Source organism: Aquila chrysaetos, chromosome 1 (assembly GCF_900496995.4).
Source record: "Aquila chrysaetos chrysaetos chromosome 1, bAquChr1.4, whole genome shotgun sequence".
NCBI lineage: Eukaryota > Metazoa > Chordata > Aves > Accipitriformes > Accipitridae > Aquila > Aquila chrysaetos.
In genome coordinates, this window is record NC_044004.1 from 27544986 (window position 1) to 27689164 (window position 144179).

The 144179-nt window shown below is 40.1% G+C and overlaps 1 protein-coding gene and 1 long non-coding RNA gene across 3 annotated transcripts; one reads left to right on the forward strand and one right to left on the reverse strand.

The window, feature by feature from the left end:
* Positions 1-16446: 16446 nt before the first annotated feature.
* Positions 16447-57405, forward strand: GRXCR1 (glutaredoxin and cysteine rich domain containing 1). Its single transcript, XM_030028578.1, has 4 exons — positions 16447-16927; positions 46020-46259; positions 53823-53888; positions 57151-57405. The coding sequence occupies exons 1-4, from the start codon at positions 16481-16483 to the stop codon at positions 57328-57330; spliced, it is 933 nt and encodes a 310-aa protein (XP_029884438.1). The 5' UTR covers positions 16447-16480; the 3' UTR covers positions 57331-57405.
* Positions 17468-40838, reverse strand: LOC115347328. Of its 2 annotated transcripts, none has more exons than XR_003925456.1 (3): positions 40769-40838; positions 39936-40015; positions 17468-18631 (listed from the first exon to the last, which is right to left on the reverse strand). It is a non-coding gene; the product is annotated as an uncharacterized LOC115347328 (long non-coding RNA). The 2 variants fall into 2 exon arrangements; XR_003925455.1 differs by having other exon boundaries at positions 40705-40784.
* Positions 57406-144179: the final 86774 nt, after the last annotated feature.

Consider the following 144179-nt stretch of genomic DNA (forward strand, 5'->3'; position numbering starts at 1 on the left):
GTGATAGAGCTGTAATTCAGTAGTAGTAGTGTGTGTTTCATAATACTTGAGTGATAATAGCTTTATAATGGTACGCAATAATTATGCAAAATGATATAACTAAATCAGTAGTAGTGATATGCTTATTATTTAATTATATTATTAGGCAATTACTTTGTTAGTAGCGCACTGCTTAATCAGTAAATGCTTAATCATTGAGGTCTCTTACATCAGTAATATTTCAAGCCTGCAGGTTAGAGGGTGTAAGTTAGACCCATGAAGCAACAATGTCCAAAAGAGAATATACTTAAACCAGCAAAGATGTAAATACCAAGTCTTATTTTGCAGTGTTGGACCTTAGGTACAAAAATGGCTGTCTGCCTTGTCAGACTGTTTAAATATTTAAACAAGAAATCAGTTTAATCAATGGGAATTACAGTAATTGCCTCAGTTCAAGCTCCATTTGAAAAGATCTTTTAATTTCTTATTCCTATGTAAATTCTGGTTCTTTCTTGTTTCCAGCAAAGGAAATAATAATTGAAATGCCCAGAGCAAATGAAATACTACACTTCTTCCCTTAAAGCACTAGCTTCTTAGAAACATTGAAGACAGATTGCTTTCTCAGGCCAACAAGTTGGAAAAGAAAGCACTGTAAAAGCATCAGCCAGTTCACTTTGGGGATATGTATGTTTCCCGAGATAACACATTCAGTTGTACAGTTAGTTTGAGGTTAATACATATAATTCTGGTATAATAAAATTATTTCATTACAGGAGCCAGAGAGGTATGAAATTACTTCTTGCATTACACCATCTATTGATCATGAAACAGCAGATTCCATAGTTTGATAATTTGTTGGGAAATGACTTGGCTGTAATCTATCTTGTTCCGGTCAGAGGAACTATGTATTTCTTGTATATAGCTAATAAACCAGGACTTTACTGAATACAAATACTTATACTGCTGAAAGTTTACAAGCTAGACATTCTAAATAATAATTTTATTTTACTGTGAAAAGTAGTGTAGAGATTTAACTCCTCCAAGGAAAGTTCCAAGAAGGAGGTCAGACATAGAAGGCAGGCAAAATGGTGAGGCTGAGGGATGGGGGAAGCAGATTGAGCAGGGGATCAGGGCAATGGAGAAAATAAAAACCGGGACTGTGGAAGCTTTGCTCAATATGCAGACATTTCTGCTCTGACTACTCTATTTGCCATGAATTTTGAATATGATTAAAAGGCTTTCAAAAAATTGGTCATAACAAAATATCTGCTCATAATGAAATCATTACATATGAAACTAAATGAAATTATTATACAAACTAATATCTTTCTCAATTATTGTGTTAATCTTTTCCACTCTGCTTTATTTTCTAGTTAATGGTGCCTGAAAGTTAGAGGAAAATGTTTGAAGTTGGAAGAAGTTTGGACAGAGAAAGGGAGGTACAAGGACAGCAAATATGACACTGAAACAGGAGCACTAACATGCGTACAAATAGTGTGTCAAACTGAACAACACATGCCGAAGAAATTGTGATATACACATGAAATACATCAATAAGTGTTTTTTAAAAAAGAAAGGTCACCAGCATTTTTAATTTACTCTGAGGTAAAGTGAGACTCTTCTGACTCCAGCTGCTGACACCAAATTCAATTACTGTGCACCAAGGAAACCTACCAGCTCTTGAAATCAGTCATCTCGTGTATGATGGCTAGTGCGGTCTTAAGAAGCAAATAAAGGTTACAACTATGCACCGACAGGGAGGAAACGATTTTCCTTCTCTTCCAAAAAGGAGAATAACAAGACACATTCAGGCATTTCATTCCAGTGAGTGTGCATGTGTGTACATCTACGCCAGATGTAGTCATGGACAACCAAAACTTGGACTTAAACTTCAGGTTTGTCCTAATCAAGTATTTATCAGTATATGTACTGTAAAATTACCACTTTATGTGTTTTCAGTAATAGAATCATGGTATTCTTGTAAGCTATGTCATCACACTATATGCTTACTTTTATACCTCGTTGAGCATTTTTTCAGACCTATGAACCACGATAAGTAATGTCGTAAGTAACAGAAATATAGTAATCAAAGGTGTACAAATTTCTTATTTTTTCAGCTACAGTATTTGCTTAAAGTATTCTCTGTATAATTGTGGGCACCATCTACATGAAAAATTACATCCTTGGGTCTCAGAAAAATAATCAATCTGTATTACATGGACAAATAATGGTAATACAGAGCTTGTAAAAACATGGAAAGGCATTCTGTGAGAATTTCTTCATTTTTGCTCCAAACTTGAGAAATTAATGTTTTTTAAAAAGCAGTATTTTAATGTTACCTCTAAGCAAATACAGTGTTAAAGCTGTAGCTGAGTCTCCAAAGCGAAAAAACACTGCCCTTAGTGTTCCTGAAGTAAACTTTATCCTGTTTGCTTATGTGAATGATAACTCGGTTCCCTGCTGCGCTCTGTGTTGCCCTCTGCTGTCAAGCTGCCTGAGGGAGAGAGCAGAAAAAGCCCCCGCTTTAGCACTTGACCCTCTCTTGTTTCAGTGTGGCTTTAACCTTGTGGCTTAGTGCGTGCTTCTGATATTTTTAAAGGAAAGAAGGACTGAAACAACAAAAATAAAATTTGGCAGGTGGTCTAGAGTTCAATTTTTTCACCAAGAAAGACTGGGACAGCCATTTGAGTGCTAACAGTGGACCAGTTCAGGTTGATGCCATAGGTTACTGCACTTGCTGTGTAATCTGTCTTTGAGCTGCTCAGAAACTCCAGCTCCTATTCTGAGTCTTAGGTCTGTCCAGTAGGAGTGAAGTGCCTAAATATTATTGAGAGCCTGGGTAATGGCATGACATATATGGTTACTTTGAAGATCAGAGGGCTTCTGCTATTAGCTGCTGGCATCCCTATTGTGTTTACACCAACCTTTGTAAGTCTCATCTGCCCTTGTAGCAGGCAACATGGGCAACCCTCTGGGAAAGGTCTGTATTGACCTGGTCTGTAATGAAATATCAAAATGCTATCACTAAAATGCCAGGAAGGACAATTAAGGCCATGTGAACTATAGATGGTGCTGTATCCAGCATCTGTAAAGAAGTTCACCCCTGAGGTCACTCTAGATCACAAGTCCTCCCACAGCAAGGGGTGATGACTTGCTTCCCAGCTGTTCCCAGGTCAAGCAATGTGGATGACTGATGAATGCTTTTGCACCTCATTGTGGAGATACTCTCTGCAAAAAGCTTAGGTGCTTACGTACTGCAGTAATTGGGACCTGGTAAGAACTGCCAGTAGAAATCTATGTAAGCAAGTGGCTGGTGGATTAGCAGATGGTAGGTTTTGAGGTGGTCTCTTGCTGAAGAGAATAACTTTTGATGTGTGACTTAATGACTGAATATTTTGCTAGCCCATACCTTACATGATAGACTATACTGAGGATATTCAAGAGAGATGCAAGGTGCTGTATGCACCCTGTTGCACCTCACCCTAAGAGACTAAATTTGGCAATCCTTACAATTTTGCTGTGAGTTTCACAATAACTGGTGATATTTAGCAAAAGAGTGAAAAATGTGGAGATACTTAAGACCTGACTGGACATGGTCCTGGGCAAGTGCATAACTACTGATGATGACTACTAAGGATTGCATGAAGATCTCAGCTTCCACGAAAAATGTGATTGCTCTGTATGTTGTTACAGGGGAAGGTTTGAAAATATAAAGGGAGTGCAATAACAGGATCAAAATCAAAGAGAAAAGAAATATGCACATTTTAAAATTGTACAATGTTTACCCAGTCTGAAGATTTTAGGGGACTTGACTCATGATTTTTGAACATGTAGGAAATATCATTGGTGACTAAGATTCATTCAGGTCACTCGCTGGGACATCCTTATATAATCTGATATCTGTGCTAGAGCTAAACGACCAAAATGCTTCACTTATTTAAAAGGAGTCTTCATCTGCCCAGCTGATCTATCTTTCATCTGGGTTTTTGTTGCTGAAAATAAATGAAGCCTGCTGCAGAAAAATGAGAATCTGCCCCACAAAATGTAAGATGCAGAAAAATTTGAGGGAAACATCACAAATTACTTGGCCTGGAACTGAAATGCCAGCAGAAGGGAGATTTTGAGTCCAATAAATGGTCCAAGTCTTTGGAGACCACAATAAAATGGGATTCTAGTGACAGTGCATGTCTATGAAAATTCACTGCAGTATCAGACATCCCAGGTGCCTAGTTTATCAGGAATCGTTATGGTGCTCAGTGTTTCAGGAACAGTTCTGGACAATGAAACAGCTTTTGCATTCAAAGAGGTGACATTTAGTCATCAGGCATTTAGCTGCTGGGCATAAAGGCCGCTGCTTGTGAAAAGGGTTTGTTTGAAAGAAGAGAGTGCATGTGTGTATTATTAACTGGAGACTAAAGGTAAACTTTTAAATTAAATGTGCTGCAGCTCAGTCAATATCTTGGGCTCAGTAACATTGATGGGGGGTGATGGAGAGGTCTGAGCTCCTGCTGAGCTTACTTAAGAGTTAGGACTGCCACTGAACCTTGCCAAAGATGTGGTTTGAAATCTTGCCTTTGTGAATACATATTTCAAATGTAAGAATAATAAAATGAGAGCATACATTTGAATTTGCCTCTGATGAATATGCACCACAGAGGAAATAGTCATTTATATCCGAGCCTGCAGCTGAAGGCTGCATCCTCTGGGAACTGATGTAATTCAACAGTCTCCTCAGCTCCAGGGAGCAAAGAAATAAGAAATAGAAAGCAAACAGTTACAGTAAAACTAATCAAACCAAACCAAATCAATACAAAACAAAAAGCCCCTCCAAAAGGTGTTCTTACCAAAAATCATTTTATAAATTAAGGAATCTTGCATTTATAGGAAGAATCTTTTAAAGGGGGAATTAGCACATGGTCAGTAGTAACATTATGGTGCTGGGTGCACTGAAAAGCTCTGACAGGCAGGCTCGGGACACGGCCCTCAGACATGCTTGCTGGAAACAGTGTTGAATACTGTTACTGTCCCTCAGCTGTGACAGAGGTAGAGCTAGAAAGAGAGCGATACAGAGAGAGAAAGAAATATTTCTTTTGTTTTGAAACAGCTTTAAGATGAATCAGAAAAAAAATGTGATTTACCATAAAAGCCTGTTGGCAAGTCAGTCATTGTTTGTAAAGGTTTGACCAGGAAGCCTATAGAGAAATTCACACACAATTGAATATTTACTGGAGGAAAAAACATTACAATTTACCTTTCAGTTTCTTTGCCACTTTCTTTACCTATTGGATCCTATTTTGAATCGCAGGTATGAGAAAGCAGACTGATGCTGCACCAGGAGCTCCTGAGGTTTTAAAACCCAGGGACCATTCTGACATTGACGATTACTGTGGAGACACAGTGTCTTCCCCTTTCATTTGCAGCCTGGTTAATGAGCCTGTAAATTGAATTAGCTGAGTCTAAGTGCTCAAAATCCAAGCTGAAATGAAAAGAAAACAAGATTAGAATAGTGTATGAAGGCTATACTTGTTTTGGTGCCTTTGGTTTCCTGAGGAATGCAGTAAGACTGAAATAATAACAACAACAACAACAACAAAAGAATATGTGACTGAAGACATATGATTCATTATAATGTACAAACCAACCTATTAAACAGTGTTCAAATATCAGAGTGCTGGGTACTCAGCTGGTGAGTCAGTGTTTCCTGGTTCTAAAGAGATTAAGGGTAGCTAAAGGAGAAGGCATCGTATTTTTCTTTTCTTCCCCAGTGCTATGGTATGTGCATATCCTTCTGGACAATGTTTGGCATGTCTTTTTTTTAAACAGCAGATGAGTGGCCCAGGGAAGTGTCTGCAAATTGGAGTCATGAATAACTGGATTTATGATAACAACAGTGCACTGAAATGTGGGGAAAAAGCCGGGCAGCACTGCACCATTTGTTCCCAATGATTTTGAAGCAATAGGTGTTAAAAGAAGAAAGCATAATCTGTTCTCCCAAGCTTTTCCTTGCTCTATAGATCAAAAAGTACCCATTTTTCTGTTAGCAAACAGAAAAGGAAGGCCTCTCTCCTCTGTTGGTGGTGCCTCTCCAGCCCCCTCTGCACCTGCCTGTGGCTCCTGTGTGCCAGCCTTACCCAGAGACCGGCTGGACAGGACCTGACATCCCTGTGCCAACGGGTGCATCACCAGTCCAGGCTCCTCCGTTTGCACTGACTAAACTCTGAATTTCTGTTGGTATAAGGCAGCGATTTCATCCAGCGTCAGCGTGGTTTCATCAGTCAGGCCAGACAAGCATTTGCTGACATTATTTCTCTGCTCATAGTAAGGATTTGTCTAAATCAAACTGAGTGAGGTGATTCCTGGATTGGTGGCTGAGATCCACAGAGCCTAGCTGACTTAATGATTTATCCCTCTTGCAATTAGCTCAGCCATTAAACAGACCAATACCCTAATTCCCTGCCCTCCACCTGGTCTTTCTCTGTTCACCTCTAGACTTGGTTATGGGTTACTGTCACGTGGAAAAGTCAAACCAGTCTCATCTCTTCTGTGTCCATGGATGGATGGCTCTTCTGCCTCCAGGTCTCATAAAGATTTACCTTTGGGAAGTGTATTGGCTTTGTATGGCAAGGTTTTGGTAGTGGAGGGGGGGGGGTTACAGGGGTGGCTTCTGTGAGAAGCTGCTGGAAGCTTCCCCTGTGTCCGATGGAGCCAATGCCAGCCGGCTCTAAGACGGACCTGCCGCCAGCCAAGGCTGAGCCAATCAGTGATAGTGGTAGTGCCTCTGGGATAACAGATTTAAGAAGGAAAAAAAGTTGTGGGGACAGACAGAAATGGCAGCCGGAGAGAGGAGTGAGAACATGTAAGAGAAACAGCCCTGCAGACCCCCAGGTCAGTGAAGAAGGAGGGGAGGAGGTGCTCCAGGCGCCGGAGCGGAGATTCCCCTGCAGCCTGTGGGGAAGACCATGGCGAGGCAGGCTGTCCCCTGCAGCCCATGGAGGTCCACGGTGGAGCAGATATCCACCTGCAGCCCGGGCAGGACCCCACGCCAGAGCAGGTGGATGCCCAAAGGAGGCTGTGACTCCATAGGAAGCCTGTGCTGGAGCAGGCTCCTGGCAGGACCTGCGGATCTGTGGAGAGAGGAGCCCACGGAGCAGGTTTTCTGGCAGGACTTGTGACCCCATGGGGGACCCACACTGGAGCAGCGTGCTCCTGAAGGACTGCACCCCGTGGAAGGGACCCACGCTGGAGCAGTTTGTGAAGAACTGCAGCCCGTGGGAAGGACTCACGATGGAGAAGTTCATGGAAGACTGTTTCCTGTGGGTGGGACCCCACGCTGGAGCAGGGGAAGAGTGTGATGAGTCCTGTCCCTGAGGAGGATGAAGCAGCAGAAATACTGTGTGATGAGCTGACCGTAACCCCCATTCCCCATCCCGCTGTACCACTGGCGGGGGTTGGTAGAGAATCCGGGAGTGAAGTTGTGCCCTGGAATAAGAGAGGGGTGGAGGGAAGGTGTTCTGAGATTTGGTTTTACTTCTCATTGCCCTACTCTGGTTGATTGGTAATAAATTGAGTTAATTTTCCCCAAGTTGAGTCTGTTTTGCCCATGACAGTAATTGGTGAGTGATCTCTTCTGTCCTTATCTTGACCCATGAGCCCTTTGTTATATTTTCTCTCCGCTGTCCAGCTGAGGAGGGGGAGTGATAGAATGGCTTTGGTGGGCACCTGGCGTTCAGCCAGGGTCAACCCACCACAGGGAAGTCATGGCTATTAAACTCTCCTCAGGGGCACACAAGACAAAACTGATATGTTTCTGTTATCCTGAAGGCTGTATGAAATGCTATCCTTCCCTTTCCATCTAGGATTTAATACATTTGTATATACATAAATATTTCCTTCACTAAAACTGATATCCACCCTGTCTTAAATTAAAAATAGCACAGCAATCCAGGGATTGGATGACTTTTCTTATCAGCTAGTGGCCATATGGGAAATCACAGTATATGCAGATCATCTTCCTTATACAGGAGTCAGTCTGCTGTTACATACATGAACAGCAGTTGGAAAAAAACAAACTTCACAAGATTTTGGAGTCTTTCTTTTCTCAGCAATGATCTGAAGACATGGAGAACAAAGAGCATCTAAGGATTTTTCAAGTTTTGAATAAAAGAAACCCACAGAAAGAATACTAGTGGTAACATTAGCCAGTAACAATGGAACTAAATGAAAGTCCTTTATCTTATTTTCATCACTTTTATTCCCATGTGTGAAATGAGAGCTAAGCTGCATTATTATATGTTATTATCTCTAGAGTATCTACTGTCTACAATAATGATGTGGTTTTCTAAGGAGAAAAAAAAGATAGGAAGAAAACACTGAATACGATTTTCTTCTGTGAAAGCCAGAGATGCAAAAAAAAAAAAAAAAAAAAAAAAATTCTATATCACTAGTAGTCATATTTTTGGCTCAAAAATATATGTCAAAAATACTACATAGTGGAAAGTTTGAGAGACGCATGCAAGATCTGTGCTTCAAGTCAGATATAGGGTTTTGGTAGACATTTGCATGCTCAGCAGCAGAATTTCCATACAGGCTGCAAGCAGTAACTTGTATGTACTCCCACAAAATAATAAATCTGACCAAAAAAGGGCTGCTTACATGTTGTTAGCATTGATTCCCTCAGAGCTAAAGTCCCAAAATAAATATCATCCATCCAAACCCCCAGGTTGGATATAAACAGACCTGAAAAACATTTTCATAATCTAAGAATAAAATTTAAAAAACATAAGCCTACTCACAGTACTTATAAATTCTTTCTGTTTCTTTATAAGAGTATCAGAGTAATTCCAGTAAAACTATATAATTAAATCTTTCTTGTCTCCAAGGAACATTTAAGAGATGTGTTTAAATAAGGTCACTCGCTAATGAAGTGTTGACAGCTCAGAAGTAGGACTCAGCAGCTGTTTAACAGAACATAGCAACGTGAGGGGAAGACCACCACATCCAAAATTTAACAATGCAGCATTCAATGATCTACTTGGAATTTGTCCAAAATATTGAAAGCAACATGCAGACCTAACATACCTACCTTTTAAAAAGGGCTATAAGGATTTTGTGTCTGGTATACATATGAATATATGTATTTGTGAGTCAGAAGATGACAGTAGTTTGATAGAATTTGTTTTAAACTTTATTTAGCTGATATTATCCAGAGAAGCTATCCGTGAACATGGATTGGCTCGAAAGTGTACTTGGGGTACTTAACAAATCGTAATGAATCACATGAGGAAGAGCAGTACTAAAGTGAATTTCACTAGAGTGTTAGCTATTTCCACCCATTTTATTCCAATGTAACTGAATGCCAGATCCTTTTAATCCCTATACTTGTGTTATTTTCATTTTTCAACAACAGGCCCAACACAGAAAGATGGCCTGTGTGTCTAGTGGGAGCTAAGAGAAATAGATGTATGAGGAATCTCAGGACAGGGTTCAGGTATTGCTGCTGTTGCTGAGGCTGTTCCATGTGGAACTCTGAGAATGGAAATGACTCTCTGAGACTTTCATGTTGATTTTGTCATCTTTGTTCACAGTGAAGAGGGACTGTTTGCAGTCCCTGAAAATTAGCCTTGAAAACTATCATGAGTCTAAGTATCATTTTTCTTTCCAAGTAAAGAAAAAATTTCTTTTAAAAGTTCCTGGTTGTTCCTTTGTCACTGAAACAATGATAAATGAAGTATGGGTACAGGAGAGTATATTCGTCCTAATGAAGCAGTGCTTACTGTAGCAGGTTCTTCTTCCAAATCTTCGGTAATATTTGGATTGTGACATTTGATGGAGAAGGACTATCAGATTTTAGGCCAGATTTCAAACAAAGGTGTTATAAACCACACCAAAAAAGATGGGAGCACATTTTCACATTTAGGAAGTTTAAGCAGAACTTACAAGAAATGTGTACAAATATTTTCCTCTACCATTAATGTCTTCTAATCTCCAGTTTTCTCTTTTGCCACACAGCCTCACATACAGTTTCCAGTATTAATGACAGTAAACCCGATCTGAGATGGGCTCAAGCAGAGCCGTTGTGGAATCATCAGACAGAAAACAACATTTTTGTCACATTTTTTCATGGTTGCTCCACAGTGTAGCAGCCCTTTAGTTGACAGTGATCCTCAAATGTGTTCTATGCTAGATTCTGGCATCCAGACCTCCTTCCCTGGCACTTGTTTGTCATGTTCAGTTGGGAGGTGTCTTGGTGAAGAGGTGCACACTGTTCTTAATCCTACACCAAGTAGGAGATGTCTGGACTGTATATGTGGCTCCCCAAACTGGTAGGTTCACAATTCACTGTGGTGTTACTTGGGTAGACAGAACTTAATGTCTAGCTTAACATCTAGCCAGTACATTAAACGAGGGAACAGTCTGGCTGAGCAGCTACCTTTTGTGACATGCTGCTTTGTTCTCTGCTGAATTTGAGATTTTTTTTTCCTGATGCATAGTATCTATAAAACAATTTTTTTTTCATAACACAGTTGTTCTTTCCTCTACAAACTGCTGCTATAATGGCAATATTTTTCTCTCACTATTTTTACCTGTTAAACTAAACATGGGAGAAAATATACCAAAGCTCTTAATGGAGATCAGCATATAAATTCAATCCTATTCTGGACTCTAAAATTTGTGGCCACCACAAATTTTGGTGGCCAACTACCACCTAAAGCTTCTGTAGAGACAGCTAACACACACATCCTATGCTGAACACTTACATGACTAGAAAAAATGGAGCTACAAAGAATGAATTTTGAGACTGACTGTGTAAGAGACAAAATAAACAATTATGCCTGTTATCAGCCATCTGACATGGATCAAAGTTTCCAGCCACTATTCTTACTACTGTAGTCAGTAGGCTAGAAGTATTTGACAGGCTCTTCTGAAGAAGGAAAACTGGTCTGTGCCTCGTGTAACTCAGATATTTAACACATTTAAGAGCTGACCTTTTACTTTATTGAGAGTAAATAAACAAAATGTTTTCAGCAGAGGCTGAACTACCACATAAAGACAGAAGCTCTTCATGAACCACTGCTTCTGTGTTTAGCTCAGCAGCTTGGCTCCTACAGAAACCTACTGTGGAAAAAGCAGAAATGAAAGAACTATGCTGAAATGGCTGTGAATTTCAAGTTAAAGATAATCATTGGCTACCTTTCCAGATACAATGTAGAGCATTTCTCCCTGAAGAGTTTGGAAATGGAGGCTTTCTGCTACCCCTGGCAAAAAGGGTAGCAGAAAGATCCCGTATGTCCTCTTACCTCCTTGTGCGCTTGTATGCATAGCCTAGATACATGTGTTGATTTCCTCATTCATTTACCCCCTTCATTAAATAAATTGAAGAAACAATGCATTCAACTCACTAATGTAAGCAGAAACATAGGCACAGAAACCCTGCCGTTCTGTCTAACAGTTGTTTAACAGAAGTTAAATGAAATCTACAAATGAAATAAAATGGCAGTGTCAAGCACTTGTCATATGAATAATTAGACATTATAATAGCAACAGTATGCTCGGCCTGTTCTCATCTGTAGTGTTTCTGTTTAGCAGCTGCTATGCCTGACAAACAACTGCCAGATGCAAGAGTTCCCTGATGGGCACCTGAACATGTTCTGTGTGTCCTCCTGAACTTCACTACAGTTAAAATGTTATTCTGGACCTGCAGAAAAGTAGATAGATGTTTTGCCAGCTTAGCAAATGGGAACATTCCTTCTCTGAGGAAGTGAGAAATGCACTAAATCTGTCTCAGCTAGAAGCAATTTTAGCATTTGCTGTTCAAATCATCTGCTTTTGTAATCTCTAAAGCATAGAGCATGTTGTTCACAAACTTTACTTACTTGTAACAGAATAAACAAACTCAACTTTCCACATGTACCTTTACAAACCAAAGTACTTGCTTCCCAACAACAGATGGGAAATCTAGGGCTCTTGAATATCTGGGTCCTGATGATTGCTCTGTTAATTGTGCATTAACAATTAGAGATTACAGAATATGCTTCTGATTACTACAAGTGTAATAAAGTCAGAGGCAGTTGCACACAGACTTTGTAAAGTGAAGAAAATTAGTATCACAAGACATGTCACTGTGAATTCGTGCCATCTGTCTAATGATCAATGACACCCGTGTGAATGGTTTCAAGTCAACCTACAGATTTGCTATATATACTTCGTAACCTGCAAATACGTAAGGCAAAATGGCCCCACTTACACTGTGCATCAAAACAGAGAGTAACACTTCGTCATAGGGTAAACTGCTCTATTAAAATTATCACATGTTCAGAAATGAACAAGGCAGTTGTTGGTTTCAACCTAGTTTATTTCTTTTTTGGACATCTATTTTCTTCCAAACGTCTCATTTTCATGATTCAGGTTTCATTTCACTGCTACTTTAATACCACCAATTCTAGCAGTTTTTTATACCTTTTATTCTCGGATCAATGGGAATGTCATGAGGTCCATTTTTACAGTAGTTTCAAATAGCCCACTCTACATTTCTTCAGCAAAATGCAAACGATCTTTGCTGCTTAATACACATGGCTAGATACTCTTTCAAGCATTTTGCTACGGTTTAATATTATTGATTTGTAGTCCTTTCCCGAGGTGAAGCTGGTAGTGCTCCAAACTTACAGAAATGGAGTGCCTAGGACGGATTCTCTACTTGTATAAGCTGCTGAAATTGAAACATATATAGGTTTATATATATATGATGAACTCTGACAGCTAGATCTCACCTACATATTAAAGAAATTGTGTCAGGGTTATAAATGAGACTAGAATTTCCTTCTCTACTGCTCTTTATTCTCTATAGCTCTGATACAGCTATAAAGATCTCACTTGGCATAATGTGATTGCTACTTTAGCTTAGTTCAAACTTTTAATCTTAAAAGTATTAAAGAGTTTGACTCACCTGACCTAATTTCAGTCATTTAAAAGGTAAATATTCAGACTAAGCTTATTAGTTAGACTTTCCCTGCTTTCTCTGTCATGGAAGAAAGATGTGATGAATTGCCCTCTTCATGCACCTTCTTGCATTGAGTGTGGAAGATTCTCAGATGTCTGTCAGAGCAGATGTTTGTCTTTCAGGCTGCACTGTACATACAGCATCTGTCCCCTGGGCTTCATCCAGTACTGTTATCTTGACTCTGTGTCAAGAAGAAGCATTAGAAGTCAAAAACTAGCAGAAGCATCATCTTCTTTGTTCCTTTCAACTTAGTGGTAAATTTGAACGTGATAAAATGTGACGATTTTACTGGAAACCATATTATTTAGCACAACATCAAGGTAATGGGTTGGTCCAGTTCCTTGTGAGATGAGACAGAGTCAAAGAAGAGGCAATGGATGTAATATCTTCTTTCCAGGTGTTTTTTTACAGAATGCTTCTCTATTCAGGAGAGATCTCTGTAGCGACAACTTTTTTCTCTGTGTGCTTCAACTTTATGCCTGATGGACCCCCTGGCCTTGAGTTAATCAATGACAGAACATTAGAACCAAACTAAGCAGAAACAAAAATTAACAACAGCCAAATAATTCAGGAAGAGTCATAATTACAGGTAAGAAATAGCTCATTACTGCAAAACCCCTCCACATTATGTTTTAATGGTTACTGCTCATTAAATGAAATAACCCTCTGAATGAAAAGAAGTTTGTTTAGAGAAGTTAGAAAATGATAAACACAAATATAACAGCTGACAGGGTGCAGCATCAAACTGGGTAAGTGGAGTTAGTGTCAACATTTACTACAGATTTTATTCTACAGGAGGGACAGAGATGTTTAGTCAAGTTCCATCCTTTCTGCCTTTCTTGAGAACATGCACCCAGCAGATGGTACAAATATGTGCATTTCAGGTCTTTGAATTCTCAAATGTCTTATCTCATGAACACAACCAGTTTAGAGTCTGTAATCTGCTTCCTGCTGGCTATGTGCACTTGCCCCCAAAGTCACATGTTTGCTCAGAGAAGGTCCACAGCTGGAACATCAAGATGAAATCTTATGCGTGTAAATGCCTCTGTAAAGGGGCATGCTCCACTGTGCTTAACTATTTTTCTGCTGAGAAAACTGTGCATACAGTTTCTCACTTCTTATAACCAGACATAAAAATATTTCCAGTGAATAATGGAATTGCCATGAAACTACACGATGAGCTAATTTCCTACTAACAGAGAACAAGATGCTAACAGTATTTGGAGTGTTTTTAAAATGTGGTACTGATTAATTCTGCATTTATTCAATGCTACATTAACTTTTTAAATCACTCAGTTTCATATCCTTTGCACTACAGGCAATACAAGCTTTCCCATTGCCTGCAATAGGAGTAAAATGCTTTGTATGTTAAAGAATATATAGCATCAATTAGAGGGGATAAAAATATTATGAAAGTGTTGTGAAAAATATTTCTGTTATAGAAGCTCAGATTTTTTGATTTGTGGCAATTAATTGCAGAGCACTTAGGTTTTGTTATTTAATTAAAAAAAGAATATGAACAAAGTTAATTACTGCAGGTTTCTAAGGGGACATCACTCAGATAATCATGGAAACACTATGATACAGTTAACTTTGGGGTAGGTGACAGGCTAAATGATTTTGCCAGGTATCTTGCAGCCCTGTTTGGACAATTCCATAAAAGATATTTTGAAATATTCATGCTGCTACAGAATGTTCTTAGTTCTAAGTCAGTTTTTGGTAATAATGAACTATATTTGTTATCAAAGCTTCTGTGGACAGGTGGCTATACCATCATCAGTGTGGTTCAACCCCCCCCCCCCCCCCCCCCCCCCCCCCCCCGTTGAATTTCACAAGGTGTCTTATAACTGTATTCAAAATTAGTACAGACTTTGATACGAGCTGTTTTTCTTCTCTGAAAGGTGAGAAGCAATGCATTTTAACTCTTGTAACTTCTTATTTTTACCTATTTTTTTTCTGTGTGAATAATAGTAGTTGATAATACAGCAAATCACCTCATTTTAGAAAGAAGTGTGGCAACCACTAGTGCTATGAAATGCCACTAATCATGTGTTTCTGTTTTGTAGATGGAAGATAAGTAATTTTAGAGTTTAGTCACAAGAATTGTGATTTTACTTGGGCTGCAGAGCAGTATTTTCATGCCTGTTGTTCAAAAGAAAGTTGCAATAACCCCCACCTAATTGCTGAGAGATTTGAGCCTGCATTTCCAAAATCTTGGCCAGAAAGCCTCCTCAGATGCTTGAAGCTCTGCAGCTGCTTGTGACCGCAGGCGTTACCATTCTGGTTTGGCTGAGCATATAGGGACTCATTTCATGCCTACACCTGTTGGGGGGTCACAGGCTTCAGGAATAAATTCAGTATTGATGAGTCTAGAGAGAAAATGAAGCTGTAGAGAGTGTGTAGGGAGTGTTTGCTGGCAAAGTGAGATGGGGATGGAGTTCTCGATGCTGCTCTAAGGGATGCTTTGCATTTTACCATAAATGAAGAAAATGCAGAAATAGCACTGTAAGTAGGGATCATCATGCAAACTCAGAACCAGCTTCGGGGTCTAAGGTGCTACTACATGATATTGAGTAGACACAGCCAGAAACCTCAAGTGTGGGTTTGTTACTTTTACATCTAGAGCCGGGTGCCTAACACCTCTACTTGTGATTTGCTGGGCTAGGGGAATTTGCTTCCCCTGCGTTTGAATCCACCTTACCCTACTTTTCTTTGTTTGATCCTTGTTGACCCAATTAATTAGCTTTCTCCTATTCCTTGTTCAGATTCCCTTGGCCCAGTCCTTGAATAATTGACAAAACAGAACAGAGGCTGTGGTTACTGTGTGGTACTAGCTATGGCTCCATTTTATTTAATAACACTGTGTTACTCTGTGCAACAAATTGTGACTAATTGCTTCTCCACTGCTCTGCCAGTCTGTGAAAAGGCCAGCGTTGCAAAACACCAAGTCAGAGCTCCCTGCCAAATCTCTGTAAGATTATATAAAAAGCAAACTTTGGTGAATGAGATCTGACTGGTAAGGGAATGAAGTGTTTTGATGGAAGAAACATGCCCGTCATTGACTCCTCTTCAATGCTGAAGTTTGCGATTTTCCCCTCAGGTGTAATGTACATAAACAGGTTTGACTTTGCAGATCTTGTGAAAAACTCTTCCTCTTTGTCTTTCTCAGCAAACAAAAACTGCATTCATACAAACTCATGTCATTTCTGTTATTGGGTTTATCATGCGTGGGTTTGAATTTTTATTTTAGTCAATGAATTTAATTTCTCCCTTTCTTGCTTTCTTCCTTAGTGCTGAAAAGTACACAATGGCTTTTTAATATTTAATTAATGAGATCGTTTTACGGGTTTTAGTTTAAAGGTAACCATAGCACAAATGCATCCATTATTAACTGCAGGACGGCAGTGTAGCTTCTTGGGAACCCTCTTTAGTTTAATATGAGAACCCCTGTGAACAGAAAACAGCGCTGATATTGTTGTTAAGTGTGACAAACTGGCAAATGCAATGGGCACCACCCTGGAACAATGCAAACTGCTTATATCAACGGAAGAGGCGATGTTTAAAAGTGAGATAAAGACGGACAGCGAGAGGCTGTCAAGGAAGGTTCGATTCCGTGTTGCGTCCTCGCACAGCGGGAGGGTGCTGAAGGAGGTGTACACCGATGGGGAGGCTGCCGACTCTCTGGACTCTGAGTACGCCAGTAGCTCGGAGACCGACCAAACCAGCCGGCTGAGCGAAGTGGAGGGGCAGCAGAATGGACATGTAGGGTCCGAGTGCGACGAAAATGAGAATGAGCAGGACGACTTGCTCATTTTAGTCAGAGCCACTAAAGAGAGGGGGTTTGGTACAAAGCGAGTCAACATCCTCAGCAAAAACGGCACAGTCAGGGGAGTCAAGCATAAAGTCAGCGCTGGTCAAGCCCTCTTTGACAATTTGGCAAAAGTATTTCAGGTAGGTGATGCAGCTTTGCTGGCTCTAAGCCCTGTGTCTGTCCCTTTTAACTCCCCATGTTATTCTTCCCTTTGTCCAAACCTCTCTCATTTATGATCTCTCAATATTCTGCCTCATTCCCATTGCTATCCACTTGCTGTTGTTGCACAGGAGGGGCTCATTGCTCTTTCTGGTATACAACAGCTCCACACTCCAAATTGACTGAACTTTTTCTTTCAAAATTGACCTAATGTTTGCTGAGTAGAAATGTGTATGTTGTATATGGACCAGGAAACACATGTAACAGAGGAATTAACTGGGGCTTTATTGGAGATCTATACAGATCCACTGGACACGGACGTGTCATGTTTCCACTCCTATTATATTAGTTCTAATGAGTTTACAATGTTATCTGCTGTCCCCTACATGTAAATATGTATACTTGCAAATTCCATTGTGTTTAATCTGCAAAGTAGATCAAATTAGGTGCAGGATGGCAGCCATGATGATTTTCCCACATGAAAATTTCAGAGGAATGAAATCGTAGTCGGAGGTCTCTTTTATTAAGGTCTGTTTTCCATTTATTTTGTAGAAGGAACAGAATATCTGTATTTGAAACAGTATATGCCACACTGATGCCTAAGGCAGAGAAACACAGTCCTCATAAAAATCAAGATAAAAGTTCTAAAAAATTTATCGCATATATATAATTTACCAATATATGTTATTCAAGCCTTCAAATCATTAATATTCAAACAGAATAGCAACAAGTATGCAACCAAACTCTTTCTAAAGGTTGTTGTAACCCATAATTATGATGGTCACTTAAATTAACCTAAAATTATCTTCAGGGCATTGTTTTAAAAGCATTTATGCAGTCTTAAAGCATGGGGAATTTGATATTAGTAACAACTGTGGTTGTGTATTGAAATGAAACCTTTTAAAGTTCGTTCTTTGAAACTAAGTCATTTCATAATACATTTAGAAATGGCTATAGATTAACATTCTTTTGCTTCTGAATATGAAAATATCCCCTATGTTGTACCTAAATTATAACAATCTTTTTGTCAATACTGATGTTTCTGTGAAAGTTGGATGTTTCAAAGATGAATTAGCTGTTCATTTTTGTTCATTACATTACATAGCACTCAAGTAGCTTGCTTCCTTTCTTTCAAGCCACTCACTGAAGAGTTTGTCCTTGAGTTCCCTACTCTGATATACTTGTAACAAACTCGCTTTTTCTAAGTAGATATGAATTAGGAAGTGTGAACTGGGGCATGTCTGGGTTCTTCTCCAACCTCGATTCCAAATACTGTTCAGTGTTGTTTCACTGCGTGGAGTACACCATTTCACCTCACTAGCCTCATTCCCTTCCAAAAGCTTTCTTCCACTGCATCAGTGACACCAACCTAAGAAATTTGAGTCGGCTAAATAAATGGACCCATTTGAAGACATATGTACCTTAATTAGTGTCCCTGTCATCTTGCTGTTTCTATCTCCAGTTTTAGGTTGGAAGTTCTTCAGGAAAGGTTCGTGGACTGAAATCAATGCACTTTGATTGCAGTGAAGTTTCTTTTATTCCTAGCAGAGTTACAGCTAGGACCAGCGTTATTTCCATGAGGTGTTTTGCTGGAAGAAAGTAATGCTTGAGAGGAGGCATATCCGTCTGATAACTTCAGAAAATAATATGTAGCCAAGTCTACCACAGAAGTCCATATTTAAAACCTGTAAAATAATGAATGGTTTAAAATGTGATAAGGATCTTGTATTGACAATATTTTACAGCAGAAGAAAGTGGAAAATTTAAATTATCAGGAGAAAACAAACTAAACAGTTTTTCATACAGCACATAATTAAATTTAAGAACTCTCTGCTAGGGGCATTGTAAAGGCCAAAAGAATAGGCAGGTTTTGAAAGGAGGTGAGGAAAATATATGGGGAACTGAGCAGCTTCTGCTTAAGCAGGTCTAGATGACTAATTTCCAGAAATAACTGTATATTCTTACCTTAAGCATCTACCGGATCAAAGACATATTCAATAATACAGAGAACACCATGATTTGAGGTTTCTACACAAACAAGTTCCCATTTCCCCAGAGATAAAGTTTGAAGACTAGTGAAGAGGAATGATGGCTTGCGTATCTTTTATGTCATACTGTGAGCTGATTTTGTATGCCACATGGTGAACACAGAGGAGAGCAAAGCACAAAGGTTGACTTTGAGACTGATTTGGAACTGCTTGATCCCAATGTGAAATATGATTGAAATCCATCCATTTGCAAATGAAGTAATGTCCTTTAGGATGAGATTAGAGGATGATTTCTAGTTTTATGTAAGTATGTTCCAGACAATGAATTGTGCAGTAATACCACATAGAGAACAACAAGAGTTCTTCATTCAAAGATATGATAAGATAGAAATATATCTCTATTAGAAGATATAACTCAAAATCTCTTGATCTGGCCATTTTTGTAAGTTCCCCCCATGATTATGTGAGGTCATCTGCAGTTACATGTTTTGTTTCTCTTAGATAAGCAACAGCAGGTGTATAACAATAGTTAAAATGTATACAAAGTCCCTTATCCCTGAGGAGAGCCCTTCTCTGCCCCTTTGATGATTCAGCAGCAGATGACCTCATTGTATATTTCTCAGAGTCAGTGTCAAAGCAGGTATTTGTAATCTCAGAGTCTGCACATGAACTCTTGACAGTCTTAAATCATGAGCACTGACAAATTCTTGAATGCAAACACTTCTTATTCAGTATTTGATGTATCACTTATTAACTAAAATGTGTATGCAAGAAGCCAAATACTGAGTATGTGTCAGTGTCCTGTGACCCTGAAACTACTTTTTTTTTTTAAAGATTTTCTGCAGTGTCAGCATTCTGATTCTTCAGGCTACATCTGCAAACTCCTCTACTATGCTCTTACCCCAAATCTCCAGATGCTCCCTGTAACAGAGGAGAGATCCTTTAAAACAAATCACTTTGCTCAGATATTCTAGGGATAAGCAGAGATTCATTAACTGGGCTGTGTTAAATGATGCAGTCAAGACCTTTGATGTTTTCTGTTCAAATACCTGTGCTAAAAGCACTCCTATGTATTTTAATGTTCTATGGAATATTTGGGGTTTTGAATTTTTTTTCCGCATTTTCTAACTACAGCCTTTCTGCAGAATGGGTTCAGTCAGTTCCTTCCCACAACAGACTCATCTGAAAAAAAATCACACCACCTGGAGTTTTTGGGGAATTTTAAAAGAGTGATGTAATACAGGAAGTATTTCTAGATGAAAAGGTGGTTTTGGTTGTTGTCGTTATATGATAAAAGCCTGGCCCGAGAATGTATATCTACTCCCAAGTAGACGTGCATCCCCTGCTACATCTTCCCACATCCACGCACCGAGCACTTCCATCACCAGCACAACCAGTGACTTCCCGTTTCCACTGCTCTTTGAGAAGAGAAACCGAGTCCCCCGCGTGTCTGCCCGACGACCGTCTGTGTCCCCGGGCGTGAGCCGCTCCAGTGCTGTGACAGTCAAAGGTCTCCCGTCAGGTCGGGCCTGCACGGCCGGCGAAGCTGCCGCCAGCCCGGTGGGAGCGGCCGTGTCCATCTGGGGCCGGCACGGCCCTGGGGACGGGGTGGGACAGAGCAGGACACGTCCGGCGCTTATCTCAGCTTCACGGCGGGACATTTTAGGGGCAGAAAGGCAGGGAAGAGACCAGCCCTATCGATGCTTCAGGGGAGCACGGTTTCCACGGCAACCCTGCCAGCCTTCCCCTCCCAGGGGTGGATGCCACAAGGAGAGCGTTGACATAGCAACCGCATCCTGGGGGGGGGAGGGGAGGGGGTGAGGGCGTTGCCACGGCAACGCCTCCCCAACCCCTGCTTGGCGGGAAAGGCGGGAGGCCGGGAGGGCAGGGATGGTCACGCGTGTCCGCCCGGCCCTCCACGCGCACCTGACCTGGGAGCCTAGGGGTGGCCTTCCACGGGGCTGGCCATACAGCCGTCGGACGGGCCGGAACGTGTTATTCGTGAGAAACATGCGCTACTGAGTATAAGTGAAATTATCTCCTGCTGAAGCACTAAAACTGATGGTGTCGGCAGCTCCAGAGCTGGGGACGTGACCTGCTAATTGCACCGGAAGCATAAGCCCCTTCTCTGCATATCCAAAGTAATTGTGGTCTTATTTCAGTGCATTACTAGAATTTTTGTTTTCTAATACTTAGAATACTATTCAAATGACAATGGGTATGAATATTTCCTATATTTTCCCATAGAAAGTAGTAGCGAAATGGTTCGTGTTACTTTGAAATAAATATAATTCTCTTCATGACCAATTTTTATGACCAGGCCATCCCTATGATGGCTTCCAGGTGACACAGAGCAAAAATCCTTGGGTTGTCTGGTATATTACGAACTAGCGCAACAATCGTTTCATGCCAGGCCGGGTTTCCATCCCAACGTGCAACGTAATAGAGCTCAGCCAAAGGTTTTACACAGGTCTCCCCTCATTTCCACTGTTTCATCATGGGTCCTTTCCTCCATTTCCATACTTACACACTTCACTGGCCTTCCAGCCTCCTCTGAAAGGTCACCTTCTGCACAATTAGCTACAGATCTCATTCTCAGGCAGGGCCTGCTGACGCCTTTTATGAAAGGGCAGGCCTGGTTAACAAACCTGATTAATGCCTTTGTGAACATTGCATCAGAGGGGATACGGGTGAAGAGTCAGACATAATGTACTTGGTCTTCATGATATTTTCCAGCACGGTGTCTCAGGTAGAGCTAACATTTAAGGTTGCAAAGTGCAAGTCAATATTTAGCCCAGTAAAGAATTAGCTTATTAATGTTTAGAGAGAGAGGTGGGAAATAGTTAAGAATCAAGTGGAAGTTTGCTAAGAAAAGGAGAGCTTCTGGGGTGGTTAGGTTCACTTTCATCTTTCTTTACTTGTAGGTGACCTGGAAAAGTGAATACACAGCAGGACATGCACAGCTTACAAACCAGTAGGGCTAGCTAATACCATAGAGAAGATAAGAGAAAATGAAAGACAGCAGCAAAAACAACTGTCTTCCAAAGAAGGCTGTTAAGGAAAGTTTCTGGTGCAATAGTACAAGCAAAAGTTTTAGGGGGGGTGGCATGTTGTATACCACTCCAGCCCCTGGAAAATGTATCACTACAATCCCCAAAACTCTGTGGAGAAGATAGAGAGAGCTCTGCACTTTCACGGGAGAAGTCATGATGTTTTCCTCCTCACTTCTTTGGCAGATGATCAGTGCTGACGCTCCAGCATCATTGGACTCTTTGAACCCAAAGACCACTGCTAGGACTGGACTAAGATTGTAAAAAGTTTCCTGAACTTCACTTCATATTCTTATCCATACACACTGCCCCGTGACTCCCAAATGGGCATACCATGCAAAACGAAAAGACATGCTGGATTGCTTGTACTTAATAGTAGCAATGTTAGGGAAACCTGCTGATAACCTAAAGCCATGGCATTTGCTGTAGTAATGCCACTTAAATGGATGAAGATAAATCCCAGTGAGCTGTAGGTACCTTCTCCAGGTATAAAGGTCCCATTTATGTTCCTAGTGTTAGCAAGTCTGGAAAACTAATTATTGAACAGCATCACACTGAAATCCACTGAAGAATAGGAAAAATTGTAGTGACACAGAGGATCAAGTGATTATGAAAAGTAGGTTTCTGTCTGTTACAGAAACTTCAGTGTTAGAGGGACAACTGGATCACCACTGGAACGGGCATAGTGTCCCTTCACCACTTCCTTTTTACCTTCCTAAGTGCTTTGATCTGTGACCACAGTGCATGGGACAGTGATTCAGCTGATTCAGCTGATTAAGTCACAGTTAAAACAGATAGTTTCCAGAGCTGGTGGCTGAATAGCCACACTGATTTAAAAAGGAAGAAGTTCAGGTCTGTGAGCTTTTAACTTGAGCCTGGGGTTCATCAGTACTTAGGATATTGGTATTTATTGTTCTCATGTTCTTGTATAAATCAGCTGCAAAGCACTGAGCTCAGACAAGTCTATTATTAGACTGTTCATGATATTTTAGGGTTTGCTGCTACTGGGCTTGAAATACGTATTTGACATATACTTGAAATGATCAGTAAATAGACTTTAAACTACCTAAACATCTGAAAGTGATGTACAATCTTTGAGTTAAAAAAGACTTTACTGTCTCATTTTTTAGAAATGTAGGTAAGGGATGTCTTGACTTTTCAATACCCTCAGCATTGGGAAGCTTAGCAACAAAAACATGCTTACATTTGTCACTTCTTCAAGACTGAATCAATAATTGAAGAAAAAAAAAATTGTTAGACTTTTATGCAGGCAGTCTGATCAGCATGTACTGGACATCTGTCCAACCTTCCAGATCACCACATGGCCTTAAAATTATCCTTGTTCTGATGTGTCTTGATCCTTCTAGAGGATCCATAAATGAGGACAGTCTTTGTGAGACACTCAGGTGCACTGTTCGGGGTTAAGCAGAGGCAAGTCCTGGGACAATAAACATTTCTGTTTGTGTTTACATGTGTTTATGCTTCAGAATATATAATAAGCAGGTACTTTGACTGCTTCTGGAATCACACCTACATGCAGGTGAGTGAAAATCGTTATGACACTGAATTAATATTTCCCCACTGCCTGCAATATTTTTATCTGTTTAGCATAGGTAATGACTACATAAAATGCAAGAGAGCTGAGAACTAACCTTTACACATTTTGCAGTAGAGGTCAGGCATTAGTGGCATGAGTGGTATGGTTTTGAATCTGTGTACACCAGCCTTCCCTGAGACAGAGACTGAACTAACACGCTTCCTAGCAAGAGTCTGTGAAACACACTGGAGTCTCATGTATAACCAAACTCTGGTAGATGCAGGATGGAAGCAGCAGTGAGGAAAAGATAATCTTGCACTTCATTAGCACCTTCTCTCTTCTGTTGATAGAAAACAACTTCTAACAACTGACTGGTACTGAATAGAGTTGTCTCAGGTTTACCCCAGCTAGGGTCTAAGTGCCTGTGGTCCAAGCAGATTGTGCAGCCTGTAGAGAGAAGCAGAGCTGCTGCCCTGGGTTGTGAGGGAGAACAGAATTAAATTGTTCCCTATGTGAAGTCTGTGCTGTGTGGCTGCTTTCCCAGAGTGGTTTATTAATAAGCCTCATCCCCTGGCCTTATACGTTGCATGACAAAGGGCATAGCAAAGAAGCTATGGTAATACTGCAGTAAATGTGTCTGTACAGCATATGTAGCACTAGAGTAAATCAAGACTTCAGGTATAGATTCAAAAACCCCATAGGCTTCTGAAGAAGGACTTGGACATCGAGCTCCAAAACTGTGACCCTCCAAACCACTCTTTGGTGCCACCTTGTCTCAAAGGCAGCAAAAGCCTTTTATTAATGAAAATTTGACTAATGATCTGCCTTGGCCATGTGCCTCAGCATCTCAGTATTGACAGGCCATGACAGTTACCTCCTACTCACGTCCTATGGGAACCACAAAATAGGTGTTCCTTTGCCTGTCTCACCTGCAGGGCTTGATGTAGTAGGTGTCCTCTGAGCATGCCTACTGGATCAGATCCTACACAAACTGTACATAAGCAGATGCTGCTTTGTTACAAATCGTGTCTGCAGGAGGCAGTGGTGGGAGTTGTACTTTGAATTAGACAGTCACAAGACAGCATGAATAAGTTGCTGGAGCAGGATTGGAACACAGGCTTGCTGATTCTCAACTTGCCATACCAAATACTACTATGCTTCAGCATCATGCTTGACTTCCATTTCTTTCTTTCTGACTCTTAAGCATTATAGTGATGGCATTGCTTTAGCATGCAGGTATCCTGGAAAAGCTTGTAGCCTGTGATTTGCTTGTTAGGGACAAGAGGTAGAGAGGAGACTGAATCCAGGTAGCCAAGACATGAGAGACTGCAAATAACCACATTCTGCCACTTTGTTTCATCCTCTCTCTTTAAATCTAAAGATACATTTGCTTTCTTTTTGAAAGAAACAACCGGTGTACTTGTTCTCAGGCAATAAATGTGAATGCCAAATGGAAAAAGATGCCTCCTGGTTGTACTAACTGGGATTCCTAAATCATATTGGCCTCAGGAAATTCTCTGAGCTGAAAATAGTCATAAAATGAGAGTATTAGGAGGAAATACTATATATGCTTGACATCCTCTTATTTTTAATCATCTGTATGGTAGATGACCTGGAATACTAAATGAACTCTGGGTCTGAGCCTATGTGCTGCTCTGGGACTCATATAATGTTCCTTTGTGGAACTGCTCAATAAGATGCTCAGCCTTTGAATTAACATCGCAAATGCTTCATCTTACTTCAAACTGACTTGAAAAAGAGTAATGGTACGTAAACAGCCTACCAAAAAAATCTTAGGATGCTACTGCAGAAAGTTTTTCTACTTATTCTAACAGTAGGAAATGATTTTTTTTTTTTTTCTGAATTGGCCTCTTACAACAGAGATGAAAAAGATGAACTGATTAGTCTTAATCATTAATTAGTAGCAATAACTCTTTACTTTTTCTAGCTGTGGAGCTTAACTCAGTAACTTAGCAGGACAATTAGGAGAAAATGTCTTTTGAAGTATTCTTAATACTAAGACTATCAAGAAAAGTTGGGGCTATTCCCTTTTCTTTGACATGGTACAACAGACTGCCTGCTAGCTCATTTGCTGGGTCCTCTTGCCTCTGAATATCTGCATGCCTTTGATAAAGCAAACACAAATTTTGTGGAACACATATAGCTGAAATTAATTGCCTACAAATATGAACCATCCTATATGCTTAATTACTAGCATCACTCTTGGTCATTGACCCCCAATTTTGTGTACAAATAAATTACTCTGCAACTGAATATTTAAGGGTCCTCATTGCACCTGAGTGTCTTAGGTGAGGTATGTTTTAGTTAAATTTACAAACATGGAAGCAAATATTTGGCTACACTGGGCCAATTTGTCACCAGATTGCACAGCTAGGCAGTTGTGCAATTGCAAAAATATGGCAATAATGAGGTTAAAACAGAGCCCCTTTCTTAAAAAAAAGATCAAAAAAGTGAAGAATTATCTTTACCTTAGTGGTATGATTCTCCAGGCATGTACTAATGCTTTTGATTTCATGCCATAGAAGGCATTATTAGCAAAAATACTTTCTAACAACTTAATTACATTACAATTCCATTTAGTTTACAGATCTCAGAACTGTTTCAGTTCTGAACTAGGATTTGCAAATACTTACACTAGTAAGCTTACACAAGCTAGACAAATATAAATGCCATACAGGTAGTGTGTTACAATGACCCAGGAAAACTGTATTTTAGCAGCTGACCAAAACCACATTTCAGGAGTCACCTGATGCCAATTTAATTGGCCTGTGGGTGTCATTGAGGACTATTTCCTTCCCTAAGAAAGAAGAAATAAAGTCATGCTTTATTTGCAGATAATGCTTGCTATTTTGCTCTGGTCTGTCAGCAGCCTGCTCTGACATTTGTCTACTAGTGTTGGCAGTTTATTACACACTACACCAACTCAAGGTACGTGATTAACAGCTTAAAAGAAAGAAATGTCAAAGAGATACTGCTTTTTGGGGCTGGATCTTTAACCTGTGACTGCAACGTTTGGCAGCATCATAAGTTTGTAGCTTAAGTGCAATAAAACATGCTTCAGAGTGGAATTTGCAGCCAGAGAGAAAAGGGTGAGACTTTAATGCATTAAAACCTCCCTCATTGCTGCAACATCCCGTACTAGGTAGTACATACAAAACATGAAACTCAAATCTCATTGAATTTTTCCAAAACTTGTAAGATAAATAGTAATTAGGATAGCATCCCCAGCCTGTTGATTTTGAAAAGGAGCTGAAAAAATACAGCTCCCCATCCAAACAGGTGATCTTGTGGTTTTGCTTGACAGAGTAGTTATGTTGTGGAGAGGCTGTCACAGCACAACTCTTTACAGCCTCCATCATACAAAGCAACAAAAATGGTCACAGGCGAGCAGCTGGAGTCAGTGAGGTAGAGACTCATTTCACACATGGCAAGAAAGAAGACAGAAAAACCATCACTCATTGCTAGTATGAACTGTGGAAAGCATTTTAACAACCTTAGTACAATTTTGCTTTGGAACTGTATCTAAAGACATCATCCATCAATAATGTCAGAGGAGTATGTCTTCCATACCACAGAAATACCACACACAGACAAGTTCTTTCTGCACTTCTCACAAAGAAGTATGGAAAAACTTACTAGCCAATATTTGCACACGTTTATAATGACTTGTGCTGTTATGTTCTGCATTGACAAATCAGCCAATGCTGGTGCAAAGGCAAAGAAATTTTTCTTTGGGATTGACTCCCAGTAGCCTTGTTTGGAATACTACTGATTGCTAATTATCTATCAAGTCTTAAAAATATTAAGAATTGACAGCAGTCATACAGTATTATTTAAGAAAAATCTATTTCCCCGTGCAACTGCTGTAAGACAGAAAGCACTCAGTTTCTAAACCTGCAATTGAAGTTACATCTTTTTAAAGAAAATGTGATCTTTCCTTGCCCAGCTGCTCATGTCCTGCTCTTGGTTTACTACCTCTAACTGCAAAGGACTCTCCCTCCTAGCCCCACAGGCAACTGTGAAGCACTTCATTGCTGTTCAAGTGAAGAATGTCATAAGAGAAAGACACAGTGAAAAATGAGACCTTTAAGCATTATCGCTAGAGTTCCTTCCACCTATTGCAGGTCTTACTCTGCATCTTGAGAACTTCCCTTTCCAGGTGTTGACTGATGCTTTCAATTAGATTCCCAAACGTGCAGTGGGTAAGTCCAGTTGTTCTTCCAAATCCCACCATGATCCAAAACCAGAACCACCTACTCAGTCCCTCCAAGTCCAAATTTACGATGTCATGAAGATTTGAAAGAGGCAGCAGTTTCTAAATGACTTGTTCAGGAAATAGATTCTGTTCGTTTAAATCTGTCTGCAAAATTTTGCCATGGCAGCTATTGGTTTTGTATCTGCTGGGTGGTCAGGCCTTGTGCAAACCTACCTGTCTGCTTGGCGCATGATGTTCTCGTGGATCCTCATGCGAGAGACTGGGGTGGAAGGGCACTTTTACAGGCCAATATTTGCAGCTGGATACAGGTGACTAATACTATCTTTTTTTCAGCTGCCACTGACTGGGAGCAGCCTTGAACCATGTAGTTCCTTCAGCCAGGTAGTTTTATTCTCAGCTGCTCCAGCAGTTCTCTTTTGAAGTCACAACAGATAAGGGCAAGAGTTATCAAAAAAGGGGAGATGTCTAGTGAACTCTCTGACCTGTCTTTCACGCTGTCTCAATTCTCATTTTGGCAGAAGGTTACACAACTGGCAGAAAGGTAATCAGTATGGAGTTTCAGCATTGTTTGAAGACATGATATGATATTAGACTAAATGTTGTTATTGATTTTTCTTGCTACAGGGGATTAAATGATATCTATGCAAAGGAGCCACTGAAATGTTGTTCCAAAAGAAAAGCAGATAGCCAATTTAATTACCTCAGTATCTGCATTTGTAGTCATATTCCTCGACCAGAACACATTTAACTCTATGACATGATATTGATTCTAGCGCTATTATAAGAACATTATTATATGAAAAGTTTGATTATAAGAATAACAATTTCTGTTTTCTTTAAAAAATACACATCTCTGGACCAAATCCCAAATCAGACTAGAGCTTAAAGCTGTTCACACTGCACTTGCTAAAAAATTACTCCAACCACAGATGTAATATATACGGAATAACTAACTTGGCAGCTATTTTGACTAACAGGTTTAGGAACTTGTATAAATCATACAACCTGCTACGTTCTGATTTTCAGACATTTTACCTGTTTCATTAAAAAATCCAAAAAAAGCTTACAACTTAGATTTTTTCAGCAACAAAGTCTATAACTTTGCTCCATGGAGATGTATGCTATTTTGCTCACACAGAAATGGTGGATGAGTCATCTGTCCCCTTTTGTACATCAAGGCTAACAGGCACAGTATAGGCTATTGTAGGGCAGAGCTGGTTTATGTATGCTGTCTAGGAGTTGCATCCTCTGTGTCTGCATAAAAATCTCAAGCTCTCTGCCTTTGGTTTTGGAATCTATTGCGTAAGAAAAGGAATGAAGCACGGTATGTGTGCAATGCAGATGGATCTTTAATTTAAAGAAATGGAGATTGAGTGTATAACTGGTAATTAACTACTCGGGGTTTGAAGATGAAGGTACCAGAGTTCTAGGTATTATTAAGTAATGAGATAGCTGAGAGCATAGTTCCAATTATGTTAAGTAATATAGCAGGGAAACAAGGTCCTTCATCACTCAGTGCTAATACAGAACAAAGTAGTGCTATAACTACAAGAGATTCCTTTCTATCATTTCTGTATATTGAGTGATAAGGTGCTCTCTAATTGAGGAGTAAGGACTGAATCAGCACTCATCAGCACTTTGTTGCACTAAGCATAGCTTAACTTTGCTCTTTGCCTCATTCAAAGACTTGTGCAAAATTCATTACCGGTTGCAGAGTGCTTTGTGAACCTATGCTAGAGAATGCTCTGTGTCCACCTGAAAAATGGTTGGCCTTTTCCTTAACTGTGCAGTACAAATGACAACTTCAACTTTTTACAGAATAGCCTGTTTTTATCTCAGCCCAGATGAGTAACATTTTCAGGTAGATTTTAAATTGCATCAAGTGGCAGGAAAGAAAAAGTACATCATTTGCCAGATGTCTGGAAATTAAACCCAAACATACTGGAGGCTGATGGTTTCCCAGTTTTATTCAACACTCCTTGGGAGTTTCAGGATCTCATTCCAGCTTCCATTCACAGGAATACAGTAAAAGATAAAATAACTTTTGACAGAAAGCTTGTTATCTGCCAAACATGAAAACTCCAGGGTGTATCCCAAATCAAAACCAGACTTCATTTAATTCTTTCCTCTGATTTTATTGCTTAGGAAGGTAAATTGTGAAGATCGTAATTTTGAATTTTCTCTGCTACTGATTGCAGTTGAGAATGGCACCTTATTTCATTTATGCTATCACCTTCTTTAGTTGTTTTCTGAGTGAGCAGAAGTAATTTTGTTGTATAAGAAAGACAGACTGACTCTAGGGTGTAATTAATCAATGATGAAAGGCTGAAACATCTGCCAATGAAAATGCAGTAAATTTTCAACTGAGCTAAGTCTAACTGATAAGAGCTTTCCTGAATACCAGTTTTTACTTGCTGATTGTCTTTAACACTAGGAAAATCACCAGTTGCAGCACTGGTGCAAATAAGAAAGAAGTCATGGAGTATCGTGCTGTTTCCTATGATATTCTGGTATATTGAAGGTAAGTCTTAGGAAACCAGATCCATTCACCACACAAAGCATAGCCTGGCAAAGAAGGAAGATCCATGTACTATCACAAGCAGGATCTCACCAGCTAACCATTTTATTCTCCAGTCAGAAATATGGTGAATCACATTTGTAAGAAGCTCAACAGTCTAGAATTCACTTTCATAGACCACTAATGCCTTTTAATTAATCAAATTGTAATTGACATTTGTGAACTATAAAGGGGATCACTGCATGAGTAAACTGTAAAATGACTGAGATCCATGTATGTATGTATGTATGTATTATTATCATGTTATTATTAGCATCTATCAGTCTTTCTAGAAGTTGAAGGATACAAAGGGAATATTTTAGAAAGGATGAGTAAGGGACTGGTGAAAGAGAGGTCAAAAGAGAAAGAGGGAAGGGATAGCAACCTTCTTTCTTTTTTTTTAAACTTCATCTGCCTGCCAGAGAACAGTAAACAGAGTTTTCCAAAGCTGGTGCCAAGTTAAAAAGAAATGGGCCAGACATAGTAATTTTCATGACAGCCGTTTGCTGCTGATCAACACAAGTCTGCTTCTCTGCAGTATGAAATGTTCTACTGAGCGAAGCAGCAGTGATTACAGACAGATGGGGCCAGCATGCTCAAACCAGGACTCACTCAGACCCATGCTGTTTGCTAACTTTTCCACATGATCTGAGATATCAAACACCTTCATGTTTATCTGCCCACCCTCAGCAAGTCCTTCTCTAGTTCACTTCTGGCTAAAGCCATCTGTACTTACAGAATATTCTTGAATAGGACATGAGCTGCCCAGTGATCCTCCCTGGACAGGCAACTAAAGATTCAAACATCTTGAACAGTGTGATAAATAACAAGTAAAAGAAAAAGCTGCTTATGACAAGAGAAAATAGGATTTGGGCCCCACAACTAAGGGTGCTGTTTAAGACAAATGTACTGTGGATTTTTTTTTAATAATTCAGGGTCACATCATGGGAAATGGTACATAAGTAAATGGTAGAATTACGACCAAAGTGTGAGTAAGTAGCAAGACAAAACATTCCTTGACAAGACAATAAAGCATATTTGAAAAATCCTACTCATATTATTAAAAAGCAAGCCCCAAAGTAACTTAAAATGTGAACTGACAGTAAGAAAAATAACTACACAAGAAAATAACTTGTCATTTATTCAAGTATTTCATACATACAACCAAATATAGGCAAGTTGATATATTTAAAAGTTCTTTTTGGGCAAGTGACCAAACACGAAGTGCTAGTCAGAACTCTTTCAAGTGGACCTACATGCTCTCTTCCTTTATTTCCAGTCCTTCTTCTTGTTTTGAGTAGAACCAGAAAACAGAAAAGCCCAGAAAAAATGAATGTAAAAATTGAAAGTTTTTTAAACTTGAGAAAAAGTTCAATTATATTGAAATTCGATTCTCATTTTACAGTCTATTTCTCCCAGTTGCTAGCGATAAAGAAATAGAAGTGAAATAAACACTGATCAAGTGTTGAATAATAATTATTTTTCATGTTCCTACATATAACTGTTATCACCAAGTAGTAACTCATAACTGTTAAGCAATAGGAAATTAAATGATGTAATCTAGGACAAATCTTCTTCTGAGAATAGATTTATTCTCAGATTTCCAGGCTTGCACATTGATTAGAATTATATAATTAATATTAACATTCTTTTCATGACCCATCTGTGGTCCATTGTTTCACTTCTCTGGTCTTCCACACTGTTTACAGATGTAGCTTTAGGCAGGCAGATGCTATGCAGCTCAAGCCATACATTTTTAATTTACTGATGGCAGCATTTCTTTAGGTGACATGTAGTAGACTTTTTTTTTTTTCTCTTACATTAATTAGTTTCTGTTTGCAAGGTACTTTGGAGATGTAACAGTGACCTTCCAATTTGTGATAAACTGTGAATATACCATTTTTATTTTCACATTTTGTTTGAGTTCCTAATTTTCCAAACATTTTAAAATGCCTGTATCTTTCTCATGTCAAAGTCACATTGCATAAACTGTTATGCTGCTGTTCTGTGAGCAGAGTCTTAGAAAACTGTCTCCAGGTAAACAACTGCGAACAGCCAAAGTAGAAATTCAGCTCTTTTCCTTTTTTTTCTCATTGATGTAACACAATCATAAACCCTCACTGGGATAACTTAAAAGCTATGTCCCCTTAGTTTTGCATAGATCAGACAAGCTGGAGCCAAAATAAGTCTAATATGCAATGAAAGTTCAGGCCAAAATTTAGACCTGAATTAAAAGACCTCCAAATGGTCGCACAATTCATGCAACAACATAATGTACGTTTCTGTAGACATCACAACTGTATTCAGACCTGTCACAACACAAGCCATATCTGCCAGAAATAATATTCTTCTTGCAGAAGTGGGAAGTTTCAGTTTGACCACTGATATGCCACTATGCTTTATAGCTGCCATGTTTTCTGAGGACTGGGTGTGAATTTTAGTGCAAATTATTTACACATAGTAAAATACCTCATTACTTTAGTAAATACTTAGTAAATCTGATGATTTTTAAAGGAATTCAACTTACATCAAGCAGTGCAGGAGGTGAGACAGAAAACTATGATTAGATACTCGGAGTAAATGGGTAAAACAGAAGAGGTTATTGGTGGGTGAAGCAAAGGTCCTTCTCTTCTCTGGATGATAAAGGTAACTGAAGAGTCTTTGGAGAAACCTCTCTGATGAAATTATGTAGCATCCTTGTCAAGTTATTCTGTAGAGGTATTTGAAAAGATGAGACTAACCAAGAGCCAGAAGAACTAATGGAAACCAAGATCATGGCAAACGAGACTGGCCGGGTTGTAGATACTGAGATAAAGTAATTAGTTTGAAGAAAATCTCAGGTGGTAGTTATGCAAGGTCTGTGACTGTGAGTATATGGGATAGGCTAGAGAGGAATAGAAGAGAGACATTGATATTGTAGACAGAATTCAGGAGATAAATCAAATACTTGTGAAGAAAAACTGAATTTATCCATAGGATGCCTGAGAAAGCTTCCTGCTATCTGGATTCACAGACACATCTTGGAGGGAAATGGAAGAGTTGTGATTGTCAGAGTTTGGAATGTTGTTTGGGAGCCTGAAAAGCTGGTGTGATGTCTGTGGAGATGCTCTGCAATGTTTTTAAGTACCCTGTGTTTTCAGTTTTTGTTAAGATGATTAGGTAAATATGTTCACTTGGATTCACAGAATTCCTCAACAAGCCTACGAGAGAGGGGAGCGATGCTTTGAATTAATCACATTTCAGGTACAAACTGCAACCAATGCAAAGCTTTGAAGGTTTTGGCTCAGTCTTTTCCTGGCTTAGCTTGTGACACTAGTTTGCACCAGAAAGGCAGAATTCATCTGAAACGGTGGCATTATACGTGCTCCATGGCAATGCATGGTGATGATCTTCATGTGAAAGGATAAGATATATGTGACACTTTCATTGAGTAAGACATGTCCAGACACCTGGAAACTGTGTTCACCGCAGATGCTCCTAGGTTTGATTTGGGGACGTCTATCTGCTTAGTGGTGTGAGTCCTCTCTGGTGGGCTTCTGTCCCATTTTGGCTGATTCATTATATGTTCAGCCCTACTGAAACGTAACAAGGAGGCACTGGCTACTTCTGAGCTGGTACTATGGAAATCTCCAGTTCCCAGCCATTCTTGCAGCCTGCCTGCAGCATAGGCTTGTAATTTTGACCGTACGTAATTCTTATGAAAAGATATGGGCTGCACTTAAATCAGTCCCTCAATAGCTGCCAGAAATGTCAAGTGTGGCAGTGAAGTACTCTGTCTTGAGAGAATAAAGCAGAAAGAGAGAGGCAGGAGAAGAAAGGCTTCCGCATGCTGACGGTGTTGGAGGAAGTACAAATCTCTCCTGGGGGCCTGGGGAGAACTGGGTGTTAAAGTCCTGAGAGATGACTTTGACCTGGAAGAGAGATGAAGAGCAATCAGGCTTGCTGGAAGGGAAGGGAAGCTTAGTCTGCAATCTGGTCAGTTCTCTGAAGTAAAAAGAAAGAAAAAAGCACTACTGAAATGTGAGTTTTCAATTATAGCTTGAATTCAGAAGGTTTGGCAAAGCCAGATGTATGGGAGGACATGGGTTGTTTTTTACAGTGTACTGCAACAACACCTTGGTGACCAACATTAAGAATAATCCTTTTGTTCATTCTTTTGATTACAACTTAAAAATACCTATATTTTAGCCACATCTATTGTGAATTTTCTTCCTAACTTTGTTTTAGCCAGAAGAACAAACTGTAGCATAATTTTCCACCAGAACTTCAGTCCTGACCACAAGGGAATTTGAAGTTTTGCAAATTTTTTGCAGTTTTTACCATTGAATTTTCCTGAATTTAGCTCCTCATCTGTATCTGACTGGCACAGCTTACTTCTTAAGAAGTGGTATTAAAATTTAATAAGCATTTCTAATTAGCTTTTTTTTTATGCAGAGCCAAGCAGCAAATCAGAGAGCTTATATCTCCTGTAACACAATTTTGCAGCAGTATAGGTTTCAATTTCCTGATCCAGCAATTACATCAAACAAAGAGAAATTGTTTATATCGCCACTCAGATTGTTCAGCTGAAAGCCATTTATCAAACATAGCAGATAATCAAACATTAGTAAAACTAGCTTACAAGTCTCCTACTAACACTGCACCTGTAGAAAACAATTATTTCCCTGGTTGGATGCCAGGTTACAGCACACTACAATCAGTCTTTTGACACACAGTAGGCACAGAGGAGAAATATGGAATAACCCATTGCCAAAGAAAATTCATTGTTAGGACAGGTGCTGGCTGGTTTGCATGATGTGTTCTGTATAGGTTAAGGTAGCTATTAAGCTTGTTCGTATTAAATATACTGTAAAACAGCTATGAAAAGTGAAAACTACCTATCAGAAACAGCAGCATTTCCCCACTGAAAAACTGAGTTTGTTTTGCTGGAAAGAAAGTCTTATAGATTAGTGTTGTTCATTGTCTCAAAAGAGCCATTTTGAAAATATTGTGTAAGTAAAGTAATCCCAGCACCTTTCCTCTTGTATTGGAAGTCTTGTTACTCTGAAATGAATTGATGAGGGAAGAGGAAGGTAATAGATGAACAGGCTGTTTGATGAGCAGCATCAGAGCAATTTTAAACTTTCTTTACTCTCCCCTTTACCAATCAGTTCATTTCAGAGCTGACATTAACAGTTATCAAACTAACAGATGGAAGAACAAGGCTGGATTGTGCCGAGGCCCTGCCACTGAAGGCTGAGAAGCAATCAAGCTCTCAGTGAAGATGAAGATCAATATCAGAAAAAGCAAGTATACTTCCCATGTGGTTTGAGGCCACTTTGCTCACCTGACAAGCAAACACTGTATTTGGTAAAACACTGAGAAACTCCCACGGAACTTTAACAAGGTGAATCGACACTGATGTGTGCTCAACTGTTTGTGGTCTAAGAGCTAGGAAATCACTCAGTGAAATTTACTTCCAGTCAACCTTCTTAGTGACAAATATTTTCCCTTTACATAGTGTATTCTAGGAAATATTGCAGTTTCATTCACTTTCTATAGTGAATGGCTTGTGAATGGCAGAGCATTTCCTCCATCATGTTTACTTTTACAGTGCCGAATCTTGGTTATCTGTTTGAGCTGGCTAAAAACCTCCAAATGTATCTGTATCATTAGTCAAACTAATTGTTATAAAAATAATCATCCTAGAGTAATGCTTTCCATGCCTTATAATGATTGATATACTCAAAGAAACTAAAGCAATGGGACAACACCCAAATCCTGATTTTAAGTGTTACTTAATCCAGGAAATATCTGGCTCCAGAGTCCTATTTTGTAGGTGAGATCATAATAAGGCTGAAAGATAGTATATCAGGTTTCAGCTATCTATTTTGGTGTAAGATCCCACAGCACTCTTTGCCAATGATGAGGAAAGTTATCATATGCCTTGCTGAAACTTGGTTTAGATATTTCCTGACTGCTGCCTTAAAATTGCACTGACAGTTTCCTGCTGTAAATGGCAAAGAACTGAATCTGTCTGTCCTAAAAAATAATTGCACATTATTTTTGCATGGTGATTGCGCTGGTTGATGAAAATTTTCTAAAATCAGTATCTCTGGCTAGTGCTGTTAAGAAAATTGCACTGTCCTAAATTATGTGTCAGATTTTTCTGATACAGACGAAGTCATAAAGATTTTCTTTATACTGGTAGTGGAAGTTTCAAAGTTATTGGTAGTCCAAAGTTTATAGAGGCCAACTGTAAAAAGATTACCTGTGGGTCCATTTGTCTGGGTCTAATATTTTATCGCTATTTGCTTTGTGCTTCCTAACATTGTACTTTTCTTGGTGTCTTTATAAGGCTGATGAGAGCGGAGGAGGGTGCTAGCAAATTGAATCACAGAGATCGCTGCAACAATGAAGGGTTTTTAAATAATGAAAAAAAATGAAATAAAGTCAATTAAGTAAGAAATATCCATCATTTGTTTCCTTCTACCATCACTGGATTATCTGAGAAAGATTTTTCAACTGCATTTTAAGGACAGTGTAACAGCATTTTGTCAATTAACACTGTAATTATATCTCACTTATAAGCAACATTTTAGGCAGTTACATTAATACATACATAAACAGTATCTGATGAAGAGTGTATCATTTGAAGGTTTTTCACAACGCACCAGGATTATGTTTGAAGGCTTTGCATGGAAATTGAAAAAGGGAAACCACATTTTGGCAATTTTGCGATATCTGTTGTTTCCAGGACAATATTTTGGCCATTATTACTACTTGCTGTAAGAATTTCTTCTGTTATTGTCCATGAATAGATACAATTTGCTGCTTCAAAAAAGGGGATATGAGAGATAATACTTTGGTGAGATGTGGTTTGATCCTCTAAATGCTTACATTTTATCAGCTGTAAAATACATTACTGTGCTGGCTATGCAGCATAAGATACTTCAGGGATCAAAAATACCCTACCATTCCTTTTAAGTCACTATATTTCCTTTGGAAAGAAAAAGAAAGATGAGATCTACTAATTTGATAAGGACTGTAAGATATAGAAGACAGAAACACTCAACTAGTGTAAACAGCTCTGCTATTACCTGTCTTAACCTATACCCATATGCCAGCCTACCACAAGTAGCTTCATTGATGTTACAGGACAGTCTAGGTACAACTTGTCTGGCTTCAGGCCTCTTCTGCTGAATACAGGAATAGTTCAAAGAACTGCAAGATGTGAAAGGGGATTGTTGGACACTCCTTTTTCAAACAGCTTCTAGTGCCTCATGTAAACTGCTGAGGACAAAACTATTTTCAGTATCTCTTCCTTCTTCTCTGTCAGTCTTCATGGGCAGTTTCCTTGTGCAACAAAGAAATCCTTCTCCTTTCTTACAAACCCATGTAACATTTGCAAGGGTCTTCCCAGAGACTCTCTCACTTCTTTTCTCTGCAAAGAATTTCTTGGCGATGTCAAATCAGTAAATATGAAGAGAGAGAAATAAAGAGTGAGCAAGCAAGAGAGAGAAACAAGCATTATATCACAGTCTTCTTTCTTCCTGGGAGAATTGCAGACCAGGTTAGAATTACTCACAGGATTATCTTTTGCTTCTGATTTTCAAAGGTTTCATTTATTCCTATCATATGCAGAATGGCATAAACAAACTGATAAAATACTGATAGACCTTCCGGCGCCTGATAAATAAAATCCAATTCCTATCATATGCAGAATGGCATAAATAAACTAATAAAATACTGATAGACCTTCCAATGCTTGATAAATACAAGCCAATTAGGCATGGACGATAAGGATCTTCTTTCAACTAATTTGAACACTGTAATAAATTTTGCTCTGGCTGACTTCCACAGCATCGCTGTGCCTTCTTGAACAGGAGCCGCTTTTTCCCCAGCGTCAGTGCCACACCTGTAGCAGGCAGTTTGACTTTAGAAAGCCTACAGAAGCAGAGGCATCAGGGTCTAGCAGAGACCACGAACCCTAGGGAGATAACCTGTTCTCTTATCTGAGCTCGGGTCACCTGAGAGCAGGCTGTAGCCTGCTTGTACGGGTGCATGCTGGATGAACTGTAATAAGGACACTGGGAGGTGAGCTCAGTTGTAGTCTTTGTACCTTCTGAACCTGCCGATACCTGAAGCATTACAAAGAGCAGGGAGAGGCAGGGTCATGCCCTGTACTCCTTTGCTGTGGTGTTGCAAGTATTTTTTCTGCTTTGAAATGAACACACTTTGACATCCCCTGAAGAGCGGCCTGTGCCGGAAGATATGTGGGAAAGCCTGCAGTGGCAGAAAAAAAGGTATGATGTTATATTGTATTATTTGAAGAACAGAATGGGCAACAACACACATATACATGGTGTCAGAGGATGGAAAACCCTCCTTTGTTTTTTTTAGTATTCAGTCAAGTGATTTTAGGATGAAAGGAACAGTATAAATGTCACATGCAATATTATTTTTACTTTTGTTATTTTCATCTGACATTCCCCAAACTGATATACAGCCTGAAAAGTACAAATGAATTAGAGACATATATAAATATATTATACCAATGTTTTAGATATAATGACATCCTATATCTATATCACACTGCAGTGATGAACAATTTTGAGGATGCCAACCTTAAGGAGGTAAAACCGTGCTATTTTACAATCAGCAGTATGTGGTGGGTGTGTAGATGAGAGAGACAACAGTTGCCCAGGAGTTAGAAGATCAAAGAATTAAGGTTCTTGCTGGATCACAGCCCTTCTCTATAACTGTGACCAGCTCCTCAGAGTTATCTAGCCCTATGAAACTGAAGCAGGACAAAATGAGGTGTTTCATGCCCTGTGTTGGGACACTCAATCAGGCAGAGGAGCCTGTGCTTCTATACAGCTTGTGGAAATGGATATATTCCTAGGGTTGCTGTTTGGGGGGGAGGCGAGTGCCAGAATACAGGCAGACAAAAGACACACAAGTATTTGTGCTATTTTAAAAGCTGAGAAAAGCAGTGACCTGACCACTTTCTTGGGGAAAGCAAAGCTCGTATCTGTGTTTGGGACTGTCCCAGACTCTCTGGCTACCTTGTTTAGGAGTGCAGCTCTTGATGCCCTCACTTGTAAATTGGTATTGATAGTCCTTCCCAGCTTGCTGGTGGTTATGAGGATGATAACTGGTGATATCATTCCACTGTCCCACAGGGTCACGTACTCCAAATCCTACAGTTATAGTCCCTGTAATTATCAAAACTGGATAAGAAAAACTGTAGCATTTTTGAAGTGATGTATTTAAGAGAAGGTCAGTACATACTTTGACTTGAGTATATGACTTGCACGGTTGCAGAAATTTAGTCTCTATTCTACTGAGCTTTACTAAAATGCACAGTTTTCTGAATTTAATAAAGTTCAAGTTCTGAATTTGCCCAAATATTGATATAGTGCCAGGTCCTTGAAGGCAGTGCAAACAGGACTACAGCCTTAATGTAATAAAACACTTAAGAGAGTGCTTAAATTTAAATTTAAGTATGTACTGTGCTTTGCTGTGTGAGAGCCCATGGAACTGCAATGAAGTGGAGGGGAATGTAATTTCGTACCAAGAGTGCACACCGCAGCCGGGATCCGCTTGCAATTCTTCCTGTGTGTGTAAATAGATCTTACCTGCCAAAGAAAAACAGTTTACTTTGGTCGATGGGGTCTGTTTGTTGGAAGAGGTCTTCTGGCCAGTGAATCAATTCTTCCTGAAAAATACCATTAAATCATTAATTTGAACCAGGCAACCAACAATGACAGTCAGAAGGGACTGGTTCACAACTCCATTAGCATTGTACTATGCTGTCGTGATGGCAAATATTGTAGTTTTCACTAGAACACAGACCTTCAATCTCCAGCCATCTCATTCAAAGAATGTTGCACATTTTCATCTAAACAGTGACATGATGAAAAGTATGCTTTTCATTAAATGCTATACATTTTGGAAAACATGTATGTTCTGATGAAGCGTCATGTAGAAAAAAATTGAAACATTTTGGTGATAGCTTTTTACTTTAAAATAATCTTTCAGAAAGTATTAATTAGTTTTAGTATACATTTTGAAAGCCTTTTAAAATTCAAAAGCTAGTAAAAGCTTTTCAATCTTGCAGAAATGAAATGTTTAAATTGATTTTTTTTTCTGCAGCACTTCTTCAACAAGAAAGTCGTAGCTGTTTTCTTCCCTTCTGTTTCTGAGCAGAAAATAAAAACAAAAAGTCCAAAACAGATTGTGATCAGAAAATTAGTGTTAGACCATAATTCTCCTTGCCACTCAGTTATTGATACTAATTCAAGCTATAAGCTATGCAATACCAATTATGAAGTGAGCAGCTTAATTCAAAACTTCTAGATGTGCAAGCATACACAAAAATATATACATATTCACATATATGCATACATATATATATTCATTTTCTCTTGCTCAACATTTTCTTTAGATCATGAATGCTGCATTTACTCACTGACGCATCTCTGGTGCAGGGTTTGTAATGTGCTCTAGATTCCTGCCTCAGCTGACTTAGTGGACAGCAGATACTTCTGCCAGTCTGATAGTATCTAATTACAGAGCCGAGGGGTGCGTATTTCAGGAGAACACTCTGAGATGTTGAAAGATGATATTCTGAGACAGAGAAGGGCATATCAGCCATTGATTTAGGTCACAGAAGCAATTCACTACGGCATGAATAACATTAGTTGAATGTTATATCTGAACATAGTGAAAACCTTTAAAAATCTCATACGTGATAAAGGTTGGCATTAACATTTCAGCTTTTGCCAAAGTACTATACCAGCCCATTAATCTTAGCAGAAAAATATTCTGCTTTTGCTAGAATACAGTTGCTCATATAATGTATATAATGCAAAGTATAGAGTGGGTTTGGTGAGGGTTTTTTTGTATTTGTTACTTGGTACTTTAAAGGAAGCAAGTGTAAATTTGTGGGTGACGCAACCATTGAAATAAATTATATATGGATATGAATGTAAATAGCTATTCTTTTCACACCAATGAGGTTAAACCACATGTTTATGCCTTCTGTCCAGAGAGAGGATTAAAAAAAAAAAAAAAATCCCGTAACTGCTTTTTTAGTGTTGCTGTCACAGTTTTCATTTGCAAACAAATAAAAATGAGGTTAATGTCATGAGTATTCCTCTTACTGCTGGGTTTGCCTGCTTACTTGCTTGCAGACATGGTCATATACAAAGGTTTTCAGAAAGAAAATGTTACCACTGTTTTACAAGCAATCACTTTGTGCTCCAAGGTGCAGCAGTGGTCCTCACACCACAAGTAGAAAAGCATTGCCTTGGACCACTTCCTCTGCTCTGAATTTGGCCAGCTCTTAGCTGTGCTGCAAAAACATCCACGTTATGAGTTTTGGTCCAAAGATAAAGAGCCACTCAAAGTCAGCAAAGCAGACATAAAAAATGTCCTAAAACATATTAAAGAAAATCTATAGCCTTGGGACAGCAATTCATGACAAATATGCTGAAGAAATAATCTAGTATTTTTATTCGGTAATCATTTTATAAATTCCCCTCACAAATAAGTGTATGAGTGATATCTGCGCAGACTGGGAGGACTGGTCAGGGCCAGGGTAGCTATGGAACCAGCAGAGAAACACAGACACTTTCTGCTGCTACTTCAGTTGCAGCTGGATCCAGAAGCCAGGGATAAGATGCAGCGGGGAAGGTCTGAACCCAGAGACGTCCATGGGAGTTTTATGGCATACACATTTAACTGGCTTTCAGAAGCACCATGGAAACTCCTGAGTGTTATACTGTATTTTCAGAGCTACTGGGAAGTATGTTGTTATTATTGTCATGGCAGCTGTTATACAGAAAAGGTAAATTCTCAAACATATATTTTAGGAGTATGATTCCCAAATATTTCATATTTCTGCAGCTCCAGGAATATGCAAAATTTAAAAAAAAAAACCCACAAAAATATTGAAACAACCTGGAGATTCACATATTCTGTGAAATATTTGTCGTTGTATGCTTACACTGGCTACCAGGATTTCTTCTAAAAAGGTTCAGGATGTCATATTTCAGTGACCTTCTCTCTGTCTTTTCATTTACTTCATTTTGTTTCACTGTCTGTCTCTTTTTTGTCATATTTTTCATGTTTTTATTTCTACATTTAGTTTGTACTACTCTTCTGTTGTCAGTATCCTGACATTTTGATTTTGGGGTTATTATCTATTTTTGGTTATTTCTGTCTTTTCAGCCCCTTTTCAGTGCCCTGCATCCCTCTGTTTTGTTGCTCATCTGCTTGGTCTATTAAGCCTTCTCTTTATCAGCAATTTCTTCCTCTGTCCTGTGGTTTCTCTTGATGCTAAGCTCACATATTTAGCCTCATGAGATGACATCCGTCATGCTGTTTGCAGAAGACTTGCTCAGTTAATGATTACATTTAATTGCAACCATGTCAAATGGATGCCAGTGGGATGGCAGAGGGGTAGGTTTCCCCCGGCTGTACACCAAAGTGTAACTAACTCCTCATTTGCAAAAGCCTGAGCCATCTGGTAGAGAAGTCTGGGAAAAGACTGAGTCAGGCACAAAATAAGAAAGATCTTTTGTTTTTCTCATGTTCAATCATGAACAGGATTGAACTGGTGCAACAATTACTTTTTCTCTCTAGACTGAGAAAAAAAAGGGCAGCTGTTCTTGACTCACTGGGAGTGGCGTCTGTGCCATGAAGTGATGCAGGTCAGGCTACTGTTGTTGCTACCTGCTCGAAGCTCCCAAGCAAAATGCAAGTTCTTTAGGTTGATGCAGTAAAACAGATACTGCCTTTGGACCTTGGGGAGATGGTAGCACTGTGCTGTTAAACTAAGAGCTGTAAATGATGTAAAGCATTGTTACCAAAGCAACTTTATTTCCCTCTGAAACCTTAAATCCCTTCCTTGGCAGTCTTTCTACGTGGACGCTTTCTCTCAAGCACACTCTTGGCCCATGTGCATGGGGTTTTCTGAATCTGACACAAAAGTTGCCCCTCAGGCCAAAAGATTTCCATAAGCTTCAGCTTTCAATGAGAATCCCACTCACAGGAAGTGCGAGAAAGTGGTCAATGTAGGTTGCTCCAAATCTTTTGGTTTGTTCATCTGTCCAACTTCCACAGCCTGAGTAAAGTTTTGTCATGCCCATTAACCAGAGAATTACCTTCTGTTTAACTTTAGCTAAAATTTTATGTGCATTTGTGAGTTATACGAGATGATTCTAATTTGAATCATCACGTTACGTAAAATTGCAAGAGTTCTTTTTCTAAAATGTCTTCTATTCATTGGTTTACATTGCTTGTCATTTATTATGGTTTTTTGCCACAGTTCCAACCTAGGAAGGAAAAGCAGTTCAAACATTATTCTGCTGGTTTAGTTCAAGAGCATGTTCTAGTCACTGAATATTACAGGCTGTAGCCATTGAATGGGTAGCAAAATAAGAATTAGCACAGATTCTCATTAAGAAAAACCCTGTAAATCTCTCTAACTGTCTTCACTCCTATTTTTAATAACCAGTGTGGTTCCAGGCAGGTGACAGGAAGGATTTTCCTGGTATGATGAAGTCCTGCCAAGGACAACTTCTGTGTGTTTGTAGCACAGAAAACAAGGTGTTTACTAAAATTTCCCTAAAGAATTATTTAGTCAATGCCCTTAATACTTCTTTTCAGGGCAAACAGGGGTATTTCTTCACTGCCACATTAGGAAAAAATGAAGGAATAAACATAAAAGTGACTCTGCGTACACACCTTCCACTTGATATCTTTCCAGATCACTTTACAACTTTCCATTTTTCCGTCTCTTCAGCTGCTTATTTGTATGCTGTAGGGACACCACAGCCCTGATGCTTCGCTAGATAATGACTGTCTGTGTCTATACTGCCAGCCTCTGGTGTCTGGGAACAAACAGCATTAGAGATTAGAGCTATGAAGGAACAAGAATTTTCATCCTGTTGAATAGTTTTGCACTTCAAAATGTATTTTCACTCTACAGACAAAGAAAAAATGAGTATGTGAAATTGCCTTTTTAAGGAATATTTTAAGAACTCCTTTTGGTTACTTCTGAAAAGGATGAACTCCTCTTCCTTCCAGCAACCCATGTGCGGTTATTAAAATATTTGGCAGTGTTTATGTAGAGTACTTGTCTTTTAAGCAGAGGATGAGCTAATCCTCTCACTTGGAATGTGTGAACAATGTGCTGGAGAACAGTCAATGCTGCAGTAGCAGTATAACAGATTTTCAACCTAGAAAACAGGCTGGAGAAAAGTAGCCACTATTTATAACATGTGTTCCTAAAATTGAATTTCTGACATCCATTCAAAGAGGAATAAATACTGACCTATCACAACATGTTTCCTTCCCACAATGGGAGATGGAAAATGGTTACATTACATATGTTTGCAATTACACTTCCAGTGATCTATAAGTGATCTGTAAAACGCAAGTGTTTTTCCCGAGAACCCTCACAGTACATCGAACCTTGTAAACACCTTTCTAAGCAGAATATGCTTTTTGCAATGACTTTTTTTTTTGCATTTATGTAGTAAGATAAACCATGACTTCATCATGTGGCAAAATCTGCAATGGCATCTGCCCAATTTTACAACTGTGTCTTTACAATTATTGCATGACATAGTTAAAAAATTATCTATTCACCCATCAAGGTTCATTTTTCATAGATTGCTACAGTGCATTACAGGCATCCTTGCTTTTTATTTTCTCACTTGTTTTTTTACTTCTGGAATGCTGCTGAAATAATTAAATATCATTTGCTGAATATAATGGATAGTTTGAAAAGTTTGGAAATGCCTTACCACCTTTTTAAAAAAGCTAGGACTTCAGTTATTTATCTTTGTTTAGAGCAATGATACTCAGGCTTTTTGAAAATATACAACTCTCTCTTGGGCAAACTAATCCCTGTAGTATTTACACTCCCTAGCTGTTTTCATCCCAGAAAGGAAAGATGTGGCATAAACTTTTACGTACAAAGAAGTGGGGTAAAAAGTCAAATCTGAATTGTAGTATGAAACTTTTTACAGCCAAGGGAACTGCCTCCCCTAGCTGCAGTGGGCTTTGAATTGGACACTGAATACATACAAAATGTACTTTTTTATTGTTGATTGGATGTTAGGGTAATATGACATGATTCCACCCTAAATATTAGGGATACATCTGTCCCCTCTATAGTCATAATCTAGTTCAGTGTGGAGAGACCTAAAGTATTCTAAGTTAATGTCGGCTCATAGATGTGATGAAGCTTAGCTTAGACTCCCACCCTTGCTTAAAGGAGGCTGTCAGCAACACCTGGGCTAGCAAGTTTAGACTTAGTCTGGGTACAACCACACTCTGTTTGTGTAAACATGAGCCACTGTTATAACAAATGAGACATCAACAAAACAGTGATGATTTATTCAAATTTGGAAGTCCACCAGGATCTAAAATATATCTGTTTCTTGAAAATGTTTAACTTGATTCAGCATCTCTAAAACCTTCCAGAAAAAGTGAAGTTGCACTTAGATAAACAGCTTAAATTGCCTTAAGTTGGTGCTTGCAAGAACTTAATTTCTCCCCTTCCATCTTTACATTTGAAAAAAGTAAAATGTTGGATTGTGTTTTCAAGGTAATTTTTTTTTTCTCAAGTAATATTTTTAATGAAATTACTCAATACTTGGAAATTATTAACACCTTAATTTAATGGGAACTATTTTTTTTTTTTCCAGGTATCAACAGTGCTGGAGTTTGGCCGCATAGTAATTTATACTACTAGCCTTCGTGTGGTGAGAACCACTTTTGAAAGATGCGAACTGGTTAGAAAGATCTTTCAAAACCACAGAGTCAAGTTTGAAGAAAAAAACATTGCTCTGAACAGCGATTATGGAAAAGAACTAGATGAAAGATGCAGGAGGGTCTGTGAAGTTCCCTCACTCCCTGTTGTGTTTATCGATGGCCATTATCTTGGGGTAAGTAAAGCATGAGCCTCTGTTTTATTCTGCAGTCTGGAAGAACAGATGAAAATCTTGATGGATGAGAAGCGGGGTTTTTAGAAAATTGCTTGCAATGTTGGAATGATGGGAACAATCAAAGACAGAGATCCCTTTGTGGTATGTGCTGCACAGATCCACACTGATAGGTTTGATCTGAAGATGCAAAAGATAACCAGGGAGAGGCTATCAGGAGGGGAATAAGAGGCAGTAATACAATCTAAGCCATCCTGTGGTTCTTAAAAAATAGCTTATATTTGTAGCTGAAACCATGAAAATCTAGAGAAATGGATTTTTTTTCCTCATGGGAACCTGTGTGTATGATTGACCCAGGAAGATGAATGCACATAGCATAAACCTGTCATTTAGTAATATCTGTGTTGAATATGAAACTAACAGCTTGGGGTATCAGACCTTAAACAGGCATTGAATTTTATATGATGTAGTTTGTACCAGGATCTGCAATCAACTGAACATTGTTTTAGGCACAGAATTGGTTAATACTTAATTTTAGAAAAGTCTATCAGTAAAAAAGAAAGAAAAACAGCCCAACTCTGCCCTGTCGCAAGACATAAACTCCAAATGGAAAACTACAATCCAAATTTGTACTCTGGTACTCTGGGTCTAAAAGCTTGTTGATATTTGAAATCACCTTTTAATTAAGGCCAGCCTGTACTTTCAAAATGTATTTCTCAGAAACTGAAAAAATCAGAGTTTAAGAGAAAAAGATTCTGGAAAGTGGCACAAAGAAAACAGCTTGAGAGCTCAGAGAAGGTATTTGTCTCAAGCAGTAAAGAGCTAGCAATTAGCACCAACAGTGAGACTGTGATTTGTGAAGGCAAACTATATTTAAACACAGTGGGGTTATTATGTTTGTATTGCTTAACACTTTCATTTTCACAAAAGATTTAAGTAACAAAATCAAATGTAATCAACAATCAGGCATAATTGATACTGGGCCTGTAGAAACATTCGAAAACCCTTTCTCCCCATCCCCTTCCCAGCTCTCTGTGTATCCTGCATGAGGCAGCCTTCCCCAAGCCCCATAACAAATGCATTTGCTGGCACAGGGCTTACCAGACCACTACAGCAACTGCAAAATTGCCTGCATGCAGAATATTAGCAGACAATGATTTTTACTTCATAGTAAAAATCAGCGTAGAAGATGCTTTTATCAAAAACTGGAGTCGGAGAGTTCTCCAGCCAGCCAGGAGCAGAAGTGCTTCATTCAAAAGCAGCTTAAAATTCAACAGGATTCAGACTAAGTTTCGCTCACCTAATTATCATGTTAAAAGTAGTGAGTTATGACCAACTCCAAGAAAATCTCAGTCCGTGTGTGATCAATTTGTCAAAAGAATTCAGTTAAAATACTGAAATGGACTGAATAAATTATTTGCTCAGCTGTAGGTGAAGTCTGGTTGCAGTAATTTTGGTATGATGGATGGCCCATTAATTCACTGCTGCTTCTTTTTTTTGGAAGATCATGGGAAACGTGTCTTTTAACAGAGGAGCAACAGTGTAACAAGCAATACAATCTCATTAAAACTATTTAAGTACTGTCTGAGATACTTTGGAGAGGTATAGAAAAGAAGGCAAGTGAATTAGGAAGCTAGCTGTCTGCGGGAGAGGCAAATCTAGCTGTCCAACTACCTGCTGACAGGTAGTCAGCAGGTTTTACCTCCTGTAGGTAAAAAAATGAAGATGGAATTTGGTGTTCTGGTCTACAGACATTTATTACAGCATGGCAACTGCATTCACATTGTTTAACACAAGAAAACAGAAAGTATTGATCTGCTAAAAAGCAGAAAAAAATCAGACTTGGGGGATGTTTTCTTTCTTTTTTCTTTTTTTAATTAAATTGATGAGCCACAATGTGGTTAAATGGAACACATTTTAGCTCCAGGAGAGGATTAAAGTTATTCCATGTAACAGCGATATTATTTGTGGACAATCTGCTTTGCAGACGCCTGCTCTGCTCACGGGGAGCATCGTGGCTGGCCAGGACTGGGGCAGCCCTTTGCTCTGCCAAAGCGGGTGTCCCTCACCTGCGCTCACAGGCAAAGTTTCTGCATTCCACTGCTCTCCACTAAAACCCATCATCTTGGGGGGCACTGCTGCTCACTACAGAATCACTCTCCACTGTGCTTTAGTTGAAAGGAGAGCCCCAGGGCGAACCTGTCACTTGCGCTGGCAAGGGACATGTGTCCACACACTCCCTTTGGTAAATGGGGCAAAACCCATTATTTTATGGCGGTTTTTATTCCTCTGTCTTAATATGGCTTCATAAGAGGGGTTGGCATTCATTGATTTACAAAGAGAAAAAAGGAGGGGGGCACTTTGTATATTGAGAAGGTCTGGCAATGAAGCGTTCACCCCCCAGCTATGTCAATGCCTGGTGGATGTGGCACCTCAAGAAGACAATGCATCAGTGACTCCAAAGACAGTAAGTTGGCTGGAACCTGTGCTGGGCTTACGTTTCATTAAAATGCGATTGAGAACTAATTACAGAATTTGGTCTCGTTGGTAACAGTGGACATTTCTGTAATGTCTTTTATGATAATTATCTTGTGATATGCAAATGCAACATAGAAATCCAGGAGCCTGGTGTGTCAGTAAATTAATCATGCAATATTTTTTTTCTCCCTCTTTTTCTGTCTCTCTTCTTTTTAAATTTTGAATATTTATTTCCTGGCAAATCCCTCCGTGAAGGAGATTGCATGTAGCAATACAAAAGAGAATCTATATTAAGCCATGCACCTTTCAATGAGTCATAAGGAGGAAAAAACCCAACAACTCCTAATTAAAATGTGAACAGTTTTGTAAGGGGACAAGATTAGTTTTAATGAGATAAATGTAACAAAAACACCAGAACACAGCATATGTGCATCTGATAAAGTATACGGTATCCAAGCTGTTCAGAAGCATGGACAAGGTTGTTAGAGCACTGCAGGCTGTGTGGATAAATCTTCACAGCTCTGTGGAATTTATCATTGCCTGCACAGGGGGAATGACACAAACCCGCGACTTGGGCAGAAGCAATAGAAAAATCATATTTAGTCCCTGTCAAGCAAAGTCCTGTGTGCTGCAGTGCAGCAGGTTTTTTAATCTTCTCATTTTTTCACTATTGAATCATTGTATTTCTTGACACACACTGTCTAAATATCAGTCTGTCAGGAAATTGCAGGTTCTTTCTGCAGCATGCTCTTTACCAGCTGATCTAATCCCTCTTTTTCACCTGAGACTGCCTCCATCTGAAATGGAACTATGCCATCTGCTGGGACACCAAAGCAGAATAAAAAATGACTTCCGAAAAACAGAAAGCAACACAGAAGAAAAATTGAAGCATTCATTTACTCTTTTACAAAGGCACTCAGGGCTGTTAGAGGTTTACGTTATGCAAAGACCCACTCTGCTGGAAAAGGCATACACATAAAAAATGGCAAATAGAGTCATCCTTAGTAAACATGTTAGCTTGCTGCGTAATAGTTTTAAAATAAATTTATTTTATTTTTCACTTTAAATACGTGATTGAATTCCAGTATTGACTTGCCATACAAACCTACCTGAATCTTTTTCAAAGATGTGAATTTAATATTTTCTTTCCTGAAGAAATTTTTTCCCATTTAGTTTTCCCAGTTGTAATGAATCCACAACAGCATGAGATTTACAGTAAAATTTTTTTCTTTGACTAATTGGTTATGATTATTTCCCAAGAATGTTGAGGCTATTTTTGTAACTGACTTTTAGAAAACACCTGTGTAACATATTCTTTTTGTTACACAAGAATTAACAGTTGCTGCTTTCTTGTGGCCATATATGATTAGTAGCTCTCAGTTGCCTCCATGTTTTGTCAGAGTAAACACATTCTCCTGGCATTCACTTGATGGGGTGGACATGAATGGCTCTGTGGCAGTAAAACTATGATGCAATTATCACATCAAGTCACCTAGCATTTTCCCACTTGTTTCCTCCATTTTGCAGTTTATAATATCAGGAACAGCAGGGTTCAATTAATCTGATAGCTCTTTACACGTCAACCTTTCAGTTCTTTGCGTATCAAATCCAGCATTTCTGGTGCTGGTACTATACTCAGTGTCAATTTTCTCAGTTTATGGGCAGATTTCCAGGCATTTAATCATACCCCATGCTTGTCTGCTGCCAAGGGGCACCTCATTGCCAGAGGTATAGTGTTGTAGGCTGAAGAGCATGTGAGCTTTGGCCAAAGACAGGGGTAAATACAGCCTGTCTCCTTGGTAAGCCACAGTGAAAAAACATGGCAGGCCCAGTAACAGTGGGGCTCGTGATTGCATTCTGCTGCCTTAGCAAGAGGCCTCGCCTATATACTCAGCAAAATTAGTTTTTAAGGAAATAAGGGATGCAATTTATCTGCACAGCAAATGTGTTCAGAAGAGAGACGTTGCAGTGCCATGCTAATTTTTCTCTGTACATAAGGAGGGATGTGGAAGAGAGGCTGCTTCCCAAAATCAGCAGGTATTGTAGTACAGCCAACTGCAGAGCCATATATCTATGTATATTCCTTTATGAATAATTACAGTGTGAAAATGGTAATGGGTTACATCCAAGATAGGTGAGCAATAGATGGGTTTAGTGACAGGACAGAGCTGGGGCAGTAGGAAACAGTGGACCTTGGATTTGTCCTAGTTCTGCAGTTAGTGGGACAATACCTGAAATACAGTGTTAATTTCTGGATGTTCTCAAGAGAAAATTGGGAAAATATTCTGAAGAATGAACATGGTCTAGAAAACCTGTCGAGTGATTTAGCCAAGTCTGTGGCATTTCCTTGCCAAAAGAAGGGCAAAGACCCAACCGCAGCCCCTGGGCTCTTCCACCACGGTAGAGAGCTATTGAAGTCAGTAGATAAAGGATTCGCAGGCTGGTGCTTTGAAATTTAACTGGTTAAAAAACCTGAAAACTGCCTTCTCCCAGCTGCTTCTTTAAACGTTATGGCCACTGTCCCTTGTGCTCCTTATGTGAGTCTTAGGAGGGACAGACTAATGTTTCACATCCCTTTGTGGGTAATTGTGAACCGAGCACAATCTAGGAAGAAAAAGAAAGGCATCACTTTCTGGTCAGAAAGCAGCTATTGGACTTATTTAACAGCTGCTTTAATTACTCTATTAATTACAGACTCTGCTTGTTAAGATTCACAGATCCAAAGGGAAGGTTAACCTCTGCAAGGTATCTTTTAGTCAAATTTCACTTGAGGCAGCCGTTAATCAGAAAAGACATGCTGAAACACTTAAAAATGTTGATAGCCATTTGGACGTTTGGTTTTTAATTTTAAAACCGTAGTAATGAGGCTTTCCACTTTGAAAGCAACACAGCTGGCCGACTGAATGTCATCTGAAATATAAATCCTTTAAAATATGAATCTATAATGGGAAACCTGTCAGACTTTTAATTATGCTGCTGTAAAAGCCAGTCAGCATTATCGTACGGCATCACTGTAACACGGACCAGAAGTCACAGGAAAGCTTTTGCCAACTGTTGCCGCAGAGAAGAGATCCTTTCCTAAATGGGGGCAAATCGGGGCTTGTCTAGCGTAGGGAATTTGCAGTGCTGCAATTACATCAATAAAGCTGCAAATCCTTAACGTCTCTGCATCAGACGGGCAGCGCAAGCTTTGTCTTAAGCCGCTGCAGTGTATTCAGGCCCAGAGCTAATACTCCATGGGCCGCCTTGGCAAACCCTCGCTTTGTTGTGCCAATCACTCCTACTGCCCGTTCTGTGTGAACGCAAAGATGAGAAGGCAAGTGTGAAAGGGGCCGACAGGCTGCTAAGAGCTGCTCTGCTGGGGACACAGAGAGCCTAACGCATATGTTGAAGGTGGTACACCCTGTGTCCATGGTCTAGAACAGATTTCAATAGAAGAGTCAGCGCAAGTAAGGCTAGCTAATCTGAGTCTCCTGTCATCTTCTGTGACTAATTAATCACAACTAAATACCTTGTAGGTACTTCTTTTTCAAAAAAAAAAAATCTCTTTGGAAGCGTAGCACTGCAAGAGTAGCATTCACTGAAAAAGTGGCACTCACATCCACTAAAATATTATTATTCTGCTCTTTAACTGAAATGAAAATCATCAAACACAGAATCAAAAGTCCTTCTTTTTTGTACAAAGCCAGAGCAAAAAGACTTTCTACAGAGAAACTAACCGTAGTAAGGTGTCATACAAAATCCTTTGCAATGTTTTGGTGGCCCTTAGTTGGCTTTTGAGCTACACACTTGTAGCCTCCGCAGTCCCCAGCAAGGCACTGTGAATGGTTGGACACTAACACGTACATTAGTGACCTGTATGTGTTCCCTGTGCTCCCTAGCAGCCTTTCCTGTACCTCCCAGTAACAAGGAGAGCGATGCTGGTGGGGAGCTGGGACTGAGAGCCCCTTCAGCTGACCACGGGCAGCTCAAAGTAATGGCACATCCGAGCCATGTGCTGGCATCCCACTGCACCTCAGCCCTGTGCCAGCAATCTACCATGCCTCAGCTCTGTACCAGCATCCCACCACACCTCAGCCATGTGCTGGCATCCCAGCACACCTCCCAGCTCATGCCAGAAGCAAATCCAAAGATAAAATTTAACAGTCCGGGCATGCAGGGACTAGCAAACTGGGGCAGCGTGATGGCATGAACCCATCACCTGGTGTAGATGTGGCCAGTCGCCCTTAGCAGTGGGCAAGGGCTGTGCAGTTCCCTTCATCTGTGCCTCAGTTTCCTCACATTTTATTGGTTTCTTGTGATCCACTGATTAAAAGTGTCTGTAAGTATTTGGTAATATTTAGTATTCAGTGAATTTGGTTACATAAGTGAAGTGTAAGCATTCAAACGTGGCCCTCTAATTAGAAGAAAGAGGAAAAAAAGTTTTACATCATCTTTGACACTTTAATTTTGTCTGCAATAATCTCTTAGCATTTATTTTCAGGAGGAAAAAAGAAAAAACACTTCAGCACTGCCTTGGTTCAGATCACAGAACCCCTCAGAGGCCTAATGTACTCAGACTAAATTATTATTATTCATTGTTGTGTCTGTCTTTAATGTTGTTACAGTATTTTCATTACCCTTTTTCTCCTTGTGTTATACATTAGGCATATTATGTCTTAATTCAACGCTCAACTGCCAGAATATTTGAAATACAATTTCCTCCTCTCATTTTGCTGCATTCTCTGATGTGTTGTATATTTATAAAATTGTAATTTTTGACACCCTAACTAGACATATTTTTTATTCTGTCAGGAAACATACCCTGTAAAATAAAGGGAACACAATCAGAATTTCCAAGCTGTGTCACCTTTTACAAAAAGGCAATGTGATACGACACCTGGTAACAAACTTCAGGTACTACTATCAGAACTGCGATTAGATTCTCCTCTCCTTCTAGCTTTCCTAAGGTTGACCTAATTACAAAATACCTAATGTGAGTCAAATTTATCCTCAGCCTGTTTAGATTTTCAAGACCAAATCTTCTAATAATCCGTGTTTTTTTCATGCTAAACTGGCTGACCTTTTTCTTCTTCTTCTTCCTAATAGGGTGCTGAGAAAATTTTACTAATGAATGAATCTGGGGAACTGCAGGATCTCTTAACCAAAATTGAGGTAATGGTATTTCTGCAGATAAATATAAGGAACGTACATTGCATATTTGTAATTGAGTAGATTTTTTTTTTTTTGCCAGTTCCTTTTCTTCTGTTATAAACTGATGATCCCAAATGCTTTTTTTGTTTTTCTCTTTGAATGAATGATATCTAGTATCAGAGCCCATTAAGTTTGAGAAACTGTGAATGGCTATAACATCAAACCAAAAAGTCCATGTCTATTTTCGCTTGATTTTGCCACAGCAGGAAAGACAACTCATTTTCCCTTTCCCATAACTTTTGACATCATCTTTGGTATTTAACCTTCACCATGCCCTGGGGGAGTCAGGCCTCTTGCATGGAAGCTGCACTGCTTCCCTGTGTACTGCAGTGAACATACTGGGAACCTGCACATCTGCATTCCGGCTAGACCTAAAGCTGGACTTCTACAAAATCTGGACAAATGCAAATTCCAATTACACCAATTTGCACAAATTTCAAACTACAGGTTATCATGCCTTTCTCCAGCTCTCAGTTTGCCTTGTCCGTTGAAGTTCTGTGGTGCAAGTTTGCCTTTTATTGCGAACAGTGGATGCACGCTCCCTGAGGACACTTGAAATGTGGGTCTGCTCCCACAGCTTTGCTGTAAGCTGAGATCTTTGCTGGGCATCACTTTTCTGCTGGTCTTGTGCTATTGGCTGCTCAAGGCATTTTCTGTTTTCCTTTGGATAGCCTGCAACAAAGGACATTTTGGGGACACCTATGTCATAATGTCTGGGTTACATGGATAGCTGTATCCTTAGAAAAGGAGTGTATTGCTATTAATTATCTTGTTAGTTTGAAATTACCCCTAACCAAATTAAGAAAACACATAAACTTCAGAAGTATGTAACATCAACATTAAAAATAGATAATGAGGATATGATATTTGTAAAAGACACTGATGAAAGAGCAGAAGAAAGCTACATCTAGTTGATTTAACCCCAAGGTTTTTCATTCCCTGCATTTAGTCAAACTACAGCATATGCTTTCCTAACACGCTCTCAGCAACTCTTTGTATACTATACATCTTTGAGTTTATCACAAAATGAGTACCTTTTTTTGTGAAGCATGTTGGTTTCTTATAGCTAGTGTCCTTCTTGAACTCCTCCAAAAGTTCCAGTCAGGCTGAGCCTGCGGGTTGGTCACCCCTATCTTATTCAGGAGGTAGATTCAACACCACCAGTAAATCATGAACTGCCTTGTCCCTTTACAGTGCAGGTGGTGCCTTCTGCATTTGTCTGGCCTGTTCCTTAACCCAGCAAAACTTTCCTTGCCTTGTGACTCAGTGTATGTATTTCTGTATAAAACGTTTGCCGTATTGAACCACAGTGAATAGCTAACCATAAACTATTAAACAAAAGCGTACATATGATTAAAGCACGCAACATTTTTGTTGTCTGACTAGAAAGGTTAGCTAATACACCCCCTTAACATTTTTCATTACTTTGGAATGAAATGTCCCCAGATCCTGCTTGGGGGGTTCCTATAATGTTATTCCCTAGCCCAATGTCTGTCCTAATCTTGGGACAGAAAGTACATCTATAAGACAAACAATGCCAGACTACAGCAGACTGATAACCGCTTACTGAATACAATCACTGCTTCGCTGCCTTTTGGTGGTTTGGTTTTTGTTTGGTTTTTGTTTTTTTTTTTTTTTTCAAAAATGGATTTGCTACGATTACAAGGGGCAGTCAGGTTTCTTCTTTACTGAAGATGCAGAAAATGGTTACACAAACTGTCATCTGTTCAAGAAGGAGATGGCCATTGTTCAAGGAACTAAGCTAAAGCAATTTTGCATTTGTTTTTTGTTAGTTATCTTAACTACATGGAAAGATAGTTATTTACAAGTCTACCAAGCAATAATGAATGTAAAGATTAAAAATATTATTATCTTAAAATTTTGAGATTATTCGCAATAATGTTCAATGAATTAAACTGCCATTGTAAATTATGAAAGATGTGGCCACTCCCAAGATAAAAAGAATGCTAATTTTACATTAAATACTTCCAAATATTGTCCCTGGCGAAGCTAATAGTAATAGGAGTTGTTTGCCAAGTGAAGAAGAACGGCAAGTTTATGAGCTACAGGACAAAAAGAAAAAGTGCCTTTGTTGCATTTTCATCTGAGTTGTCCGTAGATGAATGCTATTATTAATGGTTTTGCAGAAATGTCTTCAGTTTTCTCAACGAAGCTACAAGAACGACTACGTTATCTGTACATATTTTAGTATACTCTGGTAATAATTGCTGACTAATTTTTTAGTGGCGTATAACTCCGCAGACTAACACTAGCAGGAATTGTACGGATTTTTGTTCTTCCTTTGTAAATAAATCTGTAAAGTCTTTACTCAACAGTGAGATGCTAAAGCTACATTTCTGTGCTGTGGTAAGTACCCAACATGGTGTACCTTTCATTTCTCTGATATAGAAGTTTAAGGCAATCATTCAACAAACTAGCAACATTTTCAGCAAGTGAAACTTAAAAATGTCTTTGAAATCTCTTCTTGTGTTCTCCATTGTCTTTAATTCAATACAAAATAGAGTAAAATTATTGTTTTACTCGGGAATTAGGACAATTGAGGGAGCCCAAGCCTTGCTTGCAGCAATTTTCTTCAGGTATAACCATTGAATATTGATGATCTTTCTTCTTTACACTTAAAGCTTCAGCATTCTACATCCATAAATTTGAATACACCACTTATTTCCTCAAGCAATACTTGTCAGCAGCTATGAATTGCTTTTTGATATGATCAACTCTAACTGTAATAGGAACAATATGTTCAACACGAGCATGCAAATGCTAAAAGTCATAATAACTTAACATACAGCATAGAAAATATAGTGTTAACATAAACTGCCTGGAGTTTAGATTCAATCAATTGCAATACCTTCTAGAATTGATCTAGACCTAAACTACATCAGAGTAATGTATGCAAGCTATCCTTTAGGTAGCTATTTTGACAAGTATAAACACAGGCTACTAAGGTATAGTATCTATGTATGTATATATGTGACTGATGAATCTGCCGTGAGCCTCTTACCATTGCATGTGGATCTGACCAAAGGAAAAGGCAGATGTACTGGTCTTCAGTGGGGGTATACCTTGGGATAGGGTGCTGGGTATTGCTCAAGATGGACACCAGAATGTGTATTCTCAGCTGTCCTGGAGCCCTCCTTGTCCTAGAGCTTATGGTGGTTGGTGAGGTAACATTTTTGTCTTTCTCTCATTCTTCTTTGAGCAGAGAGTCCAGCATCCCCACGAGTGCCCCTCTTGTGGGGGCTTTGGTTTCCTGCCGTGTTCAGCGTGCCATGGGAGCAAGATGTCTGTGTTCCGGAACTGCTTTACGGACTCATTCAAAGCCCTCAAGTGTACCGCTTGCAATGAGAATGGGCTACAGCGCTGCAGGAGCTGTGCAGGCTAAGAATGGCATCTCCACATGTACAAAACTGATTTTATGGTACTGCACCAGTTTGTAATATGATTTTTTAAAATTAATCCGTTTATCCAATTCAGTCAATAAAAATCCATTTGTAGTATACTTCTGCTGGTTTGATCATTTGAGCTGTTTAAACTTAGGTCGCTGACCATATCATGAACTCTGAAATATATTTTTCTACTTTCTTTATAGAGAGATTTGTAGTCTGCAAAACTTGTATCATCACTCCTTTGGATGTGAAGTCTTCCCTTTTTCTATAGGGGATCATCAGCAATAGCAGGTGTTTCTGAATCATGCCCTCAAGATTACAGCAAAACGAAACTTAACCTTCAGATTATTGAGTAGGTGCTGCTTTCAAGATCAGTGAGAATAAAGATTTTGTGATGTGGACTAGCTCAAGACCATTCCACTTAGCACTTCCCTGAAAAGTCACTATGGCTGAATTCTGGCCTGAATTCTAAGTGGCAACAGAAGAACAGAAACATTTCTTAAAAGTCTCATGAATCAGCTTTCTCTTTTAGTACTGCTTTGCATTTGGTGCTAAATTAATGTTGTTAGACAAAGTAACATAAACATTTAACAGAGTAGATGTTGATAACTATTGTTGGACTATCTCAGAGCTTTATGATACTACATATCACAGCAGAACTTATAGTGATCAAGTGAGAACACCAGATAGCTTTATAAATTGCATATAAAGTAATTGAGGATGAGATTTCTGCTTTTTCAGCTTAGTAAGTGTTGTGGTTTGACAACTAGCCTGGCGCAAGTGTTTTAGGGTATCTGCTCACTCCAGGAGGGCCACTGGTCTACGCCCAGACAACTCCAGCACTGTATATACCTTTGTCATTTTTGGTGGATTTCCCCAACACAAGCACAAGAGAATTAGTCAGTAATTAGTCTGAATGGACTGTGGGCTCTCCACTTTGAATATATTCCAGTTTGGAAGTGCATTAACATTGATGCACTTCCACAGAGTATTTTTAACAGGGTACTTTAGTGCACCACCACCTTCTGCTTACGTTGACATTGCACATCTGCTCCTGCTGTCAGTCTGTACTGGCACAAGCAATACAGAGGTTTAGCAGCTCGTTGAAATTGGTGTTGGCTAGAAAAGGCTTCCATGGTAGGCATTTCATCCTGCCCAAACTGCTTTAACAAATGTTAAGCCATGTCACTTTTTGCCCTTTGCCTCATTCCTTGTAAAGCTGTGCTGACTGGGGTTGGGTAAGGGCAGTTGGCTTTACTAGACGCTGCTTGCTCTGGTGGGTGACGCCATTTCCCTTCCCTCTTCCCCATACAACCTTTCTTTGTTTGTCTGTGATGAAAAACTCAGCTTTCCTTTCAGTGTTTTGGGCACAGCACAGCTGTGGTATAAAGCAGGATAGCTACAGCTGCAGAAAGCATGGCTTGCAAAAAAGCTCCTTCTGACAACATTTGTGTTTCCTCATGCCTTATTTCCCTCACCTGAATCAACAGACAACAACCTTTCCTCCACCTCCATTCCACTTGCTATGTCTAGAGGTGGTAGCTGGTGCTGAAGAGTTGGACAAGTTGGGCTAATTTATCTTTTTGAACATTTGAATCTAAGGGACTTATGCATATTCTATGAGATATTGAATGCGCAGGCTTGAACGTGCTTCTAAGCTGCTACTGCTCCTACAGCTTCCCCAGTGAGGCTCAGAGGGAGTGACTGGATTTTCTGCGTAACATGAGAGAGATTAAATTTTCTACAGAGGCCATCCACAATGCTTAGCAGCACCCCAGCTATAAAACTCTGAAATGCAGATGTGCTTAACTTATTACTGCATGGGCAAGAAGAAAAGAAAGAAAATACAGTTCCCTTCTTTTATTTAATACAGTCATGTAACCTCCATTTCTGTCTAATACTGCAGTCCAGACTGGTATGATAGGGATTGAAATGTAGCATAAAGCAGAATACCGACGCTTGGAATGTCATCATTTCTGATGCATGAAAACTTACTTTTTAGTTGTTAACATGCTATGGAACTAGGGGGTGAGCACATTCACGGTAGTGAATACTGCACTTAAGATGGCATAAGCAAATTTGTCCTTGAGGGAAATTACTATTCAAGAAAATGCCAATGTATTTGTGATAGTGTAATTCCACAGTCTTCACCCCCACAAAGACATTTTGCTTGATGAGATAGTCCATATCACCATTCTTCCACTGAAGCACCGTGTGGCCAAAGAACTATAACTCGTCAAAGTATGTTAAACATCTTCAGTGAAACTGAAAACGTTCTTCACTGATCTGGAATAAGGGTTTGAAGCTGGTTTTCCCACCTTTCAGGCAATCAGAAAATTACTTCTCTTCAGAGTGAGACAAAGATACTAAATCCAGTTTCTTTCCTGATTTATCTCCAGGGGCCATGCAAGAAACCTAGAGAGACTGTCCTAGCCAAGGCACTACCCTTCTAACAGAGGCACTGAACTCCTACAAGCAAAGATGAGGCAAAACCTCCTTAGTTTTCCTTTTAGAAGGAGAAAGGATGAAAGCAAAAGGTCACGTTTTGTAGAATCTTTTTATCAGAGGGTTTTTATGGGAGACTAGAAGATAATGAAATAAAACAAAACACAAGACATAACTCTCACAAATAGAGCATTGTCCAGGCACTATATATTTTTCAAGAATTCTATGACAAATTTCCAGTACTGGAAAAGTTCTTTTCTCCTCTGTCATCAACTGAATTACCAGCTTTTGCTCTCTAGCTATATTTTCCTTCTAACAGCCTGCATGAAAAACAAAACCAAAACAATTTTTTTTGCAGGAATATGTTTTTACTGCATGGTTTACCATCTTTGCTAGGGTTCTGGGTCTGGCTTCTTAGATCACTCCAACCATCCTAGAAGCACTGCAGGTGACAGAATGACAGTATTACTAATGCAAACCCAGGAGCCAGTTCAGGGATATGACACTTTCTGATATAAGAGATATATCAGGCAGCTAGCAATACAACTTTTAAGCCAGTCTGAGAACAGACAAGGAATACAGCTCTGTTCTGATTTACACCAGTATTGCAGCTTTACTTTCAAGGAGTTGGCAGTGATCTCCTCTGATATGACAAATAAGACTCTTTCAGCTGCATCTTTGTACAGGAAATTTTCTATTTCTAAATGCATCAAGCTCTGCTCCTCTTGTTTCTAGCCCTCATCGCTACACTGAAGTAAGGATCCAAGCAGATGTTCTCTGGCTGACAGCTCAGCATATTAACATATATAAGAACAAGTATCAGAGAGCAAAGTAATCCTTAGGCTGTCTGCTTTGCAAAATAATATTTTGATCCTGAGAAAGAGAATGGCTTGGAATTCTCAGTCCTGTACCTTGCCGCATGCTTTCCAGTGGGCTACGTATTCCCCATACCGTTATGCTACAGCCATCGGGTGGCTTGGCTTTACCAGGATTCATGTCCTAGGACATGACATGATGCAACTCGTTCTCTGATTTTTCTAGAAATTTAATTTTTCATGGGCTGTAGCTACCGCTTACTTTCATGAAAAAGAACTGAAAAGTGGAAACTGAAATGTTGCAGGGAACTGGCTTCCACATCAGGGCCATCTGAGGTCTCGCATACTTGAAACTTCATGGATAAAGGCAGGCCCTCCTGTGGCAAAGGCTCCTACTGACTGACAAATAAAGGAATCGTTTCAGGTATAAGCCACAAAGACTCTGTGACTATTGCTCTGGGGATTGTATATATCACCCTAACTGACTGGCTAGACAAATATGATGTTGCGGTATATAATGACCTGCAGAATACACATGCTTTAGTGACTTCATGACAATTTTGAAAGGAGAAAACTTTTGAACTAATCTTGCCTAACTGGGGACACTTAAAAAGAAATAAAAAGAGTGTTTAGAACAGAGGGGGAAATGAAGCAGAGTAAGACAGAAAATACTAGACTGCTATGGATAACTTTTTCTGGTTAATTTTTGGAAAGGGAACAACTGCCCGTTGCGAGGCAGAGGAAGACGTATATGAGTTACTTTCTAAAACAAAATCAAATGCCAATGCAGTAGGGACTAGCAACCGAATTCACACCTGGCCCGAGACCCCTGCAGAAGTCAGATGCCTGTTCAGCATCTACACACATTCACTCATGTGAGTTCAGACCCATCTGAGATGAACAAGTACTCTGAGAAGTTGTGCATGCAAATTTTCAGTGACCAGATGGTGATTAGGAGCTTTTGAGCTCTCTTTTCTGCTTTCTTGCCTGAAGTTTGGCTTCAAGGCTGCAATATCAGGTTTTCCTCTACAAGTTTTGACGTAAAACCTTCTTCTTTTCCTGTTATCAATATTGATCTGATGAGTTTTAAGAAAGTGATGAATGTCCTTAAAACATTCGGCCCTTCTTTCCCGGTAAAAAGCCATGTCATACTGAAGAAACTAATCATATATTAAATTTCAACAGACGATTGCACGTTGACAAACCTACTTGTATTTTCATTTTATGTAGTCTCAGGTTGGCATCTGAACAAATGACTGGTCTTCTACTCCGTAGAGGATTTGACTGTTCATGAGAGTAAAGTGTAAGAAAATTCATTACTCTAAATAGGGAGGACCACTTTAAGCAGGGTGTTCATCCTCCTCACTTTGTTTTCTTTGTAATAACATTGGGGTATTTCAGAGTAATGTGTTTCTCACTTGCACTGTTTAAGAGCCTAGGGATTATTAACTTTATTTAATATTACACTATTTCATATACATTTTTGGTTTTGCTCTGTTAGGGAGTAGCTTGCTCTTTTAACACACCAATGGGCATTCATTTGCTGTGGGTGAAATCCAGCCATTTTCAGTAAGAAATAGTGTATCTGGGAGTTGATTTCCCTTCAACCTCTGGTTGCTTCCTTGGTGTACTATTTCTAAAGATACATGAAACAGATAGACTGTCTTACCTGTCAGCAGCCTTCTGTAATAAAATATTTTATATTAATTTAGAATAATGAGAGTTTCTGCAGGCAATGCTGTATGATTCATATCTAAAACCTATATCAGACATACAGCTTACTGACCTCTGTACCTAATTCTAAAGTTTGCCGATCTCAAACACAGTCCTCTTAAATCAATGAGAACAATTCTAGTGATTTAAATTCTTGGTTGATTGGGTCTAGCCTATCTTACCTTTACAAATGAAGCAACCGAATACAGAGTTATGTAATTAATGCTATATAGTGTATAGTATAAATGCCTCTTTTAAAATAAGAATGCAGTGTGGCTTGAAGCCCTCCAAGATGTTCACTCACTCTGTGAGTTAATTTGTCATACCTGGGAACCCATAATTATGAATGTAAAGAACTTAATATGTCTTGAAAGAAGAGAAGTTAATTCTGCTGGAAGTAAACACTTATTGGAAGAAAACTTACTACTTTTGACTTCAGTGTCTCATGCAAAAAGTAACAAAAAATTCTTGAGAGTTTTGGGGTTTTATTAATAAAAGTAAGAAATTAATTTTAGTGAGCTGAGTTTTACAATTTGCATGAGTAAATACATAATGGAAGACCCGTCAGGTACTTTTCCTAGCTATTGCCTTTGTATTATTGCATTAAAATTAATTTTATTCACTTAGCCTGAGATACATTATTTGACCACAAAAGCATTCAACAGGAAACATTTATGCCCTAAATAATTTAGTAAGGAGAAGAATTTAGATTGCTTGGCTTACTTTAAATAATTTAGAGATGATAGTAAAGGACATTGTAATCCAACAATAATTGAAAAGTAAAAATTATTAGAAATAAATCTTTATATTTAATCCTATTTTTCTTTCTTCTTGCATTAATTTGCTTAGGGGTGATGAATCAGGAAATAATTGCATTAGAAGGAAATGGCTGTGAAAAAAACTTGCAGTTTAAGCTTCTTCTAGCTTATCAGCTCTGCTTTGAAAAATTGGTTTCAAATGAGTTAAAAGATTTATGAAATCCAATAAGTTTTCTGCTCAAGAAAAGCCACACTGCAATAAGACATATACTGCCTGTCTCTCTTTGAGGCACTTTTTTTCCACTGGTGGAAGTATCATGTTACTAAAAACAAAGTTTTATTTAAAAGCACACTCCCACCCCACCCCACCCCAATCAGATATTAAGTTCAACAAAAATAATTATCCTTTAGTGACCTGAATTTTGAAACTATATAAAAGAAATATGCTGCAGGGTAATGGTCTCTGGTAGCTGACAGAGTTACATTTCGATCTGGAGGAAAAAACCTGTTGTAACTACACAAAACAAGGAAGGGTTATATGACCAGTCAGATGGGTTAACTACAAGTTGTTATTTTTATTATTGATCATGATCTGTTCAAAGTAGGCAAATAATGATCAATAGGAAGTCATCAAATGTCATCATTTAAATGTGAACGCTCATCAAATTACCACTTGAAAGTGGCTATTTTACTTTATAAGTATTAAATCTGGTGCAGGGATTCTTGTCTGTCAGATATGGGAGAAATTCCTCTCTGATCTCAAGTCAGGTAAATTATAAATGAGTGAGGATGACAAAACTACGAAGCATCATCTAAATCTGAGTACTGTCTGAGGTAACGCCCAGTAAGAACTTTATACTGTTTCTGTTTGGGGATCTGCCCCTGATTTGAGCCAATGCCTGAGACTTTGAAGAACATCTAGACTCTGTCTTACCCCCAAAGTTCATTTGCATTTTAATTTTCCCCATCATATGACACGGGGAAGTAGCACACAGCAGGACAGAGGTGGTGTACTCCAGCAAAAAGCCTCCAAACCTCTAGGATGACATGTTTATGTTAAACCTTATACATCAGTAGAGCTGCACTGGCAATGAGTGCTTTACACTGCCTCAGGGGTCTAATCAGACAGACAGGACATAAGATCAATACCTTAGTCTGCAAAATCAAAGGACTCAGTAAAAACTTGTCATTTTTTTGTTAAATATAAGCACAAAAGTAATAAACAATCATCATTACTCATATATTTGAGATATTGCAATCATTGCTTTTAGTATTATAGGAAAATCAAGCTTCCTCTCATTACAGCTTGATGGTAACAGCTGATGTTGATAAGTTTTCCTTTTCATCATAAACACAGAATAAAATCTACTAGACTACTGTCAAGCAACAGAACTGTACTTTTAAACATAAGTAGACTATTATTATCATTATTATTCCCTCCATCAGTTAGGAACTCAGGAGAAGCAAGAATAACTAAAGCAAGATTAACAGACAAACCTATCACAAAGTTTATTCTGTAATCCTCTTCCTCAGTGTTTTACAGAAAGCCATTAACATGCTTTCTGCGGGATGTAGATTTTCACAATAGGGCTCCTTGCTATTTGGTGTCGTATTCTTGCAATGCTGCCGGCAGTGCACACAGTGCACCGAGATGACTGGTGCTGCGCTGCCTTTTTCCACATCCCACATTCTTTTATCAGTTTGGGACATAATGATCCTGAATTTGTCAGCCTTTTCTCACATTCTTAATCAAATATTCACATCCTGTATCAAAAAAAAGTTAACAATAAAATCCTCTCCTCTTTTTGTAGCCACCATATCTGATCTTCCAGGACATACTTCATAAGCAATATAGTTCGAAAAACCTTATAATATTTTTCCGCATTTATTCTCCACTCCTTTATCAGGTCTATGATGGCAATAAGTCTTTCCTATTGCAGCCTATACTTCTTGCAGAGCACCTAATGCTCAATAATGCCAAATATGTCATGCCACCCTTTACGCTTACCTTCAGCCAACTTGGTATATCTACTTATTGCAGGATTTATAGCCTCAGGGCCTAGCCACAAATCCTATTGTCCTGTCTTGGAGATTTCCTACCATCTGTCTTTGCTGTACTATAACTTGTGGTCCAGAATACCTTGCTATACCATAACCTGGTTTTAGAATTTGATCCCAGATTCACTCATTTCATCTTCTTTCCCTCACAGAGTTTATCTGCCCTGCTTAATAGAGGTAGTTTATTCCACCCTGCTCTCCTAAATCCTCGGCTGGTGTCAGCCTGTGTCCTCTGCTCCTCCTGACAGCCAGCTTGAGTGGGGCTATTAACCTCCTGTAATGAACTGTCTTCATCCAATGTACACCTGCAGAGAAACAGCATAAAGCCAAAGTAGTCAATATATATATATTTTTTTTTTTTTTTTTGGCTTAGATACATAGTGAGCTTTATTTTCAAGAGTTTTACTAAATCCCCAAAGCACTTTTTTCTCAACATGACATTTCATATTGATAATAACAGTAATAATTACAAACTGATAAAGGACTTCTTGGCTGTGAATCTGAAAGTATTTCATAAACAGTGAAGATCAGCACAGCAATTCTGAATGGTAAGCCAGATTTAACATCGCTGTTTTAACATCGCTGCTTGCCTCAGAGGCACAGAAGGAGAGAAAATTAACCCAAACCTCCAGACAAAACCAATCTTTGCTGATGCCTGGGTTCCTGTAGATGTTATCAGGGAGAAACTGGAATACACTAAGTCTTCCCCCCTAAAAAAAATTCTTTGAAGTATTTCCCCCCCTTTTTTCAGTATAAAGTTTTTCCAAAAGCTTTATATCTGAAAAACTAGCAATTTCTGACTTTCCTTCTTTCCTTCTTCAGTTGATGTTACTAGATACCTAGAAATAATTAAATGGTTAAACATAGCTATAACATGTCTGTTTTAACTTCTTAAATCTGATTGTGTCTAAAAATCCAATATGTTTTAAAGTAAATTGAAAATTTGAACTTCCTGTTGTAAATTTGCTACCCAACACTGAGCAGTATATTCACCGTGTCATCACCATTCATGAGAGATAGATGTCAATAGTGACATGGTGGTAGCAAGTTTGGTAACATTTTTTTTATCTTTGTCAGCATTTGATTCTCTGACATTAAAATACTATTAATATTTTCAGCAGTCATTACATTCTGAGTGTTTTTTACATGACAGCTCAACAGGATCATGTCATGTCTGCAGAAGCAAGGATTTATGTTTCATACTAAGAGAGGTTGTCACAAGTTTTTGGAAAACTTTTTCAGTTTTGAGCATTTGTGCTTAGTGATACTTTTTTCTCCTGTAAGATGCAGTTGGAACTGGCTGCAAGTATTTTGTCATTTCACACAAGGATATAAGAATTTTAAAGTGCTGTTTCTATTGACCAAATACTGGGAAATGTCTTATCTATGAAGGACCACTGTTGCCTTAATTGCAAGAGAAAGACCTTAATGATGACATATGCATTAGCTGGATACTTTGTCTAATTGAAGGAAAAATAACAACCACCCTTCATGGATGAAATAGTTTATGTGTTTTGCTATTAAATGAAATCAACCAAATTAAGATTATTAAATAACTACATTTTACCTTCCTACTCTCATGCACTTTTGTTCTAGAGTTTGATATGTATGCAATCTGTTCAGAACGTTTTCTTTCATCTGAAGGGAGATTATGAAAAAACAGAAGTATTATTTATCACAAGTGACAGCAGTTATTGGCTAAAAACCCACATAGCTAAAAACAAAGCGTGGAATAATAAAGCCCCATTTTCCTTCATTTGTTTCTGAAGAAAATAATAGAAGCGCTTGTCCCATCATCCTCAGCAATTTGATTTGCTAGTCTCACAGTGCCATCTGGCATTCTTATTTTTATTGCAAAATTCTCAGAGGTGGGCCCAAAGCTATGTTTAGAAGGACGCTTTCCTGGCACAATACTTATGACTTGCTCTAGACTTTACCGGACCAGACCAGTTTACATTCTTCATTAGCACTTTCAGTCCTGCATGAGACATCGTGCAAGACTGCAGCACTTCAGCAGAGGCTTTGGATATCGCGTTATGCCCCACATGTGACCATGCCTTCTCCAGCCCGTTTGCCGGACGACACAGTGAGTGAGTGTCTTTGATGTTGTAGCACCTATCGCTACAAAACCTCATGTACCTCCATGAATTGGCCAAAATCTGTGCCATAACTAGGAAAACACATCAGATCTTAGATAACGGTTCTGTGTTTCACAAAATAAACAACTACCTGTCATATTACTCATGATCACCATGATTTTTTGTTACAGTTTTGAAGTAACTCTTAGCATTTTACTTTATATGATCTGTTTAAAGCTTGGAAATTCTTACTGGTAAGACCTACAGCTTATACAAAGTATTTCAAATAAGATACAAACATTTCTGTTCACAGCTAAAAATACAAAGGAAATTTATAAGCATTCTGTGTAGAATGAGAGACTGGATATCTTCAGTTACATTTTCTCGGTAACAACTTCTTTATTTCAGAAAAAACTGAGCTGAAGAACTTTGTCGTCTCTACAAAATATACATTTAATCAGTAGCAGTGTTTATATTTAGTAATTAACGGATGTCTAATATGCTGGAGAGAGAAGTCTCTGTCAGTATAGTTCAGTGTGCAATAAAAAAAGCTAAGGTGGACTTGTTTAAGTTATTCTAATACCTAAATGATCAATAGCATAGCAAGTGCAGATAAATTAATTCTATTAACTTAGGTCATATAGTATAGAATGTAATCTAGTATTCATGCCTCTGTAGAGTTGTGTGTGTGTATATATATATATATATATGTTTAATTTTATTCAAATAACAGTTATGTTGTTCTCTGACTCCTGCTCCAACAATTTTAGATACCATAACCCAGAAATAACACCTGAATTTGAAAACTCCTTTTGCTTCTGGGAAAATTCCTCTACTTCAGACCCCAGATCCCAGTAGAGCAGCTGGATAAACCTCAGATTTCTTATTCTTTTGTTCTCCTATGCTAAGAGCTGTTCAGGGACTGCTGATTTTTAATGACTTATCTACTTATTGAAAGACGCCGAGTGCCTCCTCATCATCTCTTCGGCAAAGATGTATGTGGCAGAACATTATGAGCGTGTCTAGCCTGACTTTTGGGGATCTCTCCAAAGCTGCCCTCAACATCAGACGCAAGCTCTGTCCTGACAGTGGTCTGAAAGTGTGACCCCATGCAGGGTGGACACTGTCCTCTAAGACATGGTTTGTCATATGCCTGAGACATGCTTGTTGTCAGTATAACCTTAGTGTAATGAACACATGTTCTGCTGTATGATCTAAAGATATAAGCAACAGAAGCCTGGAGGGAGAGTTTGCATTTTTTATATAACTTGTATCTCGTAAAAAGAGGTAGGTTTTCAATATGAAGCTCCTTCTTTAGGTCTGAAAAAAAGCGCAACCGATTTCAGAGCTAAATATGAGTTGAAACCAATTGATTCAGGTTTATTTAGATATGCCTCAGACCAGAGGTATCTGGTTTCTGAGGAGTGGAGGCAGTATCAGGAGGTGAAAGTGTGGGAACAGGAAAGGCTGAGATGATAAACGTAGTTATCCCTCAGGGGTAAGAGGGACACAAGTAGCACATAGCCTGTTATGGATACAGACAGATAGGAACAAGGATAATATAATGTGCCATCAAAACAGTACCACTTTCGACTTGATGGTTTTGGTGTCCAGTAGAATTAAGAATTTTAAATTACAAGTTTGTCTTCGCAAGGTGTTTTACAGATTTTTCTTGAGGATCAGGATACAACCAATCCTCCATTGCAATTGAATTGTTTAGCTTCTCTTTTTGTCTCAAAAAACAATGAGGTAAACTGGAAAACTTGTACTCTTGCAGTGCTTGAACACAGCAAGCACAGTTAGGGTGATTTATCCTGGACCATATATGTTCATGGAGATTGTAGGACAATCCTTCTGTGATGGGTTGACCCTGGCTGGTTGCCAGGTGCCCACCAAAGCCGTTCTATCACTCCCCCTCCTCAACTGGACAGGGGAGAGAAAATATAACAAAGAGCTTGTGGGTCGAGATAAGGACAGGAGAGATATCACTCATCACTTACCGTCACGGGCAAAACAGATTCAACTTGGGGAAATTAACTCACTTTATTACAAATCAACCAGAGTAGGGTAATGAGAAATAAAACCAAATCTCAGAACACCTTCCCTCCACCCCTCCCTTCTTCCCGGGCACAACTTCACTCCCGGCTTCTCTACCAACCCCCCCCAGCGGCACAGGGGGACGGGGAATGGGGTTTACGGTCAGTTCATCACACGTTGTTTTCTGCCGCTTCATCCTCCTCAGGGGGAGGACTCATCACACTCTTCCCTGCTCCAACGTGGGGTCCCACCCACGGGAGACAGTCCTCCACGAACTTCTCCAACGTGGGCCCTTCCCACGGGCTGCAGTTCTTCACGAACTGCTCCAGCATGGGTCCTTTCCATGGTGTGCAGTCCTTCAGGAGCACACTGCTCCAGTGTGGGTCCCCCACGGGGTCACAAGTCCTGCCAGAAAACCTGCTCCGTGGGCTCCTCTCTCCACAGATCCGCAGGTCCTGCCAGGAACCTGCTCCAGCGCAGGGTTCCCACAGGGTCACAGCCTCCTTCGGGAAACCCACCTGCTCCAGCGTGGGGTCCTCCACGGGCTACAGGTGGAGATCTGCTCCACCGTGGACCTCCATGGGCTGCAGGGGGACAGCCTGCCTCACCATGGTCTTCACCACGGGCTGCAGGGGAATCTCTGCTCCGGCGCCTGGAGCATCTCCTCCCCCTCCTTCTTCACTGACCTTGGTGTCCGCAGAGTTGTTTCTCTTACATGTTCTCACTCCTCTCTCCGGCTGCCGAAATCTGCCTGTCCCAACTTTTTTTCCTTCTTAAAAATGTTATCACAGAGGCGTTACCGCTATCGCTGATTGGCTCGGCCTTGGCCGGCGGCGGGTCCGTCTCAGAGCTGGTATTGGCTTTCTCTTGAACACAGGGGAAGCTTCCAGCAGCTTCTTACAGAAGCCACCCCTGTAACCCCCCCCGCTACCAAAACCTTGCCAACAAAACCAATACACCTTCTCACAAGGTCCCATGTTCAGCCACTTACTCACCTCTAGTGCTCTCCAATAACACTCCACCTAGTGAATGTCTTAGTGCCAATTCTTACACATGAGAAAGATTATACCAATTTAGCACTTAAATTAGTGAAATCTAGCATGTTAAGTAAAATTTTAACAGGAAACAGTGCTTGCCCATAACAAGCAGAAGCTGTGTATTCAGTTATCTGTCAGACGTCTTTAAAATAACCACAAATAAAAATCCCTGCACAAATGAATATGTTCACATCAGTCATTTAATTTTAGGTTTTTTGCTATATCCAAAGCAAGTTTGAAAGAACCAATAAATTATTGTCCTAAATCATGCTGTTTCAAACTTTTCCCATATATTTAGCTGGATGCTTTATAGCCTTTCAGTCAGTGCACAAAGGACAGACCCTTCACCGCTTTTCTTCTCTTTTGCCCATATTTCTCTCATCTCAAGGACAATGGGAGTTTGCAAACTGTGTTCTTTTTCAGTGTGTTCTCAGAGGCACAACCTAAGGGTGTCCTACATAGACCTCACATCTTCCTCTCTACAACTCTGGAAGGCTCCTTGCTACATTTTACTCTGTCTGCTAACTTCTCAGATTTTCTTTCTATTATGGAAATTCTTCGGTCATTTTCTTTCTTTTGTACCAAAGAACCTTGAGTTGTTCACAAAGATCTGGGTTTTCCCTTATTGAAAGAAAATAAAAAGCAACAGCCACCTTTCTGGTCTGAGCCAGGGCAGAGTAACTTCACACAGACTCATTACTCCTTGGATAGGGAATTACATGAAATTTTGAGATCACGTCTAATTTGTTGTTTGCTGGACATTTTTGTGTTCTGGAAGGCAACTGCTCATCTTGCTATGCTGAACAGTGTCTCTCTGAAGTACACGATGAAAGTTAAATCTTATCCCTTGGCTTCTTGGCCAAGATACCTTTTAGGTATCCTTGATTCATCTCTAATTTCTACTGTGTCAGTAATCCAGCTAAGATAATTAAATAAGCAAAATTTTTGCATCCTGTATAGAAGTTATATTGTGTAACAGTTAAATTCCTAATGATTTGAATAGTGAAAAAGTATTTTGGCACAAAATATTACTGGAATCACAGTCTCCTAGTGTAAGTGAGGAGGGATTTTTTCTTTCTTTGAGAATTAATTGATTTTTTTTAATAGCAGAGAAAATTAACCTGATTAAATCTATCAGAGCCTTATAACAAATGGAAATTGCTGTCTCAGTCCGAAGTCAATGATCATATTAAATGCACATTGAAACTAAGAGCAATCCCAAAAATGGTATTTAAGTAGTGCTGATGTGTAACTTCACTAAAGAAGTCAGATAGTTCTCTGATGACAATGTGGTCTTACGTTGCCTGTAATAAAGAAACAATGAGTTGATTTGCATTCTAGCATTAACTGTGAATGTCCTTGCTGTGAAATTATTATGTTCCTGATTTTTAATTTTTTTTCCTGTCCTATGATATTGGAACAAATCACCATCCGGTACAAAGAAATTCGTAATAGCTACACAAAAGCCATGTCCTCCCTTCTTAATATAACATAATTTATGCATAAATTTTATTTCTGAGAAGCAAAAGGACAAAGCAGAATATCCCCAACCAAGAAGTAGTCTGTTAGGCAAACCAGATTAGACAGTGAGACTGTGAGAACTGTAACGGGAAAAAATAACAATACATAATACTGTAGTTTCTTTTACTTATGCCATGTGGCCTTTTATGGACTTTCTAGAAAGTTTAGGATTTTTAGCACTGTACCTTCTGCTGCAAACTCTTCTTTGTATTACTGAAGGAGATCCTCTACAGCAATTGAACTCGTAAATGCATTTTTAGGATAGATTTTTGGCAGCACTGGTTTCTTTAAAAAAAGAAAGTATTTGAGATTTGTACACAGTGAGAGCTGTAGATAAGACAGAGAGTGGGGAGAAATGTTGCCTAGATGTGTTCAAAGTTATTTGATCTGGAGGTAGTAATTTGTTGTTCTATTTTTACTTCATTGGGAAAGGTCATGGAATCCTGAAAAATATTTCTGGAAAATGACAGACTGCCTGTAGTAATCATGCAAAGAGGACATGTCTTCCTGAGTGAATGCAACAGAAATTGTGGCACAGCAGAAGGGATGTTGAAGGATTTTTAGAGCAATCCTGAAGTAATTGGTATTAGAAATGGAGGGGCAGAAGTATTATTTAATTCTAGGGAATGTAGAGATACCTTTGAGAAATGAAGATCGGTCAAGAGTTGTCATTGCTTCTCTCTAACCTTGCTTAATGATGTATCAATATAAATGATCTAAGTAAGATGGAGATTGTCGCAAATGAGAAGTATGATGAGCAGGACTGAACAAGCAGCGAAACCACTCCTGTTTTGAAAGAGTTGTTGATTTCCTTTGGATTTGAAGTTCCTGCTGAAAAATAGATGCTCGTTGTTAATGTACCTCTCTTACTCCAGGGGTTTACTCAATCTAATTTAAGCTGCTCTAAGCTCATGACTTAAGTGCATATCATATATCACAAGAGATCAGTTAGATGAGTTGGCTGAATTTTAATGATGTGGTGGAAGAAATCCCCTTTGTGAGGGTGCCTGGTGACCCAGTGCAATAGCTCAGATGCCAAAGCTGCGCAAATATTCTTTAGCATCACTTGGCCCTAAATCCATCTACTTGGAAGAAAATACTTGCTCCTTGGATCTGTCACACCTAATGTCACATGTGGCCATAGTATCTGCAGTGAGAACAGGCCCTGGCCTATTATGTTACCCAGTATATCAATCTGAAATTTGACACAAGGGAACTATGTAACCTCTGCAATATGACACACATTGGAACCATTACCTCAGCAACTCATGATCTCTGTGGAAGGTGAATAAAATATTGACTGTCAAAAAAAAAATGCTGATGCTGATCTCAGTTTGGAAGGTACCTTAACAACTTTGGCACACATTTATTATAGACCTGGAAGTCAACAAGACCGTTTTAGTGTATATTGGGGATTTGGCTAGTTTTCCATCCTCAGAGATAAGATGATATCAGTGAGGGAATGAAGATAAATAATTTGTCTATTGCTAAATCCTTGAAAAATTGTGAAAGAACCAGGTTTTCAAAGTAAAGTCTACTTCTTCCCATTTTGAACTGAGGAATAATAACAAACAAATAGATAGGATTTTACTAGTAGGGCAATACAAGATATTGGCTGCTCACAGGAAAAAGGAAAGTGTATATATTCTGCCACTAATTCCAAAAGATCAGATTTCATTTTGGAATTAAAATGTTCATTTGCAATATACCGCATAAATTAACAGGCTTGAAGAAAGTGAGAAATAAAGAAAATACCTAAGAAACTCTAAACGCCCAAAGCTGGGGCTGCTATTTCCTTCTCACTTCTTCAGTCTCGTTTGACAAAGCCAGGCCTACCGGCAGAGCTGCTGAGTGCCTTTAGCTCGAGCACCTCTTGAAGGACCTCTTGAAGCACCTCCCAGAAGAGGTCCAAAGTGAGGGCGTAAGAGAGCTGAAGTGCTTTGCTTTCTTACCGCTGTACTGAATCATGGTTAAGGTGGACAGAAGACAGGAAAGAACCTGCCTTTGGCAGGACGGAGCCTAATGCCTCTGTTAGATCTGCACCGTTGCTTACGAGTGCCGCATGCTTGGTGTTCCTCACTGAGAAAGCACGCAGTCATGTGTAGGTGGAGTTACAGTCAAAACCTGCTATGTATGGTTTGTGCTCTGAACTTTCAGAACACAATGACAGCCATTTCTGGAAGTATGAAATACCCTGTTTGTAATATTGGCAATGAACTGCAGGGATTAGAAGAAATATCACCAACGATATACTAGAAAACAGTGATATCACAACTTTGATGAAAATGATGGAAACAGCGTCAGGAGCACAGCAGAGGAAAATGCTCTTCCTAATACTGTTGTAAATAAGAACCCAGCAGAATAGGTAGAAGTCCGTGTGGGTTATGCTGTATATTATCAGTGAACTTTTGTCCTGAAAGCATTTTATTGTCAGCAGTTTTACAAGATACCAGAAGTAATTCAAAACAATTAGGAAGCTCCTTAATGACCATATTGTTCACATGTTGGGCAAAATTTGTAGTCACACTGAGACAGCTAGTGATACCATGGACATGGCATTACACAGTGTTAAAATACACTTTCATCATATTGTTGCCTTTTCTGATAATAAAAAAATGCACAAGAACAAAAGAAACCCAAGAAGCTGGCTGAACTTGCTGGTTGTTTGGGAGTGTTTTCAGCAGTCCCAGTTGTTTCTATCCCAGGGAATGCAGCTCTGCAAGCTCAGCCTCAAGCCCTCTTTTATCACGATGGCATAAGTCTCACTGCTTCTCCCAGAGCTGCTCTTGCTTCTTGAGGGCTCACAGCTAATTCTGTGTACCGCGATGTCAGAGGGAAGGATCTGTTTACTTGCCTGCTGTTTCTCTGCTGGCAGCACAATTCCCTGTTTCCCTATTCTGTTGCTCAGAAAGTGTGTGTTGCTTTGATCAAAAATGAATTGTAAGAAAAAGACACAGTAATATCAGAGAAACAATTTCTGTTTGAATAAGAAACAGAATCACTATAGTTCCTGAAATCTTCAGGATAGTGTAAGGTTAAAAGCGAAGGACAAAGCCTCCAGCTCTGGAACAGTGGGTTTATGTTGTCACAAGAATAATTAGTTGCCTGTGGAAAAGGGCTGCTTTTTTTCATAGGAAATACATTGCACAGAGACAATCCAAACCACACTACTGGTGGACAAGGAGATGTCTGGTGAGCATCAGCAGAAGCTGAGGGCCTTCATTCACAAGTGGTTACAGAGAGGCACCCCAGGCAGAGATTAAAGGGACAAATAGTGAACTAACACAAAAGGGAGCCACTTATTTTGCTCTAATGTCTCCAAATCATAGCTTAAAAGAATCTTCTTCAAAGAAATAGTCTTCTTCAGCAAGTCAGTCTTTTCCAACCCAGAGGAACAAACAAATAGATAGTTGCTGTGGTGTTTTCTGACCCATGCAAATATTACGGCATTTAAGCTAGCAAAAATACATTAAAACACATTTTTAAAATGCTCGTGATTATTTGGATGATATCAATGGGTTTGAAAACATAAGAGTGGATCCATAGTGTTTGGACAACTGTAAATATACGTGGATAATCTCTTCCGAAATGAAACTATGCCTCAGACTATTTTAAGTAGGTCATGGGCATGTTAATTATACACAAATATGTATATATAAAACATATACTATTGATATAGCATCTATATGTATATTCACATATATAAACAATAATATTTACACCATGAGCAACCATATGGGGCTCTTTAAGCCTTCCCTTTCATGCTTTGATATGCGTCATTGACTATTCATCATGCTAGTATTTAGAGTGCATGCTTTTCAGGACACTGAATCATCCTTTATGCTTTCTGTGAAATATGTTTATTGAGGAAAATGCAATAAATAACAAGCATGTTTACAAATAACATGATTTTTATATGAGCTTATCATTTTTCTGAGGTCTTCCAGCACCTCCCAGAGTTCAATAAGCAAGGCTGATCATGATTTAGTAAGACAGAGATTATTTTCCCTCCAGACTTGGCTCTGAAACAGAACCAAACTAAAACATTATCTTTACAGGGCATTTCTGCACTCTGGCAAAAGATGGCAGATTATAAAGCTGTTGATGAGTTCATGTAGGAACTTATCAAGGTAGAACTGTTTCTATATGAAAAATAATTCTTGTCATACAGAGAAAGCATGAAAATGTATTGATCACTGATGATGTTATGAACAGTGGAAGAAAAGGTAAAATAAAGTGTGCTTGTATGGAATAAAAAAGAATTTACAGTAATTTATATTTTTCCCCTGTAAAAGCAAATCCTGCTACTACAGTTTTCATTTGGCAATGATGATAAATTCATATCAGATAAATGTTTTAATAGTAATTACTCATCTTGGGGGTATATAAAGATTTTAGGCTGGGTTATACGGAGGCAAAAAGCTTTCAGTTCCTAATTTCAAAACAATCTTGTTTCTCATGTTCCTTTTCTTTCCTTCCTCCATCCCCTAACCCCACACTGACTAGGCACAGCACTTCAAATCTGAGATAAAAAGTATTGTACGGCATCTTGGGCTCCTGTAATTCCCACTGAAACACCATTAAGTAAAGGAGAGCTGTTGGGTATAAAACCTGCTGATCCTTAGGGATGACTTGGAGGACATTTTGCCTTTAATAGCTTTATCCCTTGCCAGACTATAATTCACTTATATTTCTGTCAACAGCCTCATCAATGTATGACTATGACTTTCATGAAAATTATGGTACTATAAAACTTCCTTTACTGTGTCATCTTAATTGATTGATACACAGGAGCAGAAAGACAACAGAACAATGATACCACATTATTTTGCCCTCTGCTCTCAATAACTCTGTCTGCTAGGAAATAAAATGACAGGCAGCACCTTTGCAAATGATTTTTACATGCCTTTGAAAAGACGATAAGCCAAAGGGCAAGTGACCTTAGCCAGCAGAAATCTATAAAGAGATCTTAGAAAGGCACCCTAAGTGAAACGTGTTGGTTGGGCTGGGGCTGATCAGTCAGTCCAGCCCTTGCTCTTGTGAGTAGGAGGGTTCATATGCCAGGGACTGCTTTAAAAAATAAGGCTTTGCAGGCTCTGAGCACTGGGAAAGCCTAGCATTTACTGGGGGACACTGACACCAATATGACAACCATAACTGTAACACAGGGAGAACCAGGTATTTTTGGCTGTGTACATGAGGTTATCTGGATCACACAGTAAAACACAAAGGAAGACCAAAGACATTTTGAGGATGGCTTTGGCCTTACCCTGAAGGTAATGGCATTTTGGTGAAGGAAGCCCTTGGGACCAAGACTGAGGTTGCCATGCGCAAGTTGTGCAAGAGAGGTGGAAATGAAAGCTGCCTTGCCCCAATGTGGAAAGCTCAGCTTGCATTGACTGAGTCAGTGTGTGGTCACATTGGGACCAGCTGGTTATGAGGGAATTTAATTGGCTTCGGCAAAATTTGGGAAAAGACAGATGTTGCAGGGCTGGCTGTGCTCCTGCAATGTGATTGTCATAGTGTAATTTCCCGCTAGTGTGTTTCGCATCCTCGGAAGCCCAATTAACCAACCAAGCTTTGCTTGCAGCAAGCAGAACTAGGAATGCACTGGTTTTCCCTGGGGCAGCTACTTTCTTGTTTTCTGCATGCAAGGAAAATTAAAAAGTTGTCTTTTTTAGTTAACTGAACCAGAGCACCAGAACTTTATACTAGCAAGGCTTTAAAAAGAGGCTATTCTGTATATTCACAATGTCTTACATCTCCAGTGCACTCTAATGCTTTCCTTTCAAAATGACACACTCGGGGTTTTTCATCCCTTTTGCTGGGCAGCACATAGCTTTATATCTGACTCAATCCACCCCACCCCCCCAAGCCATTTCCAAAACACAGTTTCTTTAGCTGTACAGCAGTATGATCACCCTTTTCAGGACCTTAGACCTCTCAACTAGGTGATTCTGCTTACTTGCCCCCCCTGAATTCTTCTATTACCCTTATATCTACCAAGATCAGCTGTACTACAGCCAACTCCACATACACAGCATTCTTTCAATTCTTTAAAGAGTTCAGGGAAGACACCAGAGGTGCTCTGCCCTACACAAGCCGGTCTGTGTACTCCACCTCTTTCACATGGACAGAAATGTATTGAACGCTGCATCTATTAAAGAACAAATCTGACAGTACAAATTTAGATTCTTCCTCTTATTGTAAAAAAAACGGTCTCCTAGTTTTCTCCTACCTTTCTCTAAGACAAGCTGTGTAGTTGAATTTCTTGCCAATGGTGGTCTAAAGGAAGGTGATGGTTCTCATTTGTATCAGCTACATCATATTTAGTCCAGCTATCAGCATTTCTTTTCTATGTAAGCCTTGTGCATTGCCAAAGATACTGCAAAGATACTTCTCATTCAAGTGATTGGCGTGTTTTAGAGAATGTTATCCCTTAACACAGCATCTAGGATCCATACTGGAAATGAATTTAACAACCCTTATTCTATGGTAACAAGATGTGAAGATATGCATTTGCAGACTGATTACCAACACACAGTCAACATCAAGAGTTTCCAGTGGAGCTCTGGATGACTTGAAAATGCATATGAGTAGCACCAACTTCTTCACCTGCAGAATCCAGGTGTCTCAAGGGAGCAGAATGGTTCCTGGTCTTTGCAGCAACCCTAGAGCAAGGCTCCACTGTGAAACAGAAGAAATGCATACACATAAAAATGAAACTTATAAGGGACAGTTGCTAACTCTCCGTAAAATTCAGGTAGCCAGGAAAGAAGGCATTTTATTTTTGATGATCTATCACCATCTGTTGAGGTTCAAGGCTTACTAAAACTCCAAACTGAAAGTTTGTTATATATTAACTTAAAACAAAGTTCTGGTATGATAAGCAGTGAGAGTTGGAGACTCACAAATGGAAGAGGGGACTTTGCTCTAATACGAAATGTAACATTGGTACTATATGTGAATTGTTAGCATTGCCAGGTGTTCTTGGACATCCCCAAAGAAGCATGAATATAGCCATATACATCCTTTCACATAGGTTAATAGGTTCAGGGAAGAAAACAGTTACTTTTGCAATGCATAAAGAACTCTTCTTTGTGCCTTAGAGACATTGCACAGGTCTTGCCCTGGTGTATAGATCTGCAGGATTTATAGACATTACGGGATCTTGAATAATTTTCTTTCACCTAGTTAACACCAAACAGGTTGCATTTAACAAATGTATATCACCAGGAGAGACATTTAATCTTGATACAAAGACATGAAACAATTACAAATTCACCATTTCCCTTAGGATTTCCCTATAATGATTAATCATCTGCATTGCTGGAAAAATGTCGTGCCAGAAATTTCTGGCATTACTTTCTGTCCATATGTTCTTATTATGACTCTACTATATTAAATATCCCCTTAATACATAATTTATTGCTGTGAAGGCACTTGCAAGCAGTAATCAAGCCACCTCTCAAGCCCCTGTTTTTGGGCTGAACAGATTGGGCTCTCAAACTCTCACTGCAAGGCGATTTCTCCAGCCTTTAAATTGTTTACGTGGCTTTCATTTAGAGATTTCCTAGCTACCTTTTTACTATGCAGACACTTAAAGTGTACACAGTTTCATAATATTAGTGTCAGTCTTGGCATAGCTAAAAATAAATTATTTTCTTTTCTCATACACCTATTACTAATTTAAGTATCACATGACTGCCAGCCCTTTTTAGTGCTGCATGATATGGGAGTTTATGTGGAGTTGTTTTTTCATTAGGAACGAGATACCAGGTCCTTTATTCCTTTGAAGCCTGCACTTAGTTTCTAGCAGTAAAACCTTGCTTAGATGTTTTATTGGAGTGTTCACTCAAATACTAATCTAGTTTGCCCATCCTGCTAATCTATTCAGCTTTTTTGTCACTGTCCCTGTGCTCCCCATAGTTTTACTTACCTATTCTATTCACTTTGGAAAAATATTTTAACACTTTTGCTGATTGTTAATGGATGAAAGCACTCTATGATGCTTGGGGTAGAAGCATAAAATACTATCATGGGAAAAAATAGAAACATTAAAGAAACAAAACCAGATTATTTGTGAATATGTTTGCACTTCCCACATCCTGACTGGCTGTGCTGTCTTTTCCTTAAGTTTCTAGCACTCTTTTTTTTCATTCTTAGCATAATTCTAAACTTCTTTTAATAAACCTCAGTTCTCTTTGGGATAAAGATAGATTTTTTTATCGAGATCTTTAGCTTTGGTTATTCAGTCACAGCAAATTGTTTGCTTATAAGCTATATTGATTCCATGTTTATTTCCTCCCTTTCACATGTATTTGCCACATACTGATTTCCCACCCCTTCCAAACCGCTGCCTTGACTTCAGTGTTGAACCAAGTAGTCTTCTAAAGAAGACTTTCCTCCATCTTGGAAATGTATTTCTTAAAACAGACCCATTTAAAATGGGATTTTAACAGCATTCTAGGAAAAGGGTCATCATTTTGTTTCATGCAGAATTTTTACTTTTTTATCTCAGTCATAATTTTAATCAGTTTGGGGAGACAGCAGTAGACTGACTAGATCTTGCCTGTCCTTCCTTAAAAAGCTACGTCTTTAGTTATTATTACTGCAGAAATTCTACCAATTATACAAAAATCATCAAGAACATAAAAGCCACACAAATGCCTGACAAGGCCTAGGGTATAAGTGTGCACAATAAAGAAACATAGAAGAAAGCTCAAGGTAAAACACAAAATGAACAGCTAGACCACACTGCTTGGAGAGGTTTATTTTTACCTGACTAAAAGCTTGTTCTACTTAAATAAGCAGACCAAACAAACCAGTTACAGCCTGGAAACCTACACATAGCTTGAACAGTATTGAAAACAAGCAGAGGTGAAAGCAAAATAAATCACTCCTCTGCCTTCACAGAGCCTACCTAATGCTCTAATTAATTAATTAATTAATTAATTCCTTCCCTCCCTCCTTCCCTTTTATTTAAAAAAGGTTTTCAGCTTAAATGTATTCAGGTGCAACCAGTTACTTCCCAGTTGGGATAGTGCCAAGCCTAAATGCTGATTTAACTCATTCCGTACCTACTCACAATCTGACAAAGAAAGGTCATTCCCCCAGGAGAAGGGCTGTGTTGCTGAGAGCTGCTAGATCTACATGTATCTTCCCATGAGTGGTACAGGAATAAAACTGCTTTCTCACCCCTCAGCCAGCTTGCTGTTCTGCTGGTCTGTGGTGCTGTGGGATGAATGTAGCCTTTGCAGTCTGTAGACTATGGCAAGGTAAGTTCACTGTGCCTTTGCAATTCCTTAAAGCTTAGAACCCATTTCTGGGGTGAAATCAGACCCTTTGGTAATGTTGTGGGATCGTTATTACCTTTGCAATCATGGAAGATGGGGCAGCCTTTGGATTTCCTATGTGAATCTTAGAAAACTCCAGTTGTAGAAGGAATATTTAAAGTACTTACTATACTGTGTTCTTTTTTTAATGTCTGATGGAAGCTTTTTTTTTTTTTATCCTTTTCATTTCCTTTTTCTTTCTGTCCCCTTACCTCCACTGCAGCCCGAGGGACCTGTATAGTGTTTTCAGGAGAGGCTGTCTCTCCTGCTGTGTGGAATCATGTTCTACCTTAAATAGGAGATATTCATGAAAGGAAACACCCAGAGGTTACTGAGAAGCTTCACCACAACCTCAGATGCAGCTTTCTTAGTATTAGAATTAGCACAATGGCTAAGTAAAATATGCTAAGTAACTGTGTAATTGAATGCCCTAGATTTTCCACCAGATTAACAGCTAGGGTGTGACAAGTATACATGTATTCCCAGAGATGGTGAAGTCAGTATCCATAAAAAGTTTTTTTCTAGACTTTGTCTTCACAGAATAGCAAACATTTCACTAGAATACACTTCAAAAAAAGAAAAAAAAATTTTTTTCTTGTCTTACAAACTGATACTTAACATTTGGTTGAGAAGATCAAGCACAGGAAAAAGTTCCTCATCACTCCTTGTGAGACACAACCCTCACAGCTAACAGAAAAGACACCAAGTAGGGATGTTGATAATTAGAAGCCTGAGCAAGTACAGCAGGAACTAATAAGCCAATAAGCTACATGCAGGGTCTGTTTAATATTAATAGCCTCTGTGAGTCCACAGATATACCAGTGGATGATGCTGGAGCAAAGCACTTCACGTACCCTTAGCAAGGGTAAAGCTTTGGGAACCTGCATCAAAAGAGTCTGTTGTTAAGAGTGTACTGCTCAGAAATAGTACAAAACTTTGTTACTCAGTTTTTGTGCTCATGCTGTTTTCTTTGCCTTTGCGGTTGTCACTTTTTTTTTTTTTTTTCCCTGTGGGTCCACACCTCTTTTGATCTTTCTTGCTGCCCTTGAGGGCAGCAACCAGATGGGACTTGGGTAGAGGACACCCACAGCAGGGACCAGGACTGATTTGTGCCATCTAGTAACCTCCTGGTCTGGACAACTGCACATTTTCCTGTACCTTAAATAGATCTTGCAGCCTTTTGTTAAACTCCATAGAAAGACTAGCACAAAGTTTGTTTCATTAACAATTGCATGTAAAAACAATATGTTAATAGGGTTGTTTTGTTTCACCTGACCGAGGCATCTTCCAGTTGATTCATGATATGATTTAGAGGCACTTAGAAGCCTTACTTTAGGATTTAATCTATTCTCTTTTTCTGTCTAGCCTCTTAAAGTTTAATAGTGGAGGAACAATCATTGTTTAACATGTCTGCAAACTGTCAGGACTTATCAGTCAGAAAAATACTTGCCCTGTCTCTGGTGTTCTAAGTCTTGAACTGGATTCAGTGTCAGATGAGTTAGTGGCTACATACCAACCTGAGGTCTCCTAAGAAGGAATTCTCTCATCTGTTGTGTTTACTTAGCATTTTTCTTTATTTTCTTGGCTGGTTTTTTTGTTTGTTTGTTGGTGGTTTTTTTTTTTTTTCCCCCAAATCTTCTTGATGGAAGCTGTAAAATACAAGTTTCAGTGATTTCTATGCAAAAGTCCCATCCTGACAGTACTTCAGTTCATTTTGTTTGGTGGGGGTAGGAGGTGAAAATTGTCAGTTACTTTTTCTTGATGATTGATTTACAAATTTTTCATGAGTAACAAGAAAACATTCATTTTGACAAAAAACCCTATTTTACACAGAAAAGACACAATCTTCTGAATTAAAAGTTTAATTCAGCATTTCTTAACTGCCCCTACATGATCCTCTTAGCCTTAGAGCTATCAGAACATAAAGGTTATTTTTGTGACGAAAATCTTTTAAATCTGGTAAAAAAAAAAAAAAAAAACACAGTAATGATAGGAGTGTTAAAATAAATGGAGGTCAGCAAAAAATAGGAAATACTTAGAAAGACTAGTGATTAATTTGTGTAATGAAGCTGTTTATTCTTACCGTGAAGGACAACACATTTGTACAAAGTAGATTTTGAAACAACTTTGTTAATATATATGTTTTTATTGAGTCAGCTTTGACAAAGGGACTTTCATTGCAATCTTATCTGCTTTCAGTACTCATCTCAATATCAACTGGCTGATGCAAACAAATCTTATCTTAACAGTGGTATTTCGGTAAAGCTCTACAGAAGCAGTTTCAGCAGATGGAGCTAGTGTGCTGCCAAGCTCTGACAGCTGTGCTCACCATGGAAAAATGAGCAGAAAAGTATACAGGACTGTGGTTGGGGATATGTCAGGGTCAGTGGTGAAGATTTTCTTTTGGCTTAGTGGAAAAGTAGAAAGCATAAGTGGGAATTAACTATCCTTTATCAAGTACCGGTGGATAAGAGGAGTGCAGCTTTGTGATTTGGATACCAGTGATGTACCGTAATGTGGAAAAAAACCTGAGAAGAATATTGAATATTGCAGTTGTCTCCGAATTTTTTATGATATCTTGCTGTTTTGAACTGTTACTCTCACACAGTAATACATTGTGCTCATAAAGTGCCATAAAATATTAAAGTATTCAGAAAACATGTGGCCATTTTTTTAGGTCTTATGGGACCCGTTGGCCATATTGGACTACAGTAAGCAAGGAGATGCCTCTGTGAAGCTGAAGCCACTTAATTGAAGCCAGTATTGACCTGAAGAATGTACTTTGGTTGTGTTTTGTGACAAGGGCCTTGTACAGCCACTGATATTTACTGAGATTTTAAAGTAGGGAGATGCTAGAAGCACCCCTCTTCACAGCAGAGTAGTCCCAGTCTCCCAGCTCCAGAGGCACCTCCAACCTCCCCAGCAGTCAGGGTACAGGTTGCAGTGAGAGCTCATCAACAGTTCACATTCATACCAAGGTTTTCTCCTTTTTATCCCTAAGCTAATGTAAAGGGTCCTTTCCTACAGAGGGTGTTCCTGCAACAGTAGCTCTTACTGCATGAAGGCCAGTAGCTGTCCAAAGGTCAGAAGTTTAGGAGACAAGGACAGGTTCTTGGGTATAGCGGACAGGTACGTAGCGCCTATAATCCATGTAGAGCTCGATGACTGTACCTGGCACCGCTTCCTGTGCAGACGGCCACGAGCTACACTGAGGAGCGTACGTGAGGGAGACGGAGACCTTGTACCTACACCAGCAGACCTGTCTTTACCGTGGCAGTTGCGCTGGGTTCAGTTCTCAAGTTCAGTGGTTATCATTCAATCTACTAAGAAGCGCAGGAGGTGGGAGCTTCTCACAAATCCCTGCCTCAATACAGTGCTGGAGGCTAACAGCAGATAAAAGAAAATGCTCAGAGCTGTCAGCCAATTTCTGGAGTTGTCCTGCCTTGGGTAGACCACCTGAGTGACTTGGAATTCCATTTGCATATCCGTACGTGCAGCCAGGGAAGGGGTAGGAAGACAAGAAAGCAGAATGGTTCAGGAAACTTTCCAGTCTGCACAAAACTTCAGGATTTTCGGTTTGTGACATTAACTTTCTAGCAGCAAAACCTGCAGATGCTGGTGGCAGTGAGTGGCTGTGCTCTGTCCTCCTGGGGGGCAAGGATTCACCCTGTTCAGACTCCTGACGACTTCATTTCAGCGCGCTGAGAAGAGGAGAGTTATGTGCTATTTCAGAAGTTTATATGCGGTATCGGTGCTATCACGTTGTACCTTCTCTGCAGTTCTTCAGTTCTTACATTGTGATTTAGTGTAGCACATTATAAGAGCAGTGTGTGAAAGTTTCAAAGCCATCATTGGTCATTGTTACAGCAGCATAACACTGACAAGCAACTGATGGAAAGAAAGGTTTTATAGCTGTACTGTTCTCTCCTTCTTGCCTATTTAGGTCTTCAGCTTCTGTACTATAGTAACTCCATACGCTACTGAATTCTTGCACAAAGTTTCAGTGGGTATAAAGCAAGGCATTATTTTGTTATCTGCATGTCTGATACTGAAAGGACAATTTTACTTTACTGTAAATTGCCTACTGCAGCAACAAACTGAGCCATGGTTTTGCTCATGCATATATAAAAATGTTCTGGTTTTGAATTCACATTGTTTTGATTTCATGATCTAATTTGAATTTAGTTGACTTTAAAAGATTCTCTTGTGCAAATTGTCATCTACTGTTAGTATTTCAAGACTTTGTTCCATCAATCTGTACGATCTTGCCAATCCTGAACCCTTACTGGGGATTACTGCTCTCAGATACCAGGAATGTAGTATAAAAAAGTAGGCAAAGGAATTCATCATATATCGGAATCTCCTCTGAGTTTTCATATGGCAGATATTAGTTACATAGAGCATACTCCATCACTAGTTATACTTGGAATGTAATTTCCTCTAAAGGAGTGAACACTGCAGTGCTGCTTAATTTTCCTTGTTACAATGAGCCATCTGAATAATGACAATAAATCCCGACTGGAAACCCAGAGATTTGGGGGTTGTCCCAGGTCTCTGACCGAATTTCTGAATGACTAGTGCTTGTATCGCTTGTGGTCTCAGTTTATAAAACAGTACTTGTGCTCATCTGTTTTTGTGAATTCCTTGAAATCAATGGATGAAGGGTGTTGTATAAAAATTGGGTTTAACATTACAGCTTTGCCTACAAAAAAACAACGTCCACAGTTTCCTTTTCTGCCATGAATGACTTGTCTGTGTGGAAAGCTGGTGCACAATAAATTACAGTGTGAATTTACAGTGTGTGATTTACTCTGCACTGGCTCCAGGTGAGGGCATTCTCAGCATAACTATCCATCTCACCTAGCTCCAAGTGTCCCCAGACTTCTGCACCACCAAGGGAGAGTCCCCTGCAAAGGGACATTCAGGGCATGGAAGTTAGACATGTGCTGTGATCTCCACTCCAGAGAAACCTCTCTCTCCTCTCACAGTGACTATAAGAGTCTAGGGAGATTAGCTTCCACTTCAAGTGATGGGATACCTTTCCCTCTCACCTGCTCTGCATCTTATCACTGCCTGTGAGACAAATTCTTCCGCATTTAGTTTGGAATTGATTGTACGTGCTTTAAGGTGTAAACTCATGGGGCCCAGACTTCCTCTACAACCAACAGAAAAAAGATAAGTTCATTTAGAAATTGATTCAGAGCAGGAGGCTGACACAGGTATAGCAGAGATGCCTTTGCTTCCCTCTCTCGCTCCCTATTAGAAGTGGTAAAAGACTATACTCCCAAGCATAAAGTTAGCCTTTGTGATGAGCAGATAAGGAGGTGGCACAAAGGAACTCATAATTCACACCCTCCCTAATTCACAGCACTCACGAAATTCTCCATGTTGCCAAGCCAAATTGATATAGCTTAATAACAAAAATGCTGTCTGTATAGAAACTCCCAGAAAGCGAATCAGGGTCCCAGGGGCAAAGACTCCATATCCACTCCTGGGAGTTGCTAGTACTCCAGGTATTGCCAGTGGAATACCTAAATAAGCAAAGTATGGTATTATTTCCCCAGTGGTAATACTTAATGAAACTAAAAGTACTTTTGGTTCTTTACTACTGTGAAACTAGGTACTGTGCATTTACAGCTGATATGACTATTGCAATGAAATATCATCACCTTACTGATGCCATGGTTTTAAACCCATGTGACCCACCAAAATGTCATTATGCAGAAAAATAACTTTGGAGGAAAAGGGGTCTTATAGCATGGCCAACAAGAGCACATGAGAGGCAGAGCTGTGCAAGGGCTATTGTAGGAATTGCAGACTTTGCTAATAAATGCTTTCTGTCAGGTTCTTGGCAGGAAACAGATAGAAAAGCTGTAAATCTATTGCAAAGACAAGTAGAAGTGCTGTCTTTCTGAACACCAGATAAAGTCTGACTACCTACGGAAAAGATCTGAATTCTGGGCTGGCAAAGAAATCTCACCCTCTTGACAGTGTTGGTAAAGCACTCATGGACTGGAGTACTGAAGGAGGTATGTGAAGGGAAAGAGCTTCTAAATTGCATCAGCTATGAACGCATCAATTAACGATTTTTGAACAAAATTTAGAACTTCATGCAATAACGTTTTTCCTTTGAATGATCCCTGTACACAAGTTCATGAACAATCAGAGTGATGAATGAGATCTTAAATAGTTCTGTAAAATTAATAGGAAAGAGATCCACAGTAACTGCAGAAGTCTTTCTAAAAGCAATATGTTGGGGGGGGGTGAAAAAAAAGGGAGCAAGAGATTTAGTTGTTGAAATAATTTTGGTTCTTCCTTAATAAGGAACCTACTCTTCTTTACGTGCTTTAGTAGTTGTGAATGACAAAGATTGATTATTACAATGTGAAAGGATCTTTTTCTGTCCTGTGTATTCTAGGATCTAGCATAGTAGGATTTTGGTGTTAATTAGCTATGTTAATATAAACAATTATTAACAATGGAACTGAGAAATCAGTCTGTAGCAAGATAAATCCCCTAAGCCAAATACAATCTGAATTTTATGGATTGTTTCCTTTGAAGTTAGCTGAAAACTTTCCTGCAGTAATTTTTAAACCTTTTCTCCCCCAGTGTGCATGCTTTCATGTTTTTTCCTTTGCGTACACTTGATTTCTTATCATTCTCTCCTTATCTTCGCTGATGTGAAAACAGGCAGGAGAAATGCTTTTTAACTTTTTCCTTTTGTACATAACTCAACAACTATGTGTGGAACAGATGGAAAGTGTCCTATGCAATACATTTCATCTGGATTCTTTCATCTGGTTGACTATTCATGGGGTGTATGTCTTGTTTAAAACTCTGGAGTTTTGTAAATGTCATAGGAGTTTGAGTCTTTTTTTCTTTTTTTTTTTTCCTGGGATTAATTTTCAGTTGCATACTATTTTGTCTGGAGATTTATTTGGATTAACACACATACGCACACACACACTTTTTTCTTAGGTCAAGGCTTACCAAATTGCAGCTCACAAGACGTTTGTGACCCATTAAGCCTTTGTATGTGGTTCACAGATGACTTTTTTTTCCTTTTGTCCACCCTTAATGGAACTAAATCATAGAATCACAGAAAGCTTGGTCTTGGAAGGGACCTCTGGATGTCATCTGGTCCAAACCCCTTGCTCAAGCAGGGTCACCTAGAGCAGGGTGCCCAGGATGGTGTCTAGATGACTTTTGAATGTCTCCAAGTATGGAAGCTGTGTAGCTACCCTGGGCAACCTGTGCCAGTGCTCAGTTACCCTCACAGTGGAAAGGTGTTTCCTGATGTTCAGAGGGAACCGCCTGTGTTTTGGTTTGTGCCCATTGTCTCGTGTCACGTCACTGGGCACCACTGAAAATTGCCTGGCTCCTTCCTCTTTGCACCCTCCCTTCAGGTATTTATATACATTGATAAGACCCCCCTTGCACCTTCTCTTTGCGAAGCTGAACAGTGATTTTTTTCTGAAGTGTACATTTGAAAGTAAGGCAACATGCATGCCGTTAAATAAGTCAGAGCCAAGGAAATGGTTTTGACCATTACACTATGATCACATGCACCGTTTAGCTGTTAATATGGTTCATGACTTTCTTGTGGCTTACTAGATCCTCCGGACAATGCCTGGGCAAGGTTTCAGATACCTTGCACCAAGGACTGTTCCCAAAAGGCAGGATGGATGGGACACCAGGTTTGGCTTCCTTCCCTCTCTGCAGTCCCCCAGGTCTGTGCCAGGAGACTTTGTACCATCAGACGTCCCTCATGCTCTGCTCTAGGGCTATTGCTCATACCTTCAGTCTCATACTGTGGAAAAGGCCTCTTTAGTTGTACAGACCTGTGTAATGTACAGAAACTCTACATCCCTCCCCCTGTGGTCAGTTTTACAGGACAGGGATGGAGTATAGGACTGCCCAGGTAGGTGGGGAGTGTAGAAAAGAAAAAGCCTCTTATGTAGAAATTCAAGGCCATCCTTGCTGCCTTACATTTTGGGAAGTCAACCTTACAAAAATGTCATGCTGGATAGAAGGCATTGGCAATAATGTTGAGAAGCATGTTCAGCAGGAGAAAAGAAAGCACATTAAACTTTCCACGGCACAGAAGAGTGTACTACTGACAGGAATGCTGTTTTCATCTGTGGAGTGACAGAAGAAGTCTCAGAGGCCCTTGTTGCTCTTTAGAGTCTCAAAGACGGCGTTGATTAAAAAAAATAACTATTCTGAGTGCCACACTATTGATGAAAACAACACATGGAAAGCTCATCTCTCACTTGTGTCACAGCAGATGGTGCCTCCTTTATGATGTGGAGAGAAAGGGGTGTTGTAGCACTTATGAACAAAAAAAGTTGTAGAGTCTGGAGATGAAGACACTGTTTTATTCATTAGCAAACCCTTATTGCACACCTCCTTAAAATGGAGTATGTCATAAACATTGATGTTAAATGTATGAAGTTCTCCATATCCAAAAGTCTAGTCCTCTGTGGAAGACCATGAGGCTGAATTTAGAGATGATGTGTATTCACAGCTATTCAGTGCTGATTAGGGCTGCAGACCTAAAGCACATTTGGGTTGCTTTGTTTTGTTTTGTGGGAGGACATAGATGTATTTCTGCAAAAGAGGAATAAGGCTAAAAATATCTGTGAGTTACTGGCTGGGACTGCACGAGCCGTTTCAGCTCTTTTTTCATATCTCAGCAAAGTGAATCGGAAGCTATGCAGTGGCAGAAGTTCCCATCTGCCCTAATTGACTGTATGAAATCTTTGAAGGGAAATCTCAAAGTACTGCAGAAACATCAGAAGCATAGCGACACTGACAGGTTGCAGCAAAGGAGGAACTAGTGGAGAAAAAGCTTTTTCCTTCAGGATGTGAGAACCAGCGGTCTTTACCCAAGTCCTTAGAGATCCCAGAGCTCTTACAGGAGCTGTTCTTGGATCTACAAGCAAGCACTTGTTCCTCTCTCCTGTGACCCAAGAAATGCTCCAGAAGATGTGCAGGTACATCTTTTTGACCTGAAGTGGGCTGTGAAAACAAAGCTAACATAACGTGAATGATGTCTGGCTGTTTTCAACAAAAACTTACATTATGAGCCTTCCTAGCACTTACTGGCATTCCTACAAGATTATGCTTTCTCTTCAAAGCGTACCCAGATGTGAGCAAATACTCTTAAACACAAGTATTAATAAATCTAATTTGTGATCATGACAGAGAAATCATCACTTCATATCAGTCCTCTTCATTACAACAAATTTTAAACTCATGTCACCACTAATAATCAGCAATAAAAATCTGCTGTGGAAGTCCCAGTTAACCATAAAGTGAATAATGACACTGAATTCCTCTTATAGAAACTGCGTACGTATCATACTACATCCATGAAATTTTCTGAAGTCTCATATTGCAGGTGGGACATTTTCCTATGACTTGGAGCCCGATACCCATTCAGTATATCTCTTCTGAATAAATTTGCAGGGGGAACACCTGAAATAGATGCTTCCAGGGTAGCAGTCAGATTTTATATAAGACCAGTGATTCTGGATCCTTCCTCTTTTCTGAGTGCCCCAGATAAGAAAAAAAAAAAATGGATTTGAATAACAGAGAGTGAGCGATCATCAGGAATTCATCTCATCTTCCCCTGGAACCTATTTCTTACAGCAGTGATTCTACAATTGATTAGCTACTCTAAGGACAAAGTAAGCTGTATCAAAATAGGAAAAACCTGTCATAATTTCCCTAAAAACATCCTGGAGGTAAGCCCCATGATTTTCAGCACACGGTTACTGACTCTCCAGAAAGACTTTATAGCTTTTTATTAAGGGTAAAAATGAATGTTTGCTACAAAGAATGCCACTTCTAGGCATAAATGAATGCAGCTGGTCCTACAAAAGCTATAGTACATGTTATTCAGCACTGCCAACACTGTGCAGGACTTTCTGAAATCATCTATTTCAAATCTGGAGAATTGTCTACAGGTCATTATCTTCCCAGCCCCTGCCAGTGTCTCTCCTCCACCTGCAAGTGGAAGAAAGGCCTTTGCTGGAGTCAGGTCTCCAAAAAAATTTTCCCTTTATTTTTCTGAGATAATACATTAAGGAAGGAACTTGTCCTTTCTCTTCCACCATTCAGTGCTGGTCTTTGTTTACATGTCTTTTCGTCCTCCTTCTGTCAATGGAGACCGACAGTTTTCTGGCTAGCTTCTTATCTGGAGTTCAAGGAGCTTTTTACCTTGCCTGCCACAGTTTCAGTTGGCTCAGTTAGGATATATCCATCTTTCACCTTTTCAGAATTGCTGGCTTCACAGTTTACTTCCTTTATCCAGCAAAGCTGTCGTGGTGGATTGCTGTCCGTGCCTTCTGCTGGTTTTTTGTTGTGGTTGTTTTCAGTTTAACAGTGCGGTCTGGGAGCAGGGGTTGTATGATACCTGTTTGCCTTTTTAAAAATGTCTTTCCACCTTGCTGTTTCCTATTGCTTTACAGTTAGGTAAGATATAAGGCAGATAGATAGCTCTGAATTTTGCAGATTCTGGAAACTTCAGATTCCTTAATAGTGAATAAAATCCACCGTCTGTAAACACAGTCTCTGGAAAGCTGTGCCAGGCAAGCTGAAGTGTACAGGTCGGGGAGGGCAGGTACCATTTTATGCCTAACACATCTTTTTGCTAGTCATCCCAGCAGTCATGACCAAACACAAGTTTTTCCTTATATACATAGAGGAAAAAATGCACATGTGTATATATGTAGATATTATATTTGCAAACCATATATATATACGTATTCCTAGTTTACTCAGGTATTTTACCCACTGAATCAAGGCTAGATCCCTTTGTCAGTTTGATAGATAGACAGCTAGATGTTTTTGGGTTAAGGATTCAAGAACCTTGCTACTTATGTTTGTTCTTAAAAGAGCATAATGAGTCTTGACCATGCCTCCATCCTGGAAAATACTGAAAGCAGCAACAACTCTAAGACACATAGTCCTTCCTGAAAAATAAATTAACAATGGAACAAGTCCAAGTTGTGATGTTAGTTTTGGCTCTAGGAAATGGCTTTACAGTAGTTTATAACCAAAAAAAAAAAAAAAGTGTATATATATATATATGAAGAGTGAGTCCTCAGGGCATATTTCTTTAGGTATTATGACTCTAAAGGTGTTGTTTTAAAAGACAGTTTATTTTTTATTTTCAGTTTTGTTTTTGTTTGTTTTGTTTTGCTTTTCTTTCAGAAAAGGCACCTCTTCTTTCTTGTCTTGTCATCCTAAAATAATGATATTTTTTGAAGCCTGAGTTTTCTCAAAAGTGGGAAGAGCAAGCAGGTAGTATTTAAAACTGCAGTATGCAGTACCTGTCGTTTTGTGCAAATGTGGCTGCAGGGCCAAGAGCATCTCTGGACTGAAGAGACAACTAATTAAAGTACACAGCAAGTTCCATCTTCCCTGCCTTAGAGTTATGCACCTTTTAGAGTAAACAGTGTATTTGCTAAATATAATCTGTTACTGCTTTACTGGAGTTTGTGACACACTGAAGCAAAAGCTAGAGGGTAAATGGAACAAATTTGCACCTGTTTGGTCCTTGGATATAATGAGTTTACATACTTTTGGAGGATAACAGGGAATAATGTCCCTGCAGGATATTGCCTGAGTACCTGTTATGCTGGCAAAGGAGCTGAGATCCAGGTTTCTCAGGGCTACTCCTTGTTGGGAAATTTGCATCTACCTTATTTGTCTCGGCTTCAGTCCAAACAAACCTTTAGAGTGAGTGGAATAAAGTCAGAGGTCCATTTGAACAAAGGGGTGATTCATGATCTAATGTCAAATATTCACATCTGTCACTGAATCAAGTGTCTCATAAGGTGAGCTGTCCTACTTGAACATTTACTTAAAAGGGCTTTATTTTGTATTTATTTAATAAATATTCACAAGAAAGAAACACTGTTATTAACTGATGATACTCCATGTATCCATTTTTTCAGACCTCTAATTTACAGCTTCAGCCACCTTGACTCAATTTTCTATAGTTGCAGAAACAAAGTAACAAGGTAGATGAAAACAAATGACACACAGCTTTAAAGTAAAGGCTCTAAAATACTTTAAAACTAATGTCTTTTTTTTTTTTTTCTTATTGAGTCAGATGACAAATCCTTACTTGGTAACTGCTACATTTTAGCTCTCAGATTTCTCTTTTAAATCGCATTAAGCATTATCAGATCCTTGAAAGATTCAGTATTTCACTTCTCACTCTTTTCTGTGATTAAGGAGATTACCAGCTCCTTCACAACTCAAAACCGAGTCCTTCTCTTTCATAGTAATTAATACCTGACTAATTTTTTGCTCTCATCTGTTTTCTTTGCTAATCTCAAAATGGGTATTTTTGGCATTTACATAATCTCCATATAGAGACCTTTTAAGCATCTGTACAGAGAAATTCAAATGCTTTGAAAATTAAGGTAGGAGATAGGAATCTGAAGAATATGAATTGCATTTGAATATTGGGTGTTGGAACTCTTAAGAGGTGATGTAAATGGACAGCTTTCTCTCTGGCCAAAACCAGGACAGGGCTAGCTACAGCCACAGCATGGTGATGAGGTGCTCTCCCCGTTACATCCCATGGTCTGCGAGGTGCTCAGGTCACAGGCTCCTTAAACCCTACCATTTTCCTGTGGAAAATCCAGACCCTCGCTGCCTGTTATCTTAGTTCAGATCTCGATAACGACATCAGTAACCCCTCTACAATGATCGGTGTCACCTACTAACTCCCATGCCATTCTCCTCCAGGATTTTGAATCTCAAGCATTCAGAAATCATAAACCAGGCTCATAATGTATCTGAGTAATTAAAAAAAAAAAAAAAAAAAAAAAAGAGCATTTAAATTTGTAAGTTTGGGAGGACTCTATTTCCTTTTAGTGCATATATATGTAGGATTCATGTTTCTGATCTCCAGAATGAAGCTGTTTTTCATATTTAATGTAAACTGAGATTACAAGTAATACCATGATTCCGATATTCGGGATGAGTAGCTATGGTGAGACTCACTGAAGAGCTGGATATATTGGAGTAAATGTGATAGGAGTAAAGAAGAAGAAATGGTTATGCAGCTTCCTGAATAATATTTTTTCTTGGAAGAGGTTGCTGTTATTTTGGTGCTTGCCCTAAATGTAGTAGAAAGGTTGGAATAAGGTAGCAGGGTAACAGCAGGTATTAGAAATAAATTAAGTTATTTAATGTTTTATACATCTGCATTAGAGTTTCCTGTAGTGCTTATTACTATAATGCCTAAGTGTTCCCTAAGTAATTTAGATCTGCTCTGTGGAGGTGTTAATGCACTTCAGTTGAATCATCTGCTCTTCTTTTCCCAGTAGAGAGCCAACGCTCAGGATCCCCCTCTCCTCAGTTTTTTCTTTCTTGCTAGGTCTTCCTCATGCTGTTTATAGTGGAAAAGCTTCCTTGGAGAATATAATTTTGCATGCGTTCTGATGGTGGTCAGATATTACTGAAAGCTGATTGCATTACTAACACTTTCTAACTAAATGTTTTCTGTTTCTGGCCTTCATGCCCTTCACCCTTTGTGAACTGCCTAGCTGCTGCATAGCTGGGCATGGCCAGAGATGCATTCACTTGGGGTCCCAGGTGACTTCTAAGCATAGAACTTAGTTCTTGAAAAAGTAACAAAAATACCCTGGAACTGAGAGAAATGGAGCACAAGCATCATGTGTTTTCAGTCACAACACTAGTAAGGAGGCAGCACTCCACAGCCAGCAGAAGCCTCTCGAATCTCTGGAGCAGTGACTTACTCTAAAACTGTGTGGAATAATGCAAGAAAACAGTAACGCTGCCAGACCTACTCCAACCAGTTATTTCATTTACTTTAATACAAACCATGTGTATGGAGTGCAAGGATTCTGCATAAGAACTGTGCTGTTTTAGTACCTATAAAGGCTGCAATAGGAGGCTCAGTGCCTAATTGCCATTGAAGTGCAAGGGTTCTGAAAATCTCATGAGGCATCTGCCCAACTCTCCTAATGCCTAATTATTTCTGTGTATGCCCTTACTAAAAGGCTATTCTTTCTCAGTAGTGCATTTTTCTGCTATTCCAATACGTCAGTCTTAAGTCCAGTCTGTCAACAAAACCATCCAGGAATGGCATTTCCTGTAGTTAGTGCTGTTCCTAAATACTAATTTTATTTGCAGAGTATTGCTTGGAAGACATACATGTTCACTTCTTTCTTCAGTGTTTTTACAATGATAAATGTTACTTGGTTCTACCTGTATCACACTGTATCTGTCCATAGTATTCTCACTAATACTTTTCAGTAAGGTGTATGAAACCCCACCAATTGGTATGTGGTAATACATATTTTCCCATATACAAGATAATGGGAAGATGTGTAAAATGTAGATGTATTTGATTGCACTCCTTCTCTTCTGTCTTTTATGTCAACTTTCTTCTTAGGGCAACAGTTTTCAACCTTTGACAAACTGAGACCATAAGCTGAAACCATACAAGCCTCAATCCATATTCCTCTCAGGCATAATGAATCTGAAGGGGATTATAGCTTTTTGAAAATTGCTTTTGGTTTGCTGAGCTATGACCCTATGACTAAGTCCAGTTGCTTTCAATTAGGAGCAACTCTGAGAAAGTGATACATGTATACATGTATTCATAGAGCTGATGCCATGGATGTTCATCTCTGTACAGCAGAGATACTTTGGAAAATATGTTCCTGCAAAGAATATACAATAACAGTTATTATCTGCTAGGGTTTCTTCCTACACAGTCTTCCTTTCCATTTTTCTATGTTCAACACAACATAGTTTGGGAGGGTTTTTTTTATTCTTATTGAATCTAACAGAAATGCTGAAGCCAAAGCCAGTGATGGACTTTTGTAAGCTGTTAAACCGTTATTTTGACTCTTCTTTGGTCATTTATTCTTGATACTTCTGTCTTCTCTTCAAGATGTGCAATGTGACACTCATTTAATGAACAGCATTAACTGGAAGATTCTTAAAAACAATTGTTGAGGGGATGGTATAAGAACTTGGCTTGCCTGGAGAGACTTTAATACAGCTCAGGACCATTTCAGAACAAAGGTAAGTGTAATTTCTAGACCTGACAGACATCATCAGCTTCATCTCTCTAGGTGTTGTTTTAAGGAGCCTAATTATTGACAAATCTATAAGAAGGACATGCCTGTAATGCCCTGAACATATTCTGCTACTGATCTGGGATAAACTATCTGAAAAGTCAGGATGGCATTTGGTGCTCTGAATGACGTGGGTTCCAGTCTAATCCTGCCACCAGACCTGAAATCTAGGATATTCAACTCAATCCAGAGCTGTGAGAACTTCAGTGTTTTTTTAGCTCAGAAGCTGGTAGTGGAAGATGTAGCAGTGGAAAACAGCCCTGTTTGAATAGGATCCATGCAGCTCCAGTAGTTACCTTCATGAGCTCTTCTGAAATCTGATTTTCTGCTCTGCAAACAATACACAAAAATACTAGATATCTTTAAAAAGTTGCCTTACAGTAAGATTCTGTATTTCTGGGATGTGTGCTGGCTGCTATTTTACCAGAGATCTTGTATATGGAAAGCAGAAAACATCACTGGAGTTGCTGGAGAATAAAACTTGTCAGCAGTATTTAGTTTTTGCAAGAAGACACTAGAGATAAACCATGGGAATTTGTTGCTGTGCTAAGCAACGCAGTAAGTCTGAGTAGCTCAATTTCAGTCCACTAGAGGTCTGTGAAATCATTTCCCAGGTATGTTTTTAATCTTGTTTTGAAGCAACTTTGCTGAGTCTGATACAGTTAAAATAAACTTTTGATCCAGTTCCTATTGTTCTCAAAAAAAGACTACAGCTATACAGAGATCTATTTAATAGACATGGCTGAGTTAGAAAACAGTCGTAGCTGATTCTTTATTCTTGCATCAGCACAGGGAATTGGTCTAACTACCGATTGACTAATATTTTGGGTAAAAAAAATTGGCTTTCCTTACAAATGGTCATTTTTTTCTAATAGGAAGAGAGTACCATGTGGTGCAGAGAGTTCATTAGCATGAAATACCCACCCTATCATGGTTCTTCATAGTCCTAAATTTACTTAAGTGGAAAAGGACCCAAGATCCATGGCCTCACATGGCTAATGAGGCCTTCCAGAGCACTGGAAGGACACAGGTGGTTATCTATTAGCATCTAGCTCAGACTGTTTGACTTGCTTTCAAATCGCTTGTTAAGCCTCAAAGCTCAAAGTTCCAGATATATCTGGGGTAATAGTTTTTTGTGGGTGGTTTTTTTTTTTGTGTGTGTGTGCTATACTAACTCATTTCCTTTAATTTCTATCCTAATTACACTTATATTAGAGCATATTTTATCCCTAATTTTATGCTGCATGTGTAGCCAGTTCAACTTGGCACATAAAAACAGCTGAAATAATGTTCTAAAAGGCATTAGTAAATTTGTGACTTTCATAATAAAACCTGTGCCTGGTGTTAGCATTCAAGAGCAGGAGCACAGCATTACAAATTGTAAGATAATTGTGGCTATTCAGAAAGATTCAGGTAGGCTCCATACATCCTAATCTTTAATCCCAGTTGCTGCAGTTCAAAGAGAGTGATTGTTGAGAGCATAAGCTGTAGTAAAAATGATGGTATTCAAAATTGCCTGAATTAATTTGAATGTATTATTTTCATCTCTGCTCAGGATTCAGTATTTTACTTGGTTTCAGTTAAATTCTTTGTATTTGGTTCATATTCAGTATGTGGTTCATTTGTGCATCACTAAGAGTGCTACTGCACAATGATTTTTATATGCCTTGAAATATAATTAATGTAAAGCTGAATATCATTGATAAATGGAGGCTACTTATCAGTAATTAGCATATAGGGAAATATGAAAGGGAATAATGTAATTTGTCTGAAGCAATTAATTGTCTAAATTAGAGATAAAGGATTAAGGATGAGACATTTAAAGAGCCTAACAGAATAAATATATTGAATGTTCAAAAGTACAAACATGACACTTTCAAGTTGGTAGTGCCTTGTGAAATGATGAATGTCTTTGTACGTTCTATGGACAAACAGAGAGTGCACAGTATTAAATGATGCCTCTGTGTGATATGCATAATCACCTTGGAAAGTAGTAGATAGGAAAGGCTGCAATGCATTAGTCTTGAAACATGCTCATTGGGGCATGTTTCCACTAAAATGAGCGGGGACCACTGGCATAATAAAGTGATGGAGAACCAAATCCTTCATTTGAAGAGACAGAAAATAGTTAGTACATTAAACAGCTTACAACAATGTTACTTCTGTTGTTTGAAATACATTGTACTGCCTGTTAGACTGGAACGCACTTGCTGCCAGGAATCTGATTTACCGAGATTTTTTGGAGGACTATAGGATGAAGTCTGACTACTGACTAATGCTGGGCTCTGTCCTATTGCCTGGATGAGAGTAACAGCAAATATCAAATGAGGCAGGAAACTATGCATGTATCTTTGGGCATTAGTGACATTTAAAATATATATTAAAAATGCAATTTCCCTTTTTCTTCACTCCTGTGATTCCAAAGATGATTCAGCACAGATGTAACATCATCTGCATATTGATCCACCCAGCACCTTGGAAGCCTAGCTTATCATCCCAACCGGAAAGATAAATTTTTGTGGCTCTTCTTCTTCAAGAGCAGGAGAGGAGAAACTCACAAGAGAGCCTGGGATATTTAGAAGTTTGTAAGCAAACTCGCATCCTATTTAGTGGGTGTTCCACAAGAGACAGAGAAGACAACAAGCTCTGTGTGAATGTTCAAATACCTAGGGGCTATCTTCCTAAAAGAAACTCCAAGGTTACAAATAAAGAGTTCCTGCAGGGTGGAAAGTCTTTTCCTGGGCTTTTAAAGTATATCAAGAGTTTCAGTATTTGGATAACAGAGCAAACATGACCTTTATTTGAATAAAAGATACTGGTCTATTACGGAGCTTGAGAAGCAAGCACAAGAGAACGACCCTGCTCCAAAGGGCAGAATCAATTACAAAACAAGGACCTTCACTGAAACAAGAATCCAACTCATTTTCCTCATTTCTGTGAAACACGGGATGGTATAGTCATCATTGCTACTATCATGAATAGGCTGTGGTATGGTAATGAAATGAAAGTACCTTTGAAATAATTATTTATGTATAATTTTTAGAATAGAACATAGAAGGTATTGGGATGACTTTGTAAATTTATTTTATGGGCAATTTCACAGCCTTTCTCTCCCGTTGAGAATTTGATAATTGATATTGATTGTCTCTAAAGTGAGTGCAGGAATGTGTGTAATGGTATTGCTATGGTCTATTTGCTTTACATGCATTGTAGCTGAGAAAATAAATAAGAGTCCCCATGTTAAAAATTATGTCACAGAGAAGATCACTTTTGCCTTTCTGGATCATGGGAATATATTACTAAGCAGAGATGAACCCTCAGTGTAACATCTAAAGTGTCTACTCCCACTTGAATGTCTGCTTTCAGACCCAGAGTTCAAGACCTCAGACGGAGCTATTCTAATCTGTGATTCTGAAAGGCAAAAACCCAAACTGTAATGCCCCTGGAATGGTCTTTAGAGGAAATCTTGATCCCCTTTTGTAACAGGAAATAAACACACTGTATTTAGTGTAGACCTACTGTATTGCATGCTATCAGTGTGTTTTGGCTGGCTGCTATGGCTACCAAGCCACTGAATTGGAAGAGAATCCAAGTGAAGAGTTATTTTCTTCTGTCCTGCAAAGTACAGATGTGAAGGTCAGCAAAAGACCAGGAATGACTTCATGCCACTCTATTCACTTGTGCACTGTGGAGATTTAATGCCAATGAGCAGAAAGAAAGAGCAGATACACCTCCATCCAGCAGTACACTATGGCCTGTATGTGGAAGTTACAGCAGCTTCTAGCTGAGAGCTGGTTTCGTCAGGAATGTGGGCAGATCAGAGTCCTGAATTCTCACTGCCTGTGTGTCAAAAGTAGATGGGACTTGCAACCAGACTAGGACCATGTTCCTATCACATTGCATATGAACATTCAGCACATTAGCTACAGCTAATCTGTTTTGTGTAAGTTACACTGCTTGCTCCTGATTGTATTAGAAGGTGGAGAGCTGAGAAGAAAAGATTGAAGATTTTTTTTTTTTTTTTTAACATTTTCTTAGACAGTGTGTCCTGGCTTCAGCTGGGATAGAGTTAATTGTCTTCCTAGTAGCTGGTATGGTGCTATGTTTTGAGTTCAGTATGCAGAAGAATGTTGATAACACACTGATGTTTTCAGTTGTTGCTCAGTAGTGGTTAGACTAAGTCAAGGATTTTTCAGCTTCTAATGCCCAGCCAGCGAGAAGGCTGGAGGGGCACAAGAAGTTGGGAGGGAACACAGCCAGGGCACCTGACCCAAACTGGCCAAAGGGGTATTCCATACCGTGCGACGTCACATCTAGTATAGGAACTGGGGGGAGTGGGGGGGGGGGGGAATCGCCACTCGGGGACTAACTGGGCGTCGATCGGCGGGTTGTGAGCAATTGCACTGCACACCATTTGTATATTCCAATCCTTTTATTATTACTGTTGTCATTTCATTAGTGTTATCATTATCATTATTAGTTTCTTCTTTTCTGTTCTATTAAACCGTTCTTATCTCAACCCACGAGTTTTACTTCTTTTCCCGATTTTCTCCCCCATCCCACTGGGTGGGGGGGAGTGAGTGAGCAGCTGCGTGGTGCTTAGTTGCTGCCTGGGGTTAAACCATGACACAGTGTTATTAGCATCTGCATCTCTGATCAGTTTGACTATTTTTGTTTGAAGTTTTAGAGAACTGAAAGCATTTCAACGAAGAGATATGTACTATTGTCAGAGTCCAATACCCTCTGACCAGCTTATTTTAGATTTTCCATATGTGGAGGGTGTAATGTTTAATATCATATTTACTTATTTGAAGACATTTGACATTACACAGGATTTCTGATTTAGCAAAGTGATACAAAATATACTGAAAACACAATACAGATGTAAGTTACATTTAGCAAACTATAGCAATTGTACTGGGCATCCCCAATCACCAGGAAGGAATACATGGGTTGAAGCCAGCTCAAGATTATTGCTCTCTTCAAAATATTTTTGCCAGTTGTCTAGATTTATACTCGATGTTGGGCTGAACCACTTAATCACTCCTCTCCCCTGCCTCCATGCTGGCCTGGCTAACTCGGGGAGACATTCACACTCTTTTACTAACTCAGGGAAAACCATTTACAACATCAGTTGATCCACTCAACTGTTGGTAGCTGTTTATCTAAAACAAAGGCCCCCTTCTAGTCCCCTTTGTGTTGAGACGCAGTCAGCTTCTTTGCAACAGCTTTGGTCGGTCACAGCCAGTGTTATTCTGAGTTTCACAGGCACATCCCCCTTACCCATCTCCTCTGAGCCTTCTTCCATTGTGGGGTTTTATTGGTCAGTCACAAGTATGCAAAGCAATACTTTTTTGCTTTTTCTTCCAAATAATGAAATTACATGATGCATAAGTGTACCAGGTACCAAAGTGTACCAAAGATAGTAGTGCAATTCTCCAGGTTCTTCAAAGTACCCTTGGCTTTTCTATACCTGCCTCTTTTTAGAGGATGAACACAGGTAGTGTTCTAATTGAATGTCTGAACAAATTTCTGTTTATATTGATACAGAGTTCCCAATAGTATACCCCTAACGGTGTCCTCGAAGAAACACCTATTTAACAAAGGCATGTAGCAGCTCACTACTGTAATGATCCCTCAAGAGGAATTTAATTTTTAATTAAGTGAAGCAGTGTGTTTACTCTTGCTATATAGCTGATTAATCAGGGCTTTGTTAGCTGTGTAGAGGAAAGAGGCTAAATTAAATACACCTTTAATGAGATGATAGGGAGTTGACCTTTGCTGTCATCTGGAGGGTAGTATATAAACACAACCATTGAGGGGATTGTTCCAGGGGGGTTAGATAATATCCGTTAAAAGGCATCCTAAGTAGTGGCAGATTGGTGGTAAGAAACCTAACCCACATGACTGAATGAGTTTCATGGAAACTGTTGAAGCTACCTCTAGATTATTAATGATCAGGTCTGATAAAGAACCTAATGTAGCACAGTTTACCCCTTCAGAAAAATGAAATGATCTTCAGGTCCCCTGACGTTAAAGTCCTTAGTAAAATACATGGTTTATCGAAAGATCACTGTTATTTTCCTGAATATCTTAGTTGGGAACTTTGGCAATGAAGGAGAGTGACTTAGTAGAAATAGCACTAAGATTTCTAGTAAAATTTCACTGCAGTGAAGTCAGTAGCAAAACTACCAATTATTTCTGCAGGACAGAAATTTCATACAAGATCTTCCTGCTCTATCCCTACTGTAGTATAATCTTTATGTCAGTGCTTCTTTTGGACAGGTAACAACCATTCGTTTGTCAGTAAAGTCCTTTTACTGGGATAAATAGATCTGAGCATACATGTCTGGCAAGTAAGAAGCTAGGGAATGAATTGACTCCATCAGTGTGCTGTGACTCAAGCCAGGATGTATCTTGGCACATCCACACTTGGTATTCCTGTAGCAGCAACAAAATTATAACCCGACATGAGTTTTTGACCCCCTTTATCTCTGAAAAAAGTACTTTGTGGGATGGCTGTCCTGGTTTCAGCTGGGATAGAGTTAATTGTCTTTCTAGTAGCTGGTAGGGTGCTATGTTTTGAGTTCAGTATGTGAAGAATGTTGATAACACTGATGTTTTCAGTTGTTGCTAAGTAGTGTTTAGTCTAAAGTCAAGGATTTTTTCAGCTTCTCATGCCCAGCCAGCGAGAAGGCTGGAGGGGCACAAGAAGTTGGCACAGGACACAGCCAGGGCACCTGACCCAAACTGGCCAACAGGGTATTCCATACCGTGTGATGTCACATCTAGTATAGGAACTGGGGTCGGTGGGGGTATTACATATCATACTTTAAGATCACATTTTACAATATGAGGTTATATTGCTAAAAACACTTTAAAAGTATTCAGCTGCTAAGAAATAGAAAAACTATGAACTTTACTCATTGAGAGAAAATTGGGTTTGTGTTTTTCTTTCTTGAAGAAAATATTGCATAAAAGCAATATTAATAAATTCTTTCTCTACCATTCAATCAGTAGAAAGAATATTACTTCAGCCTTTATATTATCTTTTCTCTTCTCTGGCCATTTTGATTAAATGAGTATGTGGTCCCTGTTCTTGGGACACCAAGGGGAATTAACCTCAGTGATTTTTTTCAGGTGACTCTGCCCTCATTTATGCCTTAGGTACCACTCCAGGGATACAACTAGAAGGTAATTATCTAGACACTAGGGAAGGGAAGTTAATGAATTGGAAAGCAGTATTGAAATGTAGCCTTTACTAACTAACATACACATTTACCTGCTCTATGAAATAATGTCCTTGGAAAGGCAGCTGCAGTAATGGCAGAGTTTCAGTGGAAGCCCTTTAGATATTTCCTTAGGTCTTTTTTATATGCAATTGCATACTGACCTACAGATGTGGACTCATGAAATCATACAAAGTGACATTCCAGAGCAACCTTCCAGTACTCCTTGTAGGGCTGAAAGTCAAATTGGTTTTAAGGTGGATCCTAATTAGTTTATGAAAGAGCTTATGTGTTTGATAACTAGTGATTGGACGGGACCAGATCAGTCTCCTTTGGTTAGTTGCTTTGACTCTCTATGCTACCTTGGGGGTGATCACCAAGCCTTTCAGGTTCCCATATCTTTTGAGCAAATTGCTCATGACTCTTTCACAACCATTTGTTTTCTTCCCGAGGAAACAGAATCAAGGATCTTTCAAAACCACAACAGATACTTAGAGGGAGAATAGGAGAATACAAGATACCTTTCTGCCTGATGCCCATAGCTAAGTTGCTCTCCTCTGTTTTCTGCTAAGAAATGCACCTGGCATATTGGATAGAGGTGGAGATGAGTGACTCACGCTTTGCATACATGGTGTATGAAGAAGTCATGATTCTGCTTAGGAATACCAAGAGATGCAAATCATGCAGGCATGCAGCTGCAGAAGCTGAACCTGCATAAAGCTACCTCTGTAGCCCTGTCTCACCATTGCCATTGTATAGGTAGGAGGAGGATGCTTCTCTGTTGCTGCCTCTTCCAGGCACTACATGCCCAGAGGCTGAGAACGCACCCAGTGAGTGAAGCATCTCTGGTTCTGGTCTATGCCTACTGTCAGAAATGAGCGGCTTATTGTTACCTGCTAGAAGAAGAGGAGGACCTAATTCCTAAGTAAGATGTCTCCCTTTCCCCTTGTTGGAGGAAGCTGCTGAGAACTTTGCTTTCCCTGGTACCAGCACATAGCCATATGTGTTCTGTCACCAGTTTGCCCTTGTAAGTCTCTGATTTGTGAGCTGGGTATCTTGAGATGCCAGGGTCAGGCCGTTTGCCAAGTTCCGTTTCAGGTCTCGTTCCCATGTGGCTAATTACAGCAGGTATGTTCATCTTCCATCTGGCATGAGGTTTAAATTGCACTGTTGCAACTTCAGGAGGTTCCAGCATAGGTGGTGAGATAAAAGGCTCTGCTGGGAGGGCTCAGAGTTGTTTGTCTGTTCTGGACCTACTTGTTCATATGAAGGTGTTAACACACCTGGAGTCTCTGGGCTTAACCCTAGAGTCTTTTTACATCCATGACCACTTTGATGCATGAGTTTCACTCCAGTGCTTCTGACTTGTTCTGCATTGATCTGGGATCATAAGGCGTGTCTTCTGTACAGAAGAAGACATAATCTTTCTTTCCATTCTGTAAAAGAAGATGGCTGTGTTGTTGATTTGTCTTACATGGTAACTCTGGGAATGTAAGCCTCTGGGCAAAGAGGGGATTTTCTTTACGCTTTATTTCTTCCTCTTTCATCCTCAGCAAGCACAGGCATAATTTGATCTAAAGAAAAGCCACACTGTGAGCAATTACATATTTTTGACCCATTATTACTATATGTAATGGGTGCACCTCATGGACAAGCAGAATTTCTGAGTTTGCTTTAGTGACTGCATCGTGCCAACAGACTGGTTCCTATTCTGGGAGGTGTTTTTCCACTTTAGTTCCTTCTGTTCACAGATTTTCATAAATAACAATTTAGGATGTGATTTATTGCTCCGATGTATTGTCTCCACCATATCAATTAAATAAATACACATTAAGCATAATGATAATTGGCTGATGTTCCTCAGGGTTCACTCCCTGGCCTTCTGTTCTGTGCAGTTCACACAATTCGTATCTGTAGATTATGATGATGAACAATCAGGGTTGTAGAAGAAATATATTTTGCTTACTAACAACATTTTTCAGCCTCTATTAGTGACAGTGTTTTGCTGAACTGATGAACCGAATGTCCATAAACCACCTGTGCTTTAGGGGAGTTCGGATTTAGTGTTTGAAATGGTTAGCTGAGTAACTACTGTCAAGAACTTAAAGACTCTGCCTTTGATTGACACATTTTGTAGTAAAGATACTATTTGTCATTCCCATAGCAGAAAGTATTTATTTCTCTTTTTGTTTCTAAGACAAAGAATAGAAAAAAAATGAAGAAGCTTTTCCTATGCTTTTCAATCAATCTCTTTTGCCAGTGATGCATACAATGCATGAAATGCATTTTTTCACATGTTGCTTATTATCAGGAACTAATAACAGAAATTCTAATTAGTCTTATGGATGGCATATATATTCCACTCTTTTAAACTAATCTGTATTCTATGCATTTCTAATTGAAGTGCAATAATACTTTGAGAAGTTACTCCTAAAGTGGCTGGGAGGAGACAATCACAATTATTGTTTTTATTTTATTTCCTGGCTTTTTAATGAATTCTGTATAAACCATATCAGGAAAATTGAGTTTTACAATATCCAACTATGCAAATTTAATCAGATATGGAAGTCAATGGGAACATTTTACAATTTTCAACATATTATCTGTAGTAAGGTTTTTTTGAGCTTTTGTGAATAAATCCATTGATGCTGCATGAGCCAGAAAATAATCCGCATGTCTTTTACACGCGTATGCTATTTTTATTTTATCTGTTGTGATTAAAAGGGGTAAAATATTTTAGTTTTTTTTTTTCACACAAATTCTTAGAGGATAAAAGTACAGTTCACAAATGCACTATAATGTGCTTTACAACAAACAAATTTATGTGTTTGGCAGGCTGTACCTTTGTGTGCTTGTTCTAGTGTGGATGTTTGCCTTTTTGCAACGAGTGACAACATTGGCTCATGTTCCTCTTGTAATCCATTATAAACTGCATATCTTTTCTGCAGAACTGCTGTCTAGGCAATCTTTCCTGATCCTGTGTCGTGCAATTGATTATTCTTGGCTCTACATGTTCACTCTTCCCTGCTGAACTGTATTACTTTTTTCAGTCTGTTTCCCTATTTGTCAAGATGGTATTGTATTTGAATGCTGCTCTCTAATGTAGCAGTGGTATATTCCAGGGTGATATCACCTACTGATTTAGTGAGAATAATCTCCCTTCTACCATTCAGGTCTTTAATAAATATATTAAATAACACCACTATATTAATTAAGACAAAATAAAGAACCCTACAAAACCACATTTAATATTTCTTTCCATTTTGACCATGAACTAGTGATATTCACTCTCTGCTAACAGTTTTCCAGCCAGTCTTGCAATCTGTAATAATTTTGTCTGGTCCAGGCTTCCCTAGCCTGTTTGTAAGAATGTCATGTGACAAAGTGTCAAAATCTTACTAGTTTTGGGAGAGAAGATTTACTACTGGGGAAAAAGGTAACTGGGAAAATTGATCTGACATGTTTTATTTCTGGCAAACCCATCTGCACTCTTCTTCCTCTCTTTGTCCTCTTCACAACTCTTTCAGCTGGTTTGGCTGTCCATTCCTGGACTGAGGTTATATACTTGACGGTTTCTCAGCTCCCACCCCACAATTCTGTGTAGAGAGAAGTCTGTGTCATCTGGTACCTCACCCTCTTCAAGCTCTGCAAAATAACTGCTAATGGATCTGGGATTGCCTGACTCCATTTCTTAAGTTTATATTGTGAAATTCTTCAGGTTTAGCCATTCAAAACCAACTAAGCTATATAAATATCCTGTAGCCTGTTCCTACCCTACTTTTTTTTTTCTCCCTGCTACTACTTCCCCCCACCCCCAAGGAAAAAAACCCCAATACATGGAAATGCATATATATTTAGAGCAAAAAGAAGACCAGACATTCTATACGTTGCATTTCTGTTGCTCTGTGAAACTTGGAGCCTTTGTTATTACTAGGCTATATTAGTAATTTAAGATAATTTCCAGATATAAAACATGAGGCAAAATAGCTGTGAAATGATGTGCTCTCCTGGGAAATTGTTTCATTTCACACTCAGGAATGCATTCATCTTATCACGACAAGAGGGCAGCACTGCTGAGCTGAAATATTGTTTTAGTGTTGATAAGGTTCAGCCTTATCCTATTAATCCATTTCCAGTTATCTTGTAGATAGAAGGTATTACACAGGAGCTTCAAAGATGGATGGAGAGCAATATTATTGCCACACACTTGCCAAGGAAAAAACTGCAAAAGGCTTCGAATATGTAAAAGACTGTAGAAATGTTAAGGGTTATCACTGTAGTCCAAGTATAGGATCTGTGTAAATTGATGGTGTTCGAGGGGCTAATAAGATACAGTCTTTCATGACTGCTGAGAGTCTAGTACCTAACTTTCACCTTGTTTCAAAGATGATTTCAGGGTCAGGACTTGTATTGGGACCTTCAGGATCAGCATTATTTCTGCAAAAACTTGGGTATTCTTACAGCATCACTTTCCAATCTCAGAAGCTTTTTAGACAATGTCAAAGATGACATTTTCAATGCTGATATATAGTAACCACTTCAGGAATATTTTATGAAGATATTATCGAGATTTTATTAAGACCAGGATCATCCATTTACCATTTCCTCTGAAATGTGAAACATCTGCAATTGTCATTATATCCCTATGTGTCCTATTAGCCCATTGTTTATGCTGTAAAACAAAAGATTGTGGGGTTTGTTTCCCCCCCCAGAAAACTCCCACAAACACAAACTTTCTGCTTGCCACTTTGTGTTCTTAGCCTTTTTTCCAAAGGAAAAGTGCTTATAGAACCATGGTGTCGGTTTGCCCCTGCATCCCTTAGTCTGGTGGACGACTTAACCCCCTTGGAAAGAAGGCTGGAGGGCTTGGGGGTTTATGTCTCACATCCTAAATGTTCCCCTTGAACATCTGTCCACTTGCTGGTGCCAGCAGGTGCTGGGTGACATTGGAGGAGGGAGGAGGTGGCTGGCAGGCTGGCAGGGCACCTACAGCCCTGGGCTACGTGGGCTTTTTGCCCAGCCAAGGAGTGAGACAGGTAGGAGACGTGGGTGGGAGCTGAGAACAGCAGTGGTGTAAAGCTGGTGGTACTGAGGTCTGTCTGCCTATGGATCATAAAGCCATAGGTTTTGCTAGCTTTTCTACTCACAAGACTAATTGTTGGAATAGTGGTTTATTGTCTTATTAATAATACAGAACTACGTTAGAGGATTAAACTGTTGGGTTTTGCCCTATCATATGTTTAATCTGCTCGTTATTTTTATATATGCATTAAAACAGAGATCTCTGTGATGTTACAAATTTCTCTTGAGAGGAAAAGCACCATTTTTGGGTTTTTTTTGAAGAAAATAATAATTTTGGTGTTGCTTTTTTTACCCTTTTACCCTCTTTTGGTCCCAGCTGTTTATTAATCTAAAGGAATATAGGGATTATCTTCTCCACATTACTGATGTGCCGATTCTGGTGTGTCTAGAGGCAACACTTGAGTGACATAATTGAACTTGGTGCTGAGACTGTTTTAATTACATTAATTTTAATTATATGCAGTACATTTTAATTACATAGACTGAGACAGAGGGGTTCCCATCTATTAAGATCCTCTGCAATGCATTTGCATAATGGGACCCTATTTCTATGTGCAGCGTTACACTTCTTGATGGCTTCATTATTGGTGGAAGGTGGATTTTTTTTTTTTTTTTTCATTTAATTTACATTTGTGTTTTTAGCAAGCATATTTGAAAGCCACCTGACAGCCTTCATTCCGCTGCACTGAAAAGATGCATTTTAAACGAAATATTAAAATTAGAAGAAAAATTAAAGAAGCTTCTTGTTCGTGTGTTACTCAGTTCCTGTGTCAGACAGGGCTTCCAAGGACTCAACTGGGAAACCAATTTAAGAGTTTTTGTGACAGCTGGGGAAGCACTCGTGTAATAGAGGAGTAATGCCCTAACAGATGAATAATGCCCTACCTCTCCGTTCACCACAAAAACTGCATGGCTATGATCAAATGTGTGTTGACAAGGGACATATATTTGCTGGTAAATATAGATTTCCCAAAGGGGGCTTTCACCTCTGCTACCCTTCTTAGACCCCATTTTTATGTCCCTGCTAGGGCCCAGGCCACACGTACCTTCTTGTGTGCAATGTGGTAGCTTCCCTGGAGTCCCTGCAAAGGTCTCAGTCTGCAGCCGTGTCCTGTCCCATCCTCTCCCTTGGCACCCAAACCATCCAAGGTAATTAATCTCCCTTCACAGGAGTATTATGATGAATGGCTGGCACTGGGCTGGCTTGGTTCTCCCATTAACCCCGCGGCCACTGGTGACCCCAAATACTGGGCTCAAAATCATGGGTCTCAAACACAGGAGAGGTGCTGTTTGGTTAGCCATACTGAAACATTATTTGGTTACAGTGACCCTGTCCCTTTGCATTTTGTGGTGTGCTTTGGATATAGATAGCGCCTTTAATTTCTGAAAATGTTAACAGGATCAGTCTGCTGTCCGATACATTCACAGCTGCCATTTACTTGGGCTGCCTTTAAGTGCTTCCTAAACAGTCACTCTGATACTACATTAATTCACTGAGCCTAACTTCAACATCTTTTTCTGTCACAGAGCAGCATTTCTTTACTTGAAATTCCTTTCTTATGGGATTTGGGGGATTTTTTTTTTTTTTTTTCTCTTTTCTACTTAAAGACTTTCACTCTCAAGTGAGACACAATACTAAATACAGCAAGGAACAAATTTGTAATTTGTTTGGGAATAGCAATCCCTAAACTAAATGAATGTCTGACTCTGGGGGTTTATTTTTGGATGCCTCTAATCGGCAGTCTGGAATTTGGACCATAAGTACACATCCAAATACACCTGAGTGATTCAGGAATTTATGTTTGGCCTTTGAAATGGAATGCAGCACTTGATGAGGTTTGGGGCACCATCAGATGGACTAACCCATCTAATCTGATTAACTACCCCCATACATCATGCTCTTTTCTATTTTCTCCTTCCAAGTGGACATTTCCCCCTCTCAGTTCAGATGACGGCTTCCTCCATTTATCTTTGACCTCAATCATTTTGCAGAACTGGTGAGACAGCAGTCACACAGGTAAACTGGCATGTGTGTGGGGGAAGGAGGTACAATTTCAGTATAGGGATAGTGATAGTGATAGGCAGCTGGAGATAGTAACGACTAACCTTGAATCAGAAATAGATATGGTAGTTTAGCCTGCATGCTTTCATTAGCACACCAAATTACGAGAGCTAGTCAGATGTTTTCTAGTGACATTTTATTGACAGGAAACGATTCATGGAAAAATCAATTCTTTGCATCTCTGGAAAATCTTGATTTTGGCACTTCCTAGTATTTAAGAATTAATTAAATATTTAATAAATTCAGTATTTATTTTAATTAATTCAGTATTTAATAAGAAAATGTATGCTGGGTCTGGTTCAATCTGAAGCAAAATTAATCTTTTCACTGAAACGACATAAAATATTTAAATTCAAATTGGTTTAAGAAAATATTCATAGGCAATTTTCTTTAGTTCATTGCTGACTTAGTTGTAGTTTGGGTCCCTTTTTCTCTTATCAGCCACGCTCCCTGAAGCACTATATTCTGCATTATGCAGTGTGTTTTTGCTCTGACCAAGCTATGCATTGTGAATCAGAAGACTCACATCATTACTATCGATGCATTTCAGGAGAGACAATTTCACCATATAGCCTGGCCCAGATAGAAAAGAGGCCTCACAGGACACCCATACAAGGTGTCCTCATATCAGAAACACAGCTAATGCTGTCCTTGTTTAGAAAACCTGCTTGTAGGAATCTTGAATTTAATTGAATTTTGGAACTTCCACCCTGTAAAATGTATTTGTATTCCAAAATGATGTCATAATCTGGGAGAGTCAAGCTGTTGATGCAACACAACTTTCTTTGCAATAGAGTCAGTCACAAATCATCAGAATATGCTATTAAAATTTTGTTAGTTATTCCTTTGGATCCAATACTGAACAATTCCATCAGGAGTGAACAGTTCCAACATTGTTATTAGGCCTTTTTTGTCTTTTTGCTCTGATCATTAATTAATACTACTAACACTAAATTTCATCTTCCATTTTTATCACTCAGCTATTCAATAACACGCTTTAATTTTGAATGACCCGAATACATTACTGTGGTGGCTTGGCCCTGGCTAGAAGCCAAGCTCCCACCCAGCCGCTTGCTCACTCCTCCCCACTTAGCAGGGGGGACTGAAAGGGGGTGAGAAAATAGGAAAAAAACCAGAGGCAAGATAAAGTGTCATGGTTTAAGCCCAGCTGGCAACAAAGCACCACGAAGCCACTTGCTCACTCTTCCCCGCCCCCCCCCCCCCCCCCGGTGGGATGAGGAGGAGAAAATATAAAGAAAAGCTTGTGGGTCAAGACAAGGACAGGGAGGGATCACTCACCAATCAATTATAGTCATGGGCAAAAACCAGACTCAACTTGGGGAAAAAAAAATCAATTTAATTTAATACCAATCAAAACAAGGATAATGAGAAGTAAAACCAAATCTTAAACCACCTTCCCCCACCCCTCCCTCCTTCCTGGCTTAACTCCACTCCTGTTTTTATCCACCTCCCCCTACCAGCAGCGCAGGGGGATGGGGAATGGGGGTTGGGGTCAGTTCATCACACCTTGTCTCTGCTGCTCCTTCCTCCTCTGGGGGAGGACTCCTCACTCTTCCCTTGGTCCAGCGTGGGTCCTTCCCATGGGCTGCAGTCCTTCAGTCACAGACTGCTCCAGCGTGGGCTTTCCCATGGAGTCACGGCCATCTTGGGGGGCATCCCCCTGCTCCAGCGTGGGCTCCTCTCTCCCCAGGTGGAGATCTGCAGGTGGGCATCTGCTCCCCCGCTCCCCTCCACGGGCTGGGGGGGACAGCCTGCCATCTCACCACGGGCTGCAGGGGCATCCCCTCCTCCGGCCCACCTCCTCCCCCGCCTTCCTCACTGACCTCGGTGTCTGCAGAGGGGTTCCTCTCACATCCCACTCCCCTCCCCTATTGCAGGTTCCCTTTCTTAAATACATTCTCCCAGAGGTGCTACTGCTGTCGCCGATGGGCTCGGCCTTGGCCAGAGATAGGTCTGACTTGGAGGTGGGGAAGCTTCGAGCAGCTTCTCACAGGAGCCACCCCTGCAGCCCCTCCCCTGCTACCAAAACCCCAGAGCACAAACACAAAACATAAAGATAGGGAGATCCTTTACCAATTAACATACTGGGTAAAAAAAAGACTTTGAAACAACTTTATACCAGCACAAAGGGTAATGAAGGCTAATGCTCCACGCTGCTTGCCTCTTGCTAAATACATATTTCTGTAACATTTCCACCAAATTATATCTACATATTCCTGTGTTGGACTCTGGAAATCAATTCTAACTTGATTTCAGGATGTCAGTCATAGGTTGGACTGTGGCAGCATTTAATCTGCTGCTCTAGCCACCTCAGAAATAAAGTTGGAAAGATTTTGTTTTCACCTTGACTTTGTTTTGTTTTCTTCTTCCAGATACATTTTCTTCTTGCCTATATTACAGTCTGAATAGGAAGTAAGCACACGAGTTAGCTCATTTTGCAGCAGTGTGAATTTGATTTTTTTCTTTGTTGTTTTGCGTTTGCTTATACCATTTATAAGACTGATAGCTCTGATCGCTGAAGTGCTCTGAACTCTGAGCAGACAATCAAATCTGCAACTTTCATTTTACAATCTCAATTAGAACTCGGTATTACCAATCAATTAAAGAATAAATAGAGATGTGCTGACTCATTTGGAAAATTAATGGTGTTGGCAGTGAGGGAGAGTGGACAGAGCAGGTGTTTGATGTCTGCCCTTGAGTAACTAAACCACTAAAGCTGGGATTGGATTTGAGACCAGGTATAATGTCTGAAACAAAAACATTTTCTGGTACACTGGCTCACATCAGTCATATTCCAGCACTCACTCAGTTTCAAGCCACAGTGCCATAACAGTATTTTTCCAGGTGGGGAATGCCTAGGCTGATTATTTTGGAAAACAACTTGCCTGAGGATATTTTCTCATTGCTTGCATACAAGGAGGAACATTAGGTATGATTTATGTCATGAAAAAAGATACTTGCCCAGCCATAAATGGATATTAAAAAAGGAAACAGTTCTCTTCAGCAATATTTTTCTCTTTTTCAAATATCAAAATAGTGATGTATTTCTGACAGAAGGCCAAATTCTCAGGCCACACTTTGATTAGTCCTATTGGAAATCAGCTCAATAAGATTTAACAAGACTTAGGCAGGAAACGACTTCCATGAAACGTAAGAAATTAAAAAAACAAAACCCCCCAACCAACCAACTCCCTAACCCCCAACAGTTCTGAATTGGGGTGAGACAGTCTTTTTCATACATTCGTTCTAAAGATGTAGGAACTGGAAACATTTCACTGTGCTCCCAAAGATCCTGAAGGTGAAGACAGTCCTCAGGTTATAGGACACCTGAAATAAAATTCCAGATCCAGCAGTTACTTTGGTTATTTATACAAAGTGAAATATCTGTAGCATTATGTAATCATTGCAGCCCAGAGACAAGGTTTGCCTGTCACATCTTAGGAAGTGTCCACAGCTACTCACTCCCTCTGGCCCAGCAGCTGAAGGCCCTCAGATGTGAGGGATTTGGAAAGACCCCCTCCATGCAGCCAAGCTGCTGCTGGGTGTTGCATCCCAAGGTTGGAGTGACTCAGGTTCGTGGATATCCTTTGTCAGAACTGAGGTGAAATGACACCAGGGGAGTTCAACAACAATCAACATTTATTCAACCAAGCTACCCTTGCCAAAGTACAAGTGAACTTATCAATATGAACCCTGCATCACGTCATTAAGCCACCATTTGAAAGAAGGGAGGTACAGAAAAAGAAACGGGAAAAGGAACATGAAACTATATCAGTAAACTGTACAACATGTGCTAACCATATGTAAGCCTTACTTATTTGGGGATCAATTCAGAGATGAAAATAAGGAGACCCCTCCTGTTGAGTCACCAGGTTCAGAGTAGACCCCATTGCTTTCTAGACTCCTTCTCAAAGAGGAGCCCAGGGGCAGCTGGATCCACTCCTAGTCCCAGACTTGGTCAACAGTTCATGTTTAAAGGGATGAAGTGTAGGGACTGTGGAAAGGAGGGGGGGGGGGGGGGGGGGGGAGACACAGAGAGAGAAAGGAAGAAAGAGAGAAGAAAAGGATTTCACCAGTCTTGGGTCCAGGGTTGGTGCAGCCAGTCTAGAGATCCAGTTCCGAAGGGCGTGCCGAGAACTCATCCTCCCTTCTTTTATACCTAAAGGGTCCACCCCTGTAGGTGGGGATTTGCCATCACTGAGCAAGCGCAGTGTGAGCTCAGGAATGTTCCAGAAATGAGTTGGTGGTCTTGACATGCACAGTTCACATTCCTGGGATTCTATGGAAATGGGTTGGTGGGCTTGGGGGGTCACTGGGGAGTTGCTTCTCCATCCCTGCAGGCATGACCGCTGCCTGACCTTTCCTTCTGGCACATATGTTGTGCTTCTTCTCATGGTTGCTTAAGATAAGGAAGTGTGGCTTTGGAGAAGCATGGTCCCACCCCCCACAGGGCCTTCTCCTCCGGCCACATTTTCCTGTTCACACAACTCCAGCACTTTTACAGAGAATGTCTTCTCCACCAAAGTTCTTTAATGAATGTTTGAGACATCGGCTATAATTTGTCAGCTGTCACACCACCCCATGACTCAAACAGTCGCTGGACTTTGATTCTTGTTCATATCATCTTCATCTGTGGTCATTTTAATATAGCGGACAGTAGGAGAAGAAAGAGAGCTAGCTGAGGATAGTTAAGCGGCTAATCATACATCTTACTATGGCAAGGCCTACTACTAAACATGTAAGTCCAATTAATATCATAAGCCCAATATTTACAAGCCGTTTTCCCCATCCCGTCGATCCCAAAATGGCATGTAGCCATGAGTTTGGACTCCAGCCGTCAAACCAGTCAGCTGGTTGCATTGCACAGAAGAGCTCCCTGGTCTGGTCAGCAATCTCCTTCATCTTGGCTCGTGCTTCTTCAATGGAGGTCGTGGTGTCATGAATGGTAATACAACATTCGGATTCAGTCAAGTTTAACATACCACACACACCTTGTTCTTTTAACAATAACATATCTAGGGCTAAACGATTCTGTAACGCCGTTTTTGATACTTGTTGTACTTGCAGATTTAGTTCCCCAAAGGCATATCGGGTCCAATTACTTAATACATGTACTTGCCAAGTTAGGTTTTCTAGCACCCACTGGTGCTGAATATACCCAGATGGTGCAAAGAATACTTCCAACGATACCTTCTGTCCCCAGGTATAATAATCAGGCTTTTGAATGCTTTGATCCACTCCTGGGTGCTACTTGGGTCATCAAGTTCTCTTTTTTTTCTTTGAATAGGTGGTGTGGTATATTCAAAAATTCGCCTGGGGCACACAGTAGGAATTCCCAAACCACACTGCAATCCAGCCTGTTTGACAATGTTCAAGTGCGAGTACATTTTCCCATCTGAGCACCCCCAGACAGTCCCCTCGGGGGCGGCATACAAAGCGTTTTGACAAGTAGCTGCATCTCCCTGTGGTATTTGATTATCCCCTCCCACCTTATGTCTTGGGAAGTGGTTAATGGGAATTCCGCATTTTATCCAGATATTAACATTATTGGTGATCTGATTACATTGGCTATCTCGGTTTCGGTATCCAAAATTAGGATATCCCCAACAGGTGCACATATCTCGAATTGAAGTTCTAACTTCAAAACTGACCCATGTTTCATGGGATTGCCAGCACCTGTGGTACAGTCTATAATGTGGGTACAGTTTAACAAATCGGCATTACTGGGGTTGGGCATGGCCATGAATTCTTTCTCTAGTAAGTGAAGAGGTTGGTTTTTTAACACTGACCATCCCCAAGCAGTGTGGGTGTTATTCATTAAAAGATACTGTCCCTTCACGTGAGGTATGTGAATACACCAAGCCAAATCCCATCTTACATTATATTGTAATTCAAAAGGGGTAATTTCCAGGTAAGTGGGCCAAAAGAGCACTAGATTACAAGATATATTGTGGTATGAAGGGCAGCCTGTTATTCTCCACCAGGATGGAGAAGGTGGGAATCGCCTGGAATAGGCTTCCTCGAATCCTGGAGGACACGACAGGCTATGACTAATACCGATTTTGCGACTGACCTCCAATCTCCATCGCTTACAAGTTTTGTTTATTAAGTCAGGCCACCCTGTGTCCTGAGGGATCTCATAGAAGGCTGCTTTGTCTTGCCACCATCTGCCGGGGGAGGTATAATCACTTTGATACTGGTACTCAAATGGAGCATCTACTAATCCTATAGTGCCATTGCTCATATTATATTTTCCAATATTGAGCCTCATGGGTATCAAACCAAATCTAATCCCCTGCTCGGCAGAAGTAGGAATCTGAATACAGATACCCTGATCCGTTCTATTCCAGACATGTATGAATCCTTGTATCACTTCCCAAGCTAAACTGGAGGCTCTTTCTCCTTGTCCAGATGCACCAAAGGTAAGAAAGGCAAGGAGGAAGGAGCTCCAAACCATCTTTCCCTGTTATACCTTAAGAATATTACAAACAAAATCAAACAAACAATACAGATAATGGCCCACTCATCAACTTAAAACTTGTCCTGCGGTGGGCTTCTGATAACCTGCAAAATACATACAAAGATAAACAATGATTAGAGGGATGGGACTAGAAGAGATGTCAAGCAGTGCTGCTAGTGGTTGCGATCCAAGAGGCTGAGGTACACCCTGTGAGGTGCTTATGCAATTTCTATGAAACACCCTAGTACAGGCCATATGCAGGGTGTGTTACCTATTATGGATGCATACAAACTAACCTTAAACTGCAAGCTCTCTTGACCAGAACTGCTCCGCCTGTAATATATTAAAGCATCCGTAGACTAGTAGAATGTGCTCATTGTTTGTGAAAAGGCTAGTAAGTTTATAGCGACCTCTTGCTCCCGCGTGGTGTCAAAGGAACATTGCCTGAATTTTGTGGTGAAGGAACCACATCTTAATCAGGTAAAATAGCGACCTCTTGCTCCTGTGTGGCATAGCTGCTGCTACAAGAACTCCAACATGGTCTGCTGCCAAGCTCCCTATGTCCTCCCCCCAACTCAGGAATCCTGGGAAGTCAACACAGCGTCACTAGTCAAAAATACAAAAGTAACAAAGACATAAGCCAGCAACCAGGCAGCTATGGTCTTAGCACCATAGCACACTGTGCAAACACATTCTGATCAGCCACTTGACATCGGAACATCTTTACTTCAGGACATGAAGACCCACCTAAAAGGATGGGACAATCCATGGGGTATTGATATGATGCTCCTTCTCATGGGCAGCAGTTGCTACCCATGCATATTTGTTTAATGGGGTGGTTAGAACAAGGGGTACTGAGCCTACATTAGGCAGTTCTACTAATACCAGTTGTCCAGCATAGTGGAGTGAGCATGCAGGGTCTTTGCCTTCTTTTGTCCCTGGAACAATAGAAGGAGGTGTGGGACAGAACACCAGGAGCTGGAGGAGCCATTTGGCCCCCACCGGCTATTGCTTCAGTATACTGCTTCAGGTACTCACGAGGCCCATCCTGGGTCATGGGGCCTCAGGGCTCATTTTAGAAGTTGGTTTGTTCTCTCCACAATACCATTAGCTTGTAAGGGGTGTGGAAAACCCACTGGATTTCCTCAACCTTAGCCCATTCTTGCACCACTCCAGCAGTGAAATGGCTCCCATTATTGGATTGGATTGATTTGGGTTTGGGTAAACAGCTAAACCATACTTTAAGACTTCTCACCGTATTTTCTCCTGTTGCTCTAGGTACAGTTTCAGCTTGTGTTAGTCCCAATACTACCTCAACTCCCACTAACACATACTGTTTTCCCTCTGATACCCAGAAGGGGCCAATATAGTCAATTTGCCACGTTTGCCATAAACCTTTGTTTGTCCTTAAATGTAGGGGTTGCTCTTTTAAAGGGTTTTATTTTTCCAAACAAACTTGACATTGACTGCATGCAGAAATAAAGGTGTTGCATAATTCTCACGTAACGGCCCATCCCAGCCTCTTTGTACAGGTCTTTACTCCCCGAGTGGCCATGCTTCACATGCAGCCACTCCAGCACGTGTTCTCATTTCTCTGTTTTGCTATCAGTGGCGAGACTGGCTAGATGCGTTAAAGAATCTACTTGGTTATTTGGGAGGTGAGCCAGGTTATCTCCTGCCTGGTGTGCAGCAACTCACCCTACCAAGAAAGATCTCTGCTTGGCGATACTCAGTATTTCTTCCCATTTGTCTTGCTGCCACACTGGCACTTAGTTTACTTCCCATTGGTTTTGTTCCCAAAACAGTAACCATTCAGTACATCCTTTAAACTCTGCACAGGAGTCAGTATAAATGCATAATGGTTCTGTCGTCTCAGCTTCCCTAATGACTACACTCCACACAGCGACTAACTCCCCTGCTTGGGTGCTGCCCTCTCCCTCAGTTATCACATGCTCTCCTGAATTAACATGTAATGCTACTGCTCAATACTTCCACGTCTTTGCTTCCCTTTTTGCGGAAGCATCAGTGAACCACACGTTTGTTAAATGGGGCTTAAAAGAGGGAGCCACTTTGATGTATGATGGAGGGGGTTCTGTATGTGGATGATCAGAAGGGGGATCCTGTATTTAGAGCACTTTGGGTGTTCCTTCCTCTATCTATTGTGACAGTAGTAGTCTAACTGGGTATACCACTTCCTTACTGTTTCTTGTTGAGTTACTCCTACGTGGGAAGGAGTTCCAGCCAATATTGCTTTCAGGATCTTAAAGGGCGCTCGCAAGATGATGGGCTGCTGCCTTATTCCCTCGGCTTCCTGTAAGGCTAGGTTAACTACAAAGAGTCCTTTCTCCCAAACCGAGTACCATTTTTCAGCGTCCTTAAAGCTACATGAGAAAAACCCTATAGGACGAGTAGGACCTTCAGGTCCACACTGCCACATATGGATAGATAACCCATGAACTGCAAAACCCCATTCTATGTGGAGCGGGTCTGTGGGATGTATCGGCCCTAGGGGCTGGTAAATCCCTGCTTCAAATTTTAATAATTTCAGAGCCTCTTCATGGATGGGTGTCCAGTCCCAAGCAGTTCTTTTATGGGTTAAATCACATAAAGGGTAAGCTATGATAGAAAAGTCAGGGATGTGTTTTCTCTAGAACACTAGCAAGCCTAGGGCATGCTGCAATTCTTTCTTATTTTCAGGCATTTTCACTTGTTCAAGGGTGTACAAGGTTTTGGGAGGTACACACACAGTCTCTCCTTTCCACCAGATACCTAAAAATTTTACTTCAGGTGATGGGAGTTGCACCTTTTCAGCAGCAATCTGGAGCCCTAAATCCTCTAAGTGGGTAATGACTTCTGTCTGGTTTGCCCCACTGCAGTGTAGTCTGGTCCGCCAATTAGCATATCATTGATATACTGATATACTCTTACTCCATGTTTAGGAGTTATCTGGTTAGCCCTAGTTCCTGGGCTAATGCATAGTGAGCGATGGTTGGCGAGTGGCAATAACCTCAGGGAAGTCATGTAAATATATATTGTACACTGTCACAGATAAAGGCAAAGTGGACCCTATCTGCTTCTTGCAAGGGAAACATAAAAAACATGTCTTTCACATCAATGGTTGCTAAAATCTGGTGACCCTGTTCTTGTACGCTTGCAAGTAATTCTGCTATATTGGGGACTGCAGCCATTAACAGGCCAGTAGTGGCGTTCAAGCGTCGATAGTCAATTGTCAATCACCACTTCCCATCTGGCTTGTGGACCAGCCATACTGAGGAATTATAGGGTGAGTGTGTAGGAATAACTATCCCATTCTCATAACTCACTTACCACTGAAGTGATCCCTCGCTCCCAACGACAAAGTGTAAGGTTTGACATTAACAATCTTGGATGGATGAAGAATCGGCGCCAACTGCAAAAGCCTCCTGGAGATCACGGGAGACCCGAATTTCCATTCTCTTTCCTTAAGAGTCTACCCACACCCAGCCTTTTAAGAGGTCGAGTCCTAGAATACTGGTGGGTAGAGGACCTAGTATCATAGTCACATCAACAGGGGACAAATCCCCTGGCAGCCAGCGTTTAACTTCAGCTGTTGGCTGTGGTTGGGAGCTTCTGAAAACATCTGTGACCCATATGTGCTTTTTATCTGCAACTATTCCATTGCGGTTAGCAACACCTGCCCAGAGTGCCAACATCTGAGCACTGGTATCAATTAAAAATTTTACTGGGGTGTCATGACCTGATCAGCAAGCTACCCTGGGTAGTGCGGGAGGTCCTGTAAAGTTTGAAATCCCCTCAGAGTAAATTAAGGCGAATCCACGCCGACCAACCAATCAAATTATTTATTGAGTGAAAACAGCAACAAAGTATATATGTATGTGCCAGAACTCTTGTTATTGCTGCCTGCCAGGTAAGTCAGAGGGAAAGGGGGAGCAGGGCGGGGGGCGAAAGTTTACCTGCTGTAATCTTAATTCAATATTCAAACTTTGTAACACATAACTCTATGGGTGAACTATTCAAATAACTACAACATACAACTATGTATATTAAGTGAGGTAGATGGTGTGAAAAGAAGAAAGAGCAAGATAGATATAAAGGAGAAAAAGGGAGAGAGATCACTACCCTAGGATCCAGTGACATCTCGCAGGTCTGGTTTCAGATGTGGTCAGTGGTGGGCGCACCCTGCCCAGAGTCCCTTTTCGTCTTATATAGTCTCTGGTTATTGGCATCCCTCCCAAAGCAGAAGCATTGTTGAGTGTGTGCAGTTGTTCGTCTAGAAAGTTCTCAAGAGTTCCAGAAATGGGTCTGGGGTACTTGGGTCGTTGTCTTGTTTATGACCTGAGTGTAGTCTCACATTGGCGCAGGCGCAAACCTTTTGTGCTTATAGGGAGGCTGATGCAGGAGGAGGCACTGCCCCACCTCTGCAGAACCCATCTCTTTCTGCTGTCAACTCTCTTTTGAGACAGCTCCTTTAAGACATAAACTATTTTTGAAACATACCAACAGAGTTCCCAGAAATCAGTCCATGACACCACCCTGTGGCTTAAACAGTTGTTGTCAAAAGGTCCGAATCTTATTCCTGGGTGGTGATTCTCACATATCAGATAGAGGGAGAAGATAGAGAAGACACAGAGGAAAGCAGATGAGTAATCATACATCATACCACGCCAATGCCTATCATTAAAAACATAAAGCCGACTAATATCATAAGTTCAATTTGTGCTATCCATTTCCCCCACCCCGTGAGTCCTAAAGATTCCAAAATAGATGTGATCCACGATCCAGGGGAATGTCCATCAAACCAGTCTTTTGGCTGCATTGATTGAAATAATTCAGCTGTTTGATCAGCAATCTCTTTCATTTTTGCCCGGGCCTCTTCAATAGAGGTTGTGGCATTATGAATGGCAACACAGCATTCCCCCTCGGTGAGGTTTAACATTCCACATACACCCCGTTCCTTTAACATGTCTAAAGCCAACCTATTTTGTAGGGTCATCTTGGACACTCATTGAACTTTTAAGTTTAATTCTCCAAAAGCATACCTTTAGCATACAATTACTTAATAAATGTAGTTGCCAGGTGATGTTTTCTAAGACAAACTGATGTCTTTTGAGGGTTACATATGAAATAAATATGTTTTCAAACATTAAGGAAAGCGTTTGACCCGCAGCATAGTAATCTGGTATACTGACTCCATGTACTGCCCATCCGGGTTGTTCTTTAGGTGGTTCTGCCTCTTGACATGCTCTTTTCGCAGGTGCGGAGAATTTAAATACTCTTGAGGGACATAATGAAGGCATCCCTACTCCACATTTTAATCCTGCATGATATTCTAATGTTAAATAGGAGTACAATTTCCCATCAGAACATCCCCATGCTAACCCTAAAGGAGCTGGACATATGCTTGTTTTGCAACTGTAGTTATCAGTGGTATTTAATATAACGACTTGCGGCTTAGTATTCAGGGCTGTCCCCTTTATGGGATAGTGGGTGTGGGGCAGCCCGCAATCAACTCCTTGAGTGAGGTCAGTTGTATTGCAAGATTTATCTTTATGTTTCCAGCCCTTAGAAGGGTAGCCCCAGCAAGTACACATGTCACGAATTAAAGTTCTGATTCCAGCTATGAACCAAGTCTCAGGAGGATTTCCAGGTCCTGTTTTACATGTAAGTATTTTGCTACAATTAAAAAGGGGGCTTTCTGAGGTTCTACTAGGTGGGTCAAATTTGGGATCCACAAAAGTTTGTCCAAAAGTAGATTGAGACCAGGCCCACATAATATTGCGGCCATTTCTTGAGGATACATTTGTTGTATTTGGAAGTTGTATACACCAATTGGGATTCCATTGTACCGTATAGTTGGCTTCATAAAAATCAGGTCTGGTTAGGGGATCAAACATGGGATCCCAAGGGTAGTGTCTGCATGGTCGAGTGCCCTCAACCTTCTTAAAGGTCAAGTTAGCCTTTGGTAAAGATCCATGGCTTGAAGTGATTAGGGGATTCAACCCACCTATTAGGGATAAGAAAGTAACATCAAGGGTTGGGATTTTAAATTCACAAGCACTGTGATATAGTGATAAATCTTGCTTCGTACTGGGGGGAGTTTTCCACTCTTGATACACAGGATCACTTATTGTTGGAAGATCCTTCCATTTTACCCGTATTTTTTTATCTATCCAGTGCACTGTCATGTATATTGGAGAGGTAGCATTTCTTATTTTAAAGATAAATGACAAATCCACCGGTACCATAAAAAACCTCAATCCTTCCTCAGCTGCTCGAGGTAAGGAGATACATAAACCTTGGTCCTGATGCTCCCACAGCCTAATAAAACCTTGAATTATTTCCCAAGCGAGGTTTGGTGACCCATCTCCTCCTCCTCCTCCTGAGGTAGCAAGGGTGAGGAAAAGGGTCTTCCAAAACAGTGCTCGCAGTGATAACAGATACATGTTACAAGATACAACAAGGTAGTTAACTACACAAGTTATCAAAACACTTGGAATTAATATCCGTCTCAGACTCTTCTGTTGGTTTCTCCTTCGTCTTCCGGATTGGACCCTAGAAGGGAAAAACAAAACAGAACTCGGTCTGACGAAACCGGTCACTAAAAAGAAGGAATGATCCACCTGATTGCATGTTCTTTCCCATGGACATCTGTAGCCACCCAGGCATAAAGGTTACGGTGGGTCTTTAGGGTTAGGGGCACTTGCTCCACAGTGGGCAGTTCCACCAGGACTGGCTGACCTGGATAATAGAGAGGCCTTGCCGGGTCTGTTTTCCTTTCTCCTAGGCAGCATAGTGGGTGGTTTCGGGCAAAAGGCAGTAAGTCAGGGACAGCCATTCACTCCCCAGCAGTTATTAATCTTAGAGACTGCATCAGCTATTTGCTGTGTCCATCCTGGATTATGTGGTTTCAGGGCCCGTTTTAATAGTCCATTGGTATGTTCTACAATACCACTTGCCTGAGGGTAGTAAGGGGTATGGAAAACCCATTGAATTCCCTCTCCACGTGCCCATTCTTGAACTGTCCCTGCCGTAAAGTGGCTACCATTATCTGACTGAATAGATTTGGGTTTGGGTAAACAACTGAACCATAATTTTAACGCTTTGACTGTGCTGTCAAATAACTTCTACTCCCACTAGAATGTATTGTTTTCCCTCTGAAACTCGAAAAGGACCTATATAATCTACTTCCCATGTATCCTATAGCCCCTTTTCATCCCATGTATGTAGGGGTGGAGCCTTCAGGGGGTTATCATCTCCTAAACGTGTCCAACACACTCCGCATGCAGAGATGACAGCATTGCATTGTTCCATATACATTGGCCGTAGTTACTGGCCATCCTCTGCTACCTGCCTCCTTAAACAAGTCTTTAATTCCAGAACGGCCATGTTTAACGCACAGCCACTCCAATAAATATTCCCATTTTTCCTCTTCAGCTTCAGCCACAAGGACAGCTAAACAGGCAAGAGTCTACTTGATTGTTCAAAAGGTGAGCTGGATTTTCCCCTTTCTGGTGGGTGGCTACCCACCCCATCAGAAAGGACTTCTGTTTAGCAATAGCTAAAATTTCTTTCCATTTGTCTTGCTGCCATATCGGCGTTCAGTTCACCTCCCATTGATTTTGCTCCCAAAAGCAGAGCCACTCAGTACACCCCTTGAACACTGCATACAAGTCTGTATAGATGAATACGGGTTCAATATTCTCAGCTTCCCTTTTTATCACACTCTGAACTGCTATTAGTTCTCCTACTTGAGCACTCCCGTCACCAGTTGTCACAATCGGGTCTCCCGAATCAACGTGCAGAGCAACTGCTTGATATTTCCATATCTTCCCTTTGCGTTTAGCAGAGTCATCAGTAAACCATACATTCTTTAATTTAGCTTCAAACAGAGGGGCCTCCTTAATACACGAAGGGGGTGGCCCAGTGTATGGGGAGTTAGAGAATAAGTCTTGTATTTTGAGCACTTTAGTTGCTCCCTCACTTAGCTGGTATACATGACCATAATGGTCTATTTGTGCATACCATTTTCTTACAGTTTCTCACTGTGCCAGTCCCACAGAAGGAGGGGTTCCAGCTAGTACTAGCTTCAGAACTTTGAAAGGCCCTCTTAAGACAACTGACTGCTGTCAGATAATTTTCTCAGCCTCCTGCAGGGCTACGCTAACTATAGAGTCCTTTCTCCCAGACCAAATAGCATTTCTCTGCGTCTTTAAAGCTTCAAGAATAAAATTCAAGGGGACAAGGTGGACCCTCAGGTCTGTGTTGCCACAAGTGCACTGACAACCCATGGGTCGCAAAATCCCATTCAACCTGTAATGGATCTGTCAGGTGAATTGGCCCCAAAGCTTTGTACATCCCTGCCCCAAAAATGGACAATTTCAGAGCTTCCTCGTGGATGGGAGTCCAATCCCATGAGGCGCTTTTACGTGTCAAGTCATACAGGGGTCGGGCTATGATGGAGAAGTCAGGGATATGTTTCCTCCAAAACGCTAACAATCCTAAGGCATGAAGTTTCTTCTTATTTTAGGGCATTTTTATCTGTTCCTGTGTGGATAAGGCTTCAGGGAGAATACAGACCATTCCACCCTTCCACCAAATACCTAAAAATTTCACCTCAGAAGCAGGGAGTTGTATTTTCTCTAGGAATCTGGAGTCCCAAATTTTCTAAATGTGCGATTATTTTTGTCTGAGTTTGCCCCACCAAATTTTCATCAGAGCCACCAACCAATATATCATCAATATACTGATACACCTTAACTCCTTCCTCAGGGGCAATGTGGGCAAGCTCCTACACTGGGGCGTAGTGAGCAATGGTTGGCGAAAGAAAGTATCCCTGGGGAAGACACGTAAAGGTAAACTGCGCTCCTTCCCAAGTGAAGGCAAAATGAGCTCTATCTGATTCCTGTAGCGGTACCATAAAGAACATATGTTTCACATCAATGGTTGCCAAAACCAAATGAGCTCGCTCCTGTATGGAGGTAATTAGTTTGGCTGTATTTGGCACCGCTGCTGTTAAAGGACCTGTGTTGGCATACAGGCGCCGATAATTAGTTGTTAGCTGCCACTTTCCACTGGGTTTACGGACTGGCCAGACTGGGGAATTATAAGGAGAGTGAGTCGGAACCCAGATTACTGAAGATACTCCTTCCTGTGCCACTAAGGGGAGGGGATAAGGTTTTACATTTACTGTCTTTGAGGGGGGTAATTCTGGTGCAGGTTGAAGGAGTCTCATGGAGACAGTCAGAAGGCCAAACACCCACTCCTTTCCTTTCAAGTCTGTCCAAGCCCATCCTTTAAGTAAGTCAAGACCTAAGATGTTTGTTGGGAAGGTCCCCAAAATCATAAGGGCCTCAAGTTGTGGTTTGGTCTCCAGGCAATCAACATTTAACTAGAGCCGTGGGCTGCGGTTTGGAATTTCCAAAAATGTCTGTTACCCAAATTCATTTTTTGTCAGCGACTGTACCACTGCAGGCAGCCTCTTCTGCCCAAAGAGCTGACAACTGAGCTCCAGTATCTACTAAAAAGGTGGTTGGAGCTTTAAAAGGTCCAAGAGGGAGAGTTATCAACAAATCTCCTTTTGAGCTTTCAATGAGCTGCCTTATATAAATCCACCCACTGTCCTCCGGCTCACTTACTGAGGATGGCGAGGGGCATTTTTTGACCCCAGACCGCTCAAATCTATTAGTTCTGCCTCTGCATGGGTAGGAGCAGAGGGTACTTTTTGCTGCACTGCCTCAGAAGGTGAAAAAAGAACTTGTTGTTTGAGAAGGGTCAGATCTTTAATCTTTTCCCAGCTTTTAGCTAACTTTTACAAATTTTCATTTGGCAATTTAACCATAACCTCCCAGGGAATCCCCTTTGAAATGCCTTCGGTCCACAACGCGTATCTTCTATTATCTGGAGCATGAGCTGTTTTCCCTGGCGGGGCTCTAAAATTGCATCCCGGTGTGGGCCCTAATCCCCCACACCCTTCCACACGCCTAAGGTTCACCTTAGGTTTGACTTCCCCCTGGCTAACAACTCCCACGTGCTGTCCATAGTTTCAGTTCTTGTGCCACCTCCTCCCATGTTACGTCCTGATTAGGGCCAGCCCCTGAATTCCTAGGTCTGGGTTCTCACAATCGATCCTGTATCTGTACCACATACAGTTTCAAGCCACCTGGCAGCCCCCTGATTAGTGGCCGAAATCTCACAGGGTCTGCTGCATATTGCATGGGGGAGTGTTGTTGGGGAACCAGTATACGGTCATACATTAACTGAAGACAAGCAGTTTTCTGCACACTTTTCCAGAATATGTCCTAACATGGGAGACTTAATAGTGAAAAGGTGTCCCCTTTCCATAGGCTCCAAACCTCCTGCCCAATAGGCTACTCTCTGAGTCAGGGATCAGTGTTGTCGGTTATCATTTGTAGTTAAAACACCCCGGGGCCCCAGTATCCTCTTGCCTTCTTTTCACTTAACAATATGCAATCACTGCCCGTAAGAGACACTTGCCAAACACACTCAGTCTTGGTTTCAGTGGGTTTCTTTGAATATTTTTCTTGGAGTTTGGCCAAATCAGTGGGGCAATATGGGATGGTGTGGGTGGCCACTTGTCCTCCCTGTTTGTCATCTACCATTTCAGTCTTAATGAGGGGTCAGAGCCTAGCTTCTCCTTCCCCTTATAAATACCTTTTCCTTTCCCATTTTAATTCCTCAGAGGAGTATACATGGTCTAATTCCCTTTCTTCATCAGAGCCTGCTTCTGATCTCTGGGCCCTGGACCGAAACTTATTTTCATCCAACTGTTCCCTCAACAACTTCTCCCATTCCAATACCTCTTGCAGAGTGGTATGTAATCTTTGATTAGTCACTCACTCAGCAGTCAGTTGGTCAGAGAGGATTCTAGTTTCATTTTCTAATTGCCCCTGCAATGTTTTTACAAGATCTTGTACGGACTTGATCACTTCTTCAGCTTGCTGGTGAAAATGTTTTTCCTTTTGGGCAGCTACCAGAGCTGCCCCTAGGACTGCACAAACGTAAGCTTTCCCTTTTCCAAGTTGCAGTTTCTGCTCTTTGGTGAGGGTGGTTATTCTGTCAGCCACCACCTGTGGGTTGTGTCAATTGTTTTGGGCCCAGGTCATACCAGTAGGAGAGGGGCAAGCACGATAGCTCTCCGACTTTTCTGTAAGTGGGGTAACATCTACTCCTGAGACTCCCTGGGAGCCCATACCAGTCCTCTGAAGACTTCCCCCTGGAGAAAATCTTACAAGATCTGGTCCTTGTGGTCGCTTTACTCAAACAAGGGGATCCTGTCCGTGATGCCAATTTAATGTCACGACCTGATCAGCAAGCTACCCTGGGTAGTGTGGGAGGTGCTGTAAAGCTCAAAATCCCCTCGGAGTAAATTAAGGTGAAGTGATGCCAAACAACCAAATTGTTTATTGAGCGAAAACCAGCAACAAAGTATATACGTATGTGCCAAGACTCTAGTTATTGCTGCTTGCCAGGTAAGTCAGAGAACCAAAGGGGAAGGGGAGGGGAGAAGTTTACGCACAGTAGTCTTAATCCAGTATTCAAACTTTGTAACACGTAATTCTATGGGTGAACTATTCAAATAACTACAACATACAACTATGTATATTGAGGTAGATGCTGTGAAAAGAAGTAAGAACAAGATAGATAGGAGAAGTCTCACAGGTCTGGTTTCAGATGTGGTCAGTGGTGGGCACACCCTGCCCAGAGTCCCTTTTCATCTTACATAGTCTCCAGTTATCGGCATCCCTCCCAAAGCAGAAGCATTGTTGAGTGTGTGCAGTTGTTTGTCTAGAAAGTTCTCAAGAGTTCCAGAAATGGGTCTGGGGTACTTGGGTCGTTGTCTTGTTTATGACCTGAGTGTAGTCTCACATTGGCGCAGGCGCAAACCTTTTGTGGTTATAGGGAAGCTGATGCAGGAGGAGGCACTGCCCCACCTCTGCAGAACCCATCTCTTTCTGCTGTCAACTCTCTTTTGAGACAGCTCCTTTAAGACATAAACTATTTGTTTGAAACACACCGACAGAGTTCCCAGAAATCAGTCCATGACACCTTCCCAGATCCTCCCCGCCCATTCTCCAAGTGGATGTCTGGTATCCCATCAGAAACTCCCTTCCAACAACGGAAATCCTGTCCGTGATGCTAATTAAGATGTTGTGTCCCAAGGTTGGAGTGACTCAGGTTCGTGGATATCCTTTGTCAGAACTGAGGTGAAATGACACCAGGGGAGTTCAACAACAATCAACATTTATTCAACCAAGCTACCCTTGCCAAAGTACAAGTGAACTTATCAATATGAACCCTGCATCACGTCATTAAGCCACCATTTGAAAGGAGAAGGGAGGTACAGAAAAAGAAACGGGAAAAGGAACATGAAACTATATCAGTAAACTGTACAACATGTGCTAACCATATGTAAGCCTTACTTATTTGGGGATCAATTCAGAGATGAAAATAAGGAGACCCCTCCTGTTGAGTCACCAGGTTCAGAGTAGACCCCATTGCTTTCTAGACTCCTTCTCAAAGAGGAGCCCAGGGGCAGCTGGATCCACTCCTAGTCCCAGACTTGGTCAACAGTTCATGTTTAAAGGGATGAAGTGTAGGGACTGTGGAAAGGAGGGGGGGGGGGGGGGGGAAGACAGAGAGAGAGAAAGGAAGAAAGAGAGAAGAAAAGGATTTCACCAGTCTTGGGTCCAGGGTTGGTGCAGCCAGTCTAGAGATCCAGTTCCGAAGGGCGTGCCGAGAACTCATCCTCCCTTCTTTTATACCTAAAGGGTCCACCCCTGTAGGTGGGGATTTGCCATCACTGAGCAAGCGCAGTGTGAGCTCAGGAATGTTCCAGAAATGAGTTGGTGGTCTTGACATGCACAGTTCACATTCCTGGGATTCTATGGAAACGGGTTGGTGGGCTTGGGGGCGGTCACTGGGGAGTTGCTTCTTCATCCCTGCAGGCATGACCGCTGCCTGACCTTTCCTTCTGGCACATATGTTGTGCTTCTTTTCATGGTTGCTTAAGATAAGGAAGTGTGGCTTTGGAGAAGCATGGTCCCACCCCTCACAGGGCCTTCTCCTCCAGCCACATTTTCCTGTTCACACAACTCCAGCACTTTTACAGAGAATGTCTTCTCCACCAAAGTTCTTTAATGAAGGTTTGAGACATTGGCTATAATTTGTCAGACCATCACACTGGGTACTGACTCACCTGGTCCATGAGAGAGTGAGGCTCAAGTCCGGTCACTAATTCAGGCAAAGCAGGCAGTGATCATGCACTGCCCACATTTGGAGGCACCTGGCCTCTGGGTATTGATGTGTTGCTTAGAGACATGGTTTAGCAGTGGTCTGGGTAGTGTTAGGTTAACAGTTGGACTTGATGATCTCAAGGGTCTTTTCCCACCAAAATGATTCTATATTTCTATCTTGAGGTGCCCCACTGTGAGTTTATTGTGAAGAGCAAGCTGTCCTAAAAGCAGAGTTGTGAAAACCGTTGCTACAAAAAGATCACTTTTTAAGAGATCACATTCCCTGATGAAACATCATGCTGTCAGAAAATTCCCCAATGTACATAGTTGCTATCCTTGGACTACAGGACCTAAACCAGAGTATAATTAATGTAATTTAAATGTCTGTCTTTATAGCTTAAATCCATTCCTAGCCAAGTACAAAACTGTGGAAATGTAAACATTTATCAAGGTTTTTGGTGGGGGTATTTGCTGAGACACATCTGCAGGTACCTTCTCTATTGGTACAGTAGCAAGGACTCATTATGCAGATACACCAGGGAGCAGCATCCTGTGGATGCACTGAGTGGGTGATATTTTCGCTCCAAAAACCACAGGTCCTCCTGGGCAGTGACACTAAATTTCTGCAAACTGCATGATGCATTGAGTCACCAGCACTGTTCTAAAGAAGGGAGCAAGGACAAAGAAATCCTCACATATCCCTTGCTGAAGCACCACTGCACTGTTATGCTATATCTCAAGTCCTTCACACAAGCTGAAATGAAGACAAGATTTGCCTTTTAGCACATCCCGGTGGCTAGCACACAAGGAAATGAGAGAAAAGTTGAAACAGGAGCAGATAAGGGTCACAGATGCACTTTAAGGAACTTAGGGTTTATTTACCCCACATATACAGAATGAAACAATGGAGGTAGCCTTGGAAAGAAAACAGTCTGTGAGGTGACAGGAAAGAAGAGACCGTAAAAAATACAGTACAGTTGTACATGCTCAGTATAACTACTTTCGCCCTCTGGTATCCCAGTGCTCTACAAATAACCCAACCCAATCATGCTTCTTAATAAAAGGACAGTTACAACTCCTAGCAGCTAGTAACAGAGATGTTGAGAAACATCAGTAGCTTAATTTTATTTTATTCTGTTAAATATTCTGAAGTGAACGATACTGGCACCTATTAGCAAACCTCTCCAGAGGGATCACATACTTAAACCCATGCATCCTAGCTAGAAGATACAATTTCTAATACCCACTAGACCTGATGTATGTGGTGCAGGCATCCAGATATAAAGGATCTCTTCCCCAAAATAGACAAATTTTTGCTGAAAATTCCAGTTTTAAACCAGAACTATCCATTAGGAAATGGCACTGCATTGCCCCTTCATATTGCTTTCCACAGGTTATATAGTGGCCTCCATCCTTGGTGAGCCATCAGAGTACTTCATCAGTACTCCAGTTACGATGTCTCATGAGAAATGTAGCCTGATTGAGAGGTCTGATGAATACACAAAAAGAGGAAATGTGAGGATCTAAGCGATATCTGTGATGAACTACTACAGCAACATTTTCCACTATAAAACTTGGTGATACAGATAACTTTTCTAGCCACTGGAAAACATACTTTCCTTAGCAAAAACACATTTTCATGTCAAATTCTAGTTTCAAACAAATAAATTTCATCAGCTGTAGCTGCAAGTCATCACTGTTTGGCAGAACTCCTTGCTGGTTGCCTGATACTCTGCATATCTGTGTTACTCATTCCAAAGAACTAAATGTTTCACTTGGGCAGAGACTTCCAACTAAAAAGGTTAATCAAATATAGGGGAACAGATTGCAGGAAAACAGAATGGATAAATTGGCCACACATGACTAAATTCTGCTTTAGAGTTTGCTAGGACTACTGACAGCAGTGTCCCCATTCTTATTCAGCTGCAATTTAGCAGACGCTGGCTGTTAGTACTTCAGTGCTACAGATGCTTGTATAAAAACCTCATTAAATTTAGGGTGTTTAAGGTAACTTTTTGGTGCATGGAAAGGCCTCCTAATGGGTTTCAAAGGGACGCTGGGTTTATTGTATTTTGAAAAAAGACACCTCAGAAATGGAAGTAAGTTATGAACATGTCATCTGAAAATTATGGGCCTTTCTTGCTCATAAAATAAAGAAACCTCATTTCTACATACCGAATTTAAAACAAGACATCAGTCTATAGTGCCTTGAGTCTAGTCTGCAAATAAAAGAAAATAATTTCCCACAGTGCATATATTTAACAAACCAAACTGTATAAACAGAATTGCTAATGGAGATCCCCAGGCCTGAAGAAATCACAAGCAACGAGCTGAACACAGAACACTTTGAAAGTGACTTTTTTTTCCTTCAAAAACATTAGGTGAAGAACACCAGCATCATTCACCATTAGTCAGCAGCGCTGAACACCGTGGGGATAAGGACAGTTGTCTTCCAAGCTCCTGTCTGTAAGGCTTCCCTGGCAGCCCGCGCACTCCTGCTGCTGCCATCACCCACACACAGCTTTGCTCAGCTCATACAACTTCAGGGCTTTATTCTGGTTCATCAAATTCACTTTTGCCCATTCCTAACATTGTAGAAATGAACTAGGTGGTCCCTCGAGATAGCGTGCATGCCCGGTTACTAAAAATCCATAATAATTTACACATGCAAGCCCCAAAGTATGTTTTTGTTTTTTTTTATTTTCAAGTGCAATTTTACTGTGCAATCTATCTTGTGGATTCCTGGGGTAGGACTGTATGTTTTAGCTCTCCCACATTTCTTTTTTTTCTGGCAAAGACAGTCTTTCCCAGTCAGGTACGTTAATTTGTCTTCTCAGCCAAATGCAAATATCATCTAACTTCTCAGGCAAAAACTACTGCAATTCAGGACTGCAAAAGGTCATTAAACCAGACCTACCCCACAAAGAATATAGATGCCAACTGATGGGAATACATGCCATGAAGCTTCTGACACCCTCTCCTTCACATAAGATCCTAATTACTCTTTTTCTGCTATGGTATTGTCATCACAACCTGTTGCTCTTCAGCTCCAAGAAGGAAGACACACACTGCTGTGCAGAGCTGCTCTTCCCCCCGCCTGCAGCCCAAGGGAGGGAGAACAGCAAGGGAGCTGAATGCAGCCCTGCTCACACTATAGCTGCATTTACCCTGTCACATTAATCCAGTGGCAGGGGGGAACACTGTTCTGGGGGATTTTTTGTGGTTTTTTTTTTTGTTGTTGTTGTTTTGTTTTTTAATGGTTTACTAGTATTGCTGTTTCTGTAATATATAAATCTGGTTTCAGTTAGCCTTTATATATGAAAGGATGTGTGGAGAAGGGACAAATGTGATTACCTGTCACAGTATAAACCCTGCCCTCAGTGAGATTAAGGAACTGCTGGTTTTCCACATGTCCATGGGCATTTCTTAACAGAGAGTCTTCTGCCAGCTTATGAAACTGTGTTGCCTCATCTTTTTGGTCAAAAGAGTAACACAGCTGGTGCTGATCCTCCACTCCCTGTCTCAAAGTCACTACAGATGTATTCCTGAGCCCTGTACCAGCAGATGCTTAAATGCATACAGCTAGTGAAACAATTATTATAAGGCTGTAATGCATTAACAGGAATTGTACCAGGCTCTAAAGAATAGCAGACAGTCACTGCTAACTCTACACTGTAAGCCATATGCCAAAACTGTAGAATTACAATTTTTTATAGACGTCCAACCCTTGGTCTGTGAGCAAGAGGTATAATGATTATTACAAAGACAGTAACAAGCTTAAAATGCAATTACAATCCTAAAGGGATTTGAAAAAAAAAAAAAAAGAAATCTTAAAGACTGGATGCACATTTATAATTACTTCTGCCTTTGCTTGTGTTATGAAATATTTTAAAGAGGGGCTGAGGCATTCTGTTTTAATATGTGACTGATAACAATGACCCGTTCTTTGCCCTTTTTCTTGCATCTTGGCTAGAATTTCTTAGGAGGAATCAGTGCAGATATTGTATATGTTAACTTAATCTAAAGCAAGGATTTAAAAACAGAAAGCCTGTAATGTCTTTGGAAAAGTTTTTGTCAGCATCTTCTTAGTCTGAAGGCAGTTGAGGGTGCTGCTCAAGGAGGGAGACAAAACTTCTCAGGATGCATGAGCCAATTCTTAATACTCTTACATGGGTTTCTGCAATTTTCATGCGATTGTATCATATCTACACCTTGCATTATCAAAGTCACCCAGAACTAGATGGTGCACAGCAATGAATGGAATAAAATCCAGGGCTTTTTAAAGCAGCTAAAGTAGTTAAGAGATTCCTGAATATCTTTAAGCAGATTCTTCACTGTCATTTTGAATTTTATGGGGCTCTGAATACTATGGATAGATCATCTTAGGGGTGCTTCTTATATTTATGCATGGAAGCAGGTAGCAGTCTGTCACTTTGTATAGCATTTAAAAGTAATAAGTATTAACCCTGATGCAGGTATCTTTTATTTATAGAGAAGTTTATTTAAATCCCACTGTTTTAATCATCTTTGTCACTATTCTTAAATTGATCATAAGCCTAAGCCCTGGACTTAAACAATGAAATCAAAGAGAAAGCAATCCATTATAAGCATCTTAGAATTAAGAAATTCTAAAGTTGTAAACAAATTTGAAAAATGAAAGTATTATAGAAAGGAAAGAAGTCTCACTTTAAGTTTAGAGTAACAAGCATATGTGAGAAATTACCATAACGCAGTATGGCTGCAGAGAGTTCAGAAAGCACTGAATGTGGTCAAATGAGGTAAATTGTTCATTGATACAATTGTCAAGGAGATTTATGTTTAATTTTCTTGGAAGGAAAGAAAAATATTCTTTCATTTATTAAGTGTTAATTCACAGTTCTTTTTCCATTCACTTCTGTCAAACACACGCCCTGGCTACATTACGCTGGTTTCTCATTTCTGATTACGTATCTCATTTGATGATCTTGATATTATCATTTCATTGAACTCCTATATCACTTTTTTCTGAGTATGAAGTAGAAGACATCTTTTACAAAAGAATCATTTTATCTTCTCTACTGTGGACAAATTTTAAAAATATTATTTTCTTCTCAGTTTAAGCTGTTGTTAAAGAGGTCTATCAATAAAGCAATTTCCCAGTGATTCCTACTGGTTTATTGTTGCAGGTGGTCCGTGCCCTGGTAGTATTTTCAATCTGGTTTCATCTATTCACTGTGAAATGCCAAAATGGAACTGTTACAGTCCAGCTTTTCTAATCCTAAACCTCAAACATGCTATTGATTCTTTTACAGTTAGGTATCTATTACAATTATCAAATGATGTAATATACTCAAAGAAACCATGAGTCAATCAGTTTTTCATCAATCATCTCCACTTACCCATATTCTGAAGAGAAAGAGAGAAATAGAAGAACGGAAAGTCCACCAAACCTTCATGGAAGGCAAGAAGGAAAAAAACCAAAACCCAAACCAAAATATCGTCATATTCCACATTGTCTGATGAAAGCAGTGCTATCTCCTAAACTTAACTCTTTTGAGAGTTAAGGAGAAGACCCATTTTTTCTAATCATTCAGAATATTTTCTGTCAGCTGTGGCAGCCACTGAATCCTGAATACATTATTATCCTGCTAGAGGGAATGGTGGATATGGAAGGGAAAGAGAGAGACAAGATCTCTTGAGTGTTGTCACCTGTTTGGAATACATGAATCCATAGTTACCCACACAAATATTTCCGAATTCTTTCTGCCTTGCATGCAGGTTGTACACAGTCTCTCTGGGAATCCATACTGAACATAGAAAGAAGGATCTTGGCAGCTTTTGTAAGAGGATCAAGTCCGACTTCTTTTGGCTTTTGGGCTGGAGGTTTTGGCCACTTGAACAGAGCCTCCACTTCTAACCCTACTGTGAATTAAGAAAAGCTTCCAAATACCTAAGGCAGGAGGTCCTTCAGGGACTGCAGGCAGAAGGTCCTACTCCTGTACCTTTCATCCTCTATTTCAACCTGTTTTTCCTGCAATTCCACTTGCTTACAGGGAAAAGATGCACTCATTTCTTCCAGCTTTCTGTGGATTCTCTCTGAAATGGAGGGATACCAGGAACTACAGTTCCAGCCTGACAATGATGTACTTTGTTATTGACACCATAAATATATGTAATAAAGGAATGCTACTCATTTCCTGACTTCAGTTAACCAGGAGAGATGAACATTACATGGTGCCATATATCATCACTTGTAAAATCAGTGTCCTTTGGCTCCACTCCATACAGCTGGAGGTAGTTTCACTTGCACCCTGTGTGCATACAACTCTAGCCTTCCAAACAAGGTATTTTGGCACACTTTGAAGCACCCTTGAAGGAAGGTTAGTATGGCTCAGCTGTTTTATTTTTCTGCCTTTAAAAAAAACCCCAACAACTAGGAATCATTCATAATATCTGTAATAACATCTAGCAATATAATCACATCTAGAAATACTTATCAGAGAAAAATCACTTCAAAAAAAGTGGAGCATATGGTTTGAAACTCTGCATTCCACAGTGTTTCCATTAATGTTTATATTTCCACAGAAATTGTCTTAATAAAATTTTCTCCAGTCCCTAGCTACACATACCTATCATAAAATCTTAGGGCTGCTACAGTGTCCTATGGAAGCTATTTCTCAGCATTTTAGTGATCTCTGGAGAAAAGAGGATCCATGCGTGCTAGCTGATCAGATGATGGCTACGGGCCCTCAATGCAGTATGGCTGTGAGAAAGGCAAATGTTATCCTAGAATGTATCAGCTGAGCTATCTGAGCAGAAATGAGAGAGGAGTTACTGCTGAGCAGATCCCTAAATGAGGAAATTTAACAACAGGAGCATCCTTATGTTTCGCTAATGATTAATCATTTAACCTCCATGATATCATGGCCTGGTCATCACCCAGTTTTCTGACCTTTTTGCTGGAATATAGTACATTTTGGTCTTGCTCAGAAAAAGTGCTTCTAATGGTGTTTGTCATAACGTGAAGGGAGAAGCGTAAAGAATAAAAGAGTGGAAAGTTCATAAACTTGCTTGCACGCATTTCACCTGATCTATGCCAAGATCGAAATAAGGGAAGTTTAGAAGGAAGATTTACCTGTTTTCACGGGCAATGGAATAAAGAATGGTTGTGAAAAAATCCAATTTTAGAACAGACTAACTACAGCATGTTAAATAACATCCATTCTTTTCAGGTGACAGTAGTTTAACATTTGACAGTGAAGCTCAGACCTATATCCCTGCTCTAATATGTCCCTGACCAACATGCTTCCATGAAGATTACCATAGCCTAAATGAAAAAACTACGTATAGACCAAGCACCAAAGGAATGAAAAAAAAAAAGAAGGCAAAAGCAGAAACCTAGCGTATACAAGGGCAAGATGAAAGTAATAATAAGTAATTTCTGTGGACATAAAAATTAAGAAATCAAATTAATATAAAGAATCCACTATTGTCATTTACTTTCTGTGCATTCAAGAAAACAGTAAGTTTATCTGTTCACTTTGAAATACAAAATTAACTGCCATTGCTTGGCTTTTTAACAATTACAGTTCTCCTTTCCTCATCTTCCTGGTATAGTATTGAAATAAGAATATTCTTTCAAAGCTGAAAAAAAATGCCAATCGTGAACCATCAGCTTGAACAATCGTAATTTTGTATGAAATATTTTTTTTCTCCTCCACACCACACCACTCATAACATTACCAGTCTATTATTTCACTTTGCTCACTTATGCAATCGACTGGACAATCTAATGCCATCAATTTCTCTCCTACTGATGTGGTCTGTCAGTCAATATTCTGTCTTGTTTGCTAGGGTTTTTCACAGAACTGCAGGAGTGAGGAGAATGTTTGAAACTAAGAAAATGCCACAAAAAGCACAATAATAATAAATAATAATACCAGAAAAATTGGCAGTAGTATTCAAAAATACAGCCCCTCAAAATACTTCAGACTCATTTTCTTAAATTGATGGTATTTTAGTTACCATCCCCTTTAATATGTAGTAGATCTGTATTCAGTTTCTCTATTGAGTGTTAAATTCTGAGTATAACATCCATAAGCATAAATAAGTGGCTACAGACTAATTTTTTTTTAAAGGTTACTCTCCAAGAGAAATGAGGCCTGTAAACATCTTGTACTTTATTCTCACAAACCTAAGCTATTATTCTTATGTCAGATAAAGACAAGCCATGACTTGGAGTGATTTCACACAGCCTAGAGAAAGACAGAATAGTGTTGTGTTAGGTGAGGTTGCAGTGACTGCTAATGCTGTGTGACAGAAATAGGTAAGATTCTCACGACAAATTATCCCTACCTAAATTATGTATTAGTACCAAAATTACATAAATACACTAGTTAACAGTCCCTGATTAGCAACATTTATGTAGCAGATATCCCATTTTGCAGGTAAATGCATCCACTGATTTACCCAGTGCAACCAACGTAGCCACCTCCTTTCAGTCACTTTACAGCTAAAGGGGATGAAAACCCATCCTAGAATCCTACAGTTGGTCATTTAGGCTGACTTGTCAGAGGCTTCGATTCTGAATCATCTCCCATCTGTAAATGCATGCCAAAACCAGGTGCAAGGACAGAGCAGGCAGTAGAACACCGTCTGGCTGCTTGGGTTTCATTTCTGCTGCGAATCACACAGAGAAATCCAAATACAGCATAGGGGTAAACAACAGCAGCAGTGAAGGTACAGCAGCATTGGCTTTAGTATGTGCAAAAACATGACCCGGACACAAACTGCAAATACCTCAGAAACACACTCTGGTTGCTGCAGTGAGCTAAAGCTAACATTGCTGCTACTATTACTTGGGCTAGCTGAATTTAACTGTTTCATTATTCCTACTGACACATGTAGTAAACACAGCTTTATCCAGGCATGTAGCTATAACCTAGGTGTAGGGCGTACTTGAGGAAATAAGGTATTAAAAGTTTTCAAGGAAACACATCGTCAGGAGTAAAACCATTTTGGGCAATATGTTCATGTTATCCACAGCGTCTTGAAGCGACCCATGTCTATTACATTTTCTACGGAATATTTGTGATTCTATAAAAATCAACTCAAAGCAAATGACTGTGAGAAAGTTTATCACATGAAGATTCTTCTTCTAATAACACCCCTCGCTTCAGCAGCCTTTTACATTGTTTGTTGTGTAGGAACCATTGTATACAGTCCCCTACTGAGTCCTTGGTATGAAAGGTATCAATTCTTGATGCTCCTCTCTGCTTATTGTCCAAGCTGCCATAGTGACTGCAGTGACACTGAACACAGGTCTTTGGCTTATCATCCAGCATGAGGTACAGCGTTCACCTGTTTTGAAACCCCACTGGTATTTTCAGAAAACAGGGCTATGAGCCATCCAGCTCCTTCTCTTCACCAGTGAACCTGAAAGAACACTCCTTCCCCAAGGAGATCATGAGCAGCTGAGGTGTGAGCAATGAGCTTCTGCTCCTAAGCCTTCAAACCACAAGAATACTGCACCTAGTAAGTATCCACAATAACTACTGATAATAACCTGCTCCATGTATAGCTTTTTGGAGCAGAATTTCATGCACTCAGACCACTGATAGGTTTTTTTTTTTCCTTCCCTTTGTAATGAAAATTAACTCAATTTCTATAGCTAATTAAGTGTAGCAGCCTCTTGAACTTCTAATTGATCTTGCTGAGACCCACCACTCTGGAGGTTACTCACTAAGCGTATACCACCTCCTTGAAAGCACAGGCTCTAGCCTCTTCCAGGCACACTCAAGTGTTAATACGATGACGTGCCTGTGCTGTCACAGTGTTTTCCACAGTAAAGGCGGGAAAAAAAAAAAAAAAGGGGGGGGGGGGGGAAGGCACTCCTCCCACCCCCAAAAAAGGTATGGGAAACAAGACTTGCAATGCAAACCATTTGAAATTCTCAAGCTTCCTCAGTACTTTTTTCTTTCATATTAAATGGAAAGAAAAAATAAGGAAGTACTTGGGATTTGTTCCATGCCAAATTACTTCTGAAGAGGACAGACCTGACCAAATGAAGTGCAGTTCTCTGGAGAAGTCTTCCAGTGTTGACTTTCCAGCCTTCTTCACACTACTCTTCTAAAGACAGGCATGACCCCCATGAATGCGAGATACCCAGGTGGCCAGGTTGCCCCAGGTCAGTGTCACCTCAGGCCTATGAGAGCTCATGGGAAGCTTGCCCCTTTTCTCCCCACCCAGCGGATCTGAGGTGGTGTTTAACACTTTGCTGTTAAGGAACACAGTCACTGCCTCTTGATTCCCACTGACAAAAGATCAGGTGCTATTTCAACAAAGTGGCAATTTGTTTAAAATGTAATGTTTGCATCTCTGTGGGGCCTGGAAGACATTCTTATGTTCCTTTATTGTCCAGGCTAGCACTGTACTTTTGTCAAATGCAGATTCATATTTTATTTCAGCCCTTGCAAATCCTTGCTGAATGTTTTATTAGTTCAATCTTTCTTCTGCAAGTACAATGCACTCAGACAATCCTATGGAAAAAAAAAAATTACGCAGGAAAAATAGTACCAGACTATTTTATAGCACATACATGCTAAATGTTTTCTGGAAACTTCAAAATGAAAAGCAATTACTTTTTGCCAACAAAGCAATTATAATGAGGAGCCAACATGAACGCTTTGCAACAATACGTCCTGTACCATTGATAAAGTGTTTCATTCTCCATTTGAATGCAAAACTCCCCCATCTCCACAAAATTCATAATTTCATCCCAGACTGACACATGCAGTTTCCATGACTCCATGTGTCTAATGTGCACATTTCCATTGTGCATAAACTTGTAAGAGTTCCTGAGTGAGGTAACTCATTGCCTGCATTCTTCACGCAGAACTTTCAACACTCCAGTTTTGGAAAGTAAGTCTTTCCTCAGGAATAAGCTTTCTTGTTCATAAACACTATGAAAAAGAACTCTGAAATAGTGTCTTTAGGTGCCTTAACAATCAAATTGAAATCCCATGATACTTGAACTCTTTTGCTGTCATTGGTGCTAAGAGTACAAGTGTGTTTTATTGACCTTTCTCTCCCCCCCCAAGGTAGTTCATTTTTCATGCTAGTCTGAAAAGTGAAAAACCAAACAAGTAGCAAGTAGTCAGCAAGGACACACAAACCTCAACTAAACAAAAGTCAAGTTTTTTCCTCCCCAAACTCAAGAAACATAAAATAAATTAAAAAACAAACAAACAACTTTGTAGTATTGTAAGGCTATTCAATGTTCTGACTTCTGCTCTTTTTTATCTTATTATCATGGGCTCCTATTATTTTACCTATGCAGCAATAGGTATGATGTGCAAATGTATCAAAGATCTTTAAAATGCCCTTCAAAGAACATATCTCCAGATACCATCTGAAGTGATAATTAAGACTTTTGTGCCCAACTAGTTTGCTTTGAGTTTCAAAGTTTAAGAGTTGTCAGTGTACTTCCGTTCCCCACTTAACTTCGGACATGACATTAAGTAATTCCTTGGAGAAAGTGTCCCCTCTAGGGAGCCTGTAATCATACACTGGAATCGGTCTGATATTCCTTCACAAAACCAACAAGACAACCGATTGCTGGAAACAAATGCATCATCACTATATAGTAAAAAGCCTTTTTGGACTAGAAAGAAACTATTAGCTAGTAGAACGTTACAGGTTTTTAGTTGCTTTCTCTCTCTGTATTCTATGAAGCTCTTTTCGCATAAACACTAGACAGCAATACATTTCAAACGTCAGATTTTCTGTAACAGTATCCAAACGTTAACAGTCAACTGAACAGGAATGTTACGTTGTACTGAGATGACACAGCCAGACTGGACAGGAATATTAGGCCGAAAACACTGCGACCAACACAACTGACTCACAGGTTCAGGACGCCAGTCCGGAGCTATCACTACGCGAACAATAACCACATACAACCTAGAATGCCGACTCCAAACGCGCACACCACTCACCCATAAGGCAAGGCGCTCGGGCCCAGGGGTCCCCTCAGGCGGCGTCCCGGTCTACGGGGAACGACCCCAACGCACACCCACCGCTCCCACCTGGACTGCCACAACCGGGGGGGGGGAGGCGGGGGTCCGGCGGGCGCCATTTATACCCTACGTCGGGTCGGGGCCCGTGGTCATATATGGTCAGCCGTCTAGAACCTTCTCACGAGCGACACATTTCATTGGCTGAGGGCCTTGCCTGTCTTCCGCAGGGCGTTGCCTTCCTTTTCCCGTCCCTCCGGCGTGGTGCGGAGGTGATGGCCGGCACCGGCACCGGGCGGGCGGCTGGCTGGCTGGCTGGCTGCAGCCCCCGGCCGCGGCTTCTGCTTTAACTCTTCCCTTCCCGCCAGAGGAGGCGTTTTGGTCACTATCAGGGCGGGTGTACCTGCCACACAGCTCTTGGCTAGAACGTCTTAATCAGTGTTAGTGAAGGGGATTTACAACATGCATTTACACACGACCTGTAATTTATGTTGATACCTTCTTCGTTCTTTTTTTTCTGTAAACTCACAGCTTTTCTTTCATCCAGGACCCACCAGGCTATGAGAAGGATGAACTTCATCAGGCTCCCAGCTGAGATTCTGGAGTATTATTTAAGCTGTCTGAACACGGTAAGCAACACAGATAAAATAATTACCAACAGCTGAGCTGTGTTTGTATAGCTCTGCTCATTCGGCATCTAAATCACATTCTCAGCAAGAGATGGACAAATGGCTTCTTTATCCAGCGGGTCAAGGAAACATCCCACGATTCCTCCACCTACTCCAAAGGCTGCCCACAATCACACACATCGCCTAATTTCCATTCCTAGAAGAAAGGCTGGCAATCGCCGGGTTCCTCAGCAGCTCACCTCAGCTAAAGGGCCTTCACAGCCCTTGCTTCTTTGTAAGTCATTGCACACTCTGCTCTTTCTCCTTTTCCCAAAATCTTCACGAATGTCCTACGCTTCCTTGCATCAAAACTGACTGCTCTGTTGTCAGCTGTTCATTTTAATTCTTCCATCCAGCCCACCGCCCCCACCCCCTTATGGTGGGCTGCTCCTAGAAATTCGGCTTCAGACACTACTTTCTTAGCATGGTGAAATTAACGTGCTTCACCTCTTGTAGAAGCAGAAATCAATTAAGATCTCTTTTTTTAACAGAAGTTATGTACAGAGGACATAAGTATCCCAATGCATCCTACAAGTTGTCATATATTAAAGAACTATGCAGCTGATGTTTTTCTAATTTAGCTGTAAACTTGTACCTTTTCAGCATGCATTGCATTATTCTAAAAAAAGGCCCATCCATTCCATTGTCACCAAGAGGCAGGTGATGTTATTACACTGTCAGCATCAGTAAGAACCTCAGAGAGTCACTTGTGACAGCTTTTAAACTGCCATTTACTTTCTCTTTTTCTACTTAGAGTGCTCCTTCAGAGATTACTGGTAACTGTGTCCCATGTCTCCTGCAGACAGTCTGGGAAGTTTGATGGCAGCAAGCTGCCTTTTTCTCTGATCGTTCTGAGCAGACCATTATAATGAGAGCAAATAAATTGTTGTGGGTCAGAGATCTCTGAGATTTCCACTTACAGAGAACAAGTTTGGAAGCAGATACTTCTGCTTTGAATAGATAAACACGGAGAAAATGGCAATTGATACTAAAGTTAACCAGACTAAAAAGAATGAACAGTTTTAGTTATGTCAAACATGTGCTTTGGATGCATGAGGATTTTATGCAATGATCTGTTTGCATACTCCTGGAGTCGACTCTTTTATAAATGTTTTGTGATCAGATATTCTTATGTGAGATTGAGTC

What these genes read in the sequence shown, in the direction of transcription:
- GRXCR1 (XM_030028578.1), top strand. Translation starts at nt 16,481, where the DNA reads ATGGGCACCACCCTGGAACAATGCAAACTGCTTATATCAACGGAAGAG. An exon ending in TCGATGGCCATTATCTTGGG is followed by an intron (nt 46,260 to 53,822) that starts GTAAGTAAAGCA and finishes TCTTCCTAATAG; the next exon opens with GGTGCTGAGAAAATTTTACT. An exon ending in ATCTCTTAACCAAAATTGAG is followed by an intron (nt 53,889 to 57,150) that starts GTAATGGTATTT and finishes TTCTTTGAGCAG; the next exon opens with AGAGTCCAGCATCCCCACGA.